The sequence below is a fragment of the Manihot esculenta genome, chromosome 11, assembly GCF_001659605.2.
Source record: "Manihot esculenta cultivar AM560-2 chromosome 11, M.esculenta_v8, whole genome shotgun sequence".
Taxonomy (NCBI): domain Eukaryota; kingdom Viridiplantae; phylum Streptophyta; class Magnoliopsida; order Malpighiales; family Euphorbiaceae; genus Manihot; species Manihot esculenta.
This window is the reverse complement of record NC_035171.2, coordinates 32,813,584-32,952,747: the sequence shown is the minus strand read 5'-3', so window position 1 is coordinate 32,952,747 and position 139,164 is coordinate 32,813,584. Positions and strand designations below refer to the sequence as shown.

At 37.5% G+C, this 139,164-nt stretch overlaps 15 protein-coding genes, 1 long non-coding RNA gene, 1 other non-coding gene and 1 pseudogene across 25 annotated transcripts; 4 read left to right on the top strand and 14 right to left on the bottom strand.

The window, feature by feature from the left end:
- Nucleotides 1-20,356: 20,356 nt before the first annotated feature.
- LOC110625448 (probable CCR4-associated factor 1 homolog 11) lies at nucleotides 20,357-21,399 on the bottom strand. The gene has a single exon (XM_021771038.2). It carries the CDS (start codon nucleotides 21,288-21,290, stop codon nucleotides 20,448-20,450), a length of 843 nt encoding a protein of 280 aa, XP_021626730.1. The 5' UTR covers nucleotides 21,291-21,399; the 3' UTR covers nucleotides 20,357-20,447.
- Nucleotides 21,400-24,757: 3,358 nt separating this feature from the next.
- Nucleotides 24,758-26,569, bottom strand: LOC110627079 (secoisolariciresinol dehydrogenase). Of its 3 annotated transcripts, none has more exons than XM_043961681.1 (3): nucleotides 26,318-26,569; nucleotides 25,799-25,914; nucleotides 24,758-25,731 (listed from the first exon to the last, which is right to left on the bottom strand). In XM_043961681.1, the coding sequence occupies exons 2-3, from the start codon at nucleotides 25,834-25,836 to the stop codon at nucleotides 24,951-24,953; spliced, it is 819 nt and encodes a 272-aa protein (XP_043817616.1). In that variant the 5' UTR covers nucleotides 25,837-25,914; nucleotides 26,318-26,569; the 3' UTR covers nucleotides 24,758-24,950. The 3 variants fall into 3 exon arrangements, with proteins under 3 accessions (XP_043817616.1, XP_043817617.1, XP_021629004.1); XM_043961682.1 differs by having other exon boundaries at nucleotides 25,799-25,909; XM_021773312.2 differs by having other exon boundaries at nucleotides 24,759-25,731; nucleotides 25,799-26,077.
- Nucleotides 26,570-30,029: 3,460 nt separating this feature from the next.
- LOC110626533 (secoisolariciresinol dehydrogenase) lies at nucleotides 30,030-31,088 on the bottom strand. The gene is made up of 2 exons (XM_021772494.2): nucleotides 30,944-31,088; nucleotides 30,030-30,876 (listed from the first exon to the last, which is right to left on the bottom strand). The coding sequence occupies exons 1-2, from the start codon at nucleotides 30,979-30,981 to the stop codon at nucleotides 30,096-30,098; spliced, it is 819 nt and encodes a 272-aa protein (XP_021628186.1). The 5' UTR covers nucleotides 30,982-31,088; the 3' UTR covers nucleotides 30,030-30,095.
- Nucleotides 31,089-33,078: 1,990 nt separating this feature from the next.
- On the top strand, nucleotides 33,079-36,036 carry LOC110626532 (bifunctional nitrilase/nitrile hydratase NIT4A). Its single transcript, XM_021772493.2, has 5 exons — nucleotides 33,079-33,294; nucleotides 33,383-33,562; nucleotides 33,775-34,068; nucleotides 34,916-35,197; nucleotides 35,723-36,036. The coding sequence occupies exons 1-5, from the start codon at nucleotides 33,147-33,149 to the stop codon at nucleotides 35,872-35,874; spliced, it is 1,056 nt and encodes a 351-aa protein (XP_021628185.1). The 5' UTR covers nucleotides 33,079-33,146; the 3' UTR covers nucleotides 35,875-36,036.
- A 1,801-nt stretch (nucleotides 36,037-37,837) lies between these two features.
- LOC110625726 (uncharacterized protein At5g41620) lies at nucleotides 37,838-42,507 on the bottom strand. Of its 2 annotated transcripts, none has more exons than XM_043961526.1 (3): nucleotides 42,370-42,507; nucleotides 39,887-40,521; nucleotides 37,838-39,499 (listed from the first exon to the last, which is right to left on the bottom strand). In XM_043961526.1, the coding sequence occupies exons 2-3, from the start codon at nucleotides 40,499-40,501 to the stop codon at nucleotides 38,087-38,089; spliced, it is 2,028 nt and encodes a 675-aa protein (XP_043817461.1). In that variant the 5' UTR covers nucleotides 40,502-40,521; nucleotides 42,370-42,507; the 3' UTR covers nucleotides 37,838-38,086. The 2 variants fall into 2 exon arrangements, with proteins under 2 accessions (XP_043817461.1, XP_043817462.1); XM_043961527.1 differs by lacking the exon at nucleotides 42,370-42,507 and having other exon boundaries at nucleotides 39,887-40,009; nucleotides 40,097-41,846.
- Nucleotides 42,224-42,295, top strand: TRNAQ-CUG. The gene has a single exon. It is a non-coding gene; the product is annotated as a tRNA-Gln (tRNA).
- Nucleotides 42,366-42,879, bottom strand: LOC110625849 (annotated as a pseudogene).
- LOC110626119 (F-box protein At2g27310) lies at nucleotides 42,703-45,063 on the bottom strand. The gene has a single exon (XM_021771869.2). It carries the CDS (start codon nucleotides 44,932-44,934, stop codon nucleotides 43,921-43,923), a length of 1,014 nt encoding a protein of 337 aa, XP_021627561.1. The 5' UTR covers nucleotides 44,935-45,063; the 3' UTR covers nucleotides 42,703-43,920.
- A 7,059-nt stretch (nucleotides 45,064-52,122) lies between these two features.
- On the top strand, nucleotides 52,123-55,263 carry LOC110626481. Its single transcript, XR_006352524.1, has 2 exons — nucleotides 52,123-54,483; nucleotides 54,811-55,263. It is a non-coding gene; the product is annotated as an uncharacterized LOC110626481 (long non-coding RNA).
- Nucleotides 55,264-56,297: 1,034 nt separating this feature from the next.
- Nucleotides 56,298-70,416, top strand: LOC110626478 (nicalin-1). Its single transcript, XM_021772397.2, has 14 exons — nucleotides 56,298-56,793; nucleotides 56,985-57,154; nucleotides 58,730-58,833; nucleotides 59,530-59,596; nucleotides 65,902-65,994; nucleotides 66,083-66,247; nucleotides 66,354-66,494; nucleotides 66,582-66,659; nucleotides 67,806-67,918; nucleotides 68,007-68,067; nucleotides 68,407-68,574; nucleotides 69,273-69,374; nucleotides 69,913-70,002; nucleotides 70,117-70,416. Exons 1-14 carry the CDS (start codon nucleotides 56,514-56,516, stop codon nucleotides 70,177-70,179), a joined length of 1,695 nt encoding a protein of 564 aa, XP_021628089.1. The 5' UTR covers nucleotides 56,298-56,513; the 3' UTR covers nucleotides 70,180-70,416.
- A 352-nt stretch (nucleotides 70,417-70,768) lies between these two features.
- LOC110626480 (small RNA-binding protein 11, chloroplastic) lies at nucleotides 70,769-73,828 on the bottom strand. Its single transcript, XM_021772399.2, has 4 exons — nucleotides 72,779-73,828; nucleotides 71,387-71,455; nucleotides 71,187-71,293; nucleotides 70,769-71,112 (listed from the first exon to the last, which is right to left on the bottom strand). The coding sequence occupies exons 1-4, from the start codon at nucleotides 72,897-72,899 to the stop codon at nucleotides 71,074-71,076; spliced, it is 336 nt and encodes a 111-aa protein (XP_021628091.1). The 5' UTR covers nucleotides 72,900-73,828; the 3' UTR covers nucleotides 70,769-71,073.
- Nucleotides 73,829-73,976: 148 nt separating this feature from the next.
- On the bottom strand, nucleotides 73,977-80,361 carry LOC110626479 (mRNA-decapping enzyme-like protein). Its single transcript, XM_021772398.2, has 8 exons — nucleotides 80,082-80,361; nucleotides 79,949-79,989; nucleotides 79,768-79,817; nucleotides 77,713-77,857; nucleotides 76,597-76,653; nucleotides 76,064-76,190; nucleotides 74,832-75,308; nucleotides 73,977-74,424 (listed from the first exon to the last, which is right to left on the bottom strand). Exons 1-8 carry the CDS (start codon nucleotides 80,238-80,240, stop codon nucleotides 74,368-74,370), a joined length of 1,113 nt encoding a protein of 370 aa, XP_021628090.1. The 5' UTR covers nucleotides 80,241-80,361; the 3' UTR covers nucleotides 73,977-74,367.
- Nucleotides 80,362-80,936: 575 nt separating this feature from the next.
- LOC110626535 (OVARIAN TUMOR DOMAIN-containing deubiquitinating enzyme 6) lies at nucleotides 80,937-86,586 on the bottom strand. 2 transcript variants are annotated; one of them, XM_043961945.1, is made up of 10 exons: nucleotides 86,389-86,586; nucleotides 85,841-85,881; nucleotides 84,873-85,757; nucleotides 84,167-84,328; nucleotides 83,369-83,446; nucleotides 82,721-82,820; nucleotides 82,485-82,630; nucleotides 81,928-81,993; nucleotides 81,653-81,827; nucleotides 80,937-81,486 (listed from the first exon to the last, which is right to left on the bottom strand). In XM_043961945.1, exons 3-10 carry the CDS (start codon nucleotides 85,551-85,553, stop codon nucleotides 81,281-81,283), a joined length of 1,614 nt encoding a protein of 537 aa, XP_043817880.1. In that variant the 5' UTR covers nucleotides 85,554-85,757; nucleotides 85,841-85,881; nucleotides 86,389-86,586; the 3' UTR covers nucleotides 80,937-81,280. The 2 variants fall into 2 exon arrangements, with proteins under 2 accessions (XP_043817880.1, XP_021628190.1); XM_021772498.2 differs by having other exon boundaries at nucleotides 82,721-82,799; nucleotides 84,873-85,881.
- Nucleotides 86,587-101,271: 14,685 nt separating this feature from the next.
- On the bottom strand, nucleotides 101,272-102,824 carry LOC110627184 (casparian strip membrane protein 3). The gene is made up of 3 exons (XM_021773455.2): nucleotides 101,995-102,824; nucleotides 101,754-101,877; nucleotides 101,272-101,669 (listed from the first exon to the last, which is right to left on the bottom strand). The coding sequence occupies exons 1-3, from the start codon at nucleotides 102,291-102,293 to the stop codon at nucleotides 101,457-101,459; spliced, it is 636 nt and encodes a 211-aa protein (XP_021629147.1). The 5' UTR covers nucleotides 102,294-102,824; the 3' UTR covers nucleotides 101,272-101,456.
- A 140-nt stretch (nucleotides 102,825-102,964) lies between these two features.
- Nucleotides 102,965-109,300, bottom strand: LOC110625491 (mitochondrial fission protein ELM1). 4 transcript variants are annotated; one of them, XM_021771105.2, is made up of 10 exons: nucleotides 109,004-109,297; nucleotides 108,692-108,930; nucleotides 107,383-107,479; nucleotides 105,569-105,718; nucleotides 105,320-105,446; nucleotides 104,532-104,644; nucleotides 104,386-104,449; nucleotides 104,209-104,302; nucleotides 103,972-104,092; nucleotides 102,965-103,432 (listed from the first exon to the last, which is right to left on the bottom strand). In XM_021771105.2, the coding sequence occupies exons 1-10, from the start codon at nucleotides 109,184-109,186 to the stop codon at nucleotides 103,331-103,333; spliced, it is 1,290 nt and encodes a 429-aa protein (XP_021626797.1). In that variant the 5' UTR covers nucleotides 109,187-109,297; the 3' UTR covers nucleotides 102,965-103,330. The 4 variants fall into 4 exon arrangements, with proteins under 4 accessions (XP_021626797.1, XP_021626798.1, XP_043818107.1 ...); XM_021771106.2 differs by having other exon boundaries at nucleotides 103,984-104,092; nucleotides 109,004-109,291; XM_043962172.1 differs by lacking the exon at nucleotides 104,209-104,302 and having other exon boundaries at nucleotides 109,004-109,300.
- A 923-nt stretch (nucleotides 109,301-110,223) lies between these two features.
- Nucleotides 110,224-112,055, bottom strand: LOC110626113 (capsanthin/capsorubin synthase, chromoplastic). Its single transcript, XM_021771864.2, has one exon. The coding sequence runs from the start codon at nucleotides 111,876-111,878 to the stop codon at nucleotides 110,385-110,387; it is 1,494 nt and encodes a 497-aa protein (XP_021627556.1). The 5' UTR covers nucleotides 111,879-112,055; the 3' UTR covers nucleotides 110,224-110,384.
- A 2,593-nt stretch (nucleotides 112,056-114,648) lies between these two features.
- LOC110627159 (vesicle-associated membrane protein 714) lies at nucleotides 114,649-119,320 on the bottom strand. Of its 2 annotated transcripts, none has more exons than XM_021773417.1 (4): nucleotides 118,837-119,320; nucleotides 117,570-117,760; nucleotides 116,789-116,952; nucleotides 114,649-115,169 (listed from the first exon to the last, which is right to left on the bottom strand). In XM_021773417.1, the coding sequence occupies exons 1-4, from the start codon at nucleotides 119,051-119,053 to the stop codon at nucleotides 115,079-115,081; spliced, it is 663 nt and encodes a 220-aa protein (XP_021629109.1). In that variant the 5' UTR covers nucleotides 119,054-119,320; the 3' UTR covers nucleotides 114,649-115,078. The 2 variants fall into 2 exon arrangements, with proteins under 2 accessions (XP_021629109.1, XP_043818104.1); XM_043962169.1 differs by having other exon boundaries at nucleotides 114,649-115,085.
- Nucleotides 119,321-121,448: 2,128 nt separating this feature from the next.
- On the bottom strand, nucleotides 121,449-123,188 carry LOC110625996 (transcription factor SRM1). The gene is made up of 2 exons (XM_021771719.2): nucleotides 122,777-123,188; nucleotides 121,449-121,857 (listed from the first exon to the last, which is right to left on the bottom strand). Exons 1-2 carry the CDS (start codon nucleotides 123,124-123,126, stop codon nucleotides 121,572-121,574), a joined length of 636 nt encoding a protein of 211 aa, XP_021627411.1. The 5' UTR covers nucleotides 123,127-123,188; the 3' UTR covers nucleotides 121,449-121,571.
- Between the last annotated feature and the right edge of the window lie 15,976 nt (nucleotides 123,189-139,164).

The following is a 139,164-nucleotide window of genomic DNA, read 5'->3' as shown; positions in this document are numbered from 1 at the left end:
AACTCAGCTAGGTTCGGCGGCACCTTCGGCGGCCGAAAGTGCCAGACAGAGACGAAAGTCTCTTTTCGGGGGCACCTTCGGCAGCCGAAAGCTGCCTCCACAAGAGGGGTTCGGCGGCCGAAACTCCCTTCGGCTGCCGAACCTGGTTTCTGCCAAACGGCAGAAACTTGGTTCAAATGAACCTCCTGCCTCCCAAAACCATAAATCATGCATATTTCTCAACCAAAGCATGCATACACGTTCCTAGGGGCCTCAAACATGCATATACCCCATCTACAACACTTCATTCATACACAATCAAGCTACATTGCTCAAAATCACAACATAAACCCATAAACCTACACATGAACTAAACATGCCTTTAATCCCATGAATCTTGCATGAAACTTATTTAAAACATTACAAGAGTTCAAGATCGACTCTTACCTCTTGAAGATCGAGAATAGAGGCGATCTAACTTGGAGTTTGGGAGAAATCTAGCTCCTTAGGCCTCCAAGCTCAAAACTTGCTCAAAACTCGATTCAAAAGCTCAAAAACTTCAAAGCAAGATGAAACCTTGTTAAAACCATGAAAGATCTAGAGGAAACACTCAAGATCGAGGGAGGAACGGTGGAGACTCACCTTGGCCGACAATGGGAGAGAAAAAGCTCGCCCGTGCGGACCAAGGGGACCCTTTTATAGTGGCTGGCCAGGCCACGTTCGGGGGCCGAATGTGCCTCCGCATCCATGCAATGTTCGGCGGCCGAACATAAGGTTCGGCGGCCGAACCTGCACTTCCCTCACTTAGACTTTCGGGGGCCTAACGTGCCTCCCAAAGTCCATGCAAGTTCGGCGGCCGAAAGTGAGTTTCGGCGGCCGAACCTGGGTTTTTCCTTAAAGAATTTTCATGCAACAACTTATTTAAAATCATACTTAACACATTAAAATACATGAAAACATTTTGTAAAAACATGCTTTTACCCTTCTAGTGGTTTCCGACACCCAAATTCCACCGGACGGTAGGAATTTCGATACCGGAGTCTAGCCGGGTATTACAACAGGGTAGACCAAGAGGTCAGCAAGAGTATTGAAGTCATTTGTATGTAATAGATAGAATGTGGACATGATAAAATGTAAAGTTATGAATAGTTATGTAATGTAATGATATTGAGGATTAGAGGTCGTGCTTGACCTATGTGTAATGTATCCCTTTTAATGCATGATCCTATATCTTTTATGATGTTTATATAAACCAACTCAACATATGTTGAAATTGCCCATTGGGGCATTGATGAGATCCCACAGAGGGATCGATGTTTATGATTATGTCTATGTTCAGGTTGAGTTTGGTGTTTGAATGAAAGAAAAGTTTTAATTTTTATGTATGTTGTTGATCATGTATGAGATTAAACAGGTTCACAGGATGTATGTTAGGCTTGCTACGGGTCCCGGCGGCTTTAAGCCGACCTGGATCCTAGCGTCGGTAGCGGTCCGATTTTCGGGTCGTTACAATTAGAAAAAAAATAGTTAATTAATTAAGGATTAAATTATGAATTTGTAATTTATGTAGTTGAATTAAATTAATAGATTTACGTGATACGACAATGTTTAAAAGTAGAGTTGTAATATGATAAAGTATTGTAGTTTGAATAATTGAAAGTTACACTATATTGAAAGTTTTTGTCCCATGTTTAAATGTATAAATTATTTAAAGTTTGACTCTAATAAATTTGGTGGAAATTGTGAGTTAGTTTAAGGGTGTGGTATGCCATATACAGATCTTGCAGTACTGCACTATAGTTACACTGATTGTACCTTACAGGTATGGCTGATATACTCTATCGCTATAGTTATAGACTCTTTTGAATCAAACAGTTATTTGGCACTTTGTTCCCTAGAGATATATATTTCTTATCTGACTTAACTGTCCCATTTAAATTTATAGGGGCCAAAAGGAAAATAAATAAAAGTATTAAAAGAAAATAAAACTTTTTACATGATGAAGAAAAAGAAAAAGATTATGAAATTAAAATATGTGTGAAATAATAATATGATTTAGAATTATTTCAAATTATTAGTTATACATTTATTTGTCATTTGTTTGACTTAAGGTTGATAAATGAATTTTAATTTAAATATTTTATTTAAAAAAAATGGTTGAGCACCACTAAGCAATTTGCTTAGCGCGTAGGAATTTATTTTTTCTCGCGCAGGTTGTAGATCCAAGGAGCAGTAGATCAAGATCTTCAACCCGACCAAAGTTACATCATTAACTATATTGGGGTATATTTTATAAATTTTATATAAAGTTAATTTTGAAAATATGGCATGTACATAAAGATTTAGAGATAAAGTTGTATATGGTTTGAATTAGATATATTTAAAGATTTTAATTTTGATGTAAATATGGGTTATTAGTATAAGTTTTTGTGTTGAGATTAATGAGATGGTTATGAAGTGTTTGATCTGAATTGAAATTATGTTGATGTTAAAAGAAGTTTGGGGGTTAAGGTTTAAGTTTATAGAAGTGTGATATTACTATTTACAGGTGGAATTAGGTCCATATTTCATGGGAAACTCTACTAGATTTTCAATAAAAAAAAAAAAAAAAGGATGTGGAATTAAGTCCATATTTCATGGGAAACTCTACTGGATTTTCGATAAAAAAAAAAAGATAATGAATTACATGATATAAATTAAAGAAAAAATAGAGAACGGTTATAAAATGTGATGTCTCCTGCTTGATTAATTAAATAACCGAGTAGGGGGTGTTATAAATGAGGCATACACTTGATAACGTGGTGACCTAGTGGACAACCAGATGATCAGACAAGGTGCAAGAGCATGCAAGAAAGAGAGGACCGAAAAGTAGAGTGGGAGAGAGACAATGACATTTTATCTAGGATTTTGATTTTTTTTTTTTTAATTATTTCAAATTTCACATTTGAAATATTTTATGTAGAAGGATAAAATCATCAAACGAGGTGTGGAGACTTAATGACTTGAGACGAGGTGTATAGATGTGGACGATGATCTGGACGTGGACAATGACCTAATGATAGACGAGGTATGGACTTGGACAACCTGGTGGATGAATACCTGGACGACTTGGAGGATGAACAAATGAAGTGTAAATCTAACGATCTAGACGAGGTGTACACTTGAGGACTTGGATGACTTGGTGGATTACCAGGCAAGGTGTAGATCTGACGACTTGGCCGAGGTGTACACCTGACGACCTGGTGGATGACCAGACGAGATATAGACTTGACTATTTGAACGAGGTATACACTTGGACTGGACAAGGTATACACTTGGATGAGGTTGATGATCTAGTGGATGACCATATGATGTATAGACCTGACTATCTAGACGAGGTGTACACTTGGACTGAACGAGGTGTACACTTGGATTGGACGAGTTGTACACTTGGATGAGGTGCACCCTTGATGGCCTGGTGACCTAGTGGACCTAGACGAGGTGTATACTTGACGATCTAGATTACTTGGTGGATGACTACACAAGGTGTATACTTGACGACCTAGTGGATGACTAGACGAGGTGTAGACCTGATGATTTGGATGAGGTGTACATGTAACGACCCGAAAATCCGGACCGCTACCGGCGCTAGGATCCAGATCAGCATAAGGCCGCCGGGACCCGTAGCAAGCCTACTATGCATCCTGTACAGCTGGTATAATCCCAAACATGATCAAACATATCCATAAAACATTTAAAACTTTACCTTTAACCAGTTTGACCTGTGTATGCACTATGACTGAACTCATAGAACCCCTAGGGTCAGCATACCCTATGTCAAACTCGGTCCATCATATGAAACAACATAAAATAAAACTCATGTACAAAGGGATTATCCAACTCGGGCCAAGCACAATACTATAACTCTGAACATATAACATAATATCATTATGCAATACAACTCTTTTACATCCTTACATAACTTTACATTACATCATGTCCACTACTATTCTATTACATAAACATGACCATGGACGTAACCTGCTGATCTCCTGACTATCTCTGACCCTGCAAACCTGGGGTTAGGGGTGAGGGGTGAGCTAAAAAGCCCAGTGAGCAGAAACCATAAAAGAAAACAGTTCATTTTAACGTATGCTATCATGGAATGCGTCACATCACAAATATATCACTTCAAGGATGAATCTGTCACCAATAGCCCTCTACATATCAATCTTGTACCATAACAAGTCAACAATACTCTATGCCAGGGGCGATACGGCCACGCCTGGACTTCATATGCTCTATGCCAGGGGCGATACGGCCACACCTGGACTTCTCATGCTCTATGCCAGGGGCGATACGGCCACACCTGGACTTCTCATCTCATATCATATCGTACATGCCATATCATATCATTCCATATCATGTCATAACATACTGAGGGCTAGAGGATCATCCAGTATCCATCCACATCATCATCATCGTATTATGTAATGCATCATATTCGTGAAGTCTAATGCAAACAACCTATTGCATAACATGGTATTCATGATGCATGAACATGCTTGAACATGCTAAAAACATTTGATTTAAAACATAAGGGTTAGTTCCACTCACCTCTGGCTAGCTCTGGACTAACTCTGAAGCAGCTAACACTGCTAAACACCTCGGTTCCTCGGGTCCGATCCTACATAGATGGACTCTAGTGAGGTGCCAAACATAATCTAAACAATACATAACCAACTCCCCGAAAAACCCCCTAAACATCATCAAAACAAACATAGAAAACACCCATGAAAGGGCTGGACAGGGCACTTTCGGTGGCACCTTCGGCGGCCGAAAGTCCCAGACAGAGACGAAAGTCAGGCAGGTTCGGCGGCACCTTCGGCGGCCGAACCCTCTCTCCAGAGACGAAAGTCAGGCACTTTCGGCGGCCGAACATTACCTTCGGCGGCCGAAAGTCTGCTTTCAAGCCAAAACTCAACTTTCGAGGGCAAGGTTAGGCGGCCAATCCTTGCATCCTCAGGCAGGTTCGGCGGCCGAACCTGAGTTCATCCAGAACTCAGCCTTTGTGCATTTCAAGCCTCCCAAACCTTCCATACACCCCAAAACAAGCACCCAACTTCTCAAACACATGCATACATCCTTAACCATGCACAAAGGAGTTCAAACAAGCTTAAACTCCCAAGAACAACATCTAAAACATACATTGATAGTTTATGACCCACATAGGCCAAAACCATCAAAACAAACCAAACCTCACATACTCTCTCCCAATCATGCATACTCTCTCCCATAAGCTCAAGGGGCTTGAAAACTAACTTAAACCCCAACACAAACATCACAAGAACATACATTATCATACATTGGGCATAAAACCCACATAAACCCTAACATGCATATCTACCCATACTCAACCATCAAAACCTCTTAAAACTCACTTAAAACTTCATGAAACGTAAAGAAAAGCATAGATCCACACTTACCTCTTGAAGATTGAGGGTTTGTGCGAGCTCTAACTTGGAGATGGGAGGAAACTACTCCTTGGGTCTCCAAGCTCCCAAAACTTTGATCTAAGCTTGAAAACTCTTCAAAACAACCATGGAACTCTTAAAAATATGAAGGAGATGAAGAGAAAACATGAAAATGACCAAAGGAGGACATGAACACACCTGAGCTCGAGAATGGGGAGAAATCTCGCCCATTTTCGGTCTGAGGGGCTTTTATAGGTGGCCAGCCAAACCTCCTTCGGCGGCCTAACGTGCATGCAAAACACCCCCATGTTCGGCGGCCGAACTTGAGGTTCGGCGGCCGAACCTGGTTTGTTCAAACATAGCTTTCGGAGGCCAAAAGCACTCCCAAAACCTTCCCATGTTCGGCGGCCAAACTTCACTTTCGGCGGCCGAACCTGGCAAAAACCTCCTTGGTCTTTTCTTTTCAAAACTCAAATCTTTTTCATTTAAAACCATGAAATCAGTAAAAATCATTTTAGAAATCACATTTTACCCCTCTAGAAGACTCTGACATCATCAAAATTCCATATTCCAACGGAGATTCCGCTGGAAGGTAGGGATTCCGATGCCGGAATCTAGCCGGGTATTACATTCTTCCCCCCTTTAAGAACATTCATCCTCGAATGTTCAAACAAACAAACAGGCAACTCAAAGCATAGGATCTAACATATCTAAGCAACAAGCAAGCAAAACCTAAAAACCTCTCTTCTAAAAGAGAGACACGGTCATTGCTGGAGTATAAACTCTCGGTCTCCCAGGTGCACTTTTCATCTTAAGGTGATTCTAAGGGGCTGTCACTATCGGGATTTCCTTGTTTCCACACTTTCTGACTTGTGTGTCTGCAGTCCGTACTAGCTGCTCAACATAGGTGAGATCCTCTACGGTCTCCACCTCTGGTTCCTTTAAGAACCTCACTCGGACCCGATACGAACTCATATATTGTGGAAACATGGAAAAACGAATGGATCTCTTCCATTGAAGTGGGTAAACCTAACTCGTGGGATACATTCCCAAATCCTTTGCAGGATTTCAAAGGGTCTAATGTATCTGAGAGCTAATTTACCTTTCTGCCCATAACGAATCACCCTCTCTTTAGGAGACACCTCCAGCAAACCTCGACTTCCTCGAGAACCTAAACACGCTTCCGCCGTGCATTCTAACAAAAACTCTTCTTCTCTTCTGAAACTCTACATGCCTCTTGCGGACGGCTCCATACTCTCCTGCTGACTCACAGCAGTTCTGATTCTTCTCATCTTCTGCCTATTGGCTTTCTTCTCACCGTACTAAGGGATGGGGTAAGCTGCCAAGTGGTTTCCGGTTGAGGGCATCTATCGAAATATCTGCCTCAGCCGAATATACCGAACCTTGAAGTCGCGAATACCACGCAGTTTTTACCCATCTCCTATACCTCATGTTCTTCTCCCTTGACTCAAGATGTATCGCAAGCTCTTTCGATCTGTAAGGATCTGTCCACATACCTTATACAGGTATCGCCTCCACATCTTGAGTGCAAGTATTACCATTGCCATCTCTGGATCGTGTGTAAGATGATTCAACTCATGCTTCTTCAACTACCTAGAAGCATAAGCAATCATCCTGCCACACTACCTTAACACACCACCTAGTCCCACACGGGACGCATCACAGGACACTGTGAAATCTCCATCGCTGGCGGACAGAGCCACCACTGGTGCTGACATCGACATTTCCTTTGGCTTTTCAAAGCCCTCTTCAATCTGAGTAGACTACACAACCCTCTGGTTCTTCTTGATCCATCTGGCCATAGGAGCGGCAACTATAGAGAAGTTCTAAATGAACCTCCAATAGGTAACCTGCCCAACCTAAAAAGCTCTTGATCTTAGTCACTACAAGGGGCTTGGGCTAGTTAGCTACATCTTCAACTTTCTCAGGTCTACTTCACTTTCTTTCTCCGACACACATGACCCAAGAAGGATATGCTCCTTGACCGAACTCACATTGGAGAACTAGGCATCCAAGCCATGTTCCCTCAAGGTCTGCAATCCTGATTTCAGATAATGGGCATACTCTTCTGCATTTCTGGGACTCACCGAGGTACCGTCAATGAAGACAATAACGGAGTGATCCAGAAATCAATTAAAACTCTGCTTACGAGATCTATGAATGATGTAGGGGCGTTCATTAACCCGAACGTCATTCCTAGGAACTCATAGTGCCCATATCTAAACACTGCTCTTTGTACATCTTCTTCCTTGATCTTAACTGATGGTACCTAGACTTCAGATCTATCTTGGAAAGGCAACCAGCTCCTGCTAGCTGGCTTAAAATAGATCGTCGATCCAAGGTAACAAATACTTGTTCTGGTAGTGACTTTGCTCAACGACTAGTGGTCGACACAAAGTCCTAGGGGTCCAGCCTTCATCCTCACAACAACACTGGAACACCCCCAAGGCGAAGTGCTCAGTCAGATGGGAACCCTTACTACCAACTCTTACAACTGCTCCTTAAAACTCTTTTAACTCTGTTGATACCATCCTGTGGGGAGGGATAGAGATTGGTCCAATTCCATGCATTACTTCTATTTTTAAACTCTATCTCCCTGACAGGTGGTAGTCCTGGGAACTCATCTGGGGAAACATCTAAACTCTCTAACAATGGGCACTGAGGCGGGCTCCCTGACCTGCCTGCTATACTCTCTCTGAAGAGCTAGAACCCCTGACAACTTTTCCTGAACAGCCTACGAGCCTATAGGGTTGATACAAAACCTCTAGGTATCCCTATTCTGTCCCCTTTAAGGACTACCTCTGATCCATCCTGACCTCTGAACCTGACTACCTTGTCTCTGCAGACTAGGTAGTACCACTGGTAGAAGAACCAATCCAACCCTAGAACGACGTCAAACAGTCAAATCTAGAACCGCTAGGTCAGCTGGAAGGCATCTACTCATAACACATACTCTGACTATACCGGCAGACTGACTCTGCCACAGATGGATCACACTTGGGTGCACTGACCCCAAGGAAATACTCTAACCCATAAGCTATCAACCCAACCTCACAAGGGCTCACAAGCAAACAAGGAAAAGAGAAACATCAGGGTTCATGAAACAGACACACCAGAACATACCAGAGTGAGATTACCTGTCACCATCATGTCCGATGTGTTAGCTTCTTGTTGCGTCATGGAGAAGATCCGAGCTGGAACTGATGGACCTTCACCTAGGGAACCTGCTGAAGAAGGGGCTGTCCCCCTTCCTCTGCCTCGACCACTACCCTGAAACATGGCTGGAGCTGATGGCTGTGCCATACTGCCTGGAGTTGTCTGATGGGACGGTGCCATAAAAGCTGCCTTAGGACACTCCCGAGCGATGTGTCCCTCCTGGCCGCATCTGTAACATGCTGTAGTTCCAAACCGACAGACTCCCTTGTGCGGCCTACCGCACCTCGTACACTCTGCAACCTCTGTGCCTGAGCTCGAGCCACCTCCTAATCCCAGACCAGACTTTATCCGATTCCAGAACTTGTTCTTCTTTGATCTTCTGAGACCTCTGTCTCCCTTCTTACTTTTTGTGATAGCCTCGCTCAGAGGGGAGAGATTAACATCACTTGTCCCCAGGAGTTTGGAACCCGAAGACTGTGCCACGCACTGTTTAACCGTTCCTTGAATGATAGCACTAGCCTCCATTTTTCGTGCCATATCCACTATAGCATGGAAACTCTCCCTTTCTGCTGCTTGAATCAACGAGGAATACCTGGAGTGAAGCTTCATAACATATCTCCTAGACTTCTTCAGGTCTGTGTCAAGACCTTGTCCTGCAAACGGCAACAGCTCCAGGAACCTGTCCGTAAACTCCTCTACGCTCATCTCTTCCGTCTGCCTTAGCTGCTCAAACTCAATCATCTTCAGTTCTCTGGAGCTATCTGGAAAAGCCCATCCTGCAAACTCATTGGCAAACTGCTCCCAGGATAAGCTCTCCAACCTTGGGTCCACATAGTTTTTGAACCACTCCCTTGCCTTCTTACATTTCAATGTGAACCCTGCCATCTGAATGGCTCTATTGTCACTTGCTCCCAACTCATCTGTTATCATCTTTACCGTTCTGAGGTACTCAAAAGGGTCATCTCTTGATTCAAACTTGGGGGCATCCAACTTGAGGTAATCTGTCATCTTTACTTTACCCCCAACTGATGAACCAGGTTTGGGTATCCGGACATCAGGGACTATTGGTTCTGCTGGTGGAGGAGGTGTAGCATCCCCTAGGTTAGGGTTTGCTGGACCTGGGAAAAAGGGTGAGGATGGAAACATGGGGTACTGTGGGTACGGTGGGTAAAAGGGAGGATAGGGCATAAAGGTGGGATATGGGTTATGGCTAAAGAAATCCGATGTACCTCCCATCGGATACCCTGGCCCTTGCGGGTAGGGTGGGTACTGTGGTGGAACAAAGCCCGAGGCGTGAGTGCCTCCTTGGGACTCTCCCATATCCTCTACTGACATACTCATGCCTAAACTGTCAAAACTACATCGTTTTCTGTTAGTTTCCCTTTGGTTATGTATATTGTTTAGACAGTGTCGTTTTAGGACAGTTTTTTGGGTCTCTTGCACGTGATGTGCACAAGCTGGTCTTTTGTCTTATAAGGAAGATACAAGCTTCCAGAACGTGATGTAACGACATATTTTTCTTTCCATTTGAAATAAAACCAGAATGTTTTCTCTCTCTCACTCGTTCTTGAACATGGTATCAGAGCCTGGTCTCTAGCTCACGCCGGCGCGTTGCTGGTCGCCTGAAGGCGATCATCTGCTCTTTCGAAAGATCTGACGATGGCGGAGCGAGGAAACAGTAGTAACGATCAGAAGGCGACGAGACCACCCGAGAAAGCACAGATCGCGAATACCAGGATGGAAGATCTGCTGAGTCTTCAAACCTCCGATCATCCAGGTATGAGTCTGGTCTCCGCTCCTCTCATAGGTACTAATTTCAGATCTTGGAGCAGGGCTATTAGAATAGCGCTGGGTGCCAAGATGAAATTAGGTTTTGTCGAAGGCACAACTTCGGCACCTAGTAAAGATTCTGAGGGATATGAACAGTGGAAAAGATGTGACTTCATGGTCACATCTTGGATTCTTAATTCCATCTCTAAGGAGTTGGTTGATGGTTTCATATACACTGCCTCTGCCAGAGATCTCTGGTCAGAGATTTGTGAGAGATTTGGAGAGTGCAACGGACCGATGATCTATGAGTTGCACAGAAAGATCTCTCTTATATCTCAGGAAAATGCTTCTGTGTCTGTTTACTTCACTAAGTTGAAGAGGTTATGGGATGAACTTGAGTCAGTAGAAACGCTCCCAACCTGTACCTGTGGAGCATCTAAGGCTATGGCTGACATAGCCAACAGAAATAGGCTCATGCAATTCCTAATGGGTCTAAACGAAGTCTTTGGGTCTGTATGGGACCAAGTGCTAGGAATGGATCCTCTGCCAACGGTAAACAAAGCTTACTCTATGGTAGTAAAGTTTGAGTCTCAAAGGGAAATCTTAGGAGCCATGAATGACAACACTGAATCCCTTGCCTTATTAAACAAAACTCAATCAGAAAACCTGAATAGACCAAGAAGGTCTGAGAATAAGAAGGGGCATTGCACCTTCTGTAACATGAATGGTCACACCCGGGAAGGGTGTTTCAAGTTGATTGGGTACCCGGATTGGTTCAAGGGTAAGAGCAAGGCTGGGACACAACCAGTCAAAAATTTTAGAAGCACCAAAATTATGGCTGCCATTGATGGAAATAATCCAGAGGAGGACAGTCCTCTGGAATATCTGGATACATCAAATAGAATACTTGAATTGTCTTCGATGCTGAGCTCCCTGAAACAAGAAGTCTCCCAACTTGCAAAAGGGAAAGGAGTTCTTGGCCCAAGCACTTCTCATGGTCCAGAACCACACTTCATGGACTTTGCAGGTAAATCTACTATCTACAAGACTTGTAATGCACAAATACACAACAATGTTAGTTGGATCTTAGACACTGGAGCCACAAACCACATGTGTTCAGATAGTACTCTCTTCACCACTCTACAATCATCACACAAACACATATCTATTTGCTTCCCAGATGGAAGAACCACTCAAGTTTCTCAATCTGGAAAGGTCAATCTTTTTGGGAAATTGTTTCTTGATGATGTCTTATATGTGCCTCACTTTCAGTATAATCTGATCTCTGTTAGTCAGTTGATAAGTAGATATGGCTACTGTATAATCATATGTGATCATTACTGCCTCATACAGGACCCACTGAATAAGAGGGTGGTGGCCATAGGCAAGAAGCAGAGAGGTCTTTTCAGACTTAACCAGATGAGCTTTTCTCATTCTGACATCAGACATTGTTTACTTGAGATCATGAACTTTAATGCTGATCTTTACAGCTTTGTAAATAGTACTTTTTCTCTAGTGGAATTAAATAAAGAATGCTCAATGCAATATGAACAAGCTCATAATTGTCTTGTAACAATGAATGACATGCATGATAGACTAGGACATGCATCTGTTAGTAAACTCAAACATATTAAAGGAATGAATATGAGCAATGAGTCTATGCAATGTTGTCCTGTTTGTCCTCTAGCAAAGCAAGCAAGGTTACCCTTTCCCAGAAGTCATACTTTGACTTCAAGACCCTTTGAGTTAATACACATCGATATATGGGGACCATATAAGACCAGCTCTATTACTGGGGCTAAATACTTTCTCACCATTGTAGATGACTATAGTAGAGCTGTTTGGACCTTCATGATGCACTTGAAAGATCAAACCTTTAGCATAACTAGACACTTCATTCATATGGTAGAGAACCAATTTAATACTGGCATTAAGGTCATTAGAACTGATAATGGGAAAGAGTTTCTAAGTCAGAATTATAGATCTTTGCTTATGAACAAAGGGATAATACACCAAAGATCCTGCCCATACACCCCACAACAAAATGGGGTTGTGGAAAGGAAACATAGACATATTCTTGATACCGCCAGAGCTTTGAAAATGCAATCACATGTTCCTATTGAGTTTTGGTCAGAATGCATTCTTACTGCCACTTACCTAATAAATAGAATGCCCATGGAACACTTTGATTGGACCACTCCCTATGAGAGACTCTATGGGACATCACCTAATTATTCCCATTTGAGAAAATTTGGCTGTCTATGCTATGCAACTTCTGTGGGAACACAAAAGGATAAATTCCAAGAAAGAGCTGTTAAAGCTGTTATGATAGGTTATGCTAACACACAAAGCCTATAGATTGTATAGCATGAATGACAAGTCCTTCTTTGTGAGTAGGGATGTAATTTTCCATGAAAATATCTTTCCCGTTCAAGGGACTGATAGGGTAGAAAGACCTGTGATTCCTCTTCCTATGGTTGAGGATGATAAAGTAGCTCCAGATTCCTCTCCTCCCAGTCACACCAATGAGGATCTTCAAAATTGCCCTTCCATTAGAAGGATGCAAAGGCCAAGAAAGGCCCCTGCTTGGATGAAAGACTATGTTAACTCTTTAGAAACATCCTCCATATCTTTCCATCCTATGCATAAGACTTATATTTGCAATGTTAACAAGGTTACTGAGCCTGGTACCTATGCTCAAGCATCCAAGGATGCACAATGGGTAGAGGCCATGAATCAGGAACTTCATGCCTTGGAAAACAATAGCACATGGGTTCTTACTAGCTTGCCTAAGGGTAAGAAAGCAATAGGGTGTAAGTGGATATATAAAGTGAAGTTTAAACCAAATGGGGATGTAGAAAGGTATAAGGCTCGGCTGGTTGCTAAAGGATACAACCAAATAGAGGGCCTGGACTACAAGGACAGATTTTCTCCTGTGGCCAAACTTACCACTGTGAGAATTTTCATTGCCCTTGCCACCTTTAGACAGTGGCCTATTTTCCAACTAGACATAAATAATGCCTTTTTGCATGGACATTTGGATGAGGAGGTGTACATGACACCCCCACAGGGATATCACAAAGCCCAGCCTGGGGATGTTTGCTTGCTAAAAAGGTCCTTATATGGGCTTAAACAAGCCTCTAGGCAATGGAACATTGAATTCAGCAACTTCCTCAAAAATTTAGGCTTTGTGCAATCTCCTCATGATCACTGCTTGTTTACACAGCATACTGATACTATAACTCTGATATTACTTGTCTATGTTGATGATATCATTCTCACTGGAAACTCTATTGATGCTATAACTGAGTGCAAGCTTGCTTTACACACGAAGTTTACTATTAAAGACTTGGGGCCCATGAAATATTTTTTGGGTCTAGAGATTGCTAGATCCAGTCAAGCAACCTTCATTAGTCAAACTAAATACATTTCAGATGTATTGAAGGATGCAGGTATGTTCAATTGTAAGCCTGCCTCCTGTCCTTTACCTCAAGGTTTACACTTATCTCCTGATACAGGGGAGCCTTTTGATACACCTGACATGTATAGAAGGCTCCTTGGCAGATTGCTTTACATTAATCTCACAAGGCCTGATATTTGCTATGCTGTCCAGCACTTAAGCCAGTTTATGAGCATGCCTCGAAAGCCTCATTGGGAGGCAGCTTTACATGTGCTTCGTTATCTTAAAGGTTCCTTACAACAAGGCCTTTATTTTCCTGTAAGTGCTGATATGTCACTAAATGCATATTGTGACTCTGATTGGGCTGCTTGTACTTACTCTAGAAAATCACTTTCTGGTTATTGCATATATTTGGGGCCTTGCCTTATCTCTTGGAAGACTAAGAAACAACCTACTGTTTCTAAATCCTCAGCTGAGGCTGAGTATCGTGCCATGGCTAACACAGTATGTGAGCTCCTCTGGATTAGCTACATTTTGCAGGATTTGCAGGTTACTGTCCCGTTGCCAATCCCACTACACTGTGACAGCAAGGCGGCCATGCATATAGCTGCGAACCCAGTGTTTCACGAACGCACCAAGCACATCGAAATAGACTGTCACCTTGTCAGAGATCAGCTTCAAAAGGGATTCATACTACCTCATTATCTCCCTACTGAAGAACAGTTGGCAGACATCTTTACAAAAGCCTTGTCAGCATGTCGCCATGTTAATCTCACTCACAAGTTGAACCTTCTGCCTTTACCAGCTTCAACTTGAGGAGGGGGTGTCAAAACTACATCGTTTTCTGTTAGTTTCCCTTTGGTTATGTATATTGTTTAGACAGTGTCGTTTTAGGACAGTTTTTTGGGTCTCTTGCACGTGATGTGCACAAGCTGGTCTTTTGTCTTATAAGGAAGATACAAGCTTCCAGAACGTGATGTAACGACATATTTTTCTTTCCATTTGAAATAAAACCAGAATGTTTTCTCTCTCTCACTCGTTCTTGAACACAAACTACTATCTCTTCTCTGGTTATCCTCCTCTGTTTCCATCACATCCGCTAACATACCTTCATGAACTGATCTCCTCCGACCTGCATCAAAAGACCTTCTAGGGTCCCTTGATGTATCTTCTCTGCTTGTTCTACAAGATCTTGCCCTCCGCAGAGCAGGGGGATGGGCATCCATGCCCTCATTCTCTAGCAGAGCTCCAGTCAATCTAGCAGATCGACGAGTTCCTCTCATCTTGACTTCTGAAAGCATAACATAGCACATAAACATTAGCATCTTATGGTTCATGTGGAAACACATGAACCTGCATCACATACATATCATAGCATTAAGGCACATGCTCAACATCATGGCATTTCACATCATAATACAAGACAGGACTCCATATCCTATCCTAGTGGACATGATCTTCCTATTGTGCTTGCCCTACTATAACCTCTATGAGCCCGACACACTATAGGTCCGACCATGTGAACCTAGGGCTCTGATACCATTCTGTAACGACCCGAAAATTCGGACCGCTACCGGCGCTAGGATCCAGATCAGCATAAGGCCGCTGGGACCCGTAGTAAGCCTATTATGCATCCTGTACAGCTGGTATAATCCCAAACATGATCAAACATATCCATAAAACATTTAAAACTTTACCTTTAACCAGTTTGACCTGTGTATGCACTATGACTGAACTCATAGAACCCCTAGGGTCAGCATACCCTATGTCAAACTCGGTCCATCATATGAAACAACATAAAATAAAACTCATGTACAAAGGGATTATCCAACTCGGGCCAAGCACAATACTATAACTCTGAACATATAACATAATATTATTATGCAATACAACTCTTTTACATCCTTACATAACTTTACATTACATCATGTCCACTACTATTCTATTACATAAACATGACCATGGACGTAACCTGCTGATCTCCTGACTATCTCTGACCCTGCAAACCTGGGGTTAGGGGAGAGGGGTGAGCTAAAAAGCCCAGTGAGCAGAAACCATAAAAGAAAACAGTTCATTTTAATGTATGCTATCATGGAATGCGTCACATCACAAATATATCACTTCAAGGATGAATCTGTCACCAATAGCCCTCTACATATCAATCTCGTACCATAACAAGTCAACAATACTCTATGCCAGGGGCGATATGGCCACGCCTGGACTTCATATGCTCTATGCCAGGGGCGATACGGCCACACCTGGACTTCTCATGCTCTATGCCAGGGGCGATACGGCCACACCTGGACTTCTCATCTCATATCATATCGTACATGCCATATCCTATCATTCCATATCATGTCATAACATACTGAGGGCTAGAGGATCATCCAGTATCCATCCACATCATCATCATCGTATTATGCAATGCATCATATTTGTGAAGTCTAATGCAAACAACCTATTGCATAACATGGTATTCATGATGCATGAACATGCTTGAACATGCTAAAAACATTTGATTTAAAACATAAGGGTTAGTTCCACTCACCTCTGGCTAGCTCTGGACTAACTCTGAAGCAGCTAACACTGCTAAACACCTCGGTTCCTCGGGTCCGATCCTACATAGATGGACTCTAGTGAGGTGCCAAACATACTCTAAATAATACATAACCAACTCCCCGAAAAACCCCCTAAACATCCTCAAAACAAACATAGAAAACACCCATGAAAGGGCTGGACAGGGCACTTTCGGCGGCACCTTCGACGGCCGAAAGTCCCAGACAGAGACGAAAGTCAGGCAGGTTCGGCGGCACCTTCGGCGGCCGAACCCTCTCTCCAGAGACGAAAGTCAGGCACTTTCGGCGGCCGAACATTACCTTCGGCGGCCGAAAGTCTGCTTTCAAGCCAAAACTCAACTTTCGGGGGCAAGGTTAGGCGGCCAATCCTTGTATCCTCAGGTAGGTTCGGCGGCCGAAACCACCTTCGGCGGTCGAACCTGAGTTCATCCAGAACTCAGCCTTTGTGCATTTCAAGCCTCCCAAACCTTCCATACACCCCAAAACAAGCACCCAACTTCTCAAACACATGCATACATCCTTAACCATGCACAAAGGAGTTCAAACAAGCTTAAACTCCCAAGAACAACATCTAAAACATACATTGATAGTTTATGACCCACATAGGCCAAAACCATCAAAACAAACCAAACCTCACATACTCTCTCCCAATCATGCATACTCTCTCCCATAAGCTCAAGGGGCTTGAAAACTAACTTAAACCCCAACACAAACATCACAAGAACATACATTATCATACATTGGGCATAAAACCCACATAAACCCTAACATGCATATCTACCCATACTCAACCATCAAAACCTCTTAAAACTCACTTAAAACTTCATGAAACGTAAAGAAAAGCATAGATCCACACTTACCTCTTGAAGATCGAGGGTTTGTGCGAGCTCTAACTTGGAGATGGGAGGAAACTACTCCTTGGGTCTCCAAGCTCCCAAAACTTTGATCTAAGCTTGAAAACTCTTCAAAACAACCATGGAACTCTTAAAAATATGAAGGAGATGAAGAGAAAACATGAAAATGACCAAAGGAGGACATGAACACACCTGAGCTCGAGAATGGGGAGAAATCTCGCCCATTTTTGGTCTGAGGGGCTTTTATAGGTGGCCAGCCAAACCTCCTTCGGCGGCCTAACGTGCATGCAAAACACCCCCATGTTCGGCGGCCGAACTTGAGGTTCGGCGGCCGAACCTGGTTTGTTCAAACATAGCTTTCGGAGGCCAAAAGCACTCCCAAAACCTTCCCATGTTCGGCGGCCGAACTTCACTTTCGGCGGCCGAACCTGGCAAAAACCTCCTTGGTCTTTTCTTTTCAAAACTCAAATCTTTTTCATTTAAAACCATGAAATCAGTAAAAATCATTTTAGAAATCACATTTTACCCCTCTAGAAGACTCTGGCATCATCAAAATTCCATATTCCAACGGAGATTCCGCCGGAAGGTAGGGATTCCGATGCCGGAATCTAGCCGGGTATTACAGTACACTTGATGATCTGGTAACCTAGTGGACCTGGACGAGGTGTACACTTGGCGACTTGGATGACCTGGTGGATGATTAGACAAGGTGTAGATCTGATGAACCGGACGAGGTGTAGGCCTAATAATCTAAACGAGGTGTACCCTTAAATGAGGTGTACACTTGATGACCTAATGATCTAGTGGATGAACTAGATGACCAGGCAAGGTGCAAGAGCGGCTTAATATCACTATTGATGACTAAATGATAGGACGATTTGATGAGCAAATGGTCGGACCAACGATCAAATGGTTGGACGACCTTACAACCAATCGGTTGGATCACTTAGTGAACGGTATATAACTTAATGACAATTATAACGATCTGATTAAACGGTATTATATTGTTTTATACTTATATTATTATTGTAAAAAGAAAATTTAAATTCTTTAAAAATTTTTGGGTAAAGCCTATGGATAAATATAAATAACTATTTTTATACAGAATGTTATATCATTCTTGTAAAAAAAATATAATTTAAATTTAATTTAGATTTTTCAAAGATTTTTGGATAAAATTTATGGATAAATATAAATAATTTTTTTATATAGGATAAAATGATCAATATACAAAGAGTATTATTCATTTTCCTTTTTAATATTTTAATTATGCATTATCTTTTTACTGCTATATCTTGTTCCATATTTTGAATTTATATTTGTTTTAATTTCTGGTGGATGTTGATGCCTGAGGAAGATTTTTTTTTTCTCGCAGAATCCGTCCAAAAAAAATTGTAATGATCAAGCTTCGGTGTCTTCTCTTTGGATTTTAGTTTTTCCTTACTTGGTGGGTTCTTCGAGTCACCAGTGGTATATATGCTGTTTTGATCAAGAAGCCTCCAACACGGAGGATTTTAGCCTTTGAAAAGGCTTTTAGCATATGGGCTTCAAGTCTTGATTTTTGGATATCTGCAGTTTCATTCCGATCGTTAGTTTCTCCAAAGTGTTTTGTGCTTTGGACATTAACTCAAGAAAGCAATTAGAACAATTGACTCAAAAGCAAAAAGGTCCTTATGAAGGGAAAATTATGTGTTTGATTGTAACCTTGCTTCCATATTATTTATTTTGGGACCTAGTTATTCTTATTTAGTAGATTTATAATTTAGTTTTTAGATATTACCATTATTAATAAGTCAGTCTCTATATTCTCAGAAATCTATTAAAATATCCTTATTTTTTTCTCTCAATTAACAAAATAATCATTTTGTTATCTTTTCCATTAAAAATAGATAAAGGATGAGAGATAAAATTTTTAAAATTTAATTTTTCCCTCAAATAAAATCCCTTATTTAGTTTTTGGATATTACTATTATTAACAAGTCAGTCCCTATATTTTCAGAAATATATTAAAACGTTCTTTTCTTTTTTCATATCTATTAAAATATCCTTATCGTTTATTTCCGTCAATAAAATAGTCCCTATCTTTTCTCATATCTATTAAAATATTTTTATCATTTCTTTCCATCAACGAAATAGTTCCTCCTCATCGTTTCTTTCCGTCAACGAAATAGTCATTTCTTATATTTTCAGAAATCTATTAAAACGTACTTGTTTTTTCTCATATTTATTAAAACGTCCTTATCATTTTTTTTCTTTCGCGAAATAGTCCCTGTCTTTTCTCACATATATTAAAACGTCCTAAACATTTCTTTCCGTCAATGAAATAATCTCTCCTCCTCCTCATTAAAAAAGAAGAAGAAGATGATGATGATGCAGGAGAAGAAGAAAAAAAGAATTGCCTCCTCCTCCTTAAAGAAGAAGAATAAAAAGAAAAATCAAAGTAGAATCAAAGAAGAAGAACAAGAAAAAGAAGAACCAAATAAGAAGAAGATGAGAAGAATCGATGAAGAAGAAAAAGGAGGATGTGGAGGAAAAAAAGAGGGTAATTTAGTCTTTTACTATATTTTTAATTGCAGAAATAGACGGAATGACTATTTTGTTGACGGAGGAAAAAGATAAGGACGTTTTAATAGATTTCTGAAAATGTAGGGACTGACTTGTTAATAATGATAATACCAGTAGACTATCTTGTATTAGATTTTAAAAAAAATTTTCACTTAGTTTTCTAATGTTTAAATTGAAAGTTTTTATTTTAGTTTTGATATATGATAAATTTTTATTAAGAATATTTTCCTTATATATCCCGGCTAGAATTTCTAATTAAAAACATATATCTAAGTTTGGGTTTAATCAAGTGTATAAAGGGATAAACAAGAGTGATATGCCACTAGATTTTTGGTAAATTTCACAGAAAAAAAAATAGATGTATTTTGGGTCTATAGCATATCATATTCATATTAGACATATTATTAATTTGAGATAATGTATTAGATTTACTTAATTAAGAGTAATATTATTTTATTAATGTGAGATATATCTTCTATAATAATTTATCATGAGGCTCATATTTATGCAAGTACATTGAACATTAAATTTCTATGTCTCAAATGCATGCATGTACCTAATAATCTGATTATTCGCAAATGATTTATAACCACAAAAGAATTTCTTTAATTATTCACTTAATTTACAAATTGCAGTTTAAACAAATTAAATGAATACTTTTAAGTCCTACAAGTCAAAACACTTCTAATCCATATAAAACTCCGGCATGTTTCTCGGGCCCATCTTTCACAAAATACACGTCTCTCATCCTTTGAAACGCGTGCCACGTCAGCAAGCTGTCTGACCCGGCCTGGTGGCATTTCCCGACGGCGCGGTTTACATCTAGAGTCCGGGCCACCCGATCCAAACCACCATACAAGCTATCGCAGAACCGCATCATGTGTTTCAGATCATAAACTCTACCCCCGAAAAACACCCTCAACAAGCTCAAGAATTCCTCCAAACCACCGGGCAAGCACCGTCGCGTCAGGATCTTCACCAAATACCCGAAATCATAGGCGCTATGAAACGTTACCCAACTCACTGAGTCATTGCACACGAGTCCGGAAGACATCATTAATTCGGCGAAGTGACCAGAGTCAACCCCTTCATCTCTATTCCTCTCGAAGTCAATCCCCTGACGCCTGAGCAAGTCAATGGAGTCGGGGGCGTGAGCATCACGAGATACGTCGAAATCCCTGAAATTGAATTCCCAGATGAATCGGTTTGCGGTGCCCAGATCAGGGAGGTTGCCGTTGGAGTCGGAGAGAGTGAGACCCACCTGAATGAGATTCAAAGCATCTACGTTGGACTTGAGGATCTTGTAGTGATCCGAGGGACGGCGTTGACGAGAGTAAGACTTTGTAGGGTCGAGGGAAGGGCGGAAAACAAGGCCAGGGAATTCAGTGTCCATGGAAATGAAGGGAAAACCATCTATGAGATCGCGGATGAGCTGGAATTCAGATTCTAAATTAGAAGACCAGACTTCTCGTATGACAATCGGCTTGGACTCCATAGCTGAGTCTTGAAGAATCATATTGTAATCGATGAAGCGAAGTGAGTTAGTCTTATAAGTGAGGGGATTGACGGGGATGATTGCGAGGTAGTGGGGGGTAGCAGTTATATATGGAGAAGGTGGTGGCGGATGTAGCGTGGAAGGAGAGGAAAAAGAGAAGGCGTGGTATTAGAGTGTGCGTGAGTGGAAAGACGCGTTGGAAAATTTGACCGAGGCAATCCAACGAGGACTTGGTCCATCTTCCACAAGTGAGAAGCCTCCTGGAACCTCAATTTTTTTTTTTTTAAATTGTTTGTTGATCCTTTAATTTGGTAGATACACAGAGTACAACTGGGTCCCAATGGATTTGACTAGTTTCAGTGTATGTGGGCAGTGTTTGAATCGGATGCTGCACTTATCAATTGTCACGGGTGCCGTTTCTTTTTTGTCTTTTTCTTTTACCTAAGATTATCATATAGGCTTAGATAGCGAGGCTATAAACTAAATGTCTTATACATTGAACAACTCCGCTCGTAATCAAAGAAAAGGAATCCTAATTGCTCTAGCTGAACCATATAAAATTTCACGCTGTTGCATTCTTGTCTCCGGTCATGAACATATCTTTGCACCAAGAAAGCTTTTAAAAGCCACAGTGATGCTCTAGAGAAGTGACCCAATTGAAGACGTATATTCTCATATTCTTGTAATTGCACCTCAAACTTAAAAAGATCGAAATAATCTTATAGAAAGTTTTGAAGCATTCATCAACCGAATTAAAATAGATAATAACTTATTAAAGTATTGTAATTCATACTATATTGCTCTAACCGTTCCCATATAATTGAGTCAACAAATAAAAGAGTTTCTAACTATAATACTGTCTTACTTTTTTAAAAAAAATTAATGATGCTGATAAATACTTTTATATATTTTTAAGTTTAACCATTTAAATACAGAGAATTGGTAAAATACTTTGGAAATGCTATAGTTTTAAAGATAAATATGCTCTCCTAAAATAAAAATAGAAAAAAAAACATAAAAATATTGATGGAATCCTAATAATGAAGAAGATCTAACCTAAAAATTATTTATACTCCAACTTGATGGTGAACATTAAATAATTGATGATCAAGTCAAAAAAAATAAGAATTTTTTCCTGTGCTTATAAAAAGACGTTAAACGCCAAAAAAAAATTAAAAAAAAAAACAAAAGAGGAGGATTTTCTCTCTATGTAAGAGTACTGTCCTACTTCCAATTACTAAAAAACCATATGAATAATTTCGGTCACTTTTCAAGCAACTCTCATTTTGTAAATAATTCTTATTCCTAGGAAAAAAACATGCACAATTCGAATTGGTTGCCAATCATTCACATTCAAGATATAGCTACCTCCTATTGATAATTTTAATAACAAGAATTAAAAAGAAGGCAATATACTTGTGCATCATAATATGTATAATTAAATTGCACAAAGTAATTTATTATGAACTAACGATAATGAATTTAATATCTCATAATGCGGATTGGGGGTAAACTGTTAATTTATACAGTGGGGTGGGGGCCTCAGCCTGATGGTTGTCCAATTATACTGTAAACTTGTTATTCCATGTATTTTTTGACATTTAGATAACCGCTGACCCTGACTTGTCATTTGGTAATTATTTCAGCATTCCATGGTATCATCTCATGTGATGAATTGGAGATATGTGGTCAAATATAGTTGGCACTTCTGGCCCACCTACTTTTGATTTATTTACTTATTATATTACGTTACAATTGACCGAGTCAATGTGCACATGAAATAAATAAATATATATATATATATACATAGCGTGAATAAAAATGATAAAACGAATGAAATATTTAAAGAAAATATTAAGAAACCCTTACAGAAAAGGGTGCTTTAATTTATTTTAAAAAATAAAGTGAGAAAAAAAATTAACTACATGGTAATTCCACTTGGATTTTTGAAATTACTTGATCCTTATATCTGGATTTCTTTATTTTAAGAAAAAAACACGAGATTAAACTTTTGGTTGCAAAGGGTACGCCCAAAATAAAAAGGAGATTAAAACCCTCCTTTTTTATTCATCTGAACTTGTACGCAACAAAACCAAAAGAAAATATAAGAAGAAGAGGACAGGAAAAAGAAAGAGCTAGGTATGAAAAAGAAGAAAGGCAAAACACCATCAGTTTATTGTCTTCTTGGTGGTATAACATGAAGCAAGACGGTGGTCTTGCACTTGGGACATTTGGGATCCACATCTGATAACATCACGTACATGAGGCATCGACGACAACCTACCACCATCATTGACCTCATCTCTTGATCACTCTCCGACAACACGCATGAGCTCTTCGGTGACGCTATTTCCGATGATGAACTCCCCCCAGATTCCGCTGGAACTTAAGTAGCTTAGAAAACTCAAACACGTTATTGGTTGTGGATGATTAATTGTCTGGACCATGTTTCATCCCATCAAGAAACTTAGACTGTATGCTTTGCTTTGTCGTGAATAATTAATTGCACTTTAATCACTTGCATCATCCTTTTCAGAAAAAAGATTGGAGTTCAATCCTTCATGAACCAAGCCCTGCCTTGTATTGAGACTGAGTTGATCTCTAAAAGTGACATATCACCTTGGCTATGTATTTCAGCACCCTAACAGTCTAATAAGAAGGAACCCTTTCTGAGTCTGTCAATATGTACCCTAGCTACTTGTAAATTGGTCAGTAAAAGGGCTATGAACATCTCTTATAATATATTGGTGGAGCATTTAATTAATTCTGCACTTGTTTTTAAATAATAGAGGCATTACCTTAATATTTTTAGGAGTAATCATACCAATCATTTCACTTTTGACAAAATTAAAGGACATGAAATATCTTGCATTTATAAATATTTTTATATTACATAGGATAGGATAGGATCTTGAATATTTATTACTAACTTAGGTATCAGAGTACCAACATAAAGACACACAGACTCCATTGGTTTTCTAATCCAGTTCTTAATTTGTTGCAGTAAATAGAAACTAACTGCATGAGATGATCAGTTAGTTGAACCCAAAGGTATTAAATTTGCAATAACATTAAGATAATTAATTTGGGTTCAAAGGTTGATGAGCATTTCTCAGCAACTGTTGATCTTTTAGTATGTTATATCATTATTTTTTTTTTATTAGTCGCAAAAAGACCATTATAATTAAAATTTTAAATCTTAATAATGATGATGATATCTTAAAATTTTGAATATGAAAATTTTAATGTAAGTTATAATATAATATTTGATATTTTTATTAAATATCCTACTAATTTAAACTATTTTGTTTAATTTTTTATTTTTCGATGGACTCTTAAAATAAAATTTTTAAATCCACTATTACAAGGATGTACTCAAGTTATGATTAGATTAAAATCAACATAAATCTTTTAATTTAGTCTTAATGGAATCGAAATCATTGATATTCAAGGGATTACTATCAAGATAAATTTATATAATAAAATAAATTTTATCCCTGAAATAGTGTGTTCAAAAATTGTGATAGAGACCTCCCCTTTTACAAGCCAATTCACAAATTTAATTTATTGCAAATTACTATTTCCAACAGCATGTTCCTGACGTATAAGTTTATTAATAAGAGATTGGCCAGATTTTTATTCATCTTAATTCCTACACTGAACAAACACTAAACAAAAACATTATACAGACTGTGGAAACATGCAGAAACCTGGATTCACAACAGTGAATCCCCCATCCACTACCAGATTATGGCCACTCACATACTTGGACTCATCACCTGCTAAGTAAAGCGCAGCCTGAGCCACATCTTCCGGTTTAAGCACTGCCTCCTTGAGGTTAGAATAAACCCGATGAACTCCATCTTCATCCAACTTGAGGAAATCCTTTGCCAGTGGGGTGGCAACCAAGTACGGTGACACACAGTTCACACGAATCCCATATTGTCCCAACTCCACAGCAGTATTTCTCATCAATCCTAGCACCCCATGTTTTGAACTAGTATAAGCATGAGGTGCTACCCCTCCAATCACTGAACAAACACTAGCAGTTGTAATTATACTCCCTCGGCGATTGGGGATCATTACTCGAGCTGCATGCTTAGTCCCCAGGAATACACCTACTAAATTAACACTAACGATCTTTTCAAATTCTGATTTTTCATTATCAAGTATGTTGGGTTTAGCTACCCCAACTATCCCCGCATTATTGATCATGATATCAAGCTTCCCGTACTTAGAAACAGCTGTATCAACAGCATTTTGGACATCTTCTTCTTTGGTAACGTCGCAGTGGACGAAGGAGCAAGGGGCATCTGCCCGCAGTTCTTGGCAGAGAGAGTTTCCTAACTCGTCCTGAATATCTGCAATCACTAATTTAGCACCGTGTTTGGAGAAAAGTCTGGCAGTGCACTCCCCGATGCCGCTAGAAGCTCCAGTGATGAGAGCCACCTTGTCTTGCAGCCTGCAGATAAATCAATAACTTGAGCATACAACAGTATATTGTGGAAGACAAGTAAAATATTTATGACCTTTTTAGAGTTGCTGAGAGAAGTGAGGCAGCGGCCATGGAAAATAAACAACGTCTGGAAAAAGTTGAGTGCCTGGGGAGGAGAGGAAACCAAATAGCTCTGCGCTGTGGCCTATCCTGAACCCATACTCTCCATTAAATAGAGAGATGTCCAGTGTTGGATGGTTACGTGGCATCAACTCAATAATGCAATCACAAAACAGGAACTTCTTCTTTTCTTTCTTTCTTTTTTTAAGTTAGAAGTTAGAAGTTGGGGTGAGAGAGTGGAATTCAGGGCTTCCTGATTCAATTATATATAATACAGTTATTATCTGGTTAAACTTCTTACTACACAAAAATGAAACTTCTTATCTATACACAGCACACCACACACCACACACCACCTATATTGTATTAATTAATAATTAATAATTCAAATATTAATAAATCTTCCTATATATAATTTGTTTTTTAAAAAAAAATAATTTAACTAAGTAGATAAATTGTTTTATACATCTGAATGATCATAACAGGATGGTACCTAAATTGAATCTGGCAAAAGCCGCCAAGAAAGTTTCGAAAATATAATTGTATGGACCAACCAGATGCAGTAGCAGATGTAATAATCAGAAATCATGCAGGTAAAGCGATAGATAGAGTGGTGAGGAGCATTTTCTGCAGTACATCAATTGCAGGGAAGCAAAGGCTATCTTCTAGCTCTTCTCCCAGCTAAGTCATCAGATCCTTCATTCTTGAACCAGAACTATGAATGTTGCGAAGAACATAGCAAAAACTTTTATTGAATAGACATAATTTTTTTTATATAAATCAATGACCTTAGCTCCATTTTTTTATAGCACTAAAGACAAAATGAAATCTATATCATTTTAAAAATTGAAATATAATATAAAATATTAAAAGATATTTTAAAGAACAAACCAATTTATTTGAATTAAATTTTGTTTAGTTGTAATGAGTGGATCTCACCCACTGTAGAAAGAGACTTTTTGTGGTGTTTATTATAATTATAATAAATATATTAAAATGCTGGTAAATATAGTTGTCCATTACAAGAGAATTGTATAGGGGAGATCCAAGCCATAGCTGCTAAATATGAAGATTCTTGTAAATCTCCCCTTTTCTTTTGAATCTTTGTACAAGGGATGCTGTGTAATGTTATCATTGCTTTAGCGATTTAAGTTTCATTTTCTTTTATAAAAAAAAAAAAAAACTATATTAAATGTATAATTTCAACGTTTGGAGCATATACAAAAAAATAAATTAATAGAACATATTTTTAATTAAAACATTAGATATTTTTTAGAAAATACAAAAAGTTATTTTTAAAATTTAATAATTTTATTAAAATATAAAAAGTTTTGTATGTTTTTTTTAATGTACAAAAGATATTGTATTTAACAAAGTGAAGTGATAAAATTACTGTGTGGCTGAAAACAGTTATCTATCCAAGAACCATAAAAGCCAATTAAACCAAATCACAGTTGCACAACTAGATTCAGAGTCAACACAAATTTAAAATTCAAATCCAATCCACAACTAAACAGACCCGCAGATTCAAGCATTGCAAAGTCCATTATCAATACCACTGATGCATCAACAAACGAAGAGATAGCACCAAAGTAACCGCACCAACAATGATTGTCGTACATTGAAAAAAAAAAGAGAGTAACCAAAAGTACACAAAAGAATTTCCATGCAACAAAAGAAAGCCAGATTTTCAAGAGCAACTGAAAACAAAGCAACTCGAGAAAATCAAAGTACACAAGGAAGAATGTGCGGAGAGCTCAACCATCCTCACTAGATACAGCATAAACCACCGAATATAGAGCGTAAACCACTGAATGGAGCGATATAATATTAAAATAAAAATATTCATTTCTACTAGCAAAATAAAATTGCTAGTCTTCACGAAAATTAAGCAAACAACCCTCAAGTTAAACAGTGAAAGAAAATTTATGAAAAATAAATAAATAGCAAAAAAAAAAATAATGTCAGTCTCCTCTCCTCTCAGACAGGATAGAGACCGTTATTGTCTACAGATAAAAAAAAAAAAAAAAAGAAAATTAAAAGAGAATCCAAAACAAAAAAATTAGAAAAGCCTGAAGAAAATTTCAAAACAGACGATCAAAGCTGACTTTCTCCTTTCTTTCTTCAATTTTTTCATTTTTTTTTCTCTGTTTTTAAATTTTTAAAAATAAAAAGTATTATATGTTATAAAAAACACATATAATTAATCTAACATTAAATTAAATAATAAATAATATTTTAAGATCTGACAAAAAACAATATTTTAAACAAATAAATATACATCGGCATTGCCGGCCGTTGTTAAATTAAATAAATAAAAACAAAAACACTGCCGTCTCGTCGTCTAGCAATCAGCCTGGGCCCGCTTAGGGCATTCCAAGAGACTTTTATCTCTTTTGAAAAAATTACCATTTGATAGCAATTTTATTGTTAGCGTTTAAATATTATAAAAAAATTAAAATATTTTTAATATTAATTGGTTAATTAATAAATTTATTTTTTTAATTAAAAATCAGCCTGGGCCCGTTTAGGGCATTCCAAGAGACTTTTATCTCTTTTGAAAAAATTACCATTTGATAGCAATTTTATTGTTAGCGTTTAAATATTATAAAAAAATTAAAATATTTTTAATATTAATTGGTTAATTAATAAATTTATTTTTTTAATTAAAAATTAGGAACCGATGAAATAAAATCTAAAATTTATTTAGATATATCAGGTGAGTGTAATAAATTTATTGTTATATTTTAAAGTTTTGGGTTATAGTATTTTTACAGTAATTATATAATTATTAATTTAATATTATTAAAATAATAATTTAAAATTATTAAAAATAAAATTTAGTTTTTATTATATAATTATATAATTAAAAATTTTATTTTATATTTAATAGTAAAAACAGATTTAATGGATTTAAATTTGTTGCTATTAACTTATAATTAGATAATAATTTATAATCACTATTTTAAATCTATTTTTATAGTAGTGATTTTTTTATAAAATTAAGAATTAATTAATAAATTTTTTAAAATTATATAAATTAAATAATAAAATATTTTAACATTTAAAAATATTTTAATATATTTTTTAAAATTAAATTATCAACTATAATGAATTTTTTAAAATATAAAAATTAAATAATAAATTTGTCCATTTTAACAATTTTACAATTTGAAACCCAATACTATATATAATGACAAAATCTTAAATTTTTTCGGTTTTAAGAATTTTAACTTAAATAAAAATATTAATTAATATACCTTAAATAATACACAAAAATTTATTTATACCTACTACTAAGTGATTCCATTAAATTAATACCTCCACCACATAAATTTTGTTGTCAATACCTTACATTAATATTTTAATTTAAAAAAATAAAAAAAAGTAATTATCCAAAGAAAAATCTAAAATTTATCAATTTTAATAATTGTAAATTAGATTTATTATATAACTCCATACTTCAAATAATAGCGATTTAATTGATTATACACTATCTTTAAATAGTTAATAATCGTTATGAAAAATAATTATATTTATCATATTTATTTTAATAAAATTAAAAGTGAATAATAAATTTAATTAACTAAAATAGTTAAATTTATTGGATGAGAAATATACATATTATATGTATAAATGTAGTTATATTAAATATAAAATAGTAGTTCTGTAATTTTCATCTACTGTCCCTATTATTTTTCTTACTATCAAAGTGCCAAATCCCTAGGCTTCATAGCATATTCCTCCCTTGGAGACTATATCTTTCATTAGTCAAACCGACCATTTGACTAGCCAATCAAAATACCTAACTCATCACATGCACCATCCTATGCCTTAATTTTCTAGACCAACTAGTTATTACTAGGTACAATTAACTTCCTTACATTGAGGGAAACCCGTAGGCTTCTTGGCATTACCTCTTTCATTAGTCAAACCGTCCATTTGACTGGCCAATCAAAACACCTAACTCAACACATGCGCCATCTTATGCCTTAATTTTGTAGACCAACTAGTTATTACCAGGTACAATTAATTTCATTACATTGAGGTAAACTCGAAGGCTTCAATGTGATGAGTTTTAATAATAAGAGAAATAGCAAAACGGCATGGGTGAAAGAGGAAGAATTAAATACAAATCTTATATTATTAAAACTAATCCACACATAGAGAACCTTTGCAAATTACTATTTCCAACACCGTGTTCCTGACATATAAGTTTTATTAATTTATTCATTTTAATTCCTTCACGGAACAGACTCTAAACAAAAACATTATACGGACTGTGGAAACATACAGAAACCTGGATTCACAACGGTGAATCCCCCATCCACTACCAGATTATGGCCACTCACATACTTGGACTCATCACCTGCCAAGTAAAGAGCAGCCTGAGCCACATCTTCTGGTTTAAGCACTGCCTCCTTGAGGTTAGAATAAATCCGATACACTCCATCATCATCCAGCTTAAAGAAATCCTTCGCCAGTGTGGTGGGAACCACGTATGGCGACACACTGTTCACACGAATTCCATATTGTCCCAACTCCACAGCAGTATTTCTCATCAGTCCTAACACCCCATGTTTTGAACTAGTATAAGCATGAGATGCTACCCCTCCAATCACTGAACAAACACTAGCAGTTGTAATTATGCTCCCTCGGCGATTGGGGATCATCACTCGAGCTGCGTGCTTAGTCCCCAGGAATGCACCTACTAAATTAACACTAATGATCTTTTCAAATTCTGATTTTTCATTATCAAGTATGTTGGGTTTAGCTACCCCAATTATCCCTGCATTGTTGAACATGATGTCAAGCTTCCCGTACTTAGAAACAGCTGTATTAACAGCATTTTGGGCATCTTCTTCTTTGGTAACGTCGCAGTGGACAAAGGAGCTGGGGGAATCTGCCGCAAGTTCTCGGCAGAGAGAGTTTCCTAACTCGTCCTGAATATCTGCAATCACTACTTTAGCACCGTGTTTGGAGAAGAGTCTGGCAGTGCACTCCCCAATTCCGCTAGAAGCTCCAGTGATGAGAGCCACCTTGTCTTGCAGCCTGCAGATAAATCAATAACTTGAGCATACAGCAGTACATTATGGAAGACAAATAAAATATTTATGACCTTTTTAGAGTTGCTGAGAGAAGTGAGGCAGAGGCCATGGTAATGGAAAACGAAAAGTAGAGTGCCTGGGGAGAAAACCAAATTAGCTCTGCCGTGTGTGCTGTGTCCTGAACCTATACTCGCCATTAAATAGAGAAATTTCCACTGTTGCATGTTTAATGTCATCCACAAAACGTGTCCTGTGCAGCTCTCATGTTTTCTCTTTCTCAATAATGCAATGGCAACGTGGAACTTCTGGTCGTTTTCTAAATTTTAACAATTTTATTAAAACAAGAAAATATTTATATATGTAAATAAGTACATACAATTAATCTAACGTCATAATTAAATAACAAAACATATTTTCATGTAAAATATTTTAAGATGAGTTCCTTTCAGTCCTTTCACAACAGTATTAATTATATATTACACGTATTATCCTAAAAATAATAATAAATTATGCTAGCTTTATATTTTTTTAAAATTTCAAATAGGCTTGACTGAGCTGTTGGGCTGCTTTTTTTTTTCTTTTCTTTTCTTATTATATATTACACGTAACCTGCAATTGGAATTCGCTTGGCCACAAAAGTTTGACTTAATCAAAATTGGAACAGTAAAAAAAAATTGTCAAAAAATTGAAATTGTTTTGAGCCGTTAAAAATCCAGCCAGTTCCAGATTGAAGTGTTGGTTCCAAACCGGAATTTGAAATGATAAAAGAATCAATAAATAGAAGAAAGGGAGTAAAAAGCAGGAACATGTATTAATTAATTTTTTAAAGTTTGTTGGACAAAAAGTTTATTTATTGAAGTTTTGGTAGGTATTGTTGTAATTTATGTATGTATGTATAAAACTGATAACAGTATAAATACTTATAGATACAGATGTTACAATACTGTTACAAAAGATCATAGTCTTAATTATGATGATATCAGACAGATTTCCGCTCACCGACAGAAGCAAATTAATGTCATTTAGGCCACATGAATTATTATTTGGGATTAGAGCTAGAGGTTGCAAGATCATGATCAAGATCAACATCACTTTGTTGAGTAAGAAAAAATAAATATACAAATTAAAAAGTATTGATTTATCTATTAAATTAAATTTAATAATAATAATAATAATAAGAGAAAATTACTTTTTAGCCCTTGAGGTATAACGTAATTAATGGATTTGTTCATCTATTTTTAGAATCCAATACTTGAAATTTAATTATGTCAAAATTCAAGATCACTTCGTTAAAAAATTATGTTAAATCAATAATTTTCGCTTAATCAAAAGAAAGAGAATAAATATAATCTCAAAAATACCCTTATCAATAATAAAATGAAAAATTACTATTTAATCTCTATAATATAAAAAAACTCGCTATTTAGTCTCTTAATTTTAAAAAATATATTAAAATGTCTCTAATATTTTGAAAAGTTTACTAGTTGGTTCTTCTATTAATTTTATCACTAAATATTTTACTATTTAGTCTCTATAGTTTAAAAAAAATTATTAGTTGGTCCCTCAAATTATTAAAAAGTTTACTAATTAGTCTCTCTATATCAAGAGTATTTTAGATTTTTTTTTATAATATTTAATGATTAATATTAATGGAAAGACTAACTAGTAGATTTTTTAAAATGTTAGAAATATTTTAATTAATTTTTTAAATGACGAGCAGTGATCGACAGCGAATGACATTACAAAAATAATTTATATTAAATTTTAATTTTTTATTTTTAATAATTTAAATTTTATATATTTTAATTTTTATTATCTTTACTAAATTTAAATCTTAAATTTATTAAATTTTTTATTTATTTATGGAGATTGAATTTAAGATTTTTTTTTTAAATTTTAACGAAATTAAATTTTAAATATTAAAATATTAAATTTAAAAATTAAGGAGATAAATATGTTAAATATGTAATATTTTAGAGATGAAAATATATTTTTTTATTAGAGATAATTTGATCATTTTATTTATTAATTACGCTGTGTCTTAGAAACTGAAAAAATAATTTTTCTTAATAATAATGCTTTTGAACGGGTGATTCCATAATTTTGTACAAAGACAACTTATAATATGCATAAAAAACAAAAGGAAAAAGAAAAAAAAAGGTGTGTATGTCTCTAGCACATTCCAATAGATTTTTAAGACCCAAGGAATCATGCGACCATCCAAGCAGCCAATACCAACCACAACAGTTCAACATCACCCGCAAAAAACTGGAGATGGCGCTCGTCCCAGCACCCCCACCCCCATCAGCCGATTCCCCACTTTTCGCCGAGGTCGACATGGGAGCTGACTCCTCCGCACCTACAGTCCGAGCCACAGTCGTCCAGGCCTCCACTGTCTTCTATGACACTCCCGCCACTCTTGGTACTCTCCATTTTCGCTTCAAGCTTGTTGCTTTTCTATGCTATATTTACTCCTCCTATCTAAATCTCATGCCTCTACTTGGACACAGATAAGGCTGAGAGATTATTGGCGGAAGCAGCTGGATATGGAGCCCAGCTTGTTGTGTTTCCCGAAGCATTTGTTGGCGGTTATCCTCGTGGGTCTAGTTTTGGTGCTTCTATTGGAAATAGAACTCCAAAAGGCAGAGAGGAGTTCCGCAAGTATCATGCAGCAGCCATTGATGTCCCTGGTAACCTTTCTGCTGTTTCTTCTTTTCTTTTAATAATACTAACACTTGGAAATTGAACGCCTTATTATCAGGATTACAGCGTATTTTGATTTTAAATTTCCTTGTATCTTCGAAAAACTAACCAGTTACCTTATTATCCTCACAAGTCGTTGTCTTCAATTTAAGCTTTTCATGAATCTTCAAGTGGATAATTAAGATTCTACTTATTGTAGGTCCTGAAGTGGATCGCTTGGCAGCTATGGCTGGAAAGTACAAGGTATATTTAGTAATGGGTGTGATAGAAAGGGATGGATATACTCTCTATTGCACTATTCTGTTTTTTGATTCTCAAGGTCATTACCTGGGAAAACACAGAAAGCTCATGCCAACAGCCACTGAGCGTATAGTCTGGGGTTTTGGGGATGGGTCAACAATACCTGTTATTGACACTCCAATTGGGAAAATTGGTGGTGCTATTTGTTGGGAAAATAGAATGCCACTTCTGAGGACAGCTATGTATGCTAAAGGTGAGCTATTTCAATGAAACAATCCAATTACCTTATATAATTCATCATAAAACCATAGTAGCAATTGCTGCCAATTATCGTTTGTCAATTATAATGTTGCTCGGTTTATGTATTTTTATCCACTTCTCCATCAGGTTGGAGAATGCATCTTGTGGTTTTTCCTTTACTTCATATGTTGTATATGTAAGCCTTCTTCCCATGTTATATTTGAATCTTTTGGGGCCATGCGTGAGTATGAAGGCCAGGAACCTTGCATCATATGAGAGGTGCTCTTCTATAATTAGGCAGGCAATTGCTTCATGTGTGTATTTTATGCTTAATATGATCTGGTGTCTATCACTAGGTTCACTCTTTTCATTAGGATTCTGTTGCATGCAAACTTTTGTGCATTTTTTGTTGTGTGCACCTTTATGTAAGCATAGAGTATTTTTTTTAGAAATGGCATTTATCCAGTCATATTGTTCAACCAGTTCAAGGTTCATGCTTTGCAATCTCCCGGTTCAGTTCTTAAAATTTGATCCTTCTTTATTTTTGTGTATGCTCTGCTCCCAACACATGCTGTGTGCACTCGCGCACAGCCCATGCCCATGCTCTAGAATTTCTCTTAGGTTAGCCAAGACCTTTTGTATCCATAATGTTCTTTTAGATGTGCGCTATAAAATGATATGCAGTCTTTGTAATTACAACTCAATAATGAAGGTGATTTTTGGTTAAAAGCATGCATTAGTTTGTTTGGCATATGATTATAAATCGTATGACATTATTGTTTGGCTAGCATACTGCTCTGTTCTTTTATACCCTAAACCTTATCCCATTTCACTGTTATTTGTGATAATTTATTGTTTAGGCGTTGAGATATATTGTGCACCTACTGCGGATGCCAGAGACACTTGGCAAGCAACAATGAAGCACATTGCTCTTGAGGGTGGATGTTTCGTGCTATCTGCTAATCAGTTCTGCCGGAGGAAAGATTACCCACCTCCTCCAGAGTACATATTTTCTGGAATAGAAGAGGACCGCACACCAGATTCTGTTGTCTGTGCTGGAGGCAGTGTCATTATTTCACCCTTGGGGACTGTTTTAGCAGGACCCAATTTTGAAGGGGAGGCACTGATATCAGCAGACCTAGGTATGCCACTGTTTCAGTTTTATGTGGTTTTTACGTTTCTGCAGTAGTTCAAAGTCTCACATGCACTGGGATTTTGTAGATTTGCGAAACTCCCACAGGTTGGTTTGCTTTTAATATTTTTAAGATTAAAATGTCAATTAAGAAAGATTATAGAGGACAGGATACTTTAGAATGGAAAGTTGCTCAAAAACATGGGACAGAGAATAGTCTTGCTATCTGTATCTAATGTCATTGTCTGTTCTGTGATTCTAGACTAGTCTGCATCATTTGGCTGTTAAAAAAGTTAGGCACATGCTTCAACTGTTGTTTAAAGTATGATCGAGTTGGCCATAGTTTCTCCCCATGCCTGTCTCTGTCTGTGTAAGCTTTGTTGTAAATATGGAATCCTCTGGAAGCTCATGATTAAGGGTGTTCCTACCCTCCTATGCTGCACTGATATTGCTTGAGCACGGTATAGGACTATTTTTATTGTATTTTCATTGTGGCACTGGAGCTCTGGTTTTGATAGAATTAAATCATGCCTAGATCTTGGAGAAATAGCATGTGCGAAGTTTGACTTTGACGTGGTTGGGCATTATTCAAGGCCTGAAGTTTTTAGCTTGACTGTGAAGGACCATCCAACAAATGCAGTTACCTTCACATCAGCAGCTGCAAAAAATGAAAGTCGTAATAAATAGTTGCCTTCTTATGAACCAGCAATTTTTCACAAATTGAAGTGGTATCTTCACTAATAATTGAAGGGGCAACACCTTATGTACGAATCTGTTCTTCTGGTTATTGGATGTAAGTGAATTTGTGATAACAATTTGACTACAAATCTCGTCCATTCTTTTCTTCAATTTGTTTTTTTATCTGAATTTGCTGACTGACTGTGACTTGAAATTTCCATCCTTCGAAGGCCCTAAAAATTGAACGGTTCCCTGCAGTTCTGTTTGTTTTCTACAAAAATTTGTATGTGTTTTAATCCTGAGAATAGGAGTGGCCAAGGGATAGTGAACTCAAGGATAGGGGGACTGGAACCAGCTCTCAGGATGCCTCCTGTTAGGCTCGGAACCGAGCAGGCTGGTTCCAATTAATGCTGATTTTGGTCAACTCGGTTTTTATCGGTTTCAGTTCTGGTCTAAACTGGTTCTGCCCAGTTCGAAACTGCTCCGTGCTGGGACTGAGCTTTGTGTTATCACTTGGACTCATTTTCTGAAAGATGAGGCCCTTGTTTTGGCAAGGACAACCAAACATTAAAGGTAAAAGGCTCACAGGTCAAGCTATACCCCTTATAATTCATGTCTAACAGCTGCAGGAGGTTGCTCAAGCTAATGCAAGCGTAGATGAAAGGTCAGAGAAATATTAGCTAGTCTATCAGCAATCTTGGTTAATCAACCTGCGATGTCCTGTTTCCATGTACATTAGACCTCAGCAGTGAGCCTTAGGGATCTTGTTTCCCAGAAAGCCGAGAGACCTTGCAACAACATCTATAATTCAGCTTCACTGGAGCTATGCCAAGAGCTCCATCAACGTAACTTCGTACTACCAGCTTTTCCTTACCTTCAACTTGCCACCAACTTTTTGAGCATCAACTTTTTGAGCATGATCTGCTTCCTTTACCTGTTGGCATTTGGCTGCCACATGATTCCAATCTTGTATAATGCCATGTTCCTCCATCCCTAAACGTGCCAAATATAACAGGCCAATCCATTTGTGTCGGCATTCTCTTCATCCTGATTCTTAATAATTTTGTAAATGATCATCTTTTTGGCTAAAATCTCTTTAAACTTTTAGCAATAATAAGCATTTTGATATAAAATTGACCCAGACAATCGGAGTAATTAATTGGTAAATGAGAATATTTTATTCGTCAATGCCAATATTCAAATTTGACTCTTAATTTGGTTGCACAATCCTAAAAGAAATTAATTGCCCATACTTGAAAGAAAAATATATGGCAATAATAAGGTAGAAGTCATGTCTAGCTATGGATCTAGCCCATGCGGGACATTACAAGAAGGGGATGGGACTATATGTAGTATTTTGTTTACATTTTAATTTAAATAAAACTAAGAAAATTTATAACAGAGAAAGCAAAACAAAAATAATAAAGATAAAGATAAGAGTGTTAAAGGATTTGTTTAGTATTGCCGGTAAATCTGTTTGATATCATTAAAAGATATTTTAAAAAGGAAAGTTTTTTTTTTTTTTTTTGGTAATTATAAATGCAGAATAATTGGCCTTAGTTGGAGACAACCATGTGCTTCCCTAAATGATACATGACAAAACAGATGAACCCTGAAGCTACATTGCCAAGCTGTGGCCCTGCTATCACCTAACCAGAATTGGCAATTATTAGCTAAGCACTCTTACTATCTGCTCAAACCAAAAATTAAAAGTGAACTACAACTGTAGCTAGCCTAGCAATTAGCTTGCAGACAAAATCCACCAAACACGTTCTTGGAGACTTTCTTACAACATGCATGTACCAAGAATTGTCATATGAATGCTATTAGGAGTCATTTCTAACATAATGGATTTCAATAATTATACTCAAAAAGCATCATTGACCTTGCAATTAGCATCCTCACTTCAACATGCTATGAACCAACAGCCATAATCTTTGACATCATCTTACGTCTTTAATAGGTTTTTCAGTGAATTATAAGGATTTCAGCTCAACCATATCATCTTGGGAATTGTCAATGGAGTTCACAAGTTTCATCTAAATGAACCAAACACAAGTTCATACCAGAAAAATTCTGACACACACACACCATAAATAAAGTGCTTCTTGGCAAGTAAGATTCAGACAGCCAGCTTTTGCATATGATTCTATATATTTACAAATGAATTAGCTATTGAGATCATTTCTTGAGGAAAAGGAAACGTAGTATGTCAAAGTATTTAATGTCTTGAACTTGTTAAAGTCCGGCGTCCGCCTCTCGCTCCCGTTACCCTGGGCTTCAAAGAATCTCCTTGCAGCACTGGTGAACCATCCGAAACTGCACTCCCAACATCCTGCAAAGGCTCCCATTGCCTTGCTGGACTGGCAAAGTTTTGTATAGGTTGTCTTTTAGAACTGGATAAAATGTGGTCTCCAAGGCTCTTCAGTGATCTATATCGCATGATTTCATCTTCAGTTTCCTGTGTCTGAGAATGGATATCAACTTCAGATAATCTCTCCCCATCAAACACATCTGATTTTTCCTGATTTTTAGTAATGAAATCCCAATCAGGAACGTCAATGCTGTTGGAATTTCTTCTTTGCAAACAGATGCTTCCCCATTGAATATTCTCTGAGATAGACTTTCTCCCCATGAAATCTCTATCTACTGAGACCCGCTTCAGATTATCGAAAGCATCACTATCACAAGCATAACTCCACTTGTAGCTTTTGCTGTTGTTGTCCATGTTTAATTCAATGGAGTGAAGATCACTGTCTGCTGAATCATCTCCATCATGAACTTCTCCATTTTCTATAACCCCTTCGCTCTCCACTTTCTCGGTCCTTTGCGGTAACCCATTTTGTATTTCCTTCAAATAAGCCTCAAGCTCTTTAATTCTATCATAATTTGGAGAGTCATGACCATTTTCTTTGCCTAGTACTTTTTCTTTGAGGTATGACTCAAGCTCATTTCTTAGCCTCTCCACTGCTGCATTTTTCTCTTCGAAATGATATTTAGCCTCGGAGAGCTTCATCTGGACTCTTTCTTCACGCAGCACATCAACCAGCTGAAGCATTTCCCTTTCTTTTTCAATCTCCTCCCTAACTTTGGCAGATTCTCTTTTCAATTCTTCAACCTCAGCTCTATCTTCTCCAATACCTCTAGCCAACTCATCGCAGACTTGCTCCAGTATCTCCTTTGCCCTTTTCTCACTGTCAAGCTCTTTCAAAGCCTGGGACAGAGATGCCTTTGTAGCTGCTAATTCTTTTCCAAGCTTCTTATTCAACCTCTCTGTCTGTCTTCTTAATTTCTTCTCTACTTCAAGCTCTTCTGCAATGCAGGCTATGGCATTACGAATCCTATCTCGCTCTTTGCTTTTCCAAGCTGCCTTTTCTTCTTCAAACTGCTTCAAAAGGAAATCAATCTCATTGCGGTTACAGCGCTGTTCTTTGATCAGTTGATCGACCTGGAGACGGGCTCGATCAAGCTCAACACGAAGTGCTGAGACAAGGGACATGCCTGAAGAATGTTGCTCATCAAGACCCAAAATACGTTTCAGAACTTTCACAAGCTCTTTGGAAGTGATCAAGCCATTGCTTACATCCTTCAAACGGGTTTTAATTCCAATTATACCTTTGCTATGAGTTTCAATCTGCATTTCGTGGAATTATAAAGCTTAACTCAAAACAAGCTCACATACAAAATTGTAAGTTTTGGAGGGCTTTTGAAGAGCAGTAGTGCAAATTCAGAAGGGTTGAACTTTTTTTTGCATTTTCTGGTTCTGATACGATGAATATAACATTTTTCAAGGACATAAACTATCAGTCGTTTTATTTTTTTTGAAAAAAAAAAAAAGAAAATTGATTTGAAATGATAATGTTTTGAAAGCAACAGTTGGTGGAGCCATTTTGAGAGACATTTCAAAACATGCACTAAGGACATGTTCCCTGTTCGATCGTAATCATGCCACAAAATTTTAAAACAGGGAAACATTATTTGAAAACGACCCAAAATTATACTACTGAAGTAACATAGATACCTCCATCAAACTTGCATTACTAACAGAGTCCAAGCCTCCCGCATTATAATCAGTCACCTCAACTTTCTTTCTAACAACTGATGCCCTTCTCCTATGACCATTTCTTCTAGATCGATCCATCTTCTGCATAACCCAGAAACAAATTATAATCAGAACCCCCCCCCCCCCCCCAAACAACCACAAAATAATATTATTATTAATAACAAAAACCTCTGAAATCGGAGTGTAAGATGGATCTGACAGATGCGGAAACTTTGCAACTTTTTCTCTGCTTCTGAGCTCTTTAATATTATCTGTTACCGTTTCTAAATCCTTTCTGACTCGCGGTGAAGGCATGTTATTGATCTCCCACAAAGTGGCAGCCAATTTTCTTGCAGAAACAGAAGGTTCTTTGGCTTTGGCACCAGACTGAGAGGGTGGACAATTGGTGGATTCTGCGTTTGGCATTGATAAAGTTGGAGATTTTTTCCACGTTGGGACAGGAGTAGTAGACCCACCTCTCTTCCCAACCAGAATTGCTCGCTTGAATCTGTACTTTTGGATCAGTGAGGATGAGGAAGACGATGAATTTCCTCGCTTTCTGATCTTGCAGTGCTCTCTGCTTTTTGCCTCCATATGTGCAGCTGTTAACGACCCTGTGTCCAGTGTTGACAAATAATTGAAATTCACCAAAAGGTCAAGGCCTAGTGCATATATCCTATCTGATCATCATTCTTGTTATTACAAGACTATGAAAGATTTGCAAGAAATATGGAGTTGCAACGGGAGACTGATGCATGAGATTCATACATAGATGATCATCTTCCCTGGCATTGCATGTGAACAAAAGATAACATCAGTTTGCGGTTTCAAGATTTTTTGTGAAGATTTGGAAGATTTGGAAATTGGAAAGAGAATCCAGAAATGAGTAGTAGCAGTGATATTGGTGCTGGCCCAAAATTCAAGATTTAGAAGATTTGAAAACGAAAAAGATATGGAATTCAAAATGTGTGTGACGAGGAGAGAACTGGGGGCAAAGATGATAGAAGTAGGACCATAATGCAATATTGAAGACCCATCTGAGTATACTCTTTTAGGCAAGTCCAAACTTGTTGCCTTGAATTGCTCAAAGGAGAAAAGCAACGGCCAATCAAAGATTCAGTCTAAAGAGATGAAGAAGGTAGGCAAAAAAAAGGGGAAGAAAGAAAGAAAGAAAGGAAGAAAGTGATGGGCAAGTGTAAGAGATGGAAGGAAGGAAGGAAGGAAGGAAAGAGATTTTGGTGTCTTTTGTTTCAGAGATACTGAGAGGAAAAGAAAAAGCAAGAGAGGATTAGCATTAGTTTCTAAGCTGCATAGCGGTGATAAAAAGACGAGAAGGGGACGTGGCGTACACGTGAGAGTATTGCATTCAATCAGGGACGTGCATGTGTAAATGGATTATTTCACTTCTATAATTAGCCCTACGAAGTTGATTTTTTTAACCATAAATAAATTAGTATAAGATTGTCTCAATCGGAAGCCAAGTTGTGAAATTTGCAGCGAAAGGATGGTAGAAAACAGACGTTGGCATGACATGGGAAACTGTCATTGAATAGGAAGACATGTCACGTTGGGTGAGGTTGAAAATGAAAAATAAAGAAAAAGGAAGGGCAGAAATACAAATGAGTAGAGATGAGCAAGAGGAGAAATAATTGTAGGTGTCAGTAGCAGTACATCGGTGATCACTGGCTCAAAATCAATGAATGAATGGAGGACAGAGTAGCTTTGTGAATAAGTAAGCAAAAACTTCCAACTTCATGTGAGGAGAGGAGAAGAGAGGCCCCTACTACTTGCTTCTCGTTTATGTCTCTTTTATTTTTATGTTTTTTACCATCCTCAAAATGCTTGTATGTCATTTAGGTAAAAAATAATAAACATAGACTTGGGCTTATTTTAATTAGAATTCCTATCTCACAATCACATAGAATTAGCAAATTTCCATATTAGGATTAGAGGTTAAAATATTCTCTAGAGAATACTTTTAAAATACTAAAATTAATTATTAGCCGTATTAGAAATTAATAATGAAATGAGTCAAATTTAGGAAATAGTATCGATGTAAACTTTGAATTTTATAATAAAATATTTCTATGATAGTATTTATAAATTATAATGAAAATATTTTAATAAAATGACTTGGAATACAGAATAAATTTACTTAAATATAAAATAAGACATGAGGTAACATCCATGGAACACAAACTCTTTGCATTAAGTTTAAACAATTGGATTAACATCAATAATTAAACAAAAACACACTTAATTTAGAAATACTTCTCAGTCCTTCTCTTGAATCCAAAACATAACCCTTTCAACAAAGGTTCCATGGTCTAGTGGTCAGGACATTGGACTCTGAATCCAGTAACCCGAGTTCAAATCTCGGTGGAACCTTATTCTCCTTTTTTTATTTTACTTTTTGATTTTCAAAGTATATATTTTCCTGAGCTGAGAGAATAGATAATTACCAGAACTGAGAAGTGAGAGGAGGATGGGTGGGGAAGTGAGCAAGCTCAGCACCAATACTCTCAAAGAAGAGTCCTGTCAAGCTCTTCCCGTCGATCGCCGTAGGCTCGACGGCGCTATCCACCCAATCAACCCAAACCCTATCACATTCAAGTCCTTTCGTAGCCAATCCCTCTCAAAGCTTCCCATCAAAATAACACAAAAATCAACCCCATATATGCCACTTTTCATTGTATACACACCTACCACATAAACCTTCCTCCTTCAGCACCCTTTTGTCTCATTGGATTTCTTGCTGCGACTCTTGATTTCACAAATCCTGAAATAATTGGACTATATATGTTACATATGAAAACGGCTAGTGAATTGAATTGTTTTGTTATAATTGAAGCTAACATGGGATTTGAACCAAGTTGACCTGAGCCTAGGGATGAGGAAATGCGAGTTGGGGATGACACAGCGTTACTCCCCAGCCCAACAACAGTTGATGAGGAACCAAATGTTGCTGCCATTTTCTATTAATTCTTGTTAGTGTAGAGTGATGAGATGAGGTGAGCTGTTGTATATGAAAAATATAAAAACACAGGAAAAAATGGTTGAGAGATGAAGATTCTGTGGAGAGAAAGATGGCATGGATGTGTTATTATTCAATGGGCTAGGAGTTGCATGGATAAAGTGGGCTGCTCTATCTTAGGCCCAGCTTCTTGTTTGAAACTCAGACAGACATGAGACATGCAATAGAAGTTAAATGTTACAATTAAATATTAACAACTAATTCTTAATTTCAAATTACTTACAACCAATCAATCATCAGAGCTTTCTTTTTATTGTTATTTAATTCTGTTTAGTATTAATGCTATTACTTTTCTTTACTTAATTTTGGATCATTATATTAATATAACAAGTAAAATACGAACAAAAATCTGATCCAACTAGTCGGCTATGTTTAGTTATATAACTATATGGAGTGCTTGAATATATAATAATCTATTTATGTGTAGAATAAATGAAAAAAAGAAAGAAAGAAAGAAAAAGCATAAAATTTAGAAATTGGACAATGTAACTCACCTTATAGTCTAGATTCAATATCGGTGTATTCTAAATTCAATACCGGGTTCAAGAACAGTGATAATTAATCATTTGCTTGTATCAAACTACGGAGCATTAATTAATCATTTTGATTGATATGTAGTGTCTACTTTACAGTAATTTATGTAAATCAATGTTAGTAGTAGACTTACATATGTGCTTGACGTATTATCAGTGTCTGTTGCCGCAATTGAATTATATCCAACTTATAACAACCACATCATCATACTTAATAATGAGCAAGAGCAAGGGAAAGGGAAAGGGAAAGGGAAACAATAACGTATTATTTATCAAGATAAAAAAAAAAAAACAAGAAAAAAAACCCCATGACATCTTCCATATCATACAAACCCAGATGATCCCCTATTACACACCATCAGAACAACGTGAACCATATATTATAAAAACAAACAAATTAAAAGAATAACGTATTATGTATATAAAAAAAAATTTATTAAAAATCTTCAGCTGAGCAAGAGGAAGGAGCAAAAGGCCATCAAACTTGAAAACCCAGAAGCAATGCACACCAAATCCCATATCTTCTCTCTTCTGTGCTTCCTCTCTCTCCTATCTCTTCTTCTCCCCACAAACTCATTGTATCTCTCTTTCCCTTCCTCCCCACTTTTCTCTTTCCTCCTCTCTCCCCTCTCCATTGCCCCATCCACAATTACCAAACTCTCCTTCCCACTCAACACCTTTCCCTCCATATCCTCCATCACCATGCTCACATCCCTCACATGAACCTCTCCTCCTTCCTCTCCTCCACAAGTCACCATTATTTCACACTGTACGCTTTCCCTCTCCGACCCCATTCCACCGTCTCCGGCCAAGATACTTGCGAATTTCACTTGCACTTCCCCCGTCAGCCAGTGCCTCCGAACTGAAACTGCCCTCTGGCTCGACATATTCATGGCCCGCTTTTTTTGAGGGTCGATTAGGATCCAGCTCAGAGTTATATTCTCCTGCAGTTGTCTCAGCCACGAGTTCTTTTCTCCTATCTGTTGTATCCTCGTCGGGATGAACTCCTCCGGTCCGACTAAGTCGACCCTGAAGGGAGAGCTGAGGAACCAACCGGTGACCGTCTCAGTAGCTTCAACCGTAGAGAAGATGGGGACGTTTTGATAGTAAATATCCACGGCTGAGATCAATTCTCTTGTTGCGGGAAATGGACGGTCAAGATCGTGGCAGCTGTGACGGTGGAGGAGGAGAGGATAGGAATCGGAGAAAAGGGAGCGATGAGCTGAAGGAAAGGTGGAGACAGCATGGGTGACAAGTGGGTGGTTAACGGATGGCCAGGTGGATGTGCAAATTTGTTGCCAGAGTTTGTCATAGGAAGAGAGAGCGTTTAATTCAGAGGAGGTACAGGAGAGAGCGGCCAGGGAGGGACCGTCAAGGCGGGAGAGGATGTGGTGGTGGAGGACGTCAAGGTGGAGGGAGGAGATGGAGACTGTACCGTCGACGTTTGATGGCGGTGCCATTGAAATTGTGGTTTTTGGTTTTATTCAGTAGAGAATATCGAAAGGGAAATGAAGGGACTAATGTATTTATAGGGAGAAGAAAGCAGAGAGAGAATGCTGAAGAGTCAAGGGTGGCTTCGTTTTTACAATTCTGAATGGATAAGGGATATATGCTTGTGGAACTGTTCATAACGGTTTAATTGAGTGATCTCGTGTTTCCTCATCCATCTCTCACTTTTTCATTCAAACAAATATTAATTTTATATGAAGATACTGGATATATTACATAGATATATATTTATCATTTATAATATAATTTCTTTTATGAAAAATTAATTAAATTTATACCTTGTATACAAAATCAAATAAGATATTGTATTTTATTATTAGTACATCCTGTGGTTGCCCACTGGAAAAAATAAAAAATGAAAAATGGGTAAAGGGAGAAGCTTTGAAGGGATCGACTAATAACAGCTCATATGAGAGCCACACGTAGAAGCAGCGTGGAATGCTTCCATCGCTTTGCGTAAGGCTGTCGACCACTGCCTTATCAGATGCTTGCACTGCACCGCCACCTCTCCGTCTTCCACCTTTTTTTTTATAAAATTGTTATCTATTTTTAAATTGTTTTTGAAAATTCTGGACCCTTCTCCTAAGGTTGCTGATGATACTCAAAGTCTCGAACCAAGCTCACAAGAACCTGCGCATATAGAAAATGCAAGCCATAACAGAGTAAAGTGGAAAAGGTTAGCTAGTAGCAAGAGATCAGGGGTAACCATTACGGAATTGGATGATGGTGACATTTCTATAGCTGCTTCAAATAACCACGATGAAGGTAGTAAACCAACAACAAAGAAACATTGTATTCGCAGTTTGGGTTCAGGCCTTCTTGTAGTCGAAGAAACGGCGGGACCTGTTATGCAGGCCTGCGGATTGCCATGAGTTGTCTCAATTGGAACTGTCATGGGTTGGTTGTCTCACGGACAGTTGAGTCTTCCGGGATATTATAAGTTCAAAGGAGCCAAATTTTATTTTTCTTATTGAAACTAAAGTTGATAGGAGTAGGATGAATCGAGTAAAGGTAGTGTTGGGTCTTGCGGGTTGTTTTGCTGTGAGCAATGTTGGGTTAAGTGGCGGTTTAGCACTCCTTTACAATCCATTCGCAACGAAATACCGACTAAAAAAATAGTATTTAGCGTTTATATAGCACATACATTGTGACTAATTTACTTATAAATTTATTATCGACCAGCGATCAATTTTCGACCAACGTGTTGTAACGATAAATTTGTAATGAATTTAGCGACAACATTTACTATTCATTTGCAACGGAATAGCTTTTTAGTTTCTGAAATGTAACGTAATTAACACTTCTATTCCTCTATTTTAGAGGCTAACACTTAAATCCTTCATTTTCTCTTCCGTCTAAATTCATAATCCTTCTGTCCATTTAAGCCGTTTGGTCAAAGATTTAAAGGTGAGAGGTGATAATTTTTTCTGAAAATATCATTCTCTCACTATTTTTCTTCTCTTTCATATCTTCTCCATTTCCTTTTATCCATCGGTAATTCTCCTCTTTTTTTCTCTCTCTCTTTTACATCTCTCTTCTCCCTCATATTTTCTCTATTTTTTTCTGACATTGTTGATTTTTCTTTTTTTTTTTCTTTTTCATCTTTTTTCTCCTTCATATTTTTTCTATTTCCTTTTGACATTGTTGATTTTTCTTTTTTTTTCTTTTTTCCATCTTTCTTCTCCCTAAAGCATTATTTGAGAGTTGCAAAAAGAGTAGGAGTTTTGGTGAAAAAGAAGAAGAAGAAGAATCTGCAATGAAGAGGCATTGGATTTGGATTTCGTAATTTTGAAATAGCGGGACTTTTAGTGAGGGTCAATTTTGTCAATTCACGTGTCCCAAACGGCTATTTTGGACAGAAGGACTACGAATTTGGACAGAAGAGAAAGTGAGGGACTTAAGTGTTGGATCGCCAAAATAGAGGGATAGAAGTGTTAATTACGTTAAATCTCAGGGATTAAAAAGTAATTTTCCCTTGATAAAATTGTAACTAATTAGCGACAACATTTTGATGCTGAATTTGTTTTGGCATCCAAATAGCGACCAAATAATTGGTCGCTAAATTAGTGATCAAATACTAATTGGCCGCTAAATATTTAGCGACAAGTCAAATACCCATTTTTTTGTCGCTAATTGGCGGCTATTTATAAATATTAACCAATTTCTTTTAATTAGCGACCAAAATATTTGGTCGCTATTTCCCTTTTTTTGTAGTGTCCCAAAGAAGAAATAAGCTCATAGCTTATCAGATCTCAAACCTATATCTCTTTGCAATGTGTTATATCAAATAATGGCGAAAGCTCTAGCAAATCTAAAGAGGTCATGCCGATGATAATTTCAGTCTAAGAGTGTTTTTCTCAAAGAAAGATTAATCACAAACAACATAATGCTTACACATGAAATTGCACATTTTATGAAAAGAAAAAGAAAGGGGAAGTAAGGACAGGCAGCTCTAAAAATTAATATGAACAAGGCTTATGATATCCTTGAATGGCCTTTTATTGTCAAAATGTTTTAATATCTGAGTTTTGATAAATGCTGGATTGATAAAATTCATATGTGTATTTTCTCTGTATCTTTCTCAATTGTGCAGAATGGCATAGAGATGCGGTTTATCTTCTTGGAGAGAGGTATCTACCAAGGCTGCTCGCTTTTGCCTTATTTGTTCATAATCTGTGCCGAAGGGCTATCCTCCTTAATAAAGCGAAAAGAAAATCAAAGGCTCATTCATGATTGCAAAATTGCATGGAGGGCTCCTCCAATCTCCTATCTTTTCTTCGCAAATGACATCTTGTTCTTTTTCAAAGCCTCTGAAGTTGGAGGAAATCACATTAAAGAATGCCTTGAAGTATATAAATTTCCAAAAGTCATCCATTTCCTTCAGCAAAAATACATCAGAGGCATAACAAGCAAAAATTCTTCAACTTTTTCCAGTCCAGGAAAAAGATGATGGTGGTATCTATTTAGGCCTCTCGTCCTCAATAGGAAGAAACAGAAATACTACTTTTTCAGTTTGTTCAAGATTGAATTTGGCATCGTTTGAGGAGCTGGAAGACTCAAATGTTGTCAAGAGTAGGAAAAGAGGTTCTCCTAAACTCAGATATACAAGCAATCCCTTCATACATATCTAGTGTTTATTTACTACGTTAGAAATTGAAAAGGCCATGAATGGCTTTCGGTGGGGCTCAAAATCAGGCACTGGAAAAGAAATATAATGGAAACATTGGGAGCTTATGAGTTAGAGAAATGAGCAAGGGGGTTTAAACTTTCGCAGAATTCATGGGTTTAATCTAGCCCTCCTTGGCAAGAAAGCTTGGTGTTTTCTCACGAATCTAGAGTCCTTAGTGGCAAGGGTATACAAAGCCAAACATTTTCCATCGACCAATGTGCTTGCTGCGTCTATAGACCAAAATCCAAATTTCATTTGAAGGAGCATTACAACTGTAATTCATTTAGTAAGCTTGGGTTGCATTTGGAGAGTAGGAAATGGCCGCTCTATCTCAGTTTGGTCTGAACCTTGGCTTTCTAACAAGTACCATCCTTTCACAACTTTTGAAATACCTATTGGACTTGTGAGTTTAAAGGTATGCGACATGCTTATTCCCCAATTTCTCAGGTGAAGTTAGAACCTCATCTGCTCCAACTTTAATCAACAAGATATCCTTTTAATTGAAATGATTCCTACCAGCCAACATATAACTAAGATACCCATTTTTTTGTAATGAGAAACGAAATGGCTCATATTCAATGAAAAATGCCTACAAGTTAACCCAGTGGAGTAGTTTTATTTAGTATCATAAAACTGAAGGTTCCCCCCAAGGTACAAAACTTCATGTGGAGAGTTTATTTGAACTGCCAACCAACTTGGACAAACCTACGTGAGAGGCATGTCCAATTAGAAGTCCATTGTATCTTTTGTAATGATGCCGAAGAATCCCTTGAACATCCCCTTTCCTAGGCTTTAATAATCTTGGCTGTTAACTTCCAAGAATGGTTGGAGCACAACTTCCTCTCGTTGAATGAGGAAAATTGCCAATTGCTATGCATGATTCTTTGGGCCATTTGAAAAAGTAGAAATGAGTGATTCTGGAATCATACGCCTGTTTCTCATTAATAGATTATCTCCTCCACCACTCTGTTTCTCCATAGCTGGTCTATGGCAACCTATAATTTTTCTAAGAATCTCCCACAAGATGTTTCTTCTTGGGAGAAGCCACCCCCAGGCTCCCTCAAATGCAATTCCGATACTGCAATTTTCTCAAACCGAAACAGAATAGGAGAGGGATGGATCCTTAGAGATGAGAAGGGATTCATAATCCATGCTTGCTGCGTTGAATTATGAGGATTTCTAGATCTCTTTTTTGCTAAAGCTCTTGCCTTTAAGGAAGCTTTGAGTTAGACAAAAAACAAAGGCTATTCAAGCATTATTTTTTAGTCTAATTCTCTTAGTCTAATCTAAGCTATTAAGGAGAATATCAGTAGTCTTTCTTATTTTATGGTTGTTATATCTGATTTTATTTCTCTTTTATCTGAGCTTTTAAAATTATTTGTTGCTTTTGCTCGTAGATCAGCGAATACCGTGGCTCACACTTTAGCCATTCTCAGTCTAGTCTTCAGGAGAGGGGTCTTGTCCCTCTTAACTTTCTTCTTAATGTTTGGATCTCTGATCTCTAGTAATGAAACCTCTCTTAGTTTCTTTTTTAAATGGAAGGTGAGAGGCATCCAATATAAACATTGGGTTTATATAAAAGTAGGTGGAGCATAAGCCTATTACAAAAGTCAAAGGACAAGAGAGATCTCTAGTAATGAAACCTCTCTTAATTTCTTTTTTAAATGGAAGGTGAGAGGCATCCAATATAAACATTGGGTTTATATAAAAGTAGTTGGAGCATAAGCCTATTACAAAAGTCAAAGGACAAGGTATATGTATAATCTTTCAAGCAAACTAATAGTTGATTGTCGATAATGAAAGGATGGAGAAAGAGCAAGAAAGAGATAAAAGAGATAAGAGAGATAAGGAAGGTTTAACAATAAATAGAGACATAAAAGCGTGGGTGAGGGTGAGAGTGGGAGCGCGATGGTAGCAATCATGAAGGGATCAATTTATAGTTTTGGTATTGCTTCAAATTTGAGTTGTTGGTATTCCTTTCTAGCTTTTAGGCATAAAGGGTTTGTTTATCTTTATTTATTTATTTATTTTATTTTTGATAAATCTTTAATATTGGTTTTCTTCATTGTAGGTAGGGAGTTATTGTTTTATTTTTTTAATATATATTATTTTAGGTCTAGTGATGACTCAAAAAAGAAAATTTTGTGAACCTAACTTGAGGGTATTTTGATTTGCCTTCTAAAATAATAATGTGAGGTTTGATATCAGTATTCTAGTGGTAATGCTCGAGACGTTTATTTAATAATGATTATATTTTATCGTGTTTCTTTTTATCGATGTGAATTAAAGAGTTAAGTGATTTTTTTGTTTTTCTTGTTTATTTGTATTTGCATATTATAGTTTTTCTATTTCCTTTTATATTGGTTACTTCTCTATTAATTCTATTGTTGGGTGCTTATATTGTTTTATTTTTTCTTTGATGAAAGGAGCTCTGACGGTGTGATGGCGGTGGGATTGATAAGCGGTGACCAGCTGGTATGTTTGATGGTGTTTTGAATAATTTTCGTTTGACTTGATTTCTATTTGAATTGATTTAATTAGTTTTTACTTTAAATGTATTTATTTTGGTTAGTTTGATTTGAATAATATTTATAGCTTTGTGCGTGTATAGTTTAATGGGACTTGTGAAACATAATATATTCTGCATTGGTTAAAGAAAAAGAAAAAATAACAAATGGAACCTCGGCAGCCGTTTAACATGAAAGGGATATTTGGTTCTTTGTTGAGTTGTATTTTTCCTGGTATAGGAAATCCACATGTATCGACACAATTCAAATACACCTTTAATTTCATTTGATTGCTATTTTTCTCTATAATTCAATTGAATTAATTTTTTTTAAAAAAAAATTAAAAATACATGATTCAAGCTGTATCAACTACAACGATTATGATGTAAAATGAATTAAAAAATAACAATTTAATGAACATGCATGTATAGACATACAAAGTAATTAAGATGCAGATGAACCTTTGATTAATATTATAATAAAAAATGCATGGGTGAGGTTGTATTAATACAAAGTTTTCATTATTTAAAATCAAATTTCATCATTTATAAGTGCATAATCTTATTATGTATAAATGTTTATGATTTTAAATTTTAAAACTTAATTTTATTTGAAGATATGTAATAAACTTGGTCAGTTTGAAAATCCTATTAATTTTGTTGTTTTAAAGAGGAAAGCAGGCAGGATATATATGTATTTTCATACGCCAAAAACACGTGGCAACAGACTCAATTACAAATTTCTGCTCACACCACATACTCTTTAATTTCTTTTATATTGTGACGTATTAATTCTATTAGATAAATAAAGAGAAAATAGCTTTAGAGATTTTTAAAAACAAGAAATTTCGTGATAATAAATTAATGATGAAAAAAGTTTCTCTTCTTTCTAACAAAATACCTGTTACTATTGCCAACTAATAATAATATTATTAATAGATTGTGGGTGTGATTGAGAACCTAGGAATAGGATCGTATTCCTATTTGCCAACAATGTTGGCCTCTTTCCGTCTGTGTCCAGATTCCGTTATTGCTTTCTCTTCTAACAAATTATAACTAACTTTGCTTTGTTACATTCAAATCCAGCCCCTCTTTTTGTTTTATTTTGTTTTGTTCTTCAAAACTTTCCTTTATATTTTCATTTATTTATTACCAGTCATTTAAAAAAAAATAAATTAAATAACATCTTCATTTACTTATAAATCAAAAAATATCTTTAAACTTAATAACTTTCTTTATATACGAATTTAATACTAATTTCATTTGAAATTGATTCAATTAAAAATTTTAGTATAACCATATATTAATCAATTAATTTGAATTGAATTGATTTTTTTTTCTTTCTTTTTGAGTAAAATCAAATTAAACTAATTTAAAATTATAATTAAAAGTAAAAGCTTTTAAGTTCTCCGGCCCAGAGCCTCGCCCATGCTCACCGCAAGCCTAGGTGCTCTTATTTAGAGGAAAACCCCATAAATTCTCATTTATGATTTTTGGGCCACAAACCCAAACATATATAGTCCATTTGAGCGGTAGCTAAATTTCCCGCTTCCGTCAACGAACAGAACCTCCATTTCCACTCTTTTTTTTCTTCTAATAAAAGCCACAGGAAGGGAAAGCTCAGGAAAGGAGAGAGAGAGAGAAGGAAAAAAAAAAAAAGGTAAGATCTAATACAATGTTCGTTTTGTGCAATCAATTTGCATGATCTATAATAGCTGAAATTTTGTTTTTCGATTTTGCTATTTTGTTGCCGTCTTTTTGTTTTTTGGTTTCATAGTGAAAGATTGTGATCAGTATCATTATGCTTCTGCTCGTTGGACTTCACTTAATATTGCTGTTTCCTTAGGTTGCCGACAAGATATTCGTTAAAATGCATCTGTTATATTGCCAGTAACTATCTGCATATCATGTTATATTGTCATTAACCATCTGTATGTCACGATTTCCGTTAAAATTTTCAACTACTTCAGGTGTTTTAGCTCTTTAGGAGAAATTTATAATGCTGCAAGTCTGCAATATGAATACTGATAAGGCTTGGTTTTCCAGCAAACTATTTGCACCTAAGCAAAATTTGGATTTGCTAAAAAACAGCAAAACAAATCAAAGAGCACCCTAACCTACAAACTATTTCATGTTGGATAGAGGTTCCAATTCAAGAACCAGCTTGTAACGTTAACGAGTTTAATCAAACTGGCATCAGGCAAATTTAGCCCAATCCCTATGACTCGGCCATGTCAAGGAAGCTACACATGGTAAGAACACGTTCCATTCTCCATAAGAATCGGAAATGTTATCCCATACTTGAGCTTCTCAAGCTCATGGAAGTTCTGCTCCATAGAATTTGCAACTTCCCTTGTCAATGAATTGTGGAGAACCTTCCTAAACACTCTATAATCGCAAACAGTGCAAATAACTCGTCACTCTTGGGGAACATTAGGGACAACGCAAACTAGAATTCTAAGGTGAAATGCAACAGCACAGAGTTGATTTCTTCACTGTATTGAGACTAAGCATAGTTTGTCTGCATAGAAAATCATAGTAGGTGATGGGAGTTTTTGTAACTCTTGGACAGGAGGAAGAAATTGTCTATACTTTCAGCAGCATAACCTATTGAGTTCAAAATTGCAGGACATCTGGAAAATCAGCATAGAGCAAAAGTGCAGGACACAAGTAGGCAGAAGAATATGACCTCATGTCCATAAACATGTTGGAAGAGTAAACTGAAACATTAATATCTCTTAGTTAATTATATGTGTTTAAAGTTAAGTGAATCTAATTAAGTATGGTTTATGTACATGCGCATATATCTCATTAGTATGCATGAATGTGCTTATGAATAAGTTCATATACTATAGATTAGAGAGTCGTATTATTTAATATATATATTGGTATATGTACATGTAATAAGCAAGAGAGTGGTAAGGGAAAGAATTTCATTGGATAATAATACAACTATACAAGTGCTTTTATGTTTACTCTCTCGTTCAGGTAGCTTCTTTTGAGAATCGTAGGCCCCGCTTTGTTCCACCATTGTAGTGTCAGATTAAAGCTATTAAGTGGTATTAGAGCAAAGCTAACAAATCAAACTGTTACCATTTACTGTACCTGCTGTCTAAAGTTCATAATCTTCCAGCCCAGCAATTTCTGAGGGAAAAAAAAAAAAGAATATATATTAAACATGTGAAAAATTACATGGTAAAAAGACTGCAAATCTGATTATCCAAATGGCAAGGATATTAGAAGAGAACATTAGGTCATACAAATAACTTTTCACACAGAACCTCTTGAGGCATACTAGAGAATATTGCAGCAGAAATGAGGCAGGAGCTTTTGACCGGCTTAAATTTAAAATGAATCATTTGGAGCTTTAAAAATTGTAAATAGCTACTCATCACCCCATGTTGATGGCCCATCAAGGCATCAAATCCACTTCAACCGCTGCAGATGATTGGACTACTGCATCTACTCCTCATCTTTTAGTTTTCTTTTCCTTTGCAGAGGCAACAACCAAACCGCCCACAAAATTTTTGTCTTCAGCTTTATCTACCATTTTATTTTTGGCACCAAGTTCAGGACCTGCTCCTCCCTTGTTTTCCTCTCCACTGTGCTCTATCATCCCCCGGACTTGCATATCTTTTTTAAAAATTTTCTCATTTGTTTTCTTTCTTTTCTCAAGTCCTCTGTATTGATATCATTATTATTATCTTGCTCCTATGATGCTTTTCGTGATCAATTGTTTGAGTATGTTTTGAAAGTATATCTCCAGGAAAGGGAGCTAAACGGAGACTTCATATCGAAAGCTTCAGATATATTTTGACGGAGAAGGTACTGAACTATTTTAACAATCCAGAAGAAGTAAAAACAACAAATTTGCATGTTCAAGGAACGTTCTTTTTATAGTATTTAAATGCTCATGATTAGGACAATGCAGTTGGACTTCCGTATGTTGATTATAAATTCATGTTCATACCAAATTAAGTAAAGTTTATATTATCTCAATCATTTGCTTCAAACAAGTACTTCGACTGTAAAAGAAACTCGTTGAGCATCTATTGAAAATCTAAAATTTCTGTAATTACATGAGCTAATAAACTTTTTTCTTCTTAATCACTTTGCAAACTAGTTCATTTTTCTCTTTATTGTGGTGTGCAGGTTGATTTGGTCCAAAGTTTTTGCTGGCTCTTTATCTATATGCAGGTATATTATGGCGATGGAGGGTTTTTGAAGTAACCCGAAACGGATATATTACAGAAATGAATTAGAGGTTTGTTGCTAAGGTGTGCTTATATGATTACAGTTTGTAGCTGAATTGAACTTCTAGTAAGATGCAGGACGACAGTAACAAGAGGAAATTATGCGAAGCTGTTTGATATTTCCTTTGAACGTGGTGATTAGTAGTTGATATTATATATCGAGTCTTTTCTTGGCAATCAGTTTTGGGATTATAATGCTTACATTGATATTATAGGGGATGCAAGTTGCTAAGAGAAGTTCCATTGGGTCTCTCAAGGTTATAGAGTTATAGTTGTATTTTAGTGTCTGTACTATATGCCTTTTTAACACTTTTTTTTTTGTATATACTATGCCTTAGACTTTAAGGGACTACCACTTGGATTGCATTGTTAAGAAAGACCAAAATTTTAATATATTGATTAGATGTTATTAATTTAAAATTAAATTTTGATAGGTTTTAGGTATAATGAATTTAAAATAATTAAGCTAAAATTTCAAACTGTCTTTTTTAGAAAAGAATTTTTTTTAAATATAATTTTCTAGTTTCAATTTTAAACTATTTTTTATTTTTAGGGACGTAAATGGATAGCATATTCGCGAAAATTAAAGTATCTGAAATCCAAACTCGATTTATATTAACAAGATCCGAACCCAATTAAAAATTAATCTAAACTATTTAAATCCATATCAAATTCGATTATTATTATTTGAATAAAATTCGAATTCTTATACATTTTAATTAATAATTTATATAAAAATTTTTTTATTAATAATTTTTATTTAAAAAATTTAATATTTTTAAAAAATATTTACATTTTAATTTTTAAATAAAAATATATGTATAAATTTATAAATATTATTATAAAATATATTTTTTATATTAAATTAATTATTTATATAAATAGATTTTAACAGTGAATATTCTATGCATATAACTCCAATTTTATTTTAACTAGCTATGATATTATTTTTTAAATTTAAATTTATTTTAAATTTGATTATAACTAATTAAGTGAATTCTATTAAAATTTGATTCAATTCAATATTAAAAAATATTCATCGGTCGCTATTCCTATTTGTTGTGTTGGATGGTGTAAATTATTATTATTTTTAAATATTATTTTAATTATTTAGAATAATGTATTTGGAGAAGTAATTTTAAACTCGTCAATTTGGAACTGACTTATGCTTATAAATTAATTTACTTTTACACATTCAGCTTCATTATTCTTTATAAAATTCTGATTTAATTTGTAAATAATTTCTCTTGGTTGAACCATTTAAACTTTTTTATAAATTTAAGTTCGAATATCTGAGTTCTATTTATAAAAAAAACTAAATTATTTAATTAAAAAAATATTTATATAAAATTTTCTTTTCTGGTATAAAAGTTAATTGAGATAGCAAGCAGAGGAGAGGAGGGGAGAGCAGAGGAATCAACCTGCTCAGTAAACAATGGCAGTAAGAAGTGTTTGACTGTAAAGAGCCTGCAAACTCTGAAGCTCACTATAGTAATCTATTTCTATATTCACAAAAATCAGACCTTTCTCCATATTAAATTAGTTGTTATAACCCTAGATTCATCTCATCCCTCCCCTCCAAATCCATTCCTTTCCTCAATCATGTCTCCCTTCAAACCGCGCCAGCCACAGATGCTGGACTCCATGTATTCTATGATCGCCCTTGTCTTCATTCTAGTCGCTTGCGTCGAGCTCTGCGACGCTGCCACCGTCGTCGACGTCTACCGTCTCATTCAGTATGACATCTCCGGCGTCCCCTTCGGATCTCGCCTCGCTACCCTCAACCATCACGCCGGTTCTTTACATTTCACTCCCGGTGCCGATCTTTCGCGTACTATCGTCATCATCCCTATTCGCGAACTCAACATTACTTTTGTTAAAGGTACTTTCTTTTTTCATTAGTTGCCATTTGACAATTCTTACCAGTAGCCTTCTAGTTTATTTGCTCGTTTTATTTATTTATTTCTCTCTTTCCATATGTGATGAAAGTGTACTACTTGCGTTCTTGTATTGGTTGAATCAGCTCTACTAATATCATTGATATTGTCTTTTTTGTTGGTTGCCAAATGACAGAATATATTACTCAAAGAAAGCCTCTGGGAGGATTGTTGTTTTTGCTTCCTCAAATATTCGATTTTAAAGATAAAGCTGCCTCGAGGAGTGAGGATGAGGTGCATGATAAAGGGCTGATGAAGACTGTCTTGGCAGAGCTTGAAAAATTACTTGTACATGCCAACATACCTGTGAGTCTTTCTCTGTCTCACCATTCCCCTTTCCTGCGCCGTAGTGACTGACTTGTCTAATTTTATATTTTCCAAGTTTTTGATATGTAGCTGATTGTTTATGCTACTTATCAGCATGAGGTAGACTATAATTAACTCTGCAAAGTCTTGGTCCTGACTTTTGTAAGCATATGCTCAGTGCTCCCGTAACACTGAACAAAGTTGGCGCTCAAATTTTCCATAGTTGATCTATATGAGCTAAAAAATAAATTCTTCTGACCATCTTTCTTGCTTTTCTTTTCCTCGCATTCAATATCTCTGGTCTAATGCTGAAACTTATCAGCAATTTCTTCTCTTAAACTGCATATCTGATCTGATCTCTGACAAAAATAATAGATCATTTGTATTTTACTTATCTCCTTTAATCCAAATTCTGACCACCCAATTCCCTTTTTCACGGAATGACAACCACTTATCAAATTGCAGAGGTTCCTAGCATCAACTTTCCTCTTGTAGTTCCTGTGATATAAGTTTCTTGTTTGTTACTTGGATGGTTGTATGTGTTCTTGTGTACTATTATTGTGATCCTGGCTCTTTCTGAAGTGTGTGGTGAAAAAGTTGTTCAGTAACTATTATGTATATAGATTGCAATTCCCTGATTGTATTTGCTCACATAAGTATGATAATAAGCTTTATGAAAAAGAAATAATGAATAAGTATCAGTTGATTAATCGAGGCATATGCTGAAGAAGAAACTTTTGATACATGTTGAGTGACTGGAGATATTCGCTTTTGAGATGCGCTATCAATTTGTAACAAATGCTATTAGAACTATTAAGTGTAGGACTGGGACCTAACTCTGGAATCTGGATGGCCCACTAATAAGATGAAAATAGAGAGCTGGGCAAATCTCATGAAAAACTTAAGGTAGACATGATAGATAGGGTTGGTCTAGAAATGCAGGCCAATCTTATTCATCTGCTTCTCATTAAAGGTTTTGTTTTCACCCTCTCAAGTCACATTCCATGTTGTTGTTGCTTTAATTTGCTTGTTCTTCACCCAGGCCCTAGTGACGAGAGTGTTTAAGTAGACTCTTTCTTCCTCTGTATGTGCACACAAGCATGAACATGTGCTGAGGATTTTGAATGTCCCTTGCCCTAAATTATTTGTCCTTAGAATTAATTCAGTATAAATTGATACCATGACCCTGAAAAGAGTCACCACAAACTCTTTCCTGTTGTTTCTGGCAGTCGCACTATAATCTCCAATCTTCTATTCCAAGAAAAAAAAAATTGTGCATCTTATTGCAGAATTATAGGATTGATGGGACTCCTCTGATGCTCTTGTTTAAGGCTAGCATTCATATGGTTATTTTACTTTCAATTGTAGAATATTAAACTTTATTAAATTCTTAATTCGCAACTTCTCTAGTCTCTTATCCATGTCTACTGGGAGGTTGTTTGTATTTGGAACCCAGGTGGTTGTAAAAGTATACATCTATGCTCTTTATCTTTGAAAATCACTTCTATTTTTTTTTCTTTTCACCCCATTTGATCATGTTTGTATATCTATTATTATCTTTTTTTTTGGTTACAGTATCCTGTGTATTTTGCTTTTGAGAATGATGACATTGATGCTGTGTTGTCTGACATCAAGAGGAATGATGCAACTGGTCAACCAGCTACTGCAACTACTGGCGGGTCAGTTGAAACCTTATTACTAAGATGCATTCCCAGTTAGTTTTCTGCAATTCATTATACACAACAGGTTGTAAAGATAAATGAGGTGGATACTTGTTATGTACTGCATGTATCTGTTCTTGCACATCATACAAGCACATTTGCAAATTTTAATCTCTATATGTTATACTTTGTTGATCTGGTTGTGAGTATTTGAGTGGAACTAGCTCCCTCTAATCTCCCCCCACAGTTTCTTTTCTAGAAGAGGATTAATCAAGCACATATAGAAAAGAAACAGAAGAAAATGGCAAGTGATAAAGAACATATGAAAATGAAACCCCCCAAAAAAAAAGATAAGTGGATGTAATTATATATCTGAAAATCTAAGAGCATTGAGGTCTTGCATCCTTTTACCTTATCTTGCTTTGTCTCTACCTTTTTCTTGGAGCTGAAATTTTATTACTTGCTTCTGATTTGTCCGTTGATATGATTATCAATGTAGAAATTAAATACTTTTGCCTCCTTTGAATTCAAACACTATTTGTATGGATATAAACTCATAGTTTGCCATGCCCAAGGCTGTAAAAATTGTACTATTTGTGTGCATGTGTGTCCAAACGTGAATTAATGCTTTGTTCTGTTCGGTTTGATAAATCTTTGACATTTTTATATTGCTGTTAAGTGTTTGAATGATATCTTCTCTTGTAAATCTTGCAGATACAAGCTTGTTGTCTCCGCACCAGAACCTAAGAGAATTGCATCTCCCATCATCACAAACATTCAGGTCCATTTGAACTATTTTTTTCCTCAGGGAATGAATAATTTATATAAAATGGATTTTTGGAACATTTATTATTGTGGTCTTTGAATAATCTGACAACAGGATTCTAAGATCTTTTTATTTGTATTTGATGAGGGAAGAGAACCAATTTGAGGACCTTATTCACCTCCTTTATGTCAAGGGTCACTGCACTGAGAAATATTGTCCATCTTATTCCTTGAACTTCTATTTTCACAGTATTTTGAAATGAAAATATGGGGTGTTCTAGTGATTGTACTTAAATCAAGTTAAATAATCAAGTTAAGGTTATGTAGTCGTGATTACATAAATCAAGCAGGTCAACTCAATTAGGTTCATGCCTCTGCAGCGTATCACAGAATTTTAAAGAGAAATCAGTAATTTTCTCTCTGCATTATTTTCAAAGTTGCCTATGCACAGAGATTATACACGTCAGGAATGTGTACAAGATTACAACTTATTACAATGAAATTGTAAAATTATGTTTGTGAATGTGAGATTGAAATTCCTATAATTTTGGAATGTAATTGGCTAATTATGGAGATCTAGATCTCATGAACTGATTTCCCTATTGAATTTCTGCAACTATCACGCTTTTTTCTTTCTTTCCTTGCCTTTTTCCCCTCATTTTCTATGTCTCTTGGATCTTATCTCTCTTCTCAATATGTTTGTTTCTTTTTTTCTCTCTTCCTTTCCTTTAATCTTTTTTTGCTTAATTTTTATGGGGGAATCTGCTGGCACATTAATGTAGCTTGTATGAAGTGATGTTAACTAATTGATTTTGACTTTAAGCATTAACATTTAAGATTAAAAAAAGAGGTTAGATTGATAGTGGACAATGTGTTTTTTCTGTTATGATAAAGGATTTTGTTACTCTTGATGATAAGTAGTTGTCTTCGTTATTCAGGGATTATGCTATTTAGCAGAATTTAGGATTTTGCTTTAAGACATCTTAATATTTTTAGTTTTAATTTTTTTGGATTTAAATACCTTTGGTTTTGAAATTCTAAATGTTTTATTTATTAATATGAGTGTTAAGAATCACGGGCCTAGGAGTGTGGATCATCAAACTAACAGGGCTGCACGTTGAACTAGTCTTCCCAATCACCAAAATGGACTAAACCATTTTGGTTTGGTTTGGTTTGTTTTGCCAACACTCGTATACCCGTTTATTTTCTTCTACACTGCAGATGTATGGTTTATTTCTACAAGCCATATTCCGACAATGAGTAGTTCTCTAGTTGTCTTATTCTAGGCATCAAGACCCCTTCCCTTTGTGCCTTTAATAACTGTGTTAGATTCTACCTAAAAAAGCTCAACTCAGTTTAATTGAGACTGAAGAATTTTGGAAAAATTTTGAATATTCTTATATTTCACTCTCAATTTTACAATTGGTCTACATGACTATTTATATACAAAGAATTATATCTAAACAGGAAGCAAATTATCAAATGATAATTAAAGAGATAATTAAGGATTCTAATCAAATCAAATCATATCCCTAGAATCAGCTAGGATCAGTAAATAAGTCAACACTCCCCCTTAAGTTGGTGCAAAGATGTTGCACATGCCCAACTTGCAAATCAGATTATGGTAGATTTTGTTGTTGAGCCCTTTAGTAAACACATCCGCAAGTTGCCCAGTAGAAGTCATATGAATTAGGTTCAAGACACCGTCTGTTAATTTTTCTTTAATGAAGTGCCGAACAATTTCAATGTGTTTCGTCCGGTCATGTTGGACTGGATTTTGTGCTATACTTATAGCAGCTTTATTGTCACAATACAAAGTTATCTTGTCTCTCTCGGGCAACCTCAACTCCCTCAATAACTTCTGCAACTATAAGAGTTAACACACACCTTAGGCCATTGCTCTGTATTCTACTTCAGCACTTGATCGAGCGACAACACTTTGTTTTTTGCTCCTCCAGGTAACAAGGTTCCCTTCCACAACTGTGCAGTAACCAGATGTGGATCTCCTGTCATCGAGAGATCCTGCCCAATCTGCATCTGTAAAAGCTTCAACTCGGAGGTGACCATATTTGGAGTAAAGAAGCCATTTCCCTAGCGCAGACTTTAAGTATCTCAAGATGCGAAGTACAGCTTGCATATGAGTCTCGCGAGGGTCATGCATGAATTAGCTGACTAAGCTAACAACGGTCGAGTGTGTAAGAGATAAATCAACGTTCCTACCAATCTCTGGTATCTTCCAATATCCACGGACTCACCAGTTCCTGCTTCCAGCTTGTGATTACTTTCAATTGGAGATTTTGCTGGTTTATACTCCATCATACCAGTTTCTTCGAAAAGATCCAGAATGTACTTTTTCTGATCTAGCCACCTCGATACCTAGGAAATATTGCAGTTTTTCTAGATCTTTGATTTCAAATTCCTGAGTCAGCAACCTTTTTAGTTGAGCCATTTCCTCTTTGTTATCACTTGTCACCACTATATCATCAACATACATAGTAAGAAGGGTGATCTTACTCATGTAATGTTTGATAAACAGAGTGTGATCAGCATTGCTTTGTTGGTAACCAAAGGACAACATGGCTCTGCTAAATCTGTCAAACCAAGCTTTGGGAGATTGTTTTAGCCCATACAAAGTCTTTTTTAACCTGCACACCTTTCCTTGTGTCTTCTCATCAGCGAACCCAGGAGGAATTTCCATGAACAGTTCTTCCTCTAAATCTCCATAAAGGAAAGCATTGTTCTCATCAAACTATTGCAAGTCCCAATCCAAATTGGCTGCGCAAGATAACAAAACTCTGATTGAGTTCATTTTTGCAACTAGGGCAAATGTCTCTTGGTAATCCACTCCATAAGTTTGGGTGAATCCTTTAGCAACCAATCTGGCCTTAAATCGTTCAATTGTGCCATCAGCTTTGTGTTTCACTGTGAACACCTATTTACAATCAACGAGTTTCTTTCTAGGTGGGAGAGTGACAAGCTCCCAGGTCTCATTTTTAGCCAATGCTTTCATCTCTTCAATCATTGCTTCCTTCCATTTAGGATCTGCAGAGCTTCTTCAAATCCTGTGGAATAGACAGAGGAAATAGACAAGGCAAAGGCTCTATAGGAAGGAGACAAGGATTCATAAGAAATAAAGTTAGAAATAGGGTGTTTAGTACAAGATCTGACCCCTTTTCTTTGTGCAATAGGTTTATCTAAGTCATTGGAGCATTCAAGAGTTGTGGGTAACTCACCAGAAGAAGATTCTTGATTGGGTAACTCATCAAAAGAAGATTCTTGACTCTGAGTAGACTGCATAATGGGTTCTTCTGCCTTGTCTCTCCTCGAATACCTTCTCAAATCTGGCTTGTCCAAACGACCAATTCTCTCTTCCTGATTGGACATCTCCCCCTGTCTACTAGAATTCAAACTCTCTAGTTGGACCATATCATTTAGAATCACAGAATTCGGGTCACCTCTTCTTGCTCATTATTCTCTCCCTGAAGAGGTGAATGGGTAGTACTGAAGTAGGGTTCAGTTTCTCAGAAGGTAACATCCATACTGACTAAGTATTTCCTAGAGGAAGGGTGATAACACTTGTATCTTCTCTGTGTCGGAGAATACCCAACCAACAAACACACATTTAAGGGCTTTGGGATCCAATTTCCCTGCCGTCCTAGTATGGACAAAGCAAACACACCCAAATACTTTTGGTGGAACAACATATGAATTCTTACATTGTAGAACCGCCAAAGGACTCATAAAGTCAAGGGTCTTGAGAGGCATTCTATTGATAAGATAAACAGATGCAAGGATTGCATCTCCCCAATATGCTTTGGGTAGATTCATAGTGAACATAAGAGATCGAGCTACCTCCAATAGATGCCTATTTTTCCTCTCAGCAACGCCATTTTGAGCACTAGTATAAGGACAACTAGTCTGGTGTACTATCCCATTAATCTCCAAATAAGCAGAAAAACTACTATCCATGTGTTCTCTTCCATTGTCAGTTCTCAAAATTTTCACCTTAGTATCAAATTGAGTACAAACCATCTTATGAAAGGATTGAAAACAAGAAAAGACATCATTTTTAGCTTTAATCAAATAGACCCAAGTCATTCGAGTGCAACAATCAATAAAGGTGACAAACCATCGATTACCAGATAAGGAGACAGTTTGAGTAGGCCCCCAAACATCAGAATGAATAGTCGCGAAAGGAATTTGACTTTCATTATGACTCAAAGGATATGATGTTCTAGTGTGTTTAGCATACTCACAAACATCACAAAATAGAGAATCAAATTGAGTTCTAGCAAACAAATTAGAATAAAGTTTTTCTAAGGCAAAAAAAGATGGATGCCTTAACCGTCTGTGCCACTGTATTATTGCCTAATTGACATCCTTATTTTCTCCAAAACAGGTTTGAGATATCGAAGAACTTGGATCACCTTCCAGCATATATAAGCCATCATGCAGCCTACCATTGCCAATCCTCTTCCCTGTGCGAAGATCCTGAATAACGCAATGATCAGGAAAGAATTCAATTTTACAGTTAAGGGCATTAGTGATAGCACTGATAGATAAAAGGTTGACTGGAAAGTGGGTAACATGGAGGACAGATGATAGTTTAATATTGGATATGTAAATAACAGAAGTTGTTCCAGATATGGGAGTAAAAGAGCCATCAGTAATTTTGACACTATCTTTGGTTAGGAAAGGAAAATAATTGAGAAAGCCTTTAGAAGAACCTGTCATGTGTCTATTCGCACCAGAATCGATAATCCATGGAATATTATTAAGAGAAGGAGCATTACTTGACTTTACAAAGTCAGACGTGGCACTGAAGGATGAGTAATCAGAGTTAGGAATCGAGGCTCTTTTACCTTCTGCCATCGACACCCTTTTACCTTCTGCAATGGTAAAGGTTTATAAACTGTGACAGGATAGGAGGTATCCAAGGTTGTATACACAAGAGAGCCTAATCGATTCACCAAAAGACCGGGTAGCAGCACGAGAAGGCCGGAAAGATGGTCGGAATCATCACCGGAGTGATCGGAGCGGCAAAGCAGCGTCAGGCGATGGGTCATGCGTCGGGAAGCGATGGGTCATGCATTGGGAAAGGGAGGCGCGTGAGCCTCACACGCAGATTTTTCCGGCGTCAGAGCTGGGCAATCGGCCAGCAACAGTTCGGCGATTCTCCTGGTGCTGGCGGTGAGAGGAGAAAAGGCTCCTAGATGGGTTAGTACCAAAAAGGTAGATCTAGGGTTTTGAAACCCTAAAGAGGAAAAATTGAATTTGAGCCCTAAACCCAGGAAAAGGCTCTGATACCATGAAGAATTTTGGAAAAATTTTGAATATTCTTATATTTCACTCTCAATCTTTACAATTGGTCTACATGACTATTTATATACAAAGAATTATATCTAAACAGGAAGCAAATAATCAAATGATAATTACAGAGATAATTAAGGATTCTAATTAAATCAAATCATATCTCTAGAATCAGCTAGAATCAGTAAATAAGTCAACAGAGACAATCCCAACTATCTAGCTAGTTGGTGTTGGCTACAAGGATGCCTTTCTCTGATTAGTATTGTCTTTGTTTAAGGCCAAACTTTCTAATATTTGTTTGATACATAATCATCTTTACCACTTCATTCAACATCATTTTTGGTCTTCCTTCCTCTTACTCTCCTACTAATATTCAAGTTGCATGCTTTTCTGCCGCAATTATATAGTTCTATGATTTAGAAGAAATACGTAGGTATACTGGGTCAGTTGGTCTCCCAATCTGCATAGACTAAAAGTGATAGAGTAGATTATCAAATTTATGGTTTATTGCATCATTAGGCATGATTAAGCATAAGTTGTGCTTATGTGGCAAGATCCTATTGGCTTTGTCTGAACCCAAGTTTTAGACCACTCTACACTTGAATTATTCATGAATTAGGCATAAGCAATTCTAAAACCTTCCTTTGTTGAAAACATTACTTGTATTATTTGATTAAAGAAATAGTGTACCTTGTCTTTTATTTTTTTAAGCAAATTAAAATTACTGAAATCTGGACATTCCTGTAGTAATAAATATCAGTTACTATAGACTTCCTTGTATAAAGAAGTTGGCTTCTGTTTGCATTGCTACATACTATGAACAGTCTTGCTGAGGATCCTAAGCTTAGTCATCATTTTAATGATGCTTGTTTTTTAATAGATAGATTAGCTAGCTACTGTTTCCTTTTTCATTTTGTGTCTAATATGGACAGTTACATTGAAGTTACAAAGGTTATTGATTGTGCTAACATCGCTTGATTCTGGACCGAACAATCATTTTAACTGTCACAGGGATGGTTACCTGGCTTGAAAGCAGATGGAGATCCAAATCAACTTCCAACCATTGCTATTGTTGCATCATATGATACATTTGGGACTGCTCCTGTATGTATCTTATATAGTTTAATCAAGTAGATCTACTTGTGTGTGTTGTATATGTTGTTTGATGACGTAAAGATAGTTACTTGTGTAGGCATTATCAGTTGGAACTGATAGCAATGGAAGTGGCATTGTGGCTCTTCTTGAAATAGCTAGGTTGTTTTCTCTTCTTTATTCGAATCCAAAGACAAGAGGAAGGTATAATTTACTGTTTGGGTTCACATCAGGTGGACCATACAACTACAATGGAACTCAAAAGGTGCTTGCTATCCATTGTTTCTTTGTTACCTTTCCTATGAATGTAAATGCCTTGTCTACTTTTTCTTTTTCCTATTTCACTTATGTTATTGTTTCATCTCCTGCAGTGGCTTCGCAGCTTTGACCAGCGCTTACGTGAGAGCATCGACTATGCTATTTGCTTAAATAGCATTGGCTCGTGGGATAATGAATTGTGGATTCATGTGTCCAAGCCTCCAGAAAATGCTTATATTAAACAAATTTTTGAAGTAAGTTGATGGAATTTTTTTTTTCTTTTTAACAATTTGACATAGTAGAACTACCATTTTTATGGTTTGACATGGAGCTTTCTGCAGGGTCTTTCTAATGTAGCAAATGAATTGGGCTTTGAAGTTGGTCTGAAACACAAGAAAATCAATATTTCGAACCCTAGAGTAAGTAGATCTTGCTTGAAAAATTATGATCTATTTTGGTTGAACTCCCAAGTCCCCTCTTTTTTTTTTTTGATATATTAAAAAAAAGGTCATGCTCAGCTCAACTAAGCCTTGATCCCAAACTAGTTTGGGCTTAGTTGAGGTTGACTATATGGATCTTGAATCTTCATTCCACCAGTTTAAAGGTCTAGGGCTCTATGTTCTTCCTAACTACTTCCTCTAATCTCATCTAGTGCTGCCCCTCTCTTTTGTACTGGAATATTTGCTAGTGAACCAGTCTATGATGCTCATGTTTAAACCATCTCAATCTCCATTCTTTCATTCTTTCAATCTTTCTGTAGCGGCCACTGATACCACTTTCCTATGGGTGCATTTGTTCTTCAATATGTCTGAATCGATGCTGTTTTCCATTACAAAATCCAGCATAAAACATCTCTTGGGTCTCTACTCTCTATCATTTCTTTTCTCTAGGAATTCCTCTACCAACCCTCTTATTAAAAAGTTGTCTTCATAGTTGATCTTCCAGGCATAAAGCTAAACTGGTTACTTGAGATAGTTCTGTTCCATGGTAATCTATCTTCCATCACCCTCTCTCAATGCTTCACTGTGTGATTCATGAGCTTGCTACCTCTATAGCTGGAGCAACTTTGATTTCTCCTTTATTCTATGTTGTAAAAAAGGGCATATCTGTTACTATCATTTTATGACGATTGAACTTTGGAAAACAGTACTGCAGATTGAGAGAAATGGTTATGTATAGTAAGGTTACTTAATTCATTAAGAGGACATGGTTAGTTGATTATGTGACAGTATTTATTTTCCTTTTGTCATTACAACTCATTTCTTCAAATCCTCCATTGCCTAAGTCAATATGGAGCTAAACTTAAACAGCCTGCTATTTTGTTCTTGAAACAGATGCATTCATCATTCATCTTGTTACCATGTCTACTGATGTCAGTCTACTTGGTCTAAGTTTGCTGTTTTCTTGTAATTGATTAGAATGTTGATTTACTTGGTATGGCAGGCTGTATACCTGTTTCAACTTGGACTCAGTTTTCTATTCTATTAGAATATTACTTTATATTGACATGTTGTCAACTAGTATCCTCATTTAGACCTGGTAATATAGCTGTTAACTTACTGTAGGTAGCTTGGGAGCATGAACAATTTTCAAGGCTGAGGATCACTGCTGCCACCCTTTCTGAGCTCTCTGTGGCTCCTGATATTTTGGAAAGCACTGGAGGTCTATCAGATAACAGGTTTTGCCTTTAATTTGTATCTTTTGTTTAGTTTTAAAATTCTTGTTCTAATTTTCATGTTTTTCTGAGGTGAAGTTTTTGTGCACAGATATTTTGTCAATGAAACAGCAGTCATCAGAAGTATCAAGCTAGTTGCTGAGAGCATAGCGGTAAGGTTAATTCATTAGGATAGATTATGTGTTGATTCTTATATCTCTACTTTACTTTACCAGTAGCAGTGGCTAGAGCATGAGCATCAATTTTGTGTTCATGTGTGTGATCAATTGTAATTACGCAGGATTTTCTAGATTTTAGGACTACCATTTTAGGATGTTATTCCTAGGAAATTTTTGTATGATCATAAGCTTGCATGTTCTTTTTTCCTGGATTTTCAGATTTGTAAGAAGTTTATTATTGTCAACTTGTAGGCCAAGCCTAAATCAAATAAAAGCTGAGTCCAACTTTTAGTTCTGTGTTTGCTAACATATCCTCCTTCTGATTATGTACAGAGGCATATCTACAGTCATCAAGGAGAGAACATAAAAGTATTTGCAGATGACAGTAGTTTGGCTGTAAATCCTTATTATGTAAAGTCATGGTTAGACATTTTGTCACAAACACCTAGAGTGGCACCATTTCTTTCAAAGAATGACCCATTTGTGATGGCATTGAAGAAGGTGATAGTTTGTGAACTTTCTTGCACATTTTCTGGTCTCATGGTTTCTTCTTTGTTCTCTCTTATATGGTAAATGATGCTGATGTTCACTTAAGCTGAAAATTGTGCCGAGCTTAGTATTATGTGATGTTCATTCCTCTGCTTTGTTAGAATTGAAATTCCACTGTGAGGTCCGTCCTTCCTTCCCCCGACCCCCACCCCAAAAAAAAAAAAAAAGAAAAAAAGAAAAAGAAAAGAGCAACTATGTTTGCAAATGCACAACAAATTATGAAGTTGTCTTTTCTTTTTAATGCTGAGTTTTTTGTTAGGTTTTGACTAAAATGTTGGTTACTGCATACCATAGGATTAGTGTATTTGCTTTTCCAGATTGATTTCTGTGTATGCTGAGTTGTTTAATCTCTATCCATTTGCTGGGATGGGCTGCTAGCTTTGTTAGGAGTATGTTCATGTGTTCCCAACTTATGGATTCTATCACTTATTAAATTTGATGCCATTTGACATTTTAATAAATTGGTTGAGCAATGAATTGCCATGTTTAGGATTTGATGGTGTATTAGGCAGGGGATATTGATATTGATGTTGAATAATTGGAAGGAAGAAAAGTCCTAGCCATATAGGAATGACTGGAAACAGAAAGGAAGTTATTTTGAACAATTTTTCTCATTCAATTTGACTGTCAATTTATTAATTCTTTGGCAGGAACTAGAAGATCATACCCATGAAGTAAATGTACAACATGAAGCGCTTGATGGGATGTTCACATTCTATGACTCAACTAAAGCTAACCTAAACATATATCAGGTTCTACTGTTTCCCCTATCATGTCTTTGGATGAAATGGTGTTTCTATGTGCCATTCCTATTTCTTCCCCCCTTTGCCATTTGACTTTCTTTTAATCATCATGTCCTTGTTGGTTATAGTGTTCATTACAAAGTCCTTTCTCTTTTATTTTTCTTTTTATTTTGATAAAGAAGTCTCAATACTAACCTTCTATAAAATGGTGGTTGAGAAAATTACAGGATAAGAACGAAAAGGACTTTTTCCAGACCTTTCTGTTAAAATTTTCAAGCTGCTCAATCTAAACAATTTTGTGCCTTGAAATTCTCTCCATCTGGACGTGGTGAATGTTTTCTTCTTCCTCACCCACCCAAATTCACTCCCAATTGGAAAAAGGCTGATATCAACTAAAGAGGACCAATATGGATGCTGACCCATGCATTAGAATTATTCTTCTTGATACATGATTGCACTAGTTTTTGCGATCAAGTTGGATACAGATTTCCCCTTTATTGTATCTCCATTTGCTTTAATGTTAATCAGTTGAAATTTGTTACTACAGGTTGCTAGTGTAACATTTGATTTGCTGTTGCTTCTGGTGCTGGGATCATATTTGATAGTTCTTTTTAGTTTTCTCGTCATCACAACTAGGGTAACTATTCTTCCTTAACATCAAACTCGAAATGCTGATCTTATTTTTATTATTTTACATGATTTCCTTTTTCTGCTTCATGAGCTGAACCAAGTCAATTGTATCATTTGACAGGGTCTTGATGATCTTATAAGCTTATTCCGACGGCCTCCCTCTCGTAAAGTGAAAACGGCTTGATTATTGAACCTTTGATTTGTGCACCAAAGAGTTCCGTCTCATTGAAGATCATCTCTTGTAGCTTAGTGTTTTATCCCTGTCTTGGAGGACTTTGTGGGGATTACTAGCAATGTATTTATTGTTGATTAGTTGAGAACCACGAGGGATCATTTTAATTTTGGTCCAGAAGGTATCCATAGTTTATTGTGCCAAAGTGAGAATTTTTAATACAGTTTCTAGAAAAATTTTGTTAAGATACATTTTCAATGTGGGAAGTGGGATGGTTCAGTGTTAGGGCTTGATAGTTGAATTTGAAGATACGATTAATTTCCAACACTAGTTAACTAGTGAATACATTTGGGTTGGGCAAGTTCCATTATTCAATTGTCAGTGCAGCCCTGGGCTTCGGTTTTAAGCCGGTGGTTTGATCATGTAAAAAAGGCACTAATTACTAATTACAACCTTCGATAAAAAAAAAAAAATACTAATTACAACCATAAGAATTTAGCTTCAGTCTGCATATGCCATAATCCCATTCTTCGCCATGTCTCGTGCTGGCCTATTCTTTAGAATCATCAGTCATCTTGAAATGAAAGGACAGACGAAAATATTGGACAAGCATGATGGTTTTTAATATGAACAAAGGCCATTGAAAAACTAGCCAACAGTGAATTATTTGGCCAAAAACACAAGCATTAATGCACCTCTCCCTTTCCCTCCAGCTAGAGTGACCAAATATAAGGAAGCATTATGCAGAATCAGTGTACAGACAGGAGATAGAAGACCAGTGCCTGGTTTTCACCACCCAGTTGCTCGACCACTTCGCTGCCTTTGTTATGAATCCTAATAGAAAAGGAGCAATATTATCAATTCATTGGTCAGCTATTGCCTCGGTGGTCCCCCGCTGCTCCTTGGCTAAGCATTATCAACGAAAACAGGACGTCCATCTACCAGCTGCAACTAATGTGTTATTCTTGGTATTTATAATTCATAATTCGTAGGATATAACTATAGGTAAAGCAGTTTACCTTCCCATTCATCTCCATCAAGGCCTTTCTCGCTTCATCCTCAGTAGCAAAGGTCACATACCCAAAACCTTTAGATCTGTTGCTAGCTTTATCCCTTATTATTTTAGCTGGAAAAGTAAATTGCCAAGATATGAGCAAATATTGAAATGTAATCAAGAAAGGGACGAGTTTTAGGTTAGAGTAACAGGCTGACTCCATACATTCAACAATATGACCAAATTTTGAAAATGCTTCAGCTAATGACTTCTCTGTACTGGAGAAAGATATACCTGCAACAAAACCATTAGTTCTTCCAACAGCAATACCATATAAATGCATATGCAAAGGATATAGCTTTTAGATTCATAAACAAGATGTTCTTCTACCTAGTTAGTAATTGGAGCAGAAATGCATTAATATGAGCTAAACAAACCAGAACAAATTCAAATACAGACTTTACGCTCAATTTAAAATCCTACATTAGCTAACAAAATCATTCAATCGATTGCTAACAGATGCAGCATATGCCAAAATGTTACCGTGTGACTCAGCTCTCTTGCTGCCTTGTGAACTTTTGATGTATATCACTAGATAAACCCAACCAAACATTTCTAGCGAAGCAATAAGCTCCAGCTGAACCATTACGAACACACTTTGGTTTGTGGTACAATAGTTAAACAATTATACTGCTAAATAAGGTAGTTTAGAACATATGAAATTTAATATTTAACTGACTCAATCATATGTAAGCTAAAATATTTAGGACACAGGATGAAGGATTTCAAAATAGATTACTCCTGAGATTCTTTGACAAGGATTAATTCCATCCATTACTATAGGTCATAAAGCAAGTAGGAGCTGTGGCGAACCCATAAGAAGTCGCTAATCATTTTTTGCCGTATTATTTTCTTCTACCTCATTATACAAAACAATAGATGCAATGTTCATCAACTAAGGCTGGTCTAGAAACAGTTTAAGGGGAACGAATCAAAGAGTGCTGCAACAATACAGTAGATAAAATCTAGTGGGTTAACCTCCCCGAGTAAACATATTTTTAAGTTGCTAAAACACCTACACATTCAAATACACATGAAATCCATCTGTAATATATACATATAGAGGGAAAAAAAAATAAGAGGAAGAAGAAGAGGGAGAGAGAGAAGCCGTCTCTACTTCAATCTTCCTCCTTTTCGATTCTCTTCTATCATCCTTGTTAAAATCAGAAAATTTTTAACTTCAATTAATCACCAAATTTAGGATGTGAAGAAATGCATGTGACACAAATGATTTCTCATTCTAAACATTGAAGGATAAGCTACCGAATTCTATTCCACTAAGCTTCAACTCTCTCCTAAGGCCATAATGTTCCGCCAAAAATAAGGGAAAAGGAAGGCTTCTATCCATTGACAAATGCAGCAGAGTTCGTTCATAAAGCTATGCTAATCCTAAAGTACAACGTGGATGCTTATTAATATTAATCCCAATGATCATAAGTATATTTCAGGGACCCATTCTCTCTTCTCTATAAACTTTTAGCAATCCCTTTCTTTTTCAAATTGAATAATAAATATATAAATACAAGTATACGCAGAGAGAGATAGAGCATAGGGTACCTTTGACAAAGAGCTTGGAAGAGAATCCCCTGGAGAAGAAGAATTGAGATGCTGCATAACTAGGGTTTGAGGGAGAGAGAATAAGGTGAAATCGTTTGGAAATCCCTCTGAAAGCCATCATTCTACGGGGAACCGAGTGGCGAGTGCTGTAAAAGGAGGAAGAGCTTCAATCGGGTGCCACCAATTAAATCATATAATTTAGAACGACGTCGTTCTCCAATTGCTCTCGCTCTCCGGTCCTGTGGCATATTTTGGTTTTGGGCCACAAGAATAGTTTACATCTCTGATTTGGCTTTGTTTATGTTCACCCAGATATGAAGCCATAGGCATATTGCTCGTTACTTGGTAGCAGTGGAGAAAGAGTTGAACTTTGTGGCAAAGCTTCCGGAGTTTAGATTGGCTAAGGCTCTGGATGACAAGAGGAAATAGACCATCACAAGTCCTAACTTGAGGTTCTGGATTTGGCCAGAGATTTAAAAAAGGAAAAGAAAAGTTGAATGTCACTGCAACTGAGAGTGTTTTGATAGAAATGCTATGCTGCTCAGGGAGTGTTTTGATGTGCTTGTTCTTGTGATTAATTTGAGTAGGTGCAAGGCTATTCATTTTTACATATATATAACTTGGATAGGCTCTCTGCATTGATGTTCTGTTATGTCTCGAAGGATTCGTTTCTCACACGTGAGTGAAGATTATAAGGAGTGCTAAATTTATGGGAAGACGGTGTATTTAGAAGCTTTGATGAAGAGTGCAACTGCAAGGTTCTCCAGGGGTTTAGATATAGGCAAGAACTTCATGGCATGCTCTAATATTCTCCATTTCAAAGCCTTGAAAGTCCAGATGTTGCTCTAGCTTTAGAAACATAATCGTCAGTATAAACAATAGCCAGTTTGATCGATCCGAAACCCAAGGATGTGCTTTAATTCGAGATGCTAAGGGTCAACTTGTGGCTGCTACATTGCATCACTCAATCCCTTCCAAACTCCACTTTTTAACCTTCAGCTTTTACTGTGCATATCGTATTCTTTGTACATAAATCCTTTATGCCAATTCAGCATAATATTTCTAAAAAGAGATTGTGAATGTGGAATAATTTTAGTGGGGTGCTCCCCAGGAGGACACCCACTGTTAATATTCCTACAAGACCTTTCCATGCAAGATGATGAAGCGCCAACTTGAATAAAAGATTTGGCATCACATCTTTTGCTTAATAACAAAACAATCATAATCCCATAATTTATTCCCAATCTCTTACATTCTCAGTAAACGAACAATACAATATATAGCAAAAATAACCAGGAAAGCCTAAAGCCCTTCACAAAGAAAATCAATAGCCAAGCTCAGGAGGCAGTTAGCAAGTACAACGATCCTTACCCCTATAAACAAAAGATTGGAATGGCATCCAAATATTGGAACATTTCGATCAGCATCATACCAAAAAAAATAAGACAAATTACATGTACTAAGATGAGTTCTGTCATCAAACTAGGCAAAATGCTATACAGATTTGCTCCACTTGGTGGAAAAAGGTGTCCTAGATTGAACAAGAACTCCCAACGAATAGATAGATGGTAATGACCCATTCCATTTGGTCAAGATTGATGTGCATTCAGCAGTGCTCGATACACCATGTCAATAAAGTGATTGTCCTAACATAAGGAAGAAAGCTTGTTAGATGTGTAGGGAAATATAGCAACGACATGAGATAGGTGTTGTATCACTGATATTAAGAAAACCACATAATCATTCGAGCAATGACAAAAAGAGCCGATCCCATAATAGCTTCAGCCCGTGACATCTAGAGAGGAGGGGACTGAGAATAAGTGCTTAAACAGACAATGAACAACCAGCAACTATTAATATTTTGATCCATAATTTTTGCAGCATGATTATGTTAGGTAGCTTCAGATATACAGGAAGTCTATTCTCATTATGTGACAGTGAATACCTGATTATCAGTCATGGTGAGTGTGGTCTGTCACCTTTTTTTTTTTAATTTCATTATGAACCTCAGCCAAAATAAGCATGATTCAGTTTCAATTCTAGAGAAACTAACCTGAACAAGCACCAGAAGTGCATCTCGAACTTTGTCTTTGCTAATAACTGGTCCATAATTTGAAGTAGGAATAGAGGCAGGAGTGAGAGATGGTGGAGGATTGGGTGGTGGAAATGGTTGAAGCAATGGAGCTCCATATGGGCGTTGTAGGCTCACAGTAGGATTAAGTGGAGGAGCAGTAGGAGTGGATGAAGAGACAGGAGGCATCAACCGTGCAGAAGATGATGGCGGTGGAACAAAAAATAAAGAGGGCTTTACAAGATTAGTGGTTTGGTTGCTGGTGCTGTTGGCATCAGGGGCATCAAGGATTGGCATTAAAGGAGTAGATGCTGACAAGGAAGGAGATGGTATTTGTGAGGTCGGCACAGTGGGAGTGGGTATACTAGCTGGATGGGAAGGTAAAGGGACCAGAGCTGAAGATTGGTAAGGTTGCCCAACAGCAGTTGCATTTGAAGCATTCCCAACGGTCATTGCTGTCTGCAATCATTCAAGTCTTTAGTACCCGCCAGATAAGAAGAGGTTACGGAAAGTGAACTTTGAAAGTGGATTATAAGTCATTTGTCCATTCATCATTAAGCAATATTATGCAGAAAGCGATTTTAACAAGAAACTGATACCCTAATAATAAAACCTGAGGGGAAAAGCACATGTACTTAGTACTATCAGTAAGTACAACAAAATAAATAATTAGTAACTGTCAATTTTATGATAATGTGTATTTACATTTGCATCAATGTGAATCATGGTCTAGATAGAAGTGAAGAAAAGCATACTAGTAAGAATGACAGATGACAAATTATACATGGTGCTTCAGCAACACACAGCAAGGAAGTGCATAAGCTTAGCAAACAAGAGATGAGGTTAGGCATCCAAACTAAGAGTCAAACAAGTGCAATCTAATTCTAGTCATTATGAGCATCTCAGCTACAAATGAAAACATTGGGAGTCTGAAGAAAAAGCTAAAAAGCATCATTGACAACAAATGCTTTTACATAGTATTGAATAATATTTTCAGCTCAGCAGAACTCTTCAAATAATTTGACGTCTGGTTTTTAGAAACTCGAGAGAGATTCTTAGAATACACGGGAATTATAAATTTCTTCAGAAAGATTTGAAAACATCCATAAAGTAGCATCATGTCTCATGTAAGTTAAATATCTTGGCAAACTGTGTTGAGGTCAAACAGAATGACACAGAAAACTGTATCCACATAGAAATAGGAATGTACTTACACTAAAGAAGTTCACAAAGGCCAGATCATCAGGCAGATCAGTGACACTGGAAGCAATTGGTGCTGATGGCTCCAGAGGACCATCCATAACTGCCATAGTCGGTACAGCTTCAAGTTCCTCAAACTCACTGTGATGATACATTTTGTTAAGTTTCAGACCAGGAAAATGAAAGCATTCTGGTACATGGTCATTCAACCTGACAATATGGTCTTTAAATTTGACCTCTACAATTATTGTTCAAATATATGATAAACAGGCCAAGTTAAAGACATCAATGTCTTTTGACCTTCACATCAAACCCAAACTTTGCTAGTTCCAGATTACCACATTTTTAGGCCGCTGATACTAATTATAAATACATGTGAGTGACCATGTGTTAACCTAGGATAGATTAAGAAGAATGCTAACCACTACCGAGAAAATTTTTTGTTATTTAATTCAAAGAAAAAAAAAATACAGAAAATTAAAATGATTTATTTATTTCAACTTCTTAAGAAGAGAATATTTTTAAAATTAAAAGAATATATGATTACCTTTTAGTGGGTGATACTTTTGACTTTTGAGGAACCTTGGAAAAGGCATTAAGAATCCTGGGCATGCCAAAAACATAGATAATAGGATGAATTGTATGCTGTGAAGAATTGAGATTAATACATACATTACATGGAAACTTAACATCCAAATTACTAGTTGATACATATAAAGCATTCATATAGAAGTCAATAAAAAATATTCAGAAATCATACCTAAAACAGCCTATATCACCAAATAAGAAGATTTGTCTTACTTACCTAGGAAGACAAAACAATACATGTACTGATCCAGAATGACAAGAATATGAAAAAAAAAAAATTACTGATCATGAGAGTCCCTTATGCTATGCTAGAGCTATTTCTCATCATGGAAATGTATTCCTTCTGTGGTCGAAATATTCATCAATTTGTTTGCTCCAAATTGTACAACAGTAGACAATGACACTGTGATCTCCTGCTGTGAGGTTTATCTACTTCCAACTCCATACAGGCGTGTTCCTCAAAACATATTCAACATACTAACAAAGCCACTCTCATTGTCTAGGAGCCAGACATACTTGAAAAATTACAATCAAACTCATTATCAGGTTTATAGTGGTTTTAACAAATAGAATGGATCAGATGTGTACTGCACCTTCTCGGTAAGTCAATCCACCATTCTTCATATGTATCAAATGCTCATTGCCCTAGATCGTCATCTAATGGGTACTACAATGGATGACTTGGACACAGCCCTAATTTTAGCCATTTTGTACGAAGATATCGCTTTCATGACTTGAAGCATTAGCTTGCAACTTTGAGTTGGTCTGCTCAAGGATTTTACCACTGTGCCAGAAAAATAGCTCCTTTTCCTGATATAAGGACTTGACTAAGCGTTATATAGATCCTAAACAGCTCCAAGTTGGGCAGTAAAAAATTGCAAAGCATAGCCAAATTACAGACAAGAAAAGCAACAGAAAGGTTTTACAAGAAGTAGATCACTCAAAAAGTAATTAACAGGAAACCTATTCCCCATCAAAAAGTAATAGTTCAATGAAAGCTACCAATCAAAAGCATCCATATAGCAAAGTCATTACAAAATTTATACAAACATTCTTCATCAAAGGCAATTTTTACCTGCTAAAAAGATTTGCAACCTCTTCACATTCACGTGCATTATAGAACCAAATGCCATTTACTTCTTGGGCAGCATTTCGATATAAAAGATATGGAACCTGGACTTCATACTCAAAGTCCCCCAGAAGATTTTCAACCAAATTATCTGGTTGCACCAACATAATGAAGCTTATTGAAACAAACTAACTTATAGTCAAAATCACTTAATATTTGCAACAAATTGCAAAACAGAGACATGTGAAATTATTATATAATACTAAAATAGAACCCACTTCCACAGTTACTAAGAACAAGAACAGAAAAGTACCTATTTATCCCTCCATAAATTTCAGCCCACCTGTATGCTATCATGTATGGTTTCTTCCTTCATTCCAGCCTATATACACGTGTCCATTTCATTTTTATCTACACTCTCCTACAACATTGTAAAAGTTTTTTTCACCAAACTTAATTTTATGTATATAACACATATTAGGGAAATGTATACTGGTATTGTTCCTTTTTTTTTTTTTTTTTTGGGGGGGGGGGGGGGGGGGGGGGGTGGGGGGGAGGGGGCATTTGCATGTGTTATATCTTCTTATTCTTAAAACAATATTCATAAATTCAAATATTTAGAATAAGTGATTTTAAGTTCAATGGCCACTATAAGTGGCGATTTAATAAATACAATGTACTATTTAATATTTTTCCAACAAGTATGAACATTTAAATTAAGCAGATATTTTATATCAATTCAAAATATTTTCTAATTTATTTTGTATTGCCATACTTTATTTTTCTTTTTTAATTAGTTGAATCTTCTGAAATAGAAGGAATGGTGTAGTCCCCTTCAAATATTTATTTAAGTGTTTTAACTTTTATTTATTAACTAAAAAAGTTCTATTTATTTTAATTTTTAAACCACTTTAAGTATTTATATAAAGAATCCATATTACATCATTAAGATTAATTGGTCTTAAATTAAACTACACACATTACACATAACTAATAAATAAATAGTCAAGAATTAAAATTTTATTTGAAAGTTACTAACTAATATATGTATGTATGTATGTATATATATATTACTTCTATTTGACAAGTCTCACATATATAATATATATCACTTCTACAACTATTTCTTCCATAAGCTATTTAAGGAACATTATATCACATATAATATATCGATTATTAGGGAATTATTGTTCAAACCCACAGCTTGCCATGGGTAATCATACTTGTAAAATCCTTTTTAAGATCTAATAACTGCATCAAAATGTTTGCCGACCAATGCACTTATCTATTTCACATAGAGTACACAAGCATCCTACAAATTTTACAAAAAAAAACGAGTAGCAATGGTACTAAATGATCTAGTTAACAAGATTAACAAAATGAATAAAAAACAAGAATGCCTTAATTGTATTGCATTAAAATTAGTCACAATGAAAAACTTCTTAAACAAAATGCTGATTGTCCACAGATAACCTTTTGTTTGATGCTTTTAAATCCTTTACATCATCACCTAAGTCAATATTACCTCCACATGAAACAGGGTTGTGACTTCTAAATTTATTAAGAAGTAAAAAAAGCAACTAGTACAACTGAAAATAAAGGTAAATATCTGGCTTTCAATGAGACAAATCTAAGTTTGACTACCACTACTTGAAAAATCAACTGATAAATCATCTTACATCGATCAATCCTGATAAACCTTGAACACCATTACTTGCAATAAGTAAATAACATCGGATAATGTCTTTCCCTTAGATTTTAAAGTAGTCTTCAGGTATTTTATTTCTGCTGATGCAGAATGCTGGGTACTCGAATAAAACTTAGAAGATTAAATAATTAAATATCAAGTGCAAAAAAGAAAAAGGAGTATTCATATGTCTACATGATCAATCAGTACCAAGTAGGAAAGACAAAGAAGGACAGCAAATCACATTAGTGGCACTCCCAATAATCAAATTAGCTAAACTGAACCAGCAACCGTATATTCTCGTTACTATAAATAATTGACCAACCAATAATTCATCCAACAAAAGAAAATGAAGGATATAAATATGCGCAAACCTGTATTCCGCCGATTCATTACGATGAACTGAAAACGAGGCTGTGTATTCCTGTAATGGATAGATATTAAAAAAAGGAAAAAAAAAAAACACAAATCAAGCGTAGCAGGATAACATCCGCCACTAATTTTCCACTCTCAAAAGAAAATCTTAAATATATGTATATATATAGAAAAGCTCACCTCTTGACAACAAAGAGAGATCCTTCCACGTCCTTGCGACTCTGCCCAAAACCAATGAGAGTGAGAATGTAGGCAAAAAAGGGAAGGGCAATGGTGTAAGTAAATGTGTACATTCATAGAGAGATTGACAAACCCATTGGCTGAGTTCGATATTGAACTCGTAGAAGGTGACATGAGCAGCAGTGATGAGAATTTCCTCGACGAAAGGGTCAATTCGTTGAAGAACTGTTAAATTAAGGAGCTTTGTGCTGTGTTGGTCAAGATTGGGCATCAATTTACCGTTTTGAGACATTCTATTTTTCCAATTCTGAATCTCCCACGCACAAATCCTAGAAGGTATGGAAGGTAGGTTATTATGAAGAAGATGATGATTACGGGCGCACGCAGAGTTTGGTAGTCGGTCGATACACACGCTCTGCTTCTTTACGAAGTTTTTCTCGAATTGACTAAAATGACCCTCATAAATTCATTAAAAAGAATTAATGAATATTTTAAATAAATTTCAAAAATTATTTATTAATATAAATCAAAACAATTTCTAATGAGGCAATAAGAATTAAGTATATTCTTTTATATAAAAAGAGTATACAATAATAAGTTTAATCATTAAAAATGGTGCATTTAATGTATGCTTGATAAAATATTTAAATATAAAAATGTAAGCTAATAACCATTAAGTTCATCTCATATAGAATAAAACTTATAATAACCATTTTTTGGTGAAAATATGATTTGATATCAATATTTAGGGAAAGGAGCTAGTTCTCTCCCAGTTCTTAAAACAAAAATATTAAAACAATTTTTCTTTTTAAAATCAATTGCTGTTGGTCACATTTCAAAAACTAAATAATAAACCTTTCCATCTATTAATTTCGATTTTAACCATCAAACAAATTGAATATTTTTTCAAAAAAGGCAATTAGATTCTTTTCTTCTTTTTTTTGTTTTCCAATGATTAAGCCATTTCAACGATATGCAAATTGAAAAGTAGTACAAACACCAACCATTTCATATGTAAGAATTTCCACCCGACAGGAACAATGCAAGAATCGCGAGTCCAAGTTGTGGCTGCCTAGAATTGAAGACATCATTGTTCATAAAAAATATTTCAAGCACAGCGGACAGAGCTATGAGAATAAATTTAGCATAAACTAGTTCTCCTGTGCTCCATTTTATTGATTTAACTACCAAGTTAACATATTTTAAAGTCTTAGCAACAGCGGCTGTTTGAATCGGACTAGGTTTTCACTTTTTCACTTGAGTTGCATTGAGAAAGGCAATTTAATCCTGGGACAAAGTGCAACTTCTACTTCTGACATGCCAGTGGCTTGATCATTCAGTTGCTTTGCCTTTGCGCCTGCTACTGCCAGTTTCCAATAGGTAACAAACCATCGAATCCACATCATCGCCAAATATGTTGTAAGCCTCGATCACTTGCAGATAGCTGAATCCCATCGACAGAACCATCTGCATACTACTGCTGAGAACACTATCCTGTAAACTCCGTGCTCTAACCTTCGTCTCACTGCCTGATGATCCTGTTTTTTACCAAAGTTCATACCATTATCAATGACACAGTACACAGGTCCAATTATCCCACAAGTATGTTAAAATAATAACAGATAATTCATAACAGTTCCATTTTTTTGGGGGATTGATTTGATTATAGAAATATTATCCCAGATGATAATCCAGACTACTTACTAGCTCCAGAAGATGATGGTTCAGCACCAGAAGTAGAAGATTCTTTGTGACCAAGCTGCTGAATCAGCTTGTCATTGGCAAGATACTCTGCACGAGAAGCTTCCATAACCATTCGTTCAATCTCCTTCTCAGTAAGCTCAAGATCCGAGTAAAATCTCCCCTCTGCTAAAAGTGCCTGTCAGTGTGAAGTATAACCCAAGATAATGTTAGAAACCCAACAAAAGCCAAAATTTTATATAGCGTGTACACTGCATAACAGTAATTAGAATACTTGCATTATCAATCTGCTGATCCTGTTGGGCTTTGATTGCAGCTTTGACCTGATCCTTGTCCACATTCGTCTGCAAAGCAAAATACAATTGTTTCTAGTCTCAGAAACATCTGTCACTGTAAAAGTTCACCATCACTAAAAATATGGGGTCACTTCCCAAAAAAGCCATAAGTCGCATCTAAAGTAATTTGCCAGTCATTGGCATGTTTCCTTCATACTGCAGCTAACTATGCAATTACTCTCTCTCTTTTGCTTATCACTCAAAAATCAACACCACCCATTAAAAACCAAAAACTGAAAAAGGATGAGGTAGCTCCAGCTTAATGGCATTGGAAGCAACATGACTATTTCATATTAAGTAGCGACTGCCAATGAGATTTGCAAACATTTATAATCCTTCACCTTCACCCTGCCTCTTTTATCAAATTTTATATGCAGGCAGAAAGGTGAGTATCCAACCAAGCATCAACTCATTAAAGGCTATTTTAACAACAATTGTTTTAAAAAAAAGCAGTGCCATTATCCAACAAAAAAAAGAGGAATAGCAGCAAAAGGGCGCACCCCTCGAAGACAGCTGAAACCAAGCCCCGCACCAATTGCCAGTCGACGTGGGTCAACAAGAGAGTTGTAATGATTACCATGATGATAACTTAGCCTTATGGGTGGTGTATCAGTGCTGTAGCTTCCATGAAATATGTTGATAGGTTCTACATGAATAATTTTAGTAAGAAAGCATATAAACTGCAGTTGATTTGACACCAAAAAAAAAAATGCATTTCTATAAAACAAACCACTACCTGTGCTGTAGGAGTAAATATGTATTGGCCGGTTATACATTTCTGATAAAGCCTGGATCTCCACATTGTTCCCATACACCTGCCAATTGAAATGAGAAGGCTAAATGTATATTCAGACCCAATTATCAAGGAAATGAGCCTCAAACAATGCCAGGTTCAATGGATTGATTAGCTAATATACCAATAGAATAAAATAAATGAAAGGATTCAAGCAATCCACAGACAGCATGCTGGAAATAGAAGTCCTCCCAACATTAAATGCTCTAAAGAACAATGAAAGAGAAGGCACACCAAATAAAATCCACTAGCTAACTGCTGCTAACTGTAAAGGAATCTGGAAGACAATTGACTCAAATAATTCACTGTGACCAAAATGGATTCCGGAAAACAATTGCTGGGCTTCTCTATTTTCCTTTTCTAGGCAGAGCTAAAGTAATAACCTCAAATATAAAGAAGACCGACCAGAATTCTGCAAAATATCACGCAAGTCCATCCTTATCCAAATGCACACACATATGGCTTTAACAAAACATATAAGATGGTTCTGAATGTAAAATACGATTGAAAAAGAGGGTGCACTACATTAAACGGCACTGGATTCTGAAGGAATGAATAAGTAAAAAGTCAACCTGGACACTAGATTCGTACCTTATCTCTTCTCTTCCTCTTACAGTAGAATGTAAAACCTTCTGTTATAAACTGAGAAAAGTGGTCCCTCTCTCGTTCCTTGGAGGAAAAATAAAAATAAAAAAAGAGGATCAGGACAATCACCACACTAACAACATCCATTCATGCACAGAATAGAAATATAGAAGTCCTAGAACATTCACGCACTAAAGTACTAGATTATGCTCAGGAATATTAGAGAGTACCAAAGTACAACATTAAATTAACCTTTACCTAACATGACAGGAACCAGATCAACAACATAAAAAATCCCAGAGATTATGCAACTTTCAAAAAAAAATCCAATTATCTCATGCAATTATTCAGACAAACAATAAGACATGAAAGTTGGTTTCCCATAAATAACAAATATATAACCACCAGAGGATATTCAACGAGAAATGCCTTGAAAATAATAAAAGATGCAAAAAGAAGAGCCACACATAATACCATAATTTACTCTCGATTTCCTTCATAATAAATGGTCCACTATTCTCTTTTCAAATGTGAGGAGTCAATAGTAGCAATATCACATATTACAAACAGCAAATAGGAATAACAGGAGGGCTAAATAAACAGAAAAATATGAAATTCAATTTACCTAGAGCTATAATTCATCATTAACATTCAATATGACCTATAAAAACCAAAAAAGTAATATGATTAACGAACGAAAGGCTAATAAGTGTAATGCCCTTTCAATAGGGCCCACCATAAAAGTTTTTGAACTTAAGAAATGCATTCATGAGAGCGTTTAAATAAAGGAATTTAAAAAATTACCATATAATCTATGCACATTTGTCTAATCAAATCATATGCTTCAGGATCTCCATAAACTTGATCTGCCACAGCACGAAAGAGACAATTCCCATCCTCCAACATTTTTTTGACTTCTAATCCTTTAGACCGCCTTATGTCAATCTCAAATTGGCGTTCTCTTTCCTGCCACAGATGCAACATGACCTTTAACCATAAAATCTGATGAGGTTGTATTGTATCATCAAGTCTATGCCACAATCCTTTAGCAACCAAAATAAAAATAAAAAGAGTCTATGCCACAACCTCAAACTATATATATATATATATATATATATATATATGGAAATGTACTAAACATCATAAGAACACAAGATAATTAACTAATGCACTCTGCAACAAAATTTGTAAGAACATCGAAGTCCATAGTGGAGATAACATAATCAAGATTTTTCACCCGTAACCATGGTAACATGGGAAATACCATGCCCAGAAAAAATACATGATGCTAATGAAGTAATCATATAGGTGAAATGATATTGAACACAAAAATAACCCCCAACCACCCCTAAAAGAAAATTATTTAAATATTAGTACTGGAACAAGAGAAATAACATATATTATGACCACAATAAGTTGCTTGTATGCTATCTCTTTCAAAGAAAAAACAACAGATTCCATAATCTGTATAATAAAATAACACGGTACAAATTAGGTAGCAGGAACTCACCAAATCATCGTAGGAAGAAACAAAGCAAGGGTTCTGCTCATCAGCACTATTATATCCCTCAGTATCACCATGTGACCTAGGAGAGGAGGGCCGTGACCCAGATGGTGAAGTCCTACTAGAAACAACAGGCCAAGCAACTGCTCTTCTAGATGATCCAATTCGCACAGAATTGGAACTCCCCGATGCAAACCTCCTCAAATTTGAATTTGAATTTGGTGCCAGAGGTTTTGGAGGTGGCACGGGAGGGGGTGGTGGTTGTGCACTTCCACTGGTAACCTCTGGAAAAACACTGCTACAACCTTCACCCTCAGCAGCAGGCCTCTCCACTATCCTCAACCCACCCAATTCTTTTATCAAGTCCCCTGATCCAACACGCTCAGTATCAACTATTTTCTCAGTATCTACAGTTTCATCACTCAAACTCTCATTCCTATCACCATGTAAACCTTCCATTAAAAGATCATCACTCTTTGATGGCTTGTTGTCACTGTTCCCGCAATACTCCAAGAGCTCATCAATATGAAGCTCCTGTGGCTCATCACCAATTATCTCATCTTTCAGAGATGAAAAGACCTGAGTAGTAACTGTAACCTGTGTCTCTGGTCGAGCAGCTGAAGAGGACCCTGCTCGGCTCTGGTTTGAAGAAGAACTGCTGCCTCGTTGAACCAAAATCCGAGTCATTGGTTTCAATGTTTATTGTTCTCGATTATTGAAATCAAACACCGATTCTCGTCCCCAAATGACCCAGAATTAGAGATAGAACAAGACCCTAGTAATCATGGGTTTGTCGCGTGTTCTTGCTTTGGGCGTAGTGATGCCAATCCCTTGGCTGAAGGAATTCTTCCAGCCCAGTGCGTTCAGCTCCTCGTTGCCACAAAACAATCTCTGCATTCCCCTAACAATTCTCATGAGACCCAGACCTCCAACTTTTAAACAATAATAACCTTCTCTAAGTACTTGAATTTTACCCGGAAAAGGGAATCTCAAAAATCACCTTCACAAGCTCAAGCTGCAATCAACATGAACCAATTTCCAAGAAAATCAACATAAAAGAACAGAAGTTTATTTCTTTACAATTACACTTGAAATAATTCAGATAATTTTTAAATGAAAGCAAACATCACTTCTAGTCACTTGAATCCATAATTTCACTCATTAACACTATACAACATAACAATAATAGATGATCCTTTATATATACCGATTAATTCAGAAAAAAAGGAAAAAGAATTAGGGGAATAGTGAAGCTAAAGGCAAAATACTTCATTTGGAAGAACTCCCCCGCCCCTCTTTTCCAATTATTTTTGAAGCTTTCTTATCCTTTTCTTCTCTTTTTTTTTTCCCATTTTCAGCAAGGCCATCGACATATAACAAATACCTTTTTAATTATAATAATTTAAAAAAAGGGGCAATCAAAAAGATCAAGAGAAAGCAAAAGCTCATGAATTAAAATATAGCCAGCGAGATGAATTCCAACCCTAGAGTTGACTCGGAACAAGTGGAAACAAAGACTCACCTGGGAGAGAAGAGATTGGATTAAAAGGCAAATTAGAGAGAGAGGTGGTAAGATCTGCAAACGCTGGGAGGCAATAGGAGAGCGGGAGAGGAAGATTAGGGTTTTGATAGAAATAGACCAGAAACGATAATAAAAAGCTGGTAACTTGGTGGAGAAGAAGAATATTATTTCTAGAGAGAAAGAAAAGAATGGGAGGCTGCCTTTCAACGGCGGGTGGGTATAGACTAGAGAAGCGGTAACATGACGTGGGCTCTACCATTGCAGACTCCGGTAAACGACGGAAGTACACGTGTCCAAACCTTCACTGTGCTTTGCACGTGTTTTTGTTGCATTATTATTTCTTTAGAATAAAATTAATAAGTGGGCATTGCATTTTCATCACTGCATTTAAATCTTAATTTTAGATTCGCTGAAATTAATTAATTAATTAATTATATATACACATAATCGCTAAAAATTTTATATTCATAAAAATTAATTAAGTTGAGTTTTACACTATTGTTAAAATTCTCATCCTTTTTCGAAATATAAGATGTTTGTAAAATAAGAAAATAATATATCTTATTATAGAGATTATAAATTCAAAAATTATATCTAAATATATAATATAAAATTTTATATAAAACATGAAATTCACAAGAATAATAATTTTTTTTTTTTTTTTAGAAAAAGAGGGATAGAGCCCTTATTTTATTAATCTAGGCCATGAAAGCCCCAACCTATCAGCATCCAGTAAAAATTTAATAGTAACAGGAGGCCATTGATGAATTTTCAAATTAAAATCATCACCAATGGTTAAACTAGTCAAACGATCTGCTACCGCATTTGCTTCCCTGTAAATTTTTACCATCTTGACTTCCCAGCTTCTATTGATAAGATCACGACAATTCCTCACCAAATTAGCAACTCTAAAAACTCCTGCACCTCTACCTGCAAGTAAATCTAACGCGAGTTGAGAATCCGTTTGAACTTCAATCTTCTTCCACCCTGAATCCCATGCTAATACTAAAGCATAATATATTCCCCATAGCTCAGCTTCCATTGCTCCACAATTGCCCAAAAACCGTTGAAAGCCCAAAAGCCATCTACCTTCATTGTTTCGAAAACAACCTGCACAACTTGCCCTTCCTGCTGACAACAATGCACTACCATCGGAATTCACTACCACCCAGCCTGTTTCTGGCGGCTTCCACCCAACATACTTCAAAGACCGGCCTCTCGGTCCAGACCCAGCCTGCATCGAAAACCTCCATGCATGAACATATTCTTTTGCTCGAAGCTGAATAAAGGACGCATCAATAGTATCCTGGTCATTATTCTCATTAAAAACCAACAAGTTTCTTCGCTTCCATAACCACCAAACGACCGAACTAAAAAGCACATCCCATGGTATTCCATTAGCCAATAACCCTACTTTTTCTATATTAGCAGATAGCCATAAAGGCACATTCAAAATATCAAAAAATGGAGAAACGAAATTGGTAGGTAAAAGGGAATTCCAAATTTGTTTCACATGTTGGCAATCTCGTAGAGCATGCAAAACAGATTCACTTGCAACTCCACAAAGAGGACATAAATCATAATCAATAAATTTTCGCTTTCGGCGTTGAACATTAACCATGATTTTCTCATGTGCCACTTCCCACAAAAACACTTGAATTCGCTGTGGCACCCTAACCTTCCACAGCCCTTGCCAATCCATATTAGATCCTGACACTTCTGAATAAAACGTGATGATCGCTGGATTTCTTCACCCCGGTATAAAGGCCAGGCCCATGAAAATAGTCCATGATCCGAAGGCTTCAATATTCCCCTCGAGAGCCAGGTCCAGCCCGCTCAGTCACAGGGCCGGACTCCGCCTAGACTCCTCAATCAAACCGGCCCAAATCTCTCGGCCCAGTAATCAGGCCCTCACCAGGCTCAACTTCAGCCCTACCATTCAACCCAGCCCGGAAAGGGGAAAATGACCAAGATGCCCCGCTGGTAGGTCCTTCCGCATGCGTATCAGAGGAGAATCATACGTATCAGAGGAGAATTAATGGCCGTTACGCATGGAGCAGGCGTCTGACACATCCGTACATACGGAGCTAGGCGACAGAAGACAGCTAGCATTGTGGCAGAGAGACAGATATATATATCACGGTAGAAGCCACGCAAAGGGAGGCTCTCTTCTTCTTCCTTTTCCTTCCTGGACACCATTGTTATTCTTTCTGTAACCCTTGCCTAAATATACTACTCTGAGCCATAAAATCTGACTTGAGCGTCGGAGGGCCTCTGCCGGGGCACACCCGGTAGGCCCCTGACCATTCTTTCTTATTTTACAGGTCCTTTCACCAGGTAGAACATGGAGAAACCCATCAGGGAGCCCAACAAGAAGGGACCCAGAAGAAAACCAGATCTATCATGGACCAGGAAGAGGAAAATATTTATCAAATGGCGCCGTCTGTGGGAAAACGAAGGGGACCTTTTCGTCACCGGAGTTCCTAAATCCACCCATTGAGATCCATATGGAGGTATGAAAGCTTATACGAAAAAGAAAGATGGAGATTTACAGTAATCCAGCTGAAAAGAAAGACCCAGCTGGTTTAAGAATATCTTGACAGTCTCTTAATCTTCATTTTCCTACCCTCGTTGTTTATTTTAACATTTATTAAATATTATCACTACTAACTTTTTCTTTGAGATCTGACGAGGTGAAACTTCAGATCGAAGTGCTTGCCTGTAAGTATAAATTTTAATTTTTTCTGTAAAAAAAAAAAAAATGCATAATATACATATTTATTGAAATTGTGAGGTCGGCCGTGTATATATATTGTAAGGGTTGGATGGGCAGGTTGGCTGTAAGATTCCAAGTCAAAAAAAAAAAAATAAATAAATAAATAAATAAATAAAAATAATATATATATATATATATATATATATATATATATATATATATATATATATATATATATATATATATATAGAAATAGCAGGAGTGAAAAGAGCTCGAGCTGCCAAAGACGCGCCGACCTGAGGAGGAAGCTGCTGGTCTGGTCAAGACCCGACAAATGAGGTCGGGGTGATGTAGAATTGGACCAGATGTGAAGGCATGATAGAGCTGACACCACGTCTGCAAGGGAAGAAACCACAACCTTCAAGAATTAAAGCAGACACCACCACCAGATGATCAACTTTTGAGTGGGAAGGCTCCAGCAGACCACGCTCAACAGGTCGGAGGAAAAGCTCAGACAAGTCGAAAAAGCGAAATGGGAAAGAACGACTTCAACAAACCAACAAGAGATTCCCAATAAACATCGCGAACCCGACTGGGCATTGAACCACATGAATAAATCAGCTCATGCTTAATAGTTGACAGACCCAAGCTTGAGATTGAAATCGTGAAGTCAGATAGATGTAAGCTTGGGGTCAAAGCCATGTTGGAGGATGATCCCGCATTCCTGGTCGGATGGCCAGACTGCCTTCAAGATTTGAATTAGCAAGTTAGTGGGTCAGAATAGCAAGACAGGAAGGAGCTCGGCAAATCCGACGACCACAGCGATAGATTGCTCGTTCAGGTCGGATCTGTGCTCGAGCTCAGAATTGTGATCGAGCTCAGAGCTGTGTTTGTGGAAAGCTGGCGAAGCACAAAGATGGCTCTGTCATCGGCAAATTCGACGACCACACTCATTCAGATCGGATCCGTGCTCGAGCTCAGATCTGTGACCGAGGTCGGAGCCGTGTTTGAGGTCGGGCTCACATCCCAGGTCGGGTGAGATAATGTTACCGAACTCATATTCAAAGGCGAAGTAAAACAGATGAGTATTTACAGAGCAACCTCGATCGATCAAGCAATGCTCGAACTGTCCCAAGGCCGCGCCAACGAAGTGCTAGACCGTCCATCTATTGCTGTCGGAAACTGCGTAAATGGAACTTCCCACCTGTGACATCCACGCCTTCGTCATCTCTATTACCCGCTGTTACAGTACTAAATCTTTTTAATTCGCTTTCTCTGGATTGTTGAGGTGGGGGATTGAGCTCGGCCACCTGAGTCCGGTGACCTGAGAGGTCTAAAAAAAAAAAAAAAAAAAAAAAAAAAAAAAAAAAAAAAAACGGTCAGAGCGGATTGCTCGAGCCCTGGACCACCGGTTAAGCCGAGAGCTTCCCTTCAGCTTCCGAGGCTGAGGCTTGTCGTCTGAGGCAGAACAGGCTTGGGTAGTGAGAAAAGGCAGCGTATGGAAGTTTGGAAACCACGCCAACAAGGGTTACACATTCGTTAACTTCACCGACTCAAGAGCCGTAGGGAAGTTTCATGCCGCAGTTCACAATCAGCGTTGGGAGCTTTTTCAACCAACCAAAATTTGTGAGATAGCCAGTGCAAGACTCCAGGGAAAAGAGGGGCTGGTGAAGCACTCTCGGAACTCAACTTTCAAGTGTGGAACTAATGATTATTCGCCAGTATGTTTCAGCCCACCCAGAGATGGTTCAAGGGTTATAGTGAAGCAAATGATCATAGGGAAACGTGTCATCATCTCGGTGTTGCTCAATCGCTTATTAAGAAGGGCCACACAAAGGTCAGCTTCTCCATTTATCATAATTCAATTTTTGAGTAGCAATTTCTATTTTATATTCGTAAAGTTCAGTTAAAAATAAAATATGATAAATGAAAACTAATTAATAAATTACGGAGTGAATAAATAAAATTAACTAGCCATATTTTAAGTAACATTTATACACTCAATTAAATTATATATTTTTAGCAAACGCTAAGATGTTTTCAGTAACATCAGACTTCCAATTATTATTATTATTTTTAAATATAAATACCTTAGAATATCAGGTCTAATTATAAAGCTTAAATCTTAGAATAAAATTTTCATGAGCATACAGATATATGCTCAGAGGCATACTAGCTTAGGGGAAAAATTTTCGCTGCTAGTTAAGAGTAGCATGAATACCCTAATAAAAGGGATTATATATTTAAACATATTGCTTTTGTAAAGTAAAATCTTGGAGAAGTTTACATATGCAAATATATTGTTCATTGCATCTTTGGAATCACATGAGATAATACTTGCATGCATCTGAAAGATGAAACCGAATGACATGTGCGACATATTATTGGTGAACATTATTAAATTAACAACGAGCATCCGCGTTATATACGCTCTGTGCAAGCTTTTATTTTGCAGAAAAATTCTAAATCTCGCCCGAAGACCCTGAGACATAGAGACCTCAGAGGTAGAAGACCGGGATCCCCAAGATCTCCCGGATTCAAGACCGGGATTCCCAAGATCTCCCGGATTCAAGACCGGGATCCCCAAGATCTCCCGGATTCAAGACCGGGATCCCCAAGATCTCCCGGATTCAAGACCGGGATCCCCAAGATCTCCCGGATTCAAGACCGGGATCCCCAAGATCTCCCGGATTCAAGACCGGGATCCCCAAGATCTCCCGGATACAAGACCGGGATCCCCAAGATCTCCCGGATTCAAGACCGGGATCCCCAAGATCTCCCGGATTCAAGACCGGGATCCCCAAGATCTCCCGGATTCAAGACCGGGATCCCCAAGATCTCCCGGATTCAAGACCGGGATCCCCAAGATCTCCCGGATTCAAGACCGGGATCCCCAAGATCTCCCGGATTCAAGACCGGGATCCCCAAGATCTCCCGTATACAAGACCGGGATCCCCAAGATCTCCCGGATTCAAGACCGGGATCCCCAAGATCTCCCGGATTCAAGACCGGGATCCCCAAGATCTCCCGTATACAAGACCGGGATCCCCAAGATCTCCCGGATTCAAGACCGGGATCCCCAAGATCTCCCGGATTCAAGACCGGGATCCCCAAGATCTCCCGGATACAAGACCGGGATCCCCAAGATCTCCCGAATACGAGACCAGGATCCCCAAGGTCTCCCGAATTTAAAACCGGGATTCCCAAGATCTCCCGGATACAAGACCGGGATCCCCAAGATCTCCCGAATACGAGACCGGGATCCCCAAGGTCTCCCGGATTTAAAACCGGGATCCCCAAGATCTCCCGGATACAAGACCGGGATCCCCAAGATCTCCCGGATACGAGACCGGAATCCCCAAGGTCTCCCGGATACAAGAAAAGAAGACCTCACTGAGGTCCTAGCAAAAGAAGACCTCAACAAGGTCTTGACAAAAGAAGACCTCACTGAGGTCCCACCAAAAGAAGACCTCAATAAGGTCTTGACAAAAGAAGACCTCAACAAGGTCTTGACAAAAGAAGACCTCAACAAGGTCTTGACAAAAGAAGACCTCACTGAGGTCCTAGCAAAAGAAGACCTCAACAAGGTCTTGACAAAAGAAGACCTCACTGAGGTCCTAGTAAAAGAAGACCTCACTGAGGTCCTAGCAAAAGAAGACCTCAACAAGGTCTTGACAAAAGAAGACCTCACTGAGGTCCCACCAAAAGAAGACCTCACTGAGGTCATAGCAAAAGAAGACCTCAACAAGGTCTTGACAAAAGAAGACCTCACTGAGGTCCTAGTAAAAGAAGACCTCACTGAGGTCCTAGCAAAAGAAGACCTCACTGAGGTCCTAGCAAAAGAAGACCTCACTGAGGTCCCACCAAAAGAAGACCTCAATAAGGTCTTGACAAAAGAAGACCTCACTGAGGTCCTGACAAGAGAAGACCTCAATGAGGTCTTGACAAAGGAAGACCTCAATAAGGTCTTGACAAAAGAAGACCTCACTGAGGTCCTAGTAAAAGAAGACCTCACTGAGGTCCTAGCAAAAGAAGACCTCAGCAAGGTCTTGACAAAAGAAGACCTCACTGAGGTCCTAGTAAAAGAAGACCTCACTGAGGTCCTAGCAAAAGAAGACCTCACTGAGGTCCTAGCAAAAGAAGACCTCACTGAGGTCCCACCAAAAGAAGACCTCAATAAGGTCTTGACAAAAGAAGACCTCACTGAGGTCCTGACAAGAGAAGACCTCAATGAGGTCTTGACAAAGGAAGACCTCAATAAGGTCTTGACAAAAGAAGACCTCACTGAGGTCCTAGTAAAAGAAGACCTCACTGAGGTCCTAGCAAAAGAAGACCTCAACAAGGTCTTCACAAAAGAAGACCTCACTGAGGTCCCACCAAAAGAAGACCTCACTGAGGTCCTAGCAAAAGAAGACCTCAACAAGGTCTTGACAAAAGAAGACCTCACTGAGGTCCCACCAAAAGAAGACCTCAATAAGGTCTTGACAAAAGAAGACCTCAACAAGGTCTTGACAAAAAAAGACCTCAACAAGGTCTTGACAAAAGAAGACCTCACTGAGGTCCTAGCAAAAGAAGACCTCAACAAGGTCTTGACAAAAGAAGACCTCAACAAGGTCTTGACAAAAGAAGACCTCACTGAGGTCCTAGCAAAAGAAGACCTCAACAAGGTCTTGACAAAAGAAGACCTCACTGAGGTCCTAGTAAAAGAAGACCTCACTGAGGTCCTAGCAAAAGAAGACCTCAACAAGGTCTTGACAAAAGAAGACCTCACTGAGGTCCCACCAAAAGAAGACCTCAATAAGGTCTTGACAAAAGAAGACCTCACTGAGGTCCTGACAAGAGAAGACCTCAATGAGGTCTTGACAAAGGAAGACCTCAATAAGGTCTTGACAAAAGAAGACCTCACTGAGGTCCTAGTAAAAGAAGACCTCACTGAGGTCCTAGCAAAAGAAGACCTCAACAAGGTCTTGACAAAAGAAGACCTCACTGAGGTCCCACCAAAAGAAGACCTCACTGAGGTCCTAGCAAAAGAAGACCTCACTGAGGTCCTGGCAAAAGAAGACCTCACTGAGGTCCTAGCAAAAGAAGACCTCAACAAGGTCTTGACAAAAGAAGACCTCATTGAGGTCCTAGTAAAAGAAGACCTCACTGAGGTCCTAGCAAAGGAAGACCTCAATAAGGTCTTGACAAAAGAAGACCTCAACAAGGTCTTGACAAAAGAAGACCTCAACAAGGTCTTGACAAAAGAAGACCTCACTGAGGTCCCACCAAAAGAAGACCTCACTGAGGTCATAGCAAAAGAAGACCTCAACAAGGTCTTGACAAAAGAAGACCTCACTGAGGTCCTAGTAAAAGAAGACCTCACTGAGGTCCTAGCAAAAGAAGACCTCACTGAGGTCCTAGCAAAAGAAGACCTCACTGAGGTCCCACCAAAAGAAGACCTCAATAAGGTCTTGACAAAAGAAGACCTCACTGAGGTCCTGACAAGAGAAGACCTCAATGAGGTCTTGACAAAGGAAGACCTCAATAAGGTCTTGACAAAAGAAGACCTCACTGAGGTCCTAGCAAAGGAAGACCTCAATAAGGTCTTGACAAGGAAGACCTCAATGAGGCAGAAGACACTCAATGAGGCAGAAGACCTCAATGAGGCAGAAGACCTCAAAGAGGCAGAAGACCTCAATGAGGCAGAAGACCTCAATGAGGCAGAAGACCTCAAAAGAGGCAGAAGACCTCAATGAGGCAGAAGACCTCAATGAGGCAGAAGACCTCAATGAGGCAGAAGACCTCAATGAGGCAGAAGACCTCAAAGAGGCAGAAGACCTCAAATGAGGCAGAAGACCTCAAAGAGGCAGAAGACCTCAAAGAGGCAGAAGACCTCAAAAGAGGCAGAAGACCTCAATGAGGCGGAAGACCTCAATGAGGCGGAAGACCTCAATGAGGCGGAAGACCTCAAAGAGGCAGAAGACCTCAAAGAGGCAGAAGACCTCAAAAGAGGCAGAAGACCTCAATGAGGCAGAAGACCTCAATGAGGCAGAAGACCTTAATGAGGCAGAAGACCTCAATCAGGCAGAAGACCTTAATGAGGCAGAAGACCTCAATCAGGCAGAAGACCTCAATGAGGCAGAAGACCTCAAAGAGGCAGAAGACCTCAAAGAGGCAGAAGACCTCAAAGAGGCAGAAAACCTCACTGAGGCAGAAAACCTCAATGAGGCAGAAGACCTCACTGAGGTAGAAGACCGGCAAAGATCTCAAAGATCTCCCGGAGCAAAAATAGCCAGAATCCCCAAGATCATCCGGTGCAACAAACAAAAACAACTCATAAAGAACATAGTTCTGATCTCACATAAAAGATTGGGGCACGGGACCATAAATGAAAAAGCTAAACTCCGACCTCCCAAAGGAGCTCAAGTCATCAGGTAGAGAGACTTTAATCTCACACAACAGCCAAAAGTACCAAAGCATCATGCCGATCTCAAGAAAACGAGCGCAGTACTGGTAAACCCGATAAGACAGACCGAATTAAGGCAAGGCAATTCCTAAGCAAACTGCATACCAAAATACAAAGCTAAACAGAGAATCAGGGGCAATCATGAGAGGCAACGACCTCGAGAATTGACCGCTCACACTAAACCAACTCAGCTGGCCTAGAGAAAGGTCCAGGCAACAAAGAGCCCGCAAAACGCTCGAGAGAAGACAACCCATAAATACTCAGGGGCAAAAAACATACACGAGAGTCCAACGCTCAAACAAAAATAATAAAAAGGCAAGAAAGGGATACTTTCGACAAGAGCAGTTCTCAGACCGCACGATCATGAATAGAGTTTAAAGATTTATCCCCTCACCAGTCATGGAATAACTGCTGAGGAGATAAAGGGGCAATTGATGATCGCTGGATTTCTTCACTCCGGTATAAAGGCCAGGCCCATGAAAATAGTCCATGATCCGAAGGCTTCAATATTCCCCTCGAGAGCTAGGTCCAGCCCGCTCAGTCACAGGGCCGGACTCCGCCTAGACTCCTCAATCAAACCGGCCCAAACCTCTCGGCCCAGTAATCAGGCCCTCACCAGGCTCAACTTCAGCCCTACCATTCAACCCAGCCCGGAAAGGGGAAAATGACCAAGATGCCCCGCTGGTAGGTCCTTCCGCATGCGTATCAGAGGAGAATCATACGTATCAGAGGAGAATTAATGGCCGTTACGCATGGAGCAGGCGTCTGACACATCCGTACATACGGAGCTAGGCGACAGAAGACAGCTAGCATTGTGGCAGAGAGACAGATATATATATCACGGTAGAAGCCACGCAAAGGGAGGCTCTCTTCTTCTTCCTTTTCCTTCCTGGACACCATTGTTATTCTTTCTGTAACCCTTGCCTAAATATACTACTCTGAGCCATAAAATCTGACTTGAGCGTCGGAGGGCCTCTGCCGGGGCACACCCGGTAGGCCCCTGACCATTCTTTCTTATTTTACAGGTCCTTTCACCAGGTAGAACATGGAGAAACCCATCAGGGAGCCCAACAAGAAGGGACCCAGAAGAAAACCAGATCTATCATGGACCAGGAAGAGGAAAATATTTATCAAAACGTATCAAACCCTGACTTAACTGTATATAAGCCAGAAGAAGAATGCTTCCACTCAAAACCATCCAAACACGACATATCATCAACTAAAGTAATTGATTGGAAATATAAAAGGATATCAGTAGGAAGAAGAGAATTTAAAATGTCCCAATTCCAGCCTACATTAGGAACCCAGAAATATCGAACACAAACCTGCATATTCAACTCAATCAACGGTTTAAGTGCAAAATTCCAAAGAGGCCCAACCGGAAGCCAATCATCCAGCCAAAATCTAGTGTGCATCCCATTATTCACATCTACAACTATCCCTTTTCGAAGTAGCTCCAAACCATAACAAAAAGATTTCCAATTGACTGAACCATTAGCTCGCTTAGCGACTTCCCAATGAACAAAACCCGACTCATATTTATTGAAAAGGCACCTAACCCACAAAGCTTGCGGATTCTTGTAAGCTCGCCAACACAACTTCCCTAATAGAGCCTGATTCATTTGTCGCATATTTCTGATGCCAAGACCACCTAACCGCTTCGGCAAGGACATTGTATCCCAATTAATCAGATGTACAGCTGGCTTCATATCCTTCCCATGCCAAATAAAGTTCCTGCATATTTTCTCTATTTCATTGCAAAGCGATACCGGTAAAAGAGCACTCTGCATCACAAAAATAGGAATAGCATTAAGAACTGATTGAACTAACGTTAGTCGTCCAGCTTTTGATAGAGCTCTCGCCTTCCAGCCATCAAGTCTGCCTCTCATTTTATCCAAAATACTACTATATGTCGAGACTGAAATCCTCCCATGAATAGATGGCACACCCAAGTATTTTCCTAAATCAGCAGTCAAAGGAATACCTGACCTTGAAGACAAAAGTGACGCCAAATCACTATCAACAAAAGGCGACAAATAAAGAGAAGACTTAGCTAAATTCACTTTCTGCCCGGAAACCTTAGCAAAGTCATCCAAACATGATAAAATCAAATCCAACTGTTCCACAGAAGCTTCTGCGAACAAAACCATATCATCCGCGAACATAAGATGAGAAATCATCGGACCATTACTCGAGATAGGAATCGGCTTCCATCTGCCTTGACGAACAAGCTGTTTAAACATTCTCGAAAGTTGTTCAATACACATAACAAAAAGATATGAAGACATTGGATCGCCTTGTCGCACACCACGAGTCGGTTTAAAAGATTCTAACTTCTCACCATTCCATAACACTGACATAGAAGATGTTCTAACACAATTCATAATATTAGAAATCCAAGCATCGGAAAAGTGGTAAGAACCCAGCACCCACTGAATAAAATCCCAATCTAGTCTATCATAAGCCTTTTCAAGATCAATTTTAATTGCCATAAAACCCCCTGATCGCTTAGACGTTCTCATAGTGTGCAAAACTTCTTGAAACACCACAATGTTATCAATAATTTGTCGGCCAGGAACGAAGCTACTTTGTTCCAATCCAATGAGAGAGCTCAAAACATCTTTCAATCTGTTAATCAACACTTTTGTAACAAGCTTATAAATCACGTTACATAAGCTAATTGGTCTGAACTGAGAAATAAATTCTGGACAAGCAATTTTAGGAATAAGAGTTAGCACCGTTTCATTAACTTCCTCTGGAAACTCCCTCCCGCCCAAGACCTCAATAATAAACGCTGAAACCTGTGAACCTACCGCAGACCAAGATTTCTGAAAGAAAACTGCTTGTAGACCATCGGGTCCTGGAGCCTTGTAAGGAGACATAAGGCGCAAAGCATCATATACTTCATCATGAGAAAAAGGACGATCCAGAAGCAACCGTTGAGAAGAAGAAAGAGCAGGCCCATCAGGTCTAACAAAATGGCTGCAGTCAACCGCCAAATCTTTCGAATACAGCTCCTGATAGTAACCGCTAGCAAGCTCTTTAAGTTGACTAGAATCTTCAATCCACACATTGTTCCCATTTCTCAGCTTGAGAATTTGTTGCTTCTTGCGTTTAATCACGGTAGAAAGATGATAAAACCTTGTATTTCTCTCACCAGAAACAATCCATTCCTCCCTGGATTGTTGAAACCAGTATAATTCTTCCTGCTTCAAAACATCTTCAAGCTGTCGTCTCAGATTAAATTCCAGCTTCACTAAACCTCTCGTTCGCCGGATAGCTAAGCTTTTTTGAACACCATCAATTCGACGGATCAACCTCTGCTTATTATGAAAAATATTCCCAAACTCAGATCGGTTCCATTGGCTTAATGAGTCTTTGGTTGATTTCAAATTATCAAATAAAGAAGTATTTTGCTTCCAACCACGGGAAACAACATCAACAAAATCTTTGTGAGCTGTCCAAGCCGCTTGAAAATGAAAACGACGAACAGAAGAATTTGTAACTCCAAAGCAATTCATAAAAATAGGACAATGATCAGAATGCAACTTTGGAGCATGAATAACTGTAGCTCTAGAAAATGTCATGCGCCAAATCTCAGTACACAAGCAACGGTCTAATCGAGCAGCTTTATAAGAAGAATTAATACCACCCTTACTCCAAGTAAAAGGGGTACCTTCAAAACCCAAATCAATAAGTGAGTTATCAAAAATCCATTGCCGAAAATCACTAGCCCCAATACTGTGAACATTAACATAGCCGGTTTGTTCATTCTCGCTTGTAAAAGAATTGAAATCTCCCAACAATAACCAACTTTTCTCACTTCCATTGAAACCCAGAACCGAATGCCACAAACGTCTTCGTAAACTAATGTCAGGGCTGGCATACACAAAACTCACTAACCACGAGTCCCCATTATCAAGTAACACATTGCATGTAATAAATTGCGGATCTGTCGACACAAGCGTTAACTTAAAAAATATTTCTGACCATAAAATCCAGATACCTCCACTGAAACCAAAAGTCTCGACACGAACCCAATTATCATAACCTAGCTGTTTACAAACATTATCAGCTGAATGGCCAGAAATTCGAGGCTCAACCAAACAAAAAATCTGAGGCTTATAGATACGATTGTCACAAGAATAATAATTTGATATACATAATATTTTATTGTAATTAAAATTTTATCACTTAATTAAAAATTATAAAGTATTTAAATAATTGACATTATTAAAATTTTTAAATTTAATATATTTTAATATTCATACAATTTTTTTTCTTTCGTTTATACCATCTACTATAAATCAAAAAGTTTTGAATTGCTATTGTAATTTTTATTTTATTAAATTTATTAATTATATTTTAAAAATTAGACAAAATGAAAGATTTAAGTCTATACTTTACAAAAGTTTATAATTTTATTATATATTTTAATAATTATTAATTAAGTCATACATTTTATAAAATATTTAATCAATTATATTTTACTGTTACTTAAATCATAATAATCTAACAATAAAATTACATAACTATCCACTGTAGTAATCCATTAGAAATCCTCACATTATCTGCACTCACAGATTTAATCTGGTGATAAATATATTTGAGTAAATCTGAAAAATTTTAAATTTTACTCTTAAATCTCCGTTTCAAAATAAGAAATTCTCACATTATCTACCGATCTCCAAATTAATTAAACCCTAAAAATAACCATTTTTTTATATTATATATAATACGAAATTAGCAATGTGAACCATTTCAGAATTGTGTTACACCGAAGGTATTTTAAACTTTCCCCTTATGAAGAAGACAAAGAAAATTACATTCGATAGAATGAGAAGAAAAAGAAATTACCGGAATATAAGGCTACGTTTTAGAATAATTGAATTTAGGAGGCAAGTGAGGATTTTTTTTTTTTTTTTAAATGTATTTTGTTGTTAGATATTGAATGTTGAAATTTCAATAGGGTTTAATTAGTTAAATGTCTAAAATATTGAGTTTAATCGATAATTTTCAAAATATAGGTAGAATTATAGAAGTAAATTGACAATAATTGTATTATTTTTTTAATATAAGGATAATTAATAAATGATAATTATTATTATTATTATTATTATTATTTTGAAATATATAATTATATGATTTCTTATCTATTTACTTAGTTAATTAAGACCTAAAATATAAGATATGTAATGGAAAAAGAGCTGAGAGAGGTCAACATTTTTATGTATCTAATACCATCGAATCTTATTAAAATGAGTTAGAGTAGTACATAATTGAATTTTGAGACGGATTTAAATTTATAAAATAATAACTTCTTATTTAATAAGTTTATAATATGAAATGCATATTTTTATAATAATATTTACATTTTTTATGGAGATTATTAATTACAAAATATATAATAATTAAAATATGTAAAAAAGGCTTTGGATATTAAACATACTAATCAAGTCTAGATGGAGTGATTTTCCCAAACCCATTGGCCCTTGCCATATCTAAATTTAATAAAAGTTCCAATGTTGTTTCCTTTTTTTCTTTTTTGAGAATAAGCAAGAAATTTCCTTAAGGATAGGTTAGTTGCTCAAACTCCCTAGTAACAGAAAACAGCAGCTTGTTTCATAGAGAATAAACTAATTAAGTCCAATGTTTTGGTGTTTGGATGTTGAATTCATACACCATATTGCATATACAAGTAATTAACTTGAGATATTAATAGCAAGAAATAAGATTTATATATGCACACCGCACCAAATTTACAAACTACAGCAAACAAGGATCACACTTTAAGGCATGCAGAAGCCTATGGCTGTGGAAAGCCTATGGCCATGGTGAAACCCACGTGTCCCATATTTGTATCTTGAATTTATGATGAACACATCTAGGTAGATTTTTCATTAATTAAGTTCTAAGAGCAAATGCAGACAACACAATCAGAAGCACGAACATGGCTGAGGTTATGAAGGAAGCCACCACAGCAGTGCTGCTCTGCTGGCAGAAATCAGTGAACTGTTGACATATTGCATTCCAATTTGCGTCTGAATTTCCATTATGAGCCAAGTAAACGATAGCAGCAGCAGCAGAAGCAGCTGCTATCGTCAGAGCCATAACCACCTGCAACATTATTATATATTATTAATTAATATTAGTGCAAAATGAAAAATCAGGCAAGTAAAAGCAGTTCCTGATATCTCATACTGTGTCGAAGATGACAAGGAAAAGCCTCGGTCCCACTGCATGAGGCCGGACGATGCATACTATAGAGAAAGGCAAGGAGAGTATGAGGTATCCGCTAGCTATGCCGTTTGCAAACACGAAAAACCTGCATATAATAATTAATTCAGGGTTATATACATAAACAAATTGTAACAGAGTTGGAGTTTTCAAATAATTCTGAAAGTACTATAGATTTTTTATGTAGTGTTTAACGAGATCATACATGAAAGTTGGAAGATCATTATACTCAGCATGGAACTGGAAGAACTGAGTGAAGAAGGGAAGAGTCTGTTCAGTGGTGCCCATAAGACTAGCAGCAGCTAAACCTGTTGCAATGGCACACAGCCTTAGAACGAAGTCAAAAATGGCAATACCCTTTTTCCATCCTCCTCGGGGCTGCTGACGGATAGTTTTGGTAGTGGCTACAGAAGGAGCCGGAGCTCCAGCAATGCCCTTTCCTTTAGGGTCGGTCTTTGGCTCTTGGATGGCGATTGTTGCTTCACCACTCTTCTCTGAGTCCATTGGAAGTTAAGCAGCTAGGGTCGAAGGGGAGCAGATTTTAATTATATTTCTTCAATAAAACTGAGGGCTTGGCACGAAATTCTCTGGAGGAGGGTGGTTTATATATGTGCGCAGATGCAAAAGAGAAGAAGAGATCTAGTTAATGGGTTAGCTATAAGAACCAGTTGAGGTGTTTGTATAACGTCACAGAGGAGTGGTTGTCAGGCAGCTAGCTTGCTCCACTTGTACCAAGGAAAATCTACGATCTTTACGTTATTGGTGGGCATAATTATGTTAAAAAAATTAATACCTAGAAAACTTTAATCTGCAGCCAGGATGTGGGGACTCTCAGTTAGTTTGAGTGGTGAAGATGTCAGCAGCAGTGAGCCCCAACTGTACATGTTTGCCAAGGAAGTGCATAATGCTTCAATTCATTCTTCTCTACCCAAATTCTTTGTCAGGGATTACGGATATCAGTTGGTTCAGCTAAAGAATTACACATGCATCTCGAACGAAAACTTGATCCATTAAACATGCCAACTCTAAATTATAAAATGATATAGAAAAGGCCAAAGCAGTAGGTTACCCCTGATAGGCCATCAAAATATCCAGGCTAATTCGGCATAATACGAGGGGATTTGGCATTAAAGCAGAAACAAACTTGTAAAAAGCACCAAACAAATAATAAAAGCTTAGCATCAAAGCACAATTAAATTTTCATATAATTGCACTCTCTTTTCGTGTGTAAATCAATCACAATCATGTCTACCAGTTTAATTACAAAAGCTTATTTCAGAACAGAACTGTATTCCCATAAAGGGGGGAAAAAGTCAAAAAATTAAAACTGATACTCTTCCTATAATACAAGCCGCACTACCAGAGGTACCCCTTTATTTTTACATAAATCATAGCCCAAAACGTCAATAGGAGAAAGAATGCTTTAAAATCTATTTAAGCTCGCTGTTGGTCCATATGTGTGTTATCAAACAAACCTAACTGAAGCGATTCCCTTTTGAAGCAAAAAATAATATGCTTACAACAAAAACTATGAACACATTCTATGGCCGTAGTCTTAGTCCACGTTCAGCAAGTGCCTCATGCACCCGACGAGCAGCCTCTGCAGTGTCATTAAGGGGAGGGTAGCTCCAGCTCTCTGAAATCTGAAAGAAAAAACAAACACAGCACTCATTCATTAAGTGGGCAAGGGACTCCAATAAACTCTACCTATTAACTTATGGAGGAGGAAAGGGAGACAATACAAGGGATGAACATCTGCAGAATATAGATTGTGATCAATTCAGACAAGCATCAACTCTGAGATGAACAGTAAAAGACACTCTGACCAAAGGGCCAAGAAAAAAAGGCATAACTGGACAAAAAGGTCCAAACTCCAAATTCAGTTGCAAAAGCCATTTTAATAGACCAGTTTTCAGAAAGCTAAAGCATGCAAGTATGCCATTTCTATTAATACAACTTAATGAGAAATTGCGGATTGAGGTGAGAGGAAGATGAGGGCTGAATCTAAACTCAAGGAAGTGATAACCACAAAGCCCTTTGAAAGATTTAGAAGGAAATTATACCTTTTAAAATGAAGAAGATTAGTTAAGCATAAAAGAAAGGAGGGATGGACAGGGTGTATTCATACTTCCTTTTCACTCCAAAACTTTCTTTTATCCCCAAAAAAAAAAAAGATACTAACTTGTTTACTTACATCCTCAGAACCAGTAAATGGCCGAACCACGCCCCTCTCCCCCAAACATTTATGGAAGTCAGACAATTTCCATGTACAACGCTCAGATCCCATAATATATACAGGTTTCCTGCACAACAAATATTGGAATCTCCATTCAGTATTCACTATGGATACCATATCAAAAGCACAAATCCAAATACATTCCATCTCATCAAATGGCAGATAAAACTCCCTCATGCATACCCAGTGCTGCATGCCTCACTTATCATACTGACTGAATCTGCCGTAATGACAAATGCATCTGCCCAAGCTAAATGTCCCATATGTGGATTTGGCTCTGAAGAAAAGGTCATTCAAATTCATAAAAGTATGTCCTGTTTATTTGAACTTTATAAAAATTTTAAACTAAACGAAAGATACCTTCGCCATCCCAGATATAAACTTTTGGAGTATTTCCAATCTCTTTGATTACTATGTTTGAAACCTGTAGGTAGAGTAACAAGAGACAACCAAATATATGTTGAGACCAGACACTGCAAAAGACCATAAAATATATGTGGTAATACCTTTGCGGGTGTCCTATTTGAGAATGATATTCTGACACTCCCACAGCTATCAAGCACACCAAGCAGATTGACAGTTAATTGCTTTGCAAGGTCAGTCCCATACCGACAGCAGCCTATAAGAAAATTATGGGAAGCACATCGTATATTAAATCTTATGCATTAGATCCACGGCAAACAGAAAGAATAATGTGCAGATACAACTCATGTCAAGTTCCCTACATGATTAAAAAAAAAAAGAAAATTATTACTTAGTCCATATGGTATGGGAAAACTCACTAGTTGGTCCCTCAAGTTTGAAAAATGCATTAAAATATCCATGACGTTTTAAAAAATCTACTGATTAGTCATTCCGTTAATTTTAGCCGTTAAATATTTTACTGTTTAATCCCTATAGTTTTGAAAAACTTATTAGTTGGTTCCTCAAGTTTTTAAAAAGTCTACTAATTAGTCCCTAAATATCAAGGGTATTTTAGACTTTTTTGCAATACTTAACGGCTAAAATTAATGAAAGGACTAACTAGCAGACTTTTGAAAATGTCAGAAAAATTTTAATGCATTTTTCAAAATAAAGAGGCCAACCAATGAATTTCTCCATACCATAAGGACTATTTAGTAAGTTTCCTTCAAAAAAAATTATGAAACAACACAAATAAAAGAAAAAGAAAGATGCATGTTCACTTATAGTTCAATATTTAGTATAGAAGAGAATGAGTATATAATGAAAATCTAAAGTGAAACCATCAAGCTATTTAGAAGTATTTATGATTCATAGTATAATGAATAATTACTTGTTGGTCCACCGATATTAACCACAAGTAAAGGCTTTGGCAGAGGGGCAAACTCATCATGCCACGTGCTAGCTGCAACACGAAGTGCAGCAAAATCAATTTGATGCAAAGCTCCCACCGTCAAAACCTGAATTTGAACAGCACAGCATAGATTACAAATTCCAACTTTTGAAAGAGGCCAATATATAATCAGTATAGGAGTTTGACAAAAAGCAAACTGAAGGGGAAATATAACATAATAGTACATACCACATGCTCATCAGGAGGTTCACGAGGTGTTATCCACTTCCAGAGAAACCGAGGAACCTGCTCTCGGGCTTGGGGAGTCATAGGATAATAATCATGATGCGGTGTGATCACCAGGTCAAACCTGTTCAAATGTGACCTTGGATGTTGTATCTACAAAACAAGATTTAAAAAAAAAAAAGGAAAGCTCAGAATTTAGATGGAGCAGGTAATAGTGCATATGTGCCTTTGGAAGCTGTAGCTGCTACTGTAGAATACTATGAATTTCCTGGTAATATGGCACCAAAAGATGATCACGTAACAGTTTTACACATGAATATGAATGTATTTATGTGATAGAGCAGTTCCAACTCACTGCAAATATTGGTCAGTTATTATCAACATGCAACTAAACAGTATAGAATTATCATCAAATAGTATAGTAATGATAAAACATGGATACAAATCCATACCACAAAAGTTATTATCTTTAGGAAGTTATAACACACAATTTTATTACACCATTGACAATTCCAGAGAACTACATTAATTTTAACCTGTTGTGTGATTTAGCATAAAAATTAGTCAACTACAGTTTAATACTGTTATAGATTATAGAAAGTAAATATATTAATATAGAAAGTAAATATTGATAGATGGATCAGTTGCTTAATCTTAGGGATTGTATAATCATAAACTTGATTTTCCTGCCTATTTAGATACTGTCTTTTATATATAAATAGATTGTAATCTTTATTATGAAATACAACAACAAATATTATCTTCTACATGGTATCAGAGTCAGGATAATATTTGTCTCTCACCATTCACCTAAAGAGGATGCCAAAGTCGCCTTGCAGCTCCCTTGTCAAATTTGCAGTTCGTTTGGGTGTTGGGTGTTGGGTGGAGGCTTTTTGTTCATTTGGGTTACCCATAAAAGGGTAACATTTGGAGACCTAGGGCTCTGTTCATTTGGTTACTCATTAAGGGTAACATTTGGAGACCTGGGCTCTATTCATTTGGGTTACTCATAAAAGGTAACATTTGGAGACTTAGGGCTTTATTCATTTGGTTACTCATAAAGGGTAACATTTGGAGACTTAGGGCTCTGTTCGCTTGGATTACTTACATTTGGAGACTCAGGGCTCTGTTCATTTGGGTTATCCATAAAGGGTAACATTTGGAGACTTCGACTCTGTTCATCAGGTATTGTTCACTGTTCATCGGGCACTGCACTGTTCACGAGTACTGTTCATCGAAGTACTGTTCAATGATTCGAAATTCTATTCACAGTAAGGTGATTAGTCTTATTAATCATTCTGAATTTGTTAAAGAACTAATGGAGTATTTGGAATTTCTATATTCTGGTAAAGGGAATATTTCTCGTATTTATGATGTGTGTAAGACGTTTTACCAAGCTGAGAAAGTATGGTCTCCCGTTCTAGTGCTGAACCTGAATGTTGAGTCATGGCAAAAACCGTTTGTGAAGTTTTGTGGGTACGTCAATTATTGGAAGAAGTTGAGTTCACAAATTCGGTGTCTGCTAAGTTGTATGGGACGAGTTGATTATATATGTAACAAGTTGGGCATGATTAACATTTATGCTCCAACTTGAGGGGGAGTGTTATAGATTATAGGAAGTAAATATATTAATATAGGAAGTAAATATTGATAGAAAGGTTAGTTGCTTAATCTTAGGGATTGTATAATCATAAACTTGATTTTCCTTCCTATTTAGATACTGTCTTTTATATACAAATATGTTGTAATCTTTATTATGAAATACAATAACAAATATTATCTTCTACAAATACAAAGTGAAGATGTCAACAACATACCTGAACAACAAAAACATTTTGAGATGCTAAACGTTTTATAGAGCTTGCAATAGAAATCGTATCTCTGCCAGATGCAACCACCAATAAAGGGCCATCCCTGAAGAATTTAATGGTATTATTATGTATGTAGCCAGAAAAAAAAAAATGGAAATCTCGCATCACTTTAGCCACAAGACCAAAGATATTTTGCACAAATATAGGAAAATGTATTGATTAGTTTTGGTTCTAACATATTACATTACCATTACCATCACAAGCATAGATTGTCAACAGAATTGGCCCAAAAGACAGGAAGCTTTTGAATGTATGTTCCATGCCAGACATCTATTCCAACTACATGATTCTAAATGCAATCTGCTACGAATATTACTAACTAATGCATTTGGCTTGCGGAATAAACAGAACTCAGAATGAAAAGAAATGACAAGGGGATCAGCCCATGATAAAGTTTTACAGAAATTATTCTTCCTTCCAAATTAGGAAACATGCAAGCTAATTCCCACCTACAAATAACAAAAGTCCTAGGATCCCAACCATTCATCATTTTATTCATTTCTATGTTGTGTTCAAGTGATGAAATCAGAAGCTTCCATTTTCACTCTTTAAACCTCGAAATTCAATTTTTGAGAATCATATCAGTGATTCCTCGACACTTAAAGGTTATCCCTTGAATATATCCACATGATTGTATGACACAAGGAATCGTTGTTTAATATTTAGAAGTCCAAAGTATTCCACAGTGGAATATGAACAGTCAACTGTCTTATACATGAATATGAACGTTGGAATACTATGGACTTCCTGGTATTCTGACATGAAAACATGATCATGTAACAGTCTTATACATGATCACCGTATCCACTGTGTAATACAATGTTTGAGCACCGTATCAATAATTCCTTATCACTCCTTAAGGGCACATGCATTAGACTTGCTTGGCACTATTGTTTAAGTTGTTATTCAGAAAAAGAAAACCTTAAAATCCTAGTTGAACTATATTTAAAAATATTTTTACATTAAATTTGACATATTTTAGTTATTTTTTCAAACACATATAAAAAGTTGCTTTTCCAAAGGAAATGTAGCAGAGCCAAATATGCTGACATGTCCTTAATACAAAGAGGCAAAGGATAATTAACTTGATCAGCAATCCACACATCAATTTCATATCGTCTAGTTAGTTTGTGATGTTCTACAATGGTTTTGGGTTTTTATTCTATACTACACTTCATATATGCGATGCAGATAAGCGAAGGATTCCAATTTCAATTTCAAATAAACGAAAAGGTAGAGGGAAAAAAGTAAATACTTTTCATAAGTCTCACGAGCCATGTTTACTATCTGCTTCACATCAGCTTCTAAAACCGTTGATAAACCCACACTAAAACCGTTTTCCGAAGGTAGAGCTGCCAATTTCTTCCTTCGAGCAGGTGTCAGAAGCCTCCAGTAAATATATAATTGTCTCAGAACATAATCTAACTTCTTGTGAAGAGAAACCGGAAGCCAGTGGAGCCACTCATTGATTCCGCCTCTAGGTCTCGTAACTCGCTGTATCCATAAAACATAAAGTAAAGCTAAAAATTATAAGTAATTGTAAAATTAGGGATTGACATGAACTCACGTATAAGGAGCAATTATCGGAGAGGCCGAGAGCACGAATCAAGCCGATGCTCTGATTCTCAGAACCGGTAAAGCCGTTGCCAATAACGACGGCGCGTCTTACTATGCTATTGGCGCCACCCTCAAATATCTCGGGGACACCCATGGTGGGGCTGGGAGGCTCCGGAAGTCTAATCGGCTTCATGGATTTGCTTTGGCTGCTACGATACAACAATACAACAGCAGCTGGTGAGAGGAAGCAGCAGTTTTTACTTTTGCTTCACGAGGAGTTCCCACTTTAATTCGCTTTTCCCTCTGTAATTGGGCCAAACTGCAGGAGAATCCTCTAGCTATAGAAGCCGGTTTTCAACTTCATGGCCCAACTACTTGGTCGTTTAAGCCTGTAACTCAATTATAGCGTCACAAAAAATTATTATTTATTTATTATTTTTTAAACAATCTATTCTATTAATTTAATTTCAACTCAAATTCAATTTCGAATGTTAATTTAAATTTTAAGTTGATTTAAATTTAAATTTTTCTTTAAAGATAATGTGCTCGTTTTTGTAATTTTGGATGAGATTCACATACAATTAATAGAATATATTAAAAAAAAATTTTTTTTCTTTTTCTCGAGACGAATATATCAAAAAAGATAATGATTCCACTGAAATTTGAAAACTCACTCATTTTCTACTCGAAAAATCAAATGGAATACTATCGGTTAGAGATTATCCAAACTCTAAATGTTTATGAGATGATAAATGATTTTTTTTTTCTTTGAAACAATAATATTTAGTAGTTTAAAAGCATACAAATATTATAAAAGAGAAATAATTGGATTCAATAACAATTGGATTACAAACGTGTAACTTAAAATTAAAATTAGACGAATGTTGATTGAATCTGAATTAGATCCGAATCGAATGATCTGATTTTGAATCAAAATCTTTTTTTTTTTTTGTCTTTTTGAAGAAAATGTAGATTTAATAAAAATAATGGACCAAAACATAACTAAAATTGAAATTATGATCAAATCTGCAAGACTCTTCTATTAAATTTCTATCTCCTAACCCTACATCAAAATGGTAAGTTCTGATCCAATTTCAAACACAATGGAAGTTCAAACCTCCACTTGCACAACTGCATCACATGGCAACTGTTGCATTAATTGATTTGGGTTACGAAGAAGGACAATTTACACTCTGAATCATCACAATTTTTTTTTCTCTTTCATAGTTTGCCTTAAATGCTGTCATTCTTGTATATTAATCTAATAAAGTTACAAAAATTCAATTCAGTTTTTTTTTATTTTTTATAAACGATATAAATGATTTATTTCAAATAGAGGCTAACACAAGCGAAAATGATTAAGAATCGTTCTTCTACAGTGACAGAAATCTTTATAAAATGGTTTCAAGTGCTAAATTACCCATCATTCTAACTAGGGGTACAGGACATTTTGTAACAATATCAAACCTGGAAGAATTTGAGGCATTTCCAAATACAGATAAGCTCAACAACGCAAGCTCCCCTAAAGACAACTTTGAGGAGAGAAACCCTTGCAAATAATAAGGATCCAAATCAAAGAAAGCATCAAAGAAACTCCTGCTACCTTTCAAATCAAGTTTCAAAAGGGTCTCCATCCCAAAAGAGTAAAATTCTCTTTCACACCTCTTCTCCAGTGGCCACAACCCATTCCACACTCTATTATAAAGTGGCTTTCCTCTTATCATTCTGGTTGAGCCAAGGCACTCTGCAATGGCATCAGCCGCAACTGGGGCTAAGGCCATTGTTCGAGCCACCATATACCCAGTTGATGGGTGGACTACCCCTGAAGTTCCACCAATAGCCATCACACTTTGTGGGATGCTAGGAAGGGGTCCTCCCATTGGAATCAAACATTTCTCATCTTCTATTACTCTCTTCACCCTGATTCCTAAATGCCTCAACCTCGCCACCATCCTTCTCTTCACCTCCATGTAGGATAACACAGGCCGACTGACCAGAGAAGTCTCTTCTAAAAATATCAAATTGGAATCAAATGGCATGGCATACAAAAAGGTTGGAAATTTTGAATTGCTTGCTCGCAAATAAGGTTCATTTCCCATATGGGAATCTCTCCAATCCATGAGAATCATCTTGTCTAAGTCAAATGGGTGACAGTCCACTTCTGCTAATATACCATGGGCAATCTGATACCCATGGTTCCTTGGCTTATTATACTGGATGAAAGGACTAGCAAAACCACTTGCATCCACAACTAAGCTTGCTTTAAGCTCATTCCCATCATCACAAATAACTGAAGACTCAAACTCTTCATGTTCCACTTTCCAAACCTTAGCCTTATGAAATTTAACATCATTTGAGACACACTTCTCAATTAATTTCGTCTTCAATTTCTTCCTACTAACACGACCATAGGGTCGGTCTAAGTACTTGGTCTTGTGATCATCTATGAATACACAAGCCATAGGCCATGTTTTGTCCAGACAATCTAAAAGCCCCAAGCTTTCAAACTCATCAACCCAGACACCGTAATTATTAGGCCACATCGAAAGTGGTGAAGGATCAACGCAGCATACCTTAATTCCATAGCCTGAAACTTGCTCAGCGAGGCGGAGGCCAGCCGGTCCGGTACCAATAATGATGACATCAAAGCGGGATCGAGCAGCCGGATCAAACCAGGAGAGATCAAAATCTAAGAAGTCAGGTGTTGATTCGGGTTTCAATTCAAGAAAGCTTCCAAACTTGCTGCTGCGGATTCTGCAGTTTGAATTTCTTGAAAACGTGATAGTGGGTGTTGGAGAAGAGAAAACAGAGACAGGGTTCTTTATATGGTTTATGTGAGAAGCTTTAGTAGGAGGAGGTGAAAATAACCGGAGAAGAGTCCCCATTAAAGAGAAAGATGAGCAAGAAGGACTTAAAAGTGTTGAATGGAAGTGAAAACTATTGGTTTAAAATAAAGAAATGAGGTGGGAGACATGGACAAAGAGGGATCGAAGCGTCGAGGAAAGCAAGGATACCTTCACCGAATTTGGCCCAAATTAAGATGCATAAAATAATAATAACAATAATAAAGGAAACAAACATACACTGCATAAATTTTTATAATGGGAAAGCGCAAGTTGGCCAGTAACGGCAATCTCCAACAGTAGAAGAAGGAAGAAAATGTTTGACGTGTCCTACTACAAGTTGTTGGAACTAACGCTTTGTGGGTGAAATTTGGCATCGGAGAATTTCCGAGCATGTGATTCAAGTGAAGAATCCACCCAAGTGCACGTGTGACGTGACAGTGGCTCTGGCTTGGCCCATCATCGTCAGTACTAAACCTATATAATATAACGAAGGAAAATTTATAATTTATATTATTAACAAATCAATTTTTATTCTTTCAAAAATCTGATAAATCGTTTTTAGTTTTTTTTCTATTAAAAAATAATCATTTTATTTTTTTTTATTAAAAATAAATAAAATATAGGAGAGAGAATTTTTAAATTTTAATTTTATTCTCAAATAAAACTCATTATTTAATTTTTAAATATTATTATTATTAATAAATCAATCTTTACATTTTTTTAAATCTATTAAAATTTTTTTTTCTCATATCTATTAAAATATTTTTAGCGTTTTTTTTCATCAATAAAATAATTCCTATCTTTTTTCATATTTATTAAAATATTTTTATCATTTATTTCTGTCAACGAAATAATCCATTCTCGTCATTTCTTTTCTTAATAAAATAGTCTCTCTACATTTTTAAAAATTTCTTAAAACGTACTTATTTTTTTCATATCTATTAAAATGTTCTTATTGTTTATTTTCATTAACAAAATAATCCATATCTTTTTTTATATCTATTAAAATATTTTTATCATTTTTTTCGGTCAACAAAATAGCCTCTCATTCTCCTCAAAAAAAAAAAGAAAAGAAAATGACGATAATTAATGAGAAGAAGAAGAAAAATAAATAAAAAGAAGAAAAAGAAAAAGAATAAGAAAAATAAAAGAAGAAGAAAAAAACGATGGCGAAGAAAAAGAAAAAGAAGAAGAAGATAATGGCGAAGAAAAAGAAAAAGAAAAATCACATCATCCTTAAGGAAGAAGAATAAAAAGAAAGATCGAAGTAGAATCAAAGAAGAATAAGAAAATGAGGAAGAACTGACGAAGTAGAAAAAGAAAAAAGAGAAAAAAATAAAAAAAAATAATAATTTAATTTTTTACTATATTTTTAACAGTAAAAATAAATAAAAAATTATTTTATTAATGGATATAAAAAATAAAAATATTTTAATATATTTATAAAAATATAAAAATTGACTTGTTAATAATTATAATATCTAAAAATTAAATTATAAATCTCCCAATAATGAATTACTTAGTTGCCGTTTGAATACGTTGTGAATATGTTAGGCTCATTTCCTTTATTTATTTTAAGCCGTCACGTTTTCTAAATATAGGGGGGCACCCTCGCAAGAAGAAGCCACCCACGACACTTGCCCACTCCTATTTGTCGGATTTTTTTCTTTTTTATATTGACAATCTGCGTATTCATACCAGAGCTGTTTCTGTAGTCTTTACCAAAATATTGTCTTCAAAACATTGTTGTCCAACCTATGTAAATCTATATATTAATAATCGTGAAATATATATATATCTCTGTATTATTTTATCTTAGTGTGTTCAATATTTACAAAAATTATAGTAATTAAACATAAAAATTAATTTATTGGTAAATTATAAAACGAAGTTATAAATAATTTGATTATGAAATAAATTCTAAATTTTCATGGTAAAATTGCTCTCCATTCATTTTCCCTTTTATAAAAATTCAAAATAAAATTTTTATTTTTTTAATAAATTATTTATAGTTTAACTGAATTTAATTATTATGATTTTTATAAATTTAGATCTTCATTATAATTTAAGTTTAAATATTCAGTGGATAATCTTAATTACTATAGTGTATAAGTATATATTTAGCCTATTAATAATAGTCTAATCGCATTGTTTACTATGATTAATGCTATTATTTTCCAGCTTCAATTCCTAACAATAAGATTAAGCCCACGAAATTGTGAATGTGACAAGTAAAAGGAACTCTGCTCATCCAGAACCAGTCTCCTAAAAATAAGTATTTACAATTTAATCTCCATAATAAGATAACAATTATAATTTAATCTCTTCATTTTTAATGATAAATATTTCATTTAAAAAACCAAGAGAAAACTTACTTTTTATGAAAAATTGATAGACTAGACTATTATTTTTGTCATATCTTGTAAATTACCTAATAATGATACAACATAATGTTTAATTATTTCTGTAAAAGAAAATGAAATGCGAGCACTACATAAGAATTCAGATTTTTTTTTCAAAAAAAAAAAAAAAAGATGATATATTTTCCAATAACGTTAAAATACATTTGCTTTTTTGATATACTTAACAAGCCTATCCATCCCCAAGGGGACTGATATTAATGTGCCACCATTGACTCATCGCTAGCAGCATCGCCACTGTACCTCCACACTCAAGAATGAAATTGTCAAGCCAAACCATTCAGAAGATATTTGCAACTTACATTACACAAGTTCAACGAGCAGATAAATCAAGTCCAACAAAGAAAGACAGCAAGCTACTATTGCCCCGACAAAGAAAACCGTTGAGATTTGCACATGGGAACACAAGATAAAATTAATGTCTTAATGTCAAAAGGCGAGCATTTTGAGTCATTAATTTACAGACAGAAGGATAACACCATATAATTCAACAGAAGACGATGATGTTATAAAGCATATAAATGATAAATGTTCCTCCACACTTGATAACACAATACTAAACATCGAGGGATTTACAGTATTCGCAGATGATTCATGATAATAAACAGGGGGCATATTGATTTGAGCCTCTCAACTTTGTAGCATATGCAACAACAGCATGACAAACTACAATATCATTTCTGGCACCTTATAGAGGTAAAGATTCCGCAGAAGCCTCAAAATTTCATAGCTCACTCCAGCTTTGTTTAACAAAGTCCACATATGAATTTCATAATTCACTATAGCATACCTCAGAAGACTCAATCTAGCAGGCACCAATCAAGATCTGCAAGAAGGTAGAGTGATGCCTCCACAACAAGCAGCAATTATTATGTACAGCAATACCACAATCACACATGTCAACAGGACCCTGTCAAGTAAATGTAGATTTTGCACTCATTTAAAATGTCATAAAGCTATTGAGCTAACAATTATAAACCATTTGAACTGTGCTGTTATAATTGGTTTACAAAGGTTTTGATTCTGTGTTGTATAACTTAGAATAGCCAACACCATGTTTGATAAAATTCAATAAATTTATTTTATAGTAGAATTCATGTGTTTAAAAGAAATTCCGAAGTGATAGAACTAATTTGGATTCTAGCTTTTGAAAATAATTAAAAAGTAAAAAATGAATGCATTCACTTGCTTATATTACACTTACTTTATATATACTTGATTTAAATAAGGGTGAGTTGGGATTTATTAGAGTTTCAAACACGCTATATATGCAAAAGCAAAAAGACAGAAGATATGCAGATCCACTACAAGCTAAGGGTGGCACAATGAATGCTATTCTCTACTGGAACAACCTAATGGTTAAATCTTGGAAATTCCAATTTGCAGGCATCAAATTAAATTAATTGGAGTGGAGGTCGGTATATCATACTCCCTACGTCTCATAATTTTTTTTCATCTTTTCTTTTCTGGTTGTCCCAAAATTATTATCCACTTTCCTTTTTCAAACTATTATAACATATAAATCGACTATTATTACCCTATTTAATTTTATTTTATTTCCAAGAAACCTCTCAAAACATCTCTTAGTATTTAATAAATTTTAGTATCTTTAAAAGGGGTATGATTGGAAAATTAATTAAAAAATTATCTTTCTTAATATGTGTGAAAAAGCAGAGTAGAAAAAATTATGGGACGGAGGGAGTATATAAAATGAAATAAGACTATTTCTTGATTAATGAGAAAACATTGCTTCCAATCATTATGCAAGCTATATATGTTTTGGTGTCCATCCTTATGGACATACCAGAAAAGGTACAACGTGCAAGTCTAGCACAGTATGCGGAAGGTTTGCAGTTTGCACCAACACTTTTATACAAGTTTACAAGAAGTCAAGAAAAAAAGAAAAAATCTGAAGTTTGACTTTTGATGTTCCAACAAGTAAGACACATAGAGACATCTATATTGAATTCCTTCTAACCATAAACTAATTAAAATTTTTCACATATCTGAACCTTTCACAGATAGACAAGTTGGAAGTGGATTGATGCACAATGCAAAAGGAGTATACTACATGAGTTCTTTGTTTTTCTTGCTTACTCATTTATTAAGAATGTTTCCTCTCCATCATTGTTTTCAGAGTCTATCCAATATCTGCTCAGGAAAAGAGGCCAAGTTTGACCATTCAAGTAAGGCCCACGTGGATGATTGAAATTAATTTTCCCCATAAAAGGTCTCTTATCCTTTTTCTTTTCCTGTTCCATGGATGTATCTCTTGCATTTCTTATTATTGCTTTTCCTTTTTCTATTTTTGAAACTGCTGCTAGAAGTCCCATATTTAGAGAATTTATCCCTCAGATTATTCATTTTTGCCCTAATATAAAGCTTTTGGACCTGCATACTGTAATGGAGCCAAGCAACAAAGCTTACAGTTTCACAGGGTCTCCAGCATTTTTCAATCAGAAACCAACCAAAAGATGTAATAGCATAAAGAAGAAATTTTTGAAAGCATTAGGAAGGATAATCGCTTACAAAAGCTTGGCATTTTTCATCCAAAGCGCTCTTCTCAGGCGCTTAGATTGCTTCCTGAAGTGAAATGAACTGTCTTGCATTGTTGCAGTTTTGTCAACAAGAAGCTCAATCCGGTCACCTCTCTCTAGTATCTTCTCAATGTTTTCTACCATGATTGTGCGGAGCTGGAAAAAAAAACTATTGCTTGTAAGCATAAGAAAAACAAAACATAATCACAAAACAACTGTACATCATTGACAGATGAAGCATGGCTAGAAAAATCAGAGGTAAGATTGAAACTGACAATTTGAAAGATTTGACCATATAAACCAATATGAGTTGGAAGTTGATTGGAAGCTAACTGGACAATGTGATAAAAGACTTGAAAGTGGCATGACTTGGCACACCTTGACAGGCAAAGAAAAAACAGCACAATTTTGGGAACAATACACATTTCTCCTGTCACATTTTCATGATAAAATGACAAAACAAAATGAATGTGACGTTTTGTTGCCACAATGTGTAAAGAAGTCTTCTCTATCTCTCTCACACACATGTTCAAATTGTTATCTATTTGAAGTAAAAATCATATAATAAATAATCCAAAGTCTAAAAGCAAACCACAAACCTATGCCACTTAGCAACAGGTACTAAAGTGCTTGAACTAAAATAAAACAGGAGACTCCTATATAAATAAGGGAAAACTTCAATCTCAAGCATTGATCCATACGCAATATAAGATGAAAAATAGAAGACCAATGAACAAGGCAGCAAATTTCCAGGGACACTTAAAGGAACTTGCCTCGCCAACTTCACCCCTTACACGATTCAAAGTATCAGCATTTGGATTACTAGAGAAAAATTCCATTTGCTGATGCAAGACCCTCGAGAACTCATCATTCATTGCATAAGCAGGTGCATAGTGGGCCACTCTACCATAGTTTTTCATGAACCTCATATGAATGTCCTCCAAGTATGAAAATGGAATTCTCCCTAAATCAAAGCACAAAACAACAAATTATATGTCAGATAAGAACAAGAAGTAAAGGTGAAATCCATCCATTCAGACTTCCGAAATTCACAATTTATATATGGCTCCTAAAAAGTAAGAAAATTTACTAGATATTGCATTCTGTAAGTAGAAATATAAATTCAAATATTAATTGTCATTAAGATAAACTGATTCCCTTCCAATCTCACGCTTGCCATGCTGAAAACAGTTTGGGATCACTTTTGTATTTTGTTATGACGTATCTATTAAGTTGTGTATTCAAACATCAACAAATGCATTCAAAAATACAACATATGAATGCAGTTCCTGGCCATTGCACTGCCAGACCATGATGCCCTGTCCACCATCAGAAACAAGCAACTTTGAAGCCCATAACACTAATGGGGCGACATTTAACTATGGCCAAAAGTAAGAAAAATGACCCTTTACTATAGGAGTCCCAATTTGATAGCAAAACATTAGTTAAGTTAAATAAAAATAAGTACTAATACCAGATAAACTACAGGGAATTCTTTAGTGAAACTGCCACAGCCAACAACAGCAGAGAATACTAGTAGTGCAACAAACTGACTGGAGAACAACCACGCGTACAGAAATCCAATTTCAGTCGTAGGAAGGTAAACTATCAAATAAAATGAACGAATTTTAAACACATGCAAGGGCGCCAATGCGTACGGACAGAGCTTTAATTGCTAACGTGCAGCTCATACTGACTTCATATCATCAGTAGAACGTTTTCAGCTGAGAATTTTCAGTTGGAACTCACCCTTTCAAATTAGATAAAAATACAAAACGAAGATGCAGCAAAAACTTCAATCTGAGGACATATAAATTCAATGGCAATACCTCAAGGTATATATGAAATCGATCATTCCATACTTGTAATCCTACATTCTATTAAGCCCTATACTTGAAAACCAGTATAAATTAAAACACACAAAAAAAAAAAAAAAAAAAAAAAAAAACACTAAGCTTCGCCACTCTTAACTTAAATAACTCCACCAATTGAGTCAAATTAAGCAGAGAGCGAACAGATGAAAAGGATAAAGTTACGCACTGCCGAAAGTGTCGTTAGCCATGCATAGAAAAGTGAGGCCATCGGATCTAAGTATATGAAATATGTAGCGATCTTGCGAAAAGCACAGCCTAGAATCAGCCTCAGAAGGAAGCTTCTCGAGGATCCGCCTAATCACAGCACCAGTGTTCCCTGTCACCGCGCTGAACTCCGCCAGAACCACCGTCCCACGCGCCACCGCCGCGTAAAGGATCGCCATCTCTATCTAATTGCGTGTCTGTGTACGTGTATATGTCTTACTCTGATGGAGAAATAAAAGAAAGGTTTCTTTGCTGAATATTTCCTCGGGGATGTCGGATTTGACAAGCAGGTAATATAAGAATTAAGAAAGGAAGTTGAGAGGTTGGGTCGGGTGGAGCCGGCCAGCGATGCCACCGGCTGTTCCACGCACGGCTGTTTTAGTTTCGCAGGATTTGATATGATGACGCGCAGAGCATCTAGATCTTGTGCTACCTCCCTTTCTGTCGTCACATCTGTGTTCGTACCGTGCAAATATTTTTAATTTTGCTAATTAAAATCCATTAATAAAATTTCAATCAATTTAAAATATATATTATTGCATGAATTTTTGCAACAATTAAATAACAAAAATTTTAAAAAGAAGTAAAAAGGATATTTAAGTAAATACAAAAGGGAAAAATAAAATAGATATTAATCAAATTTTATTATACTCATTACAATGGGTAATAATATTAATAAAGTTTTCATAGACGTTTGTTTTGATTTTAATTTTAATACTATAGCTTTATTAATTTTATAATTAATTCTATTGTTTGTCACTTGTTTTTTTACCTTAATGTGATATTGCAAAAATGTCATTTTTAATAATTTTAAAATATTATATTAAAATAATGTTTACCTTGAGAATGAATACATGTATAAAATAAAAACTGAATATATATATTTACATCCTATATTAATCGAGATTAATTTATTACATATTTGAATTTAAATTGTAATTTATTTAATATTTAATATCATAATAATTAAATATAAATTAGTTATATTATTAATAATTTATTAAAAAAACATAAGATTATTGCATATATTATTAGTTATATTTTAAATTTTATTAATTATATTATGAAATTTTATAAATTTATAAAACCAACAGAGTATAATTTTAATATTTCATAAAAATTTGCAATTCAATCACTAAAATTTTGAGTATGGTTAACTATAAAGTCAAATTATTTTGAATTTAGATGTTAAATAAATTATAATTTTAGTTAAATATTTAATAGATTAATTTTACCTAAAATAAATATGTAGTAAATAGATGAAATCAACAATATTGAAAGTTAAACTTGGAATTGAGTAACATATTTTGTTTTCGTTCTTCTGTTTCCATTTTTATTTTATTAAATGAAAATAAAACCATCCACGTGGTGATTAATTAAAAGTTATGATTTAAAATGAAAAGAATGCTTAACTCGGTTATTAAATGAACCTCAAATGTATGATATCCATCAATCTCAACAATTCAAATGCTGAACTTACATGGATTATTTTCATCCCTTTAATGTGAATAAAATATTATATAAAAAAAATTATTTTTTAAAATATAAATTTAGTTTTGTTAAAAATGAATGGTTGAAGGTCTGAATACGTCAATTGAGCTTTTCTCTTTCTGTAGAGAGAGTTTTTCCTCTCATTTTTCTTCTTTCTTTCGAGGCTTAGTCCTCATCTGTGCTGCTTCATCCTCTACCTTAGGCAATGCTCAACCTTCGGTAGAAGAATCAAAGCTTTCTCTCCTTTGTGTCCTCAATGTGAGTGCAATGGCCTTTTTTTGGGTAATTGCTGGAGGAGTGTCTCCCTTTTGTCGATTCCTTATCATCGTCGATTGTGATATCTTTTGGAAGGAGGAGTGTGGTATAACTTAAAACCTTTTCTGGGTCTTAGTTTTTCCTGGTCATTTTAGGAATCTGGTTCCTCTATGGATCCTGAAATCTGTTTGTATTTTGATCTTATTGTATGGGCCTTTATTTGTAGGCCTCTGCCCTTTTATTTTGATCTAATGAATATTATCTTTTCATTAAAAAATATGAATATATAAAAATTCAAGTATTAAACAACCAATGCATAATACAATAAAAATAAGATCAACTTAAAACCCAACATTGGAATTCTAAGAATCAAGGGTAGGTTGACCTAGATCCAAAATTAAGCTAACCAACGCCATCTCTCTGTTGAAAAACATTGAACACCCTAAATGAAAATACCCAAAAGTTCAATAAAACTCTAAATCTCCAAACAAAGTAGTCTCATCGACTTTTAAAAAATAAATCAAAACACATATCTATTAAAAAAAATATCACTTTACTTTACTTTGATATATAAACGCAAATTCAAAATATTAAGTTTTGAATTTGAAGAGCTCTCTCTCCCTCAACAAGCTACGCTTTACTTAGCTTGGTCTTCTATAATTCGTGTAGGTTTCGGGCCATGGGTTTGGACTTCGTTTTATAAAGCTTGTTTTATTTGGACTAGAAGCTATGCAGTGGCCTGTGTGGTTTTTATACTGGGTTGTTGGACTCTAAATTTTGATGTATTATTGGCTTTAGAGGATCTCGGCAAAAAGAAAGGTAAAATTATTGAGTTCAGACATAAATTTAAACTTCTAATATTTTGTTAGTATAAAAATTTCCTTTATATTACATTATCACACTAATGAATTTTATACAACATTTTTTTTGGTATTTTTACATAACAATTAATTACATGGGGAATCCAAAGCCATGATAGGAAGGAGGGTGAGAGAAGGGGTTTGGATCAATAAAGTCATGAGTAGAAATTGAATCATTGGTGGTGGTGGTGGTGGGAGGATTAGTGGTAATGTCATGAATGCTAGGCCTCTTCTTATCCTTCTTCATTGAGTTTAGTCGAAGAAAATACTTCTGTGCATGGCTGGCCACTTGTGTTGGTGTTCTTGACACTACTGCATTTCTTGAGATGCTTCTCCAGTCTCCTTTCCCATATCTCTGTAGCCCTATTAGAAACAACCTGCAATATTTTTCACATACCAATTATTAAAAAGCACGAGGACCCCATCCCCACTTTCAAGTAGAAATAGAATTAGACTAGAAACTGGAAAGTTCCCAGAAAAAGATGCTACCAAATTTCCCCTTTTTCACTGGGATTGGAAAGCATTTGGTTCCAATTCCAGCTGCTGGAATTTGCAAACTATGTACTACTTTCTTTATTTTATTAAAAGGAAAAGTATCTCAGTCCAACCACAATATTTAATCATTATTATTATTATTTGAAGCTAAACTTATATTTTATTTAAATATATGAAAAGGAATGGGCGATATTACCCTTTTTTAAAATAAAAAAAAAAAAACCCAGCCACCCATCTTGGACTTTCCGATTAAATTCGGTGACATTGTAATGCACCCGATGAATATATTTTGATTATAATATTTACATAAATTCATCGCAATTAAAAAAACCAACAGATTATCATAGATTAATCTTATGCAAGTATATTCTACAATTTTCTTAATTAGAAATATCTATTAATGAATTCAGATTAATTGATCTTATAATTAAAACACACCTAACTAAACAATGATTTACAATAAGAATTGAATGAAAATTAAACATATTCGATTTATAATCAAAATTAATTAAAGCCGGTAAAAATCAAATTAATCAAAAAGTGGGTTCATTTCTAAGTGAAATAATTTTTTAGAAGGAAAAAAAAAAAAGGACCCCTGAGTTTCAGGAAAATCGAAATCAAATTGGAATCAATATTAACAGAAACCAAAATAAAATGAATAAAACTAATGAACTCTAAACCTTGAATGGAAACCATAGGGATTCAAGGTTCAGAGCCGACCTTGGCCAGGTCTGGTTTCAAATTGCATCAATCAAGCTTTTCTTTAACAGAAGGGGAAAAAAATTGTAAAATAATAAAAACCTGTGCTCTTCCTCTGTCCAAGGAACTCCTTTCCTTCTCTCCGTCGTATCCTTTCCCTTCGCCGTAGACCCAAACCACACCTGACTAGTCCCTGATTCGGTAGAAGAACCCCAACCACCAGCACAGTCCAACTCATCCTCATAACTCGGCAACTCGACTCGACCAGAGTCAATCTCCCCAATATCATGAACCAAATCATCATAACGTTTCTTCACATCAAACCATGTCTTTCCCGGAACTTGGCTGGCGATCTTTTCCCATCTGCAGAGAGTTTCCTCGGGAAACACCACGAGTGCTCGCTCGAAGGCCTTGTCTTCCAGCCGAGACCAAGAAGAGGAATTCCCTATCATTGCTTTAAATAAAAAAATGAATACTTTTGTATCTCTGAACTATGTGGTTTGAGGATAAATTTGAAGGCGGGTGTGCGGTGAGTTTATATACGAGTAGACGGAGAAGGAGAGAGTTTTGTCGTTTAGTTGTGGATTAACGTTAAACTTTGGGCTGTCCGTGACAAGGACATGGCGAGCTGGCGACGGCATCCATAGAAAACACGTTGTCAAATATTCTGGAGCCGAGGGTAGGGTAGCTTCCCCCTTGCAATTGAGTGCGTTACCCACGTGTCTTTCTACCAAAATGTCGGCTAAGATTCACTTTTTTATTCCATTTTTCCAATTAAACTAAACAAATTCCATTAACAATGTAAAACTAAAAACTTCATAGAAAATTAATAAGGAATAGTGGTTGTAGGGTAGATCGGTTGCAGGGATATATACGGATACGATACCCGTAAAAATTAAATTATCTTAATTTAAATTTAAATTATATTAATAATATTTAAATTCATTTTTAATTTAATTACAAATTAATTTAAATTATCAAACTTAAATTTAATTATTATTATTTAAATAAAAAATAATTCATTTAATTTTATATATTTTAATTAATAATTTATATAAAAATATTTTTTATTAATAATTTTTATTTAAAAAATTTAATATTTTTAAAGAATATTTAAATTTAAATTTTTAAATAAAAAAATTTATAAATATTATTATAAGATATATTTTTTTATATTAAATTAATTATTTATATAAATTGATATTCTATATATAAAATTTAAATTTAATTTAAATTTAATATTGCGTTTTAAATTCAAAATCTTTCTAAACTCAATTATAACTATTTAAATTCATCTTATTAGAATTCAGTCGAATCAGATACTCAATAAAATATCATATCATGGTTTTAGATTTTGAAATTTTGAAATGAGATCAAAATCAATATTTTAGAGTTGGGAAAACAAAAATTGGGTTAGAAGGTTTTACTTCAACTGGATTTAAATTAAATTTCCAAAAATTTTTTTTCCTAACAGTTCTAATCACTTTTGATCATGGATTGGATCAGCTTTGTTCTGATTTTGAATGGCTTCATATAGTATAAACTATAACTAAAAAGAAAAACAAAATAATGTGCATGTTTTATATTTGAATTCTGTAAGAAAGAAATATAAACAATAAAATTTTGAAAATTTTATCTAAATTAATATATCTTAAACTCCAAATGTAAAATATATACTGATGATCTGAGATCCAATAGAATAGGGTTTTACAAGGGTTTTGTATTACTGAATAAGGCCTTGGTTTCCTAATGAGGGGACTCCTCTTTTATACATTATCTTGCTTGCTGGTGACGTGTAAAGGTCTCTCCAGGATTGGGCCACGCGTCTCTGCCATGCGGATTCGGAGGTACTAGGGTATCAGCCGCCTGCTCCATGCGTAACGGCCTCTGATTCTCCTCGTACGTTCGAGCGGATCTGCCAGGCTGTCTGGTGAATATTATTCCGGATCCTGGGCTGGGCTAAGAGTTGGGCCGGATGCTAAGCCTGAGTGAAGAGAGGTCGAGCCCGGCCTTGAAGGTTGGATGAGCCAGGCTTGTTATGTATATCAGGTGTGTGGGCCTCTACGTCATGGGCCTTGGGCTGTGGTCAAGCCCCTGGTCCGGGGTGAAGGAATCCAGCGGTCATCAATTGCCCCTTCACCTTCTCGGCAGTTATTGCTCCAACTGCCGAGGGGGTGAATACCAAGAACTATTATGATCGCGTCCGTTCGGGTTCAGGTGCCTTAATAACATCCTTTCATCTTTCAGTCGTTGCGCAGTTTCTGAATTCTATCTGCTCTTTCCTCTTTCTGTCTTTTCTCTATTCTTCTTGTCCTATGACGCCTTTACTTTCTTGTCATCATTATCTGGACATCTCCTTTCTTTCCTTTTCTGTGAATATCTTTTAGAAATCTGACACCATTAGCTTAGGGTCTAGTGTAGCTCTGCCCCGTGCTAAGTCCTCAGACTCCGAGTATATATCAGCGCCAGCTTTTCTTCATTCTTGAGCCTTCTGTTGAAGCGAGAAATTCTTGTTTTATCTGTGGCAGGTCTATCCGACGCCTTCTTCAAACAGATTGCCTTGTGCCCCAGAGGTTTGCCTTGATTGTGCTCTTATCATCTTAAGGGAGAACTGTTTCTGACTTGTCCCTGTTTTGAAACTTTTTGCAGTTCCTGAGATAAAAATGGGTCAATTCAAAATTCTTGAAAGTTCGATGTTACCTCTAAGGCGTCTGGATGGTGCATTGAAGATCCTTCGGGTATGGCAGTCGAAGGGTGGGACCATTCGGCAAGCTGCTGAAACTGCTTTACCCAGGTCGTCTGGCCGGCCTCCTCCTCTGCTTGTTGTTCGGGCTCCAGAGAAGTTCTGGGCCGTTGAGGGGTTCGCTCTAATTTCGCCTTTTTCCGCAGAGAAACAGGGAATTTCCTCGATGCTCTTGTTGTCCTCTTTTGATATAAATGGGAGTGGCGCCGGAGCTCAGTTTGTTGTTCTTTTTGATGTGAAGTACCAGTATTATTATTTCCTTTGGTGTGAAGTACCAGTATTACGTGAGGCTGGGATCTGCTGCACTCAGTCAGGTCTCCAGCGATTTCTTCGAATGTGTACTTCGCGATCTCTTCGGGGCCATAGCCTCGAAGACTTATGTTTTTCATGTGTGGTGCACGGCCGGCATACAATATCTGAGCTTGTTCGAATGTACCGTGCATCACATTTGGGTAACCGGACGTTTGCCCAGGGGGACAGTGAGAAATGCTTATGGGAATCAACTTGTTCAGTTCCCCTGGGACAGATCTTGGCCTTTTCTGCCAAACTCACATTCCGAGCTGTGAGAATTCCTCCGGGGTGAAGACCAGAGTAGTAGGATAGGTGATAACGGTGTAATCGTAGATGATGATGTATCTGAATATGTAAATCCTTTAAGGATAGTCTTTGTAACAACCCGGAAACCGGACCGCTACCGGCGCTAGGATTCAGGTCGGCTTAAGGCCGCCAGAACCCGTAGCAAGCCAAACATACATCCTGTGAACCTGTTTAATCCCATACATGGTCAACAACATACATAAAAAAGACGCCTTTTTATGTAACAGCCCGGCCCCTTTCGACCGGCCCTGTTACCACTCACGGCCCAGGGCTATCCCTCGCCTGGCCCTCTCGCCACCTCGGGCTTTCCACTGGCGTCGTGAGTAGCTCTTAACATCCCTTCACCCTCACGGGTTCCGGGCAGGATTTGTCCCTCGGGGGAGCCATTACGGCCCGCCCTAGCCCGAGTGGATTTGGCCCAATTCCTTCCTCTGGGAATTAGGTCGCCTCCCCCACTGCTCGAACCCTTGACCTCCCACTTGAAGGGAATAGTCTGGTGAGAGTGAGTACCAGCCCGGACGTGATCCCCGGCACTGTTACCGCTCACGGCCCAGGGCTATCCCTCGCCTGGCCCTCTCGCCACCTCGGGCTTTCCACTGGCGTCGTGAGCAGCTCTTAACATCCCTTCACCCTCACGGGTTCCAGGCAGGATTTGTCCCTCGGGGGAGCCATTACGGCCCGCCCTAGCCCGAGTGGATTTGGCCCAATTCCTTCCTCTGGGAATTAGGTCGCCTCCCCCACTGCTCGAACCCTTGACCTCCCACTTTAAGGGAATAGTCTGGTGAGAGTGAGTACCAGTTGTTCCAATTGGAACAATTGGTACTCACTCTCACCAGACTATTCCCTTAAAGTGGGAGGTCAAGGGTTCGAGCAGTGGGGGAGGCGACCTAATTTCCAAAGGGAAATTTGGGCCAAATCCACTTGGGGTAAGATGGGCCGTAGGTGCTCTCCCGAGGGACAAATCCTGCCTGGAACCCGTGAGGGTGAAGGGATGTTAAGACAGTGCCGGTCACGGAGGATGGCCGGGCTGTTACATAAAAAGGCGCCTTTTTTATGTAACAGCCCGGACGTGATCCCCGGCACTGTTACCGCTCACGGCCCAGGGCTATCCCTCGCCTGGCCCTCTCGCCACCTCGGGCTTTCCACTGGCGTCGTGAGCAGCTCTTAACATCCCTTCACCCTCACGGGTTCCAGGCAGGATTTGTCCCTCGGGGGAGCCATTACGGCCCGCCCTAGCCCGAGTGGATTTGGCCCAATTCCTTCCTCTGGGAATTAGGTCGCCTCCCCCACTGCTCGAACCCTTGACCTCCCACTTTAAGGGAATAGTCTGGTGAGAGTGAGTACCAGTTGTTCCAATTCGATGAATTGAGCCTTGAGTCTCCTTCATCCGACCGGGCTCTCAGGTCAAGTGTTCTGTCTTTGCTTAGTGAAATGAGCTCTGAGTTTCCTTTAGCTGGCCGAGCTCCCAAGTCATGCTGTCCGAGCTGGACTAATCCGACCTCTGAGCTCGGCTTCTGATGAGTTGAACTCTAAGCTCTCAGCTCAGTATGGATCCGAGGTATCCTTGTCGTCTCTTTCCGATCTCGTAACCCTTGTTTTAACAACAAGTCAAATCTTATATGTATTCTACGTGATGAGTAGGTCTAACCTTTATCATGCTTTCATCTGCTTGCATCTTTGAGTTTTTCCTTCTATTTCCTTGATACTTACCACGAATGTGGTGAAGTGATGAATCTTGTGGGTTAAGTTGTCTTGGCTGGAAATCAGGTCCGAACAAGTTGGGCTTGCCTGGGCTTTTAAGTGATGGGCTATCCTTGTGGACCTGGCCCTTGATAGATGTAGACAAGCCCAGCGATCATCCTTTTGCCCCTTTACCATCTCTCCGGTTATTACTTAACCGTTGAGAGGGTAAACTTCGAGAGCAATTAATGATCGCGCCGCTCCAAGACAAAACTGTTCAGATCAACGTTCCGTCTCATCATTGCCTTTCATTTCGAATTCTTTCTGTCTTCCGAAGAAATTAGCTCTCTTCTGCTCCCTGCAACTCCTTCTGCTTTTCTCACCTTATTTCATTTTCAGGTACGCTTCCTTGTTCTTCCATGGCAAGTTTAAAGCTTCCTGATGTTTTTGACCTTGAGTCGCATATTACTCCTTCCAACATAACTAATCACATTTCCCGGAGGCTTTTAGATACTCCGTTGTATCTTATTCGAGCACCTCTTCCAAATGAGAGGATAGTTCTTCCTTACCCTCGCCCTCCTGGTTTGGTGGATCCCCAAGAGGTTCGTAGTATAGTGTTTTTCCTGAAGCAGAGAGAATTTGGTCTACCGTTGCCTTTTACCCCTTTCTTTGTTGAGGTCTTTGAATACTTTGGGGTAACTCCTCGAATGTTATCCCCAAATTCCATTTTATTCATGTCCTGTTTCGAGTCTATCTGTCTAGGTTGGGGTTTCGCACCTACGGCTTGTCTGTTTGTCACTTTTTTTCGCCTGGTTAGGGCGAAGCAAAACTTCTATTACTTTTCCCCCCGTAATGGGCTGTCTCTTCTTACGGGCTACAAGGATTCTATAAAGGGATGGGTAGAGAATTTCCTTGTGGCGGAGTTGAAATTAGGGTCCTGCCGATCATGGGATGTGGACCTAAGGTGGGGGGAGATCTTTCCGGGCTGCAACGATCTGCCCGAATTGAGTCTTATTGAGCAGGTCGGGCTGCTTCGACTGACTTCCGTTGAGAGGAAGTATGATGTCGAGAAGTGTATGTTTGCGTCCAACCTTAGGGATATCCGGGACACGGGTATAGTGCTTTGTCCGGCTATTCTGTTTCTTCTTTGCTCATGATATCAGGAAGTATGCTGACTCTTTATAACTTCTTGTTTCTTGCAGCTTCTGAGGTTAGAATGGAGGGCATCAAATTCCCCAAGAATTTTGACCTGTCTCGGGAGAACATGCATGCAATTTTTGACGCCTTTGGGGATGGGCGCTCTGTAACTGAGATTGCTGCAGAGCTGGCTCAGGCTGCTTCCTCCAAGAAGGTCAGCCGACCTCCCGTCAAAGCTTCTTCTCGGACTTCCAAGCCGAGCTCTCGCAGCATCAAATCAGCTCGGCCATCTAGCCATGGTGGGTCGAGCTCAACCTCGATGCCTGCTGAAGGATCTAGATCCGTTCTGGCCTCCTCAGAGGTCATGGGGGGAACTTCCCTAGCTATTGTGGAGCAGACCCAAGCTGCCGAACAAGTGGGGCAGGGTGCCGTCCATTCTACTGAGGGGGTTTTGGGGGGGAAGTTTAAGTCTCCTGTTGAAGACAAGGAGACCTCTGGGACAGGGATGGAGATCATCCTCCTAGAGGATCAAAGCCCAGAGGTTTCTGGTGAAGGTGCCCCTGCCCCTGTGAGGACTGAGGCTGAGAGGTCTGAGGGTGTCCCCTCAAAGACCGGGGGCAAGCGTCCGACCCCTTCCGGAACGCCTGTCCCATCTCCTGCTCGAAAGAAATCCAAGACTGCTGCGGGTCCTTCCCCACCTCTTTCTACCATTGGGAAGGGGAAGGGTGTTTCTTCTGTTCCTTCGTCGTCCCCTACTGACAGCATTCTGGACCTGTCAAGCATTTCCTCTGAGTCTCCGGCCTCTGCTGTTGCCGCACTTCTCCGGGAGCGGATGTTCGGCGGGATAACAGAGGCTTCGGATCCTCGTCTTCTGGCCCTGACTGGTCACTTGGCCAGTTCTACCAAGGAGCAGGTGTCCTTCCAATCTCGCTCTCGTGAGGAGCTCGGATCTACGATTGGAGAAGTGCTTCTGATGGTAAGTTATTCTTTCTATTCACCTCTCTTTGAGTTTGCTTTGTTTCTTTTCTTGACAATTGTTCTTCCGTACTAGATGTTAGGCCTGGTTATGGAGGTGAATGCCCGTGACCTCTCTCTCCGGGAGTCCGTGGACCGCCGGATCGAAGAAGCGCGTCGCGATGAGAACCTGACTGCCACCAGCGATGCGAGGGGCCACCTGGCAGCCGCCCGGGAGCAGGTCCAGTCTCTCCGAGTGGAGTTGCATTTTGCCCTGGAGGCCTCTAAAAGAGCTGAGGACAAAGCAGTTGAGGCAGCAGAGCATAGCAAATCCCTGGAGTCAGAGCTGTCTCGTACTCGCAGAGTTCTCCAGGAGTCTGATGAGAGGGCAGTTGAAGTGGAAACTCGTTGTGTAGAGGTTGTAAAACAGCTGTCCTCTATGACGACGGCCCTTCAGGAGAGGGATGAGGCTGTAAGCCAAAGGGCTGAGGTCCAGCGCCAACATGAGGCCTTAAAGGCTGATTTTGAGGGGCTTCAAGCTCACCTGAGTGAGGTGAAGGCTCAGAAGGAAAGTGCCCTAGCCCGGGTGGAGGTCCTTGAGCAGGAATTGGGCACAAGTTCTGAACGTGTCAAAGATCTGTCTTCATCGGCTGAAGAGTTCAAGCTTCGCCAACAACAGCTGAAAAATAAAGTCAGGGCTTTGGAACGTAAATGTTTAGCCCTGCTTGAGGTGGTAAAGTATGTCGAAGGGAAGGCTCAGCTGAAGCGTGAACAGTATATAGCGGAGTATCAGGAGTCTGAGGAGCTGAAGGTTAAAATTGATCAGGCCTGTGAAGCTCATCTTCAAGACTACAAAGATTCTTCTGAGTTTAAGGAATTTGTAGCTGAGGCTTGTGAAGAACATCTTGATGAGTATAAAGCTTCTGGTGAGATGAAAAAGGCTATTCTTGATAAGGCCTACCGTATGTATGTAACTGGCTACAACCGCGGTTTAAGAGAAGCTAGGCAGGCTCCTGATATTCCTTTGGCCAAGCTTCGTAGGCGCGAAGTGGACTCAAATGGCGAGTCAGTGCTATACGGGGAGGATGATTGTCCTTTGCCCCGAGGAGATTCCCGGAGGAACATAGACCGGCCATCTGAGTCTTCGTCAGAGGAATCCGAGGTAGGGTCGGAGGAAGATGATCTTGATTCTGAGAAAGACGGCCTCCACCTTAGGTCAGAAGTTGCCCCTACTATTAATGTTGAGAGCTCTGGCCCAAGGGACACCGAGCTTCCTTCGGAGGTGGCTGTAAATAGAGATAACGCAGGCGAGGGTGTTCTTACTGATGTAAGTCCCTTAAGGACTATTTATCCTCCTTCCTCGCCGGAGAAATAAATTGTAATAGTTATTAATGAAATATTAGTTTCCTTCTTATTTTTCATATTTCTTGACATTTATATCTACTCTTCGTATTTGTGATATAAACTACATATTTTCATTTCAGAAGCTCTGAATTAATCTTAAGTTGCGAGCTCAGCTCTCAACTGATAGTCTGAGAGATCAAATTTCGTACCTTTTTACTGACAGCTATTATGTCAGTTTTTGGCTTTTAGTCCTTCTTTCTTCGTTGTGACTTCATATATTTGTTTCAGATAAACTGGTTGAGGCTTTGATTATAGCCTTTTTATCCTCGTAAGGATATCTTCCTTTATGAGTCCTTCTATGGAGGGAGCTCGGCCTTTCTCTTTGGCCTTCGTATCTTTAAGGATATAAGTCTATCCGAGCTGAGAGCTCGGTCTTGGGCCTTTGTGAATATTGGTCCGAGCTGAGAGCTCGACCTTGAGTTTTGTAAGGATATAAGTCTATCCGAGCTGGTAGCTCGGCCCCCCCTTTTTTTTTTTTTTTTTTTTTGATAGCTCTGGGCTCTTCTCTTTCCGAGGTCGGGATTGGATTTTATAAGTTGTTCTGGTGGAGAAAAATTTTTTATTTCGGGAGGCTCTTAAGTCCTTTACCGACCTATTTTTGTGTCCAGGAATTTTTATGGGATCCTGGTTTTCTTTGAATTTCCGGGACGACCTCGGGGCCTCGCCGGTTGTTTTTGTTTCCAGGAGATCTTACGGGATCCTGTTTTTCTTTGAATTTCCGGGACGACCTCGGGGCCTCGCCGGTTGTTTTTGTTTCCAGGAGATCTTACGGGATCCTGTTTTTCTTGGAATTTCCGGGACGACCTCGGGGCCTCGCCGGTTGTTTTTGTTTCCAGGAGATCTTACGGGATCCTGTTTTTCTTTGAATTTTCGGGACGACCTCGGGGCCTCGCCGGTTGTTTTTGTTTTCAGGAGATCTTACGGGATCCTGTTTTTCTTGGAATTTCCGGGACGACCTCGGGGCCTCGCCGGTTGTTTTTGTTTCCAGGAGATCTTACGGGATCCTGTTTTTCTTGGAATTTCCGGGACGACCTCGGGGCCTCGCCGGTTGTTTTTTGTTTCCAGGAGATCTTACGGGATCCTATTTTTCTTTGAATTTCCGGAACGACCTCGGGGCCTCGCCGGTTGTTTTTTGTTTCCAGGAGATCTTACGGGATCCTGTTTTTCTTTGAATTTTCGGGACGACCTCGGGGCCTCGCCGGTTGTTTGTACAAAATTCAGGCTCATTGGCCTTACTGTCGCTTCGTCATCTCAGCTGGTTTTTGTGCCTAACTGAGGTCTTGTTTGCAAGGGATCTTTCTGAGCCCTGTTCTTTCTTTATCATGGAAAGATGTTTTTTTTTTTTTCACCAAGATAATCACATTGTATAAACAGTTTTTATTTATTCATTTTTGTCAAAATACAATTTTACAAATATTTCAAGGAAAATACCTTTTTAAGTGCTGGATGTTCCAAGCGTGGGGCTCGGGGTTTCCTTGCATATCTTCAATTCGGTATACCCCGGGCTTAACCACTTTTGTCACCTTGAATGGACCTTCCCAGGTCGGTGCTAGCTTGCCGGCGGCTGCTCTTTTTCCAGTAGCTTCCAGGTTTCTTAAAGTCAGGTCTCCCACCTTCAAGCTTCTTTCTCTGACCTTTTGATTGTAATATCTTGCCGCTCGTTGTTGATAAGCAGCAGTTCGGACTAGGGCTTCTTCCCTAATTTCTTCAAGAGCATCTAGGTTGCTCCTTAATTTGTCCCCATTAGCGTTCTCACTAACGAATTGAACTCGATGAGTGGGGATCTGCAATTCAACTGGGACTACAGCCTCTGTGCCATAAGCAAGTGCAAACGGGGTTTCTTGAGTGGGCGCTCTTGTAATACCCGGCTAGACTCTGGTATCGGAATTCCTACCGTCTGGTGGAATCTCGGATGTCGGAAGCCTCTAGTAGGGTAGAAACATGTTTTCATAAAATGTTTTAAGGTATTTCATGATTTTAAGTATAAAAATTAAATGAGTTTTGCATGAGAAGTCTTTGGAGGAAAACCCAGGTTCGGCCGCCGAAAGTCAAGTTCGGCCGCCGAACATGCATGCGTTTTGGAGGCACGTTAGGCCCCCGAAAGCATGAGTGAGGGAAGTTCAGGTTCGGCCGCCGAAAGTCAAGTTTGGCCGCCGAACATGGCATGCATGCGGAGGCAAGTTCGGCCCCCGAACGTGGTCTGGCCAGCCACTATAAAAGGGGCACTTAGCCGAAATGGACGAGCTTTCTCCCATTTTCGGCCACAGCTAACTTCCGACCTCCCTCTTCCCAATCTAGTGTTCTTCCTTCAAATCCCCACCATTTTCTTGAGTTTTAAGCTTGCATTGAAGGTTTTGAACTTTTGAAACAAGTTTTGGAGCTTTGGGAACTAAGGAGCTCATTTTCGTGGATCTCCAAGTTTAGGTCGTCTCTCTCTCGATCTTCAAGAGGTAAGAGCCGATCTTAAGCTCCTTATATGTTTTAAGTAAGTTTTAAGTGATTTTATGGGGTAGAATGGTATGTATAGGGTTGTATGAGTTTTTAAGCATATGTTAGGTTTTATGTGATTTTTGAACAATGTGGCATGTTTGAGTATGCTTGAAGTGTTGTAGTTGGGGTATTTGTTTGTTTGAGGCCCCTAGGAGCTTGTATGCATGTTTTGGTTGAGGTTATGCATGATTTGAGAGTTGGGAGGCGAAAATGCACAAAGGAGCCAAGTTTCTGCCCTTTGGCAGAAACCAGGTTCGGCAGCCGAAGGCACTTTCGGCCGCCGAACATGGCTGGGGAGGCAGGCCTTTCGGCTGCCAAAGTTGCCCTCGAAAAGAGACTTCCGTCTCTGTCTGGGACTTTCGGCCGCCGAACATGCATGAGTTTCGCCTCTGTCTGGGAGTTTCGGCCGCCGAAGGTGCCGCCGAAAGTGCCCTGTCCAGCCTTTTCTTGCATGCTTCCTAGGAGTGTTTTGAGGTGTTTTTAGGAGGTTTTTGGGGGTATGTTTAGAGTTATGTTCTTGTTGTTTGGTGCCTCATTTGAGTCCACCTGTGTAGGTTCGGACCCGAGGAACCGAGACCCCCGGTTGTGAGATAGTCGTTCAGAGTTCGTTGTTAAAGCTTCAGTCACCAGGTGAGTGGAACAACACCTTAAGTTTTAAAGTAAAGTAAATGAATAAATAAATGAATCATAAAGCATTGCCCATGCATCATTATGCCATGCAATATTTCAGGATGTTTGCATTAGAATTCACGAATATGCTGCATTGCATAAATTGATGTTGATGTGGATGGTTGTTGGGTGATCCATAGTCCTCTGAGGTTATGTTATGATGATATGTTATGGAAGACCAGTGAGGCCCATTCTACGCCCCTGGCACTATGTAAGAGAAAGACCAGTGAGGTCCATTCTACGCCCCTGGCACTTTAGAATGTTATGCTATGTAAGAGAAAGACCAGTGAGGCCCATTCTACGCCCCTGGCATTTGGAGATGTTGAGGACTAATGGTGACAATACCATCCTTTATGTGATTAGCTGTGATGTGTTGCATTTCATGAAAGCATGAATAAGAAAAAGAAAGAAAAAGTTAAATAATAATAATAAAATGAATAATAATATACCTAAAAATGGAGGAATTATAATAATAATAAAATGAACAATAATATACCTAAAAATGGAGGAATTAAAGCAAATGTTTTTAGTTTCTGCTCACTGGGCTTTATAGCTCACCCCCTCTCCCCTAACCCCAGTCTTGCAGGTGCAGAGTAGATAGAGAAGTCAGCAGAGTAAGAGAAGTTTATGTAATAGCTTAGCTGTGGACATGGTTTGTTGTAAATGTAAAAGTATGAGATGTAATGTAATGTAAGTTTAAGAATGTGCTTGACTAGAGTCTGTTGTATTCCCTGTACACATGGTCTTGTATGAGATATAATGTTTTTATGATGCCTATGTAATCCAAGCCTATGTTATGTTATGTTATGTTACCCCATTGGAGTATTTGATGAGGACTCCAATGAGAGGTTTATGTTATGTTTGTGCATGCACAGGCTAGGCTTGGCAAAGAAATGTTTGAATGAAGGAAAAGTTTTTAATTTTTATGTATATTGTTGACCATGTATGGGATTAAACAGGTTCACAGGATGTATGTTTGGCTTGCTACGGGTTCTGGCGGCCTTAAGCCGACCTGGATCCTAGCGCCGGTAGCTGTCCGATTTCCGGGTCGTTACAGAGTGGTATCAGAGCCCTAGGTTCATATGGTCGGACCTAGAGTGTCGAGCTCATAGATGTGATAGAAAGTCAAGCACAATAGGAAATCATGTCCACTAGGATAGGATGTAGAGTCCTGTCTAGAATGAAAGTATGATATGCCATGAGATATGCTATGTATATGATGTGGGTTCATGTATTTCCACATGAACCATTGGATGCTAATGTTTTGTTATCTGTGCTGTTTTTCAGTAAACAATGCGAGGAACTCGTCGATCAGCTAGATTGACTAGAGTACCACCGGAGGATGAGGGCACGAGCGCCCGTCCTCCAGCATTGCCAAGGGCAATGTCAAGTAGGTCCAACAGGGACAGAGCAGTGGGAGACCCTAGAAGATCTCTGGATCTGGGTAGAAACAGATCAGTAAGAGGAACGGTTCAAGGAGGCAGGTCAGTGGATGTGGGAGAAGAGATGGATGTGGACTAGAGGAGGGATGGTAGTCTTGGTGTGAGCATGCCAGAAGAGGGCATGGGTGAGTCTCAGGGAGGCACTCAGGCCTCGGGGTTTGTTCCACCACCCCAGTACCCACCTTTTTCACCATACCCCGGGTATTCGATGGGAGGTACATCGGATTACCCCAGTTTTAATCCTTACCCTTCTCACATGCCATACCCACCTTTCTACCCACAGTATCCACAGTACCCTATGTACCCACCTCCATCCTTCCATCCAGGCACAGCAAACCCTATCCCAGGGGATGCCGCACCTCCACCACCAGCAGAAACCGCAGTTACAGAAAACTAAAGACCTCAACCTACCTCATCTGGAGGGAGCAAGGCCAAGATGACCGACTATATGAAGTTGGGTGCTCCCCAGTTTGATACCGGTGATGATCCATTTGTGTACCTGGAGAAGGTCAAAACAATTACAGATGAGATAGGGGCTGATGACAGTAGAGCCATTCAGATGGCTGGTTTCACTCTGAAATGCAAGAAGGCACGAGAGTGGTTCAAGAACTATGTGAAACCAAAGGTGGACAGTTTGTCATGGGAGGAGTTTGCGAATGAGTTCGCAGGATGGGCTTTCCCTGACAGTTCCAGGGAGCTGAAGGTGATTGAGTTTGAACAGCTGAAGCAGACAGATGAGATGGGTGTCGATGAGTACACCGATAGATTCTTAGAGTTGTTGCCGTTTGCTGGGCAACATCTGGACACAGATCCGAAGAAGTCGAGGAGGTATATCATGAGGCTCAATTCCAGGTATTCCTCTTTGATTCAGTCAGCTGATAGGGAAAGTTTCCATGCCATTATAGACATGGCCAGGAGAATGGAGGCTAGTGCCGTAATAGAGGGAAAAGTCAAACAGTCAGTGGCACAACCTTCTGGTTCTAAGACCCCAGGTGGGGGAAGGATAGACCCTTCATCCTTGAGTTCAGCTAGTAAGAAGTGGGGCAGTACCACTAAGAAACCAAAGAAGAATAAGTTCTGGAGCAAGATCAAATCAGGTCTGGGATTAGGAGGTGGCTCAAGCTCTGGTGCTGATAATGCAGTGTGTGCAAGGTGTGGTAAGCTACACAGGGGGGTATGCCGGTTTGGGACGACAGCCTGCTACAGGTGTGGGCAAGAGGGACACATGTCTTGGGAGTGTCCGAGGGCAGTTCCTACGGCACAGCCCCAGCAGACAACTTCGGGTAGCGTAGCACAGCCAGCAGCTTCAGCCGCAACACAGGCTAGTGGCAGAGGCCGAGGGAGAGGGTCAGCCTCTTCTTCATCAGTTTACAGAGGGGAAGGTCCGTCAGCTCCAGCACGGATCTTCACAATGACGCAGCAGGAGGCAAACGCATCCAACACCGTGGTGTCAGGTAATATCATCATTGGTTGTTCAGATGTTTATGCCTTAATGGACCCGGGTGCATCCCATTCTTTTGTTTCTCCGAGAGCGGTCGAAAGGTTGGGTTTGATGGTCTCTGGGTTAGAGTGTCCCCTATGGGTCAGCGGACCCAAATGTGACCCGTCAGTGGCAGAGTCAGTCTGCCAGTATAGTCCAGTTTTCATAGAGGGAAGATGCCTATCCGCCGACCTAGTGGTTCTAGACTTGACAGATTTTGACGTCATTCTAGGGATGGATTGGCTATCTACCCATGGTGCTACCTTGGATTGCAGAGACAAGGTAGTTAAGTTCAGATGTCAGGATGGGTCAGAGGTTGTCTTTAGAGGAGACAGGGGGAGTACACCTAGAGGTTTGATATCAGCCCTACAGGCTCGTAGGCTGCTCAGGAGGGGTTGTCAGGGTTATCTAGCTCATGTGAGAGAGCTAGACAGAGATGTCAGAGAGCCCGCCTCGGTGCCTGTGGTTAGAGAGTTCTTAGATGTTTTCCCAGACGAGCTGCCAGGTTTACCGCCTCCTAGGGAGATAGAGTTCGAAATAGAATTGATGCCAGGAACCAGACCGATCTCTATCCCTCCCTACAGGATGGCGCCAGCAGAGCTGAAAGAGCATAAAGAACAGTTGCAAGAGCTGGTAGACAAGGGCTTCATCCGACCGAGTACCTCACCTTGGGGTGCTCCAGTGTTGTTCGTGAAAAAGAAGGATGGATCCCTCAGACTTTGTATCGACTATAGACAGTTGAACAAGGTTACTACCAAGAACAAGTACCCGTTGCCTAGGATCGATGATCTATTCGACCAGCTAGCAGGAGCAGGTTGTTTCTCCAAAATAGATCTGAGATCTGGGTATCATCAGCTGAGGATCAGAGATGAAGATGTGCCAAAGACAGCATTCAGGACCAGATATGGGCATTTTGAGTTCCTAGTGATGCCGTTCGGGTTAACAAACGCCCCTGCAGCATTCATGGATCTCATGAACAGAGTATTTAGCCAATACCTGGATCACTTCGTTATTGTCTTCATAGATGATATCTTAGTGTATTCCAGGAATGCAGAAGAGCATGCCCATCATCTGCGGTTGGTCTTGCAGACTTTGAGGGAACATGGCTTGTATGCCAAGTTCTCTAAATGTGAATTCTGGCTGAGGAGCATTTCATTCTTGGGGCATTTAGTGTCAGAGAATGGTATTGAGGTGGACCCCAAGAAGACAGAAACTGTGGCTAACTGGCCTAGACCCACTTCAGTGACAGAGATTAGAAGTTTCTTGGGTTTGGCAGGTTACTACAGGAGGTTCGTTCAGGACTTCTCAAAGATAGCAGCTCCTCTGACCAGGTTAACCAAGAAGAATCAGAAGTTTCTGTGGACCGACCAGTGCGAAGAGAGCTTTGAAGAGCTTAAGAAGAGGTTGACTTCGGCACCAGTTTTAGCTCTGCCATCTGGTGATGAGGACTTTACAGTCTTTTGTGATGCGTCCCATGTGGGACTGGGTTGTGTACTGATGCAGAATGAGAGGGTGATTGCTTATGCTTCTAGGCAGCTGAAGAAGCATGAGTTGAATTACCCCACACACGACCTGGAGATGGCAACAGTAATCTTTGCACTCAAGATGTGGAGGCACTACCTCTATGGGGTAAAATGTGAGATCTTTACAGATCATAAGAGCCTGCAGTACATCCTGAGTCAAAGAGATTTGAATTTGAGACAGAGAAGATGGGTAGAACTGCTCAGTGACTACGATTGCAAAATCCAGTATCATCTGGGTAAGGCTAATGTTGTAGCTGATGCCTTAAGCCGGAAATCGCTCGGCAGTCTATCCCACATCACAGCAGAACGAAGACCAGTAGTAAAGGAGTTCTACAAGCTCATCGAAGAAGGGCTACAGTTAGAGTTGTCAG

Coding starts and splice junctions, on each gene's coding strand:
- LOC110625448 (XM_021771038.2), bottom strand. CDS start 21,290: ATGATTCTTCAAGACTCAGCTATGGAGTCCAAGCCGATTGTCATACGA.
- LOC110627079 (XM_043961681.1), bottom strand. CDS start 25,836: ATGGCCGCTGCCTCACTTCTCTCAGCAACTCTAAAAAG. Junction 25,732..25,798: donor CTCTCAGCAACTCTAAAAAG/GTCATAAATATT, acceptor ATTTATCTGCAG/GCTGCAAGACAAGGTGGCTC.
- LOC110626533 (XM_021772494.2), bottom strand. CDS start 30,981: ATGGCCTCTGCCTCACTTCTCTCAGCAACTCTAAAAAG. Junction 30,877..30,943: donor CTCTCAGCAACTCTAAAAAG/GTCATAAATATT, acceptor ATTTATCTGCAG/GCTGCAAGACAAGGTGGCTC.
- LOC110626532 (XM_021772493.2), top strand. CDS start 33,147: ATGGCGCTCGTCCCAGCACCCCCACCCCCATCAGCCGATTCCCCACTT. Junction 33,295..33,382: donor TGACACTCCCGCCACTCTTG/GTACTCTCCATT, acceptor ACTTGGACACAG/ATAAGGCTGAGAGATTATTG. Junction 34,069..34,915: donor GACAGCTATGTATGCTAAAG/GTGAGCTATTTC, acceptor TTTATTGTTTAG/GCGTTGAGATATATTGTGCA.
- LOC110625726 (XM_043961526.1), bottom strand. CDS start 40,501: ATGGAGGCAAAAAGCAGAGAGCACTGCAAGATCAGAAAGCGAGGAAAT. Junction 39,500..39,886: donor GTAATGCAAGTTTGATGGAG/GTATCTATGTTA, acceptor CACGAAATGCAG/ATTGAAACTCATAGCAAAGG.
- LOC110626119 (XM_021771869.2), bottom strand. CDS start 44,934: ATGGCACCGCCATCAAACGTCGACGGTACAGTCTCCATCTCCTCCCTC.
- LOC110626478 (XM_021772397.2), top strand. CDS start 56,514: ATGTCTCCCTTCAAACCGCGCCAGCCACAGATGCTGGACTCCATGTAT. Junction 65,995..66,082: donor ATACATTTGGGACTGCTCCT/GTATGTATCTTA, acceptor TTACTTGTGTAG/GCATTATCAGTTGGAACTGA. Junction 66,248..66,353: donor ACTACAATGGAACTCAAAAG/GTGCTTGCTATC, acceptor CATCTCCTGCAG/TGGCTTCGCAGCTTTGACCA.
- LOC110626480 (XM_021772399.2), bottom strand. CDS start 72,899: ATGATGGCTTTCAGAGGGATTTCCAAACGATTTCACCTTATTCTCTCT. Junction 71,456..72,778: donor TTCCAAGCTCTTTGTCAAAG/GTACCCTATGCT, acceptor GTTTTGTTGCAG/GTATATCTTTCTCCAGTACA. Junction 71,294..71,386: donor ATTTGGTCATATTGTTGAAT/GTATGGAGTCAG, acceptor TTACTTTTCCAG/CTAAAATAATAAGGGATAAA.
- LOC110626479 (XM_021772398.2), bottom strand. CDS start 80,240: ATGTCTCAAAACGGTAAATTGATGCCCAATCTTGACCAACACAGCACA. Junction 76,191..76,596: donor AAAGTATCACCCACTAAAAG/GTAATCATATAT, acceptor GTATCATCACAG/TGAGTTTGAGGAACTTGAAG. Junction 74,425..74,831: donor CACTTCTGGTGCTTGTTCAG/GTTAGTTTCTCT, acceptor TCCTTATGTTAG/GACAATCACTTTATTGACAT.
- LOC110626535 (XM_043961945.1), bottom strand. CDS start 85,553: ATGACTCGGATTTTGGTTCAACGAGGCAGCAGTTCTTCTTCAAACCAG. Junction 82,821..83,368: donor AGAGGAAGAGAAGAGATAAG/GTACGAATCTAG, acceptor ATATACATTTAG/CCTTCTCATTTCAATTGGCA. Junction 81,487..81,652: donor ACCATCATCTTCTGGAGCTA/GTAAGTAGTCTG, acceptor GGTAAAAAACAG/GATCATCAGGCAGTGAGACG.
- LOC110627184 (XM_021773455.2), bottom strand. CDS start 102,293: ATGGACTCAGAGAAGAGTGGTGAAGCAACAATCGCCATCCAAGAGCCA. Junction 101,878..101,994: donor AATGATCTTCCAACTTTCAT/GTATGATCTCGT, acceptor TATTATATGCAG/GTTTTTCGTGTTTGCAAACG. Junction 101,670..101,753: donor TCCTTGTCATCTTCGACACA/GTATGAGATATC, acceptor ATAATGTTGCAG/GTGGTTATGGCTCTGACGAT.
- LOC110625491 (XM_021771105.2), bottom strand. CDS start 109,186: ATGAAGCCGATTAGACTTCCGGAGCCTCCCAGCCCCACCATGGGTGTC. Junction 105,719..107,382: donor AAAATGTTTTTGTTGTTCAG/GTATGTTGTTGA, acceptor CTTGTTTTGTAG/ATACAACATCCAAGGTCACA. Junction 105,447..105,568: donor AACCTCCTGATGAGCATGTG/GTATGTACTATT, acceptor GTTCAAATTCAG/GTTTTGACGGTGGGAGCTTT.
- LOC110626113 (XM_021771864.2), bottom strand. CDS start 111,878: ATGGGGACTCTTCTCCGGTTATTTTCACCTCCTCCTACTAAAGCTTCT.
- LOC110627159 (XM_021773417.1), bottom strand. CDS start 119,053: ATGGCGATCCTTTACGCGGCGGTGGCGCGTGGGACGGTGGTTCTGGCG. Junction 117,761..118,836: donor GGCTAACGACACTTTCGGCA/GTGCGTAACTTT, acceptor GCTTTGATTTAG/GGAGAATTCCATTTTCATAC. Junction 115,170..116,788: donor ATGAAAAATGCCAAGCTTTT/GTAAGCGATTAT, acceptor TTTACTTGACAG/GGTCCTGTTGACATGTGTGA.
- LOC110625996 (XM_021771719.2), bottom strand. CDS start 123,126: ATGATAGGGAATTCCTCTTCTTGGTCTCGGCTGGAAGACAAGGCCTTC. Junction 121,858..122,776: donor TGGACAGAGGAAGAGCACAG/GTTTTTATTATT, acceptor AAAATATTGCAG/GTTGTTTCTAATAGGGCTAC.